Raw genomic sequence first — 144179 nt, 5'->3', positions numbered from 1 at the left:
CAAAGAGAAGCATAATAATGCACACTTCATATCCCATGGCTACCTGTGGTATTGTTGGGCCCTGGCCAGAATCCTTATTTAAAAACATACTAGTGGGAGTAAGTTCTCTGCATGACTAAAGATGTTTCTCTCAATTTTCAGACATTTTCCCAATCTTGATCAACTGGGCAACTTTATCATTTTACTAATTTATTATAAGTTTGCTTTGGACAGTGGGCAAACTGGCAAGGGATATTAAAAAATTCCAATGTTAATAATAATGCAGTGAATTTATTATTTTAATACTTTTATTTATACTCAAAATCTATTAGATATGTCCATTAACAGCCCCCGCTCCCATTTTTTAAATAAAATAAAAATAAATAACTTAAATAAATAAATACATAAATAAAGACATAAAATAAAACCTCAGAAAATCTTCGGGATTCATTCTCCTAAGTCCATATAAAATACAAAAGTTTATGAAATACTCATGAGAAAATGATGCACTCCAAATCTAGACAACTGAAAATCGCCTTGAGGGACAGGAACTCGTCCTGTGGCCAAAACAGAACCTGGGCGGCCATCTAAGACTGCACCCCAGCCCATGAGGGAGGCGTCTGTTGTTAGCGTCTGGCTACGACAAAAACGCACCTAGAGTGGGACCCAAAGTCAGAAACCGGGGTCTGAACCCCATAGAAAAGGGTACAAAGCCACCTTGCGCGTAACCCGTACCTGAGTGAATCCCCTGACCTTTAGCCAGAATGTACATCTTCCTGTGGGACAGGAAATCCTGTGCCCCAAGCAAAACCTGGTGCACTAGCTTATTCAAGCGGTGCGAGCACAGTCCGCCCTGCCGATTTATGTATGAGACTATCGTAGTGTTGTCCACGCGCACTAGGACATGGTAGCCTCAACTGCTGGAGGAGGTGTTTCAAGGCCAAAATAAAGCCGCACCCCTTCCCGTGAGGTAAGCGTCTGTCATTAGCGCCTTGCAACGACAAAAATGCATGTAGAGTGGGACCCAAAGTCAGAAACCGGGGTCTGAACCACATAGAAAGGGTACGAAGCCCTTTGTGCATAACCCCTATTTGCCTCAGGGGATTGGCCCTGAGTAAAATCCCCTTGCTTTTAGCCACAACTGAAATGATGTGCAGAAGGCCCAAAGGTATCACCGTGGACGCAGCTGCCATGAGACCTAAAAATCTCTGAAAGTCATGAACAGTCACTTTTTGGCCTAGCTTGGTTTCCTTTAGGGTGTTGGAAATGGATTCGGCACACACAGGAGACACCTGTGCCCGCATTGCGATCGAATCCTATGTGACACCCCAATATGTTGTGTTCTGTGCAGGAAAGAGAACAATTTTATGGCGTTGAATCTCAATCCTAAGGAACGGGGAGATAAGCTAGGACGACATCCCGATGTCGAAGCGCTAGCTTCTGAGACTGAGCCAGAATCAGCCAGTCGTCTAACGTGCGGGGTAAGCTAGACCAAATGGAAGAACCCGATACTGGTAAGCTTCGCCCCGGAGAGCGATAGTGTTAGATGTTCGGCATCCTGAAACATGATAGGAAAAGACAGAAAAACTAACATTTCTTAGAGACCGGTGTTGTCCGAAACACCAGTGGTGCGGAGCAAGAACACAGACCTCCTTGGGGTGCCAGGGAGAACACTTCATCTTTGAGAGGAATTTTATGCGCCCCTCCCCGGGGGAGGGACCCCCACGGTCCTGGGCAAATGAGCCTCAGGACTTCTTCTTCGTCTGTAGGTCCAACTTCTTTGAGGCGGATTGTGAAGGGTGGCACGCCACACCCCAGTCTTACGAGGGGGTGCCCAGCTCATAAGGCTCTCTTTCTAAGCTTCACGCTTTACGAGAGTCAGACCTGCTTGAGGCTGGGTAGCCGACAGTCCCGTCTCTTGAGCATGGCGAAGGCTTGTTCATATAGTTTCCCGAACCTAGTGGCACCAAACAGGCCGGAGGGCGAGATGGGGGGATCTAGGAGGAACGCACGATCCTTATCCTTGATTCCCGTGCGATTTAGCCACAGGTAACTCTCTGTGGAACACTATCGCAGCCAAAAAACAGTCGATAGCACAGGCCGTCTGCTTTGTTGCACAAAGAGACAGGTCTGTGGCTCGGCGTATTTCCAGGAACGATGTTGAAGAGCCTCGCCAGTGCTCAAGTCTTTCAGCAGGTCAGCCTGGTAAGCCTGCAAAACCGCCATGGTGTGCAGAAGAGCACCAGCCTGATCAGCTGCCTGAAAGCTTTCCCCCACCAGGGAAGATGTCAGTCTACGCGGCTTGGTGGGGAGTGTGTGCTTTTTCGGGGAGGATGATGTCCCAGGGGAGGGATAGCCACAAGCGTCTCTTCTATCTGGGACATCATCATATAAACGCGCCTTCGCATCAACAATATTCGAATAAATTGAAGTGGATGGCATGAAAAACACGGGATCGCGCTCCGAGGTACGGATCTCCTAACAAACTCCACCATATCGGTGAGTTAATACTTTTAAATACGCTTGCACACACCACATGCAATCACAATACGGTCCTAAAGACAAAAAGATCTGAGGAATGTTTCCCGTTCACTCCTATTTATAACCTGCAGGTGCGCTTCATGAGATGACGTCACCTGACCGAGGTTATATATGGTAAGATTTGGCGTGTCTGATACACACATGCTTCATAACCGGCAACACAGAAAGATGTTCCCATAGTATTTTCACGCAGGATCGAGTGTAGCTTTTAAAAGGGAACTAATAAATAATTAGTTAGGGAACTGCGAAATAATCCTTACAGCATTTAATCTGTATAGCACACTAAAAATAATATATGTACATATTTAAATTGAGAGCAGAATTTTCACTTTAGTAAAAAAACAAACAAACGTATGTTAAACCAAAATAAATTAAAAAAGTGATATTAGTTTAAACTAATCAATAGGTAAATGCTACACATGGCCAATACTTAAGTAGTGGTGAAAAAAATTTAAACTTTTACAAAATTCATCATACTTTTAGCAAAGTAGCAACGTACCTGCACAGTATACAGAGTAAATATTGATTTTGGTATTCTGCAGCCCATTTTCTTTTTTGACTGCTGGAGTTGGGTTTGGTAAACAACAGATAAACACCTCTTAGTGAAGCAGACATACTGTTTTTAAGACCAGTAGACATCACACAACCTTATGTGTCACCTCACCTTTTTAGCTTTCCCCTCTATGCCAGATCTGCAGATGTTCTCCATCAGACTCAATTAAACCATTAAATAAACAAAAGGAAGCAATTACTGCAAACGATGTAATAATCACCAACATGGCATCGTCCGCAGGGACATTTTATCCACCCGAGTTCTCTGACTGTTTATGCTATATATTCATTGGACTAATGCAGCAGCTCATAAGAGGTATGTGATAAACAAAAGTCTTTAAGCAATTATGTGTGTAGAAAGACTGATGTTCTCATATGATTACATACAGTATGTTGTAATATGAGTAAAGTTATATATTAGACTACCTAATGAGGTGCAATTTTGTTTTATAATGTTATAAACCTAGTGGCATTTTCTCAGTAACACTAATGTGAAGAGCGGACATGCATTCCTGGACAGAATGTTCTCGCCAAGATACCTTGTAAGAATTAACTTTTAAAGATAAAAGAGCAGAAAATATTTCCCTAAGAATTTTAAAAAAGCTGTTTACTTGCTTTTTGAACCAATATATGCTAGTTAACTTACAGTAAATCATCTTTTCTTCTTTTAATGAACTTTGCATAATCACAACAGCCATTAACGATTGTGCATATGTATTATCTTGAGTGGAATTTGTGCACTGTAGGGTAAACTGTGTATTGCTCAGACCATGTATTGAAAAACATATAATAAATACAATACAATACAAATAATTTTATCATAATCACAAATTAATAATAAAATAACTACCAAACTTGTGCCAAGAACATCACTTAGCGTCTTAAACAAACATGGACCCACCAAAGGATTCAGATTTACATTTCTTATTCCCATGACAACTTACAGTACATAGCTTTACCATCAGGTTGGGTTACAGTTATGGAGTAAGGTTATACCTTGTGGTAACTAACTAGATAATAATCTAAATAGGTTTTGCGGATTGTTCTGGTTCTAAGCTTGATTCACGTATACAGTTTGCACACAGTTATTATTTAAGTAGAGAACGTACATACAGTATATCGCTGAAGTCACATGACATAATTTTCTCTTTTTTTTCTTAGGGTGGAAATGTCTAGTGTGATTCTTTAAGAAATTTCATTTTAATATTACATAGCTAGATGCTTCTCTTTAGCAATTTACAAAATAAAACTCTAGAGTTTGCTCAAAGCAATAATAATAAGCTGTTGCAAAGAAAAGATTCCAGAACTCATTTATATTTTCTGCCTATGCTTTTGGATATTCCTGGTATTGACAGATGTTTTGAGTTTTTCGGCACCATCCCCTCTCCTCAGAGTGACCGGGCTGCTTTAGCACTCAGATTGCATCCAGAAATCTCTTCAATCTCCCCATTTCTTCTGTGATATTATAGATAACTCTTTGCTTTTTTACTTCTTTACTCCCCCAGTAAAGGCTGTGGACAGAGATTGGGATTCTCCTGATTGAGTAGAGCTCCACCTTCCCTATGACTCCTATTCAGGACCCGTGCACCCATTCTGCAGAACAGTGTCCTCTAATATTCACTATAGAACCTCCGGGTCCTCACCTGCAGCTTTTGATATCTTTGGATCTCATAACTTTATGTTCCTTAGGTGCTTGTCTCTTTAAACTACTTTTTTACAGACTATGTTAGGTCGCACACAAAAAGTCCTTGATTAATTGTCAGGAAAACACTATCAAAGCATTCATCTAATGCCAACTTGAAGCAGATGTTAACAGGAAACTCTCATTCTAAAGTTGGTATAATATTCAGTGATGAAGTCTATAAAATCCTGTGCTGACATGGGGTTTTGCCAGTTTGAGCTGCACCAGCTTGAGTGGAATATTGCCAGGGGCGTATACAGTACTAAGTCTAGTCACAGCACTGACAGATACCCATACTCTGCCTGACTGCTCTGATATGTTCATTTCTACTTTTTCATATTAAAAAAAAAAAACAGCAATTTTGGAACAATTTTTGTCTGGCCTGATTTACTGATAATTCATTTTGCATAAGGCGATTAGGTGTTCAGAAGGCAAAGAATAGCTTTTCATCAATGCTTAAAAAGGAGATGATGCAGAATAATGACCAATCTGTTTGGAAGTTTCCTTCTTTGGGGTCTAAACCCCTGATGCAATTGCCCACTGCTCTGGCATCGTGTCCCCTTCTCAGATGATTCCCCCAAATTCTTGTCCCTGTGTATGTTTACACAGACATAGAAGCAGTTTAGGGCGTTTTTTATCCGTACAGGATTTGAAATGCTGCTAAATCGTGGAGTAGCATTTGCCCTATGGACATATCAAATCACTGCAATGGTATGCTGAGGCGTTGCACTTTCAAGTGTTTATCCAGTTCTCCTGCAACATTGAGCTTTTAATGGTGAACCCTGACTGAATGAATAAAAATAACTAATTGTTTCATTAAATTCCATTCAACTGACAAACATTTGTTTTTCTAATCTTGTAAAGCAAAATGTTGTAATTTTCTGGATATCATTGCTGTACCTGCCTTCTGGACTGAACTTGGTAAGGCATTAAGTGCTCATAATTTTTACTTTTTCTCCATAACTCTTGATATATTTATTGTCAGCGTGTGTGTGCATGCATATGGCAGTACATTCTCTGTCTGTCTTAGTCTTTTCATGGAGGCAAAACCTGCTAAAGTTCCACCTGCTCCTCTCGAAGGACCCACAGAAAAAACATGTCACCTGGAGAGCACCCAGAGAACTGGTTGTGTCTGGAAAAAGAGATGGAGAGAAAAGTATAGGAAAGTAGTGAGGGATGTAGATAGGAGTGAAATAAGACTGAGGACAGAAGGAAGGAAGGAAAGACAGCATGCGATGCGGTGCAATAAAATACAGTGTGTGTTTGTGTGTGTCTGTGTGTGTATGTGAATGTGTGTGTGTGCCATTGTGTATAGGGACATTTCACTCTTGTGCCAGGAGACAGATGCAACCAGACAGAAGAGGAGGAAGGACAGACATTACGGAACATTTATTGCTGTGTGGGGAAATGGCTCCCTCAGGAGCATTCACCATCACTCATTCTACACTTAACTGCCTGTCCACTTGCACACACCACAGTCTGGATAACAGTGTGTATGCATGAACTGTAAATTAAAGTATTCGCAATGACTAAACGTGTCAGAAGCGGGTCACACATATTTACCTTTGCACAAGTTTGAAAATATAATGTACATTGTACTGTATCTGAATTGCAGGACAAAAGAGCAATATTGATGCCTATTCAGAAAATTAAACCCATTCATTCAAATAAGAGTTTATATTTTGTTACAATATGAATAAAAATATAATTTTTTAGGATTGTGTAAGTGCCTTGCTCTGAGAATTTTGACTTATAATGTGAGAAAGATCAGTTTTGCTCACAGAATCTTCACAGGCAAAGCGTCACTGTTTATATTAGATACAGAATAACGCAGTGACATCTTTCTGTATTAAGTGACTAAGTAACAATACTACTGTACTCTCTCTTGGCACAACCAGAAAAGAAGTTGCTTATGGACACAATGTAAACATTCCAAAAAATGCAGATACACTGCCTGGCCTTTTCAGAAGGGTCATGATATTGGGCTGCATCAAGAAAAGAAGGAACACATGAAAACAACTAGAACAGGGTTAAGAACCCTTTAATGCATTACCTGAAAATATAGTGTTCAACCAGCAGCTTTATGGAAGACATGTGGTCAGAAAAACTTTAAACCTTAAAGTTGCTTCATAAAATCAGTAGTGAAAAACCATAGCAATGTTTAATAAGGAAAGTAATAGCATTTCCATACAGACACAATGTTAGAAGAACTCACAGGTTTGGGACTAAACATCTGTGTAGAAAACCACTAGTTAGTAAGACTATTTAGAAAAAAAAGACATTCATTTGCTAGAGAGCATAAATAATTAGACTTTGAAGCAATGGAAAAAGGACATGTCATCTGATGAGTCCAGATTGACCCTACTCCAGAGTAATGGGTGCAACAGCATAAAAAAGAGCATAAAGCGTTGCACCCATCGTGCATCAAGTCTCTGGAAGCAGCGTTATGATTTGCATCATTTGCAAATGAAATCAGCTGATGATCTAAATACACCGAATAACCAGGGCATCACATCTATGGAGTTTTTTTTGTCCCTGAGGGAACAGGCATATTAAATTGTGGAAAGCAGTGGTTCTGGACTGGCCACCACATTGTGTGCTGTAATCACAGCTAAAGGTGACTAAATGAAATTTTGAGAATCTTTTTTGGTCAGACAGTGTATAAAGAAATTTATAAACAGCAACACCATGACTTGTAGCGTGACATTTCATGCGAAATTACTTGTATAACATTTCTGTTTATTTGGCTTGAAATTCACGAGATTAACTGATGTTTGCTTTGGGTGTATGTTGTTTGGGGCACTTAAAAGATCATTAGCTAACTTAACTACGTTAGCTAATGATATTTTAAGGGCCCCAAGCACTAGCTTATGTTCTGTGCAAATACCACTGTTTAAAAGATATTAAAGCAAGGGAATGTATTTGTACTAAAATCACAAGTATATAAGAAACTATATGTCATAATTAATAGTTTCTCAACCTCTCATGGCTTGTCAAAGAGTACAGGACCTTAGCATCCACAGCATATGCAGGTTGAGAGCTTGCATCACTGTGTGTTATGGATTTACATAATTAAACATTTTAAATGAAGAACAATCATAACTGTAGTTGAAAAAATGTTTTTTTGTTTTGATGAAATCAAAATCTAACTTTAACTCTGCTAAATATCTCAAAGGAAATACAAGCATGTAGGTTTATCCTAAGACTGATTAAAAAATAAAGTATTTCACGGATACTGTGGAATGTGTGGAATATCAACCGTATGTATGTTTGTTGAATTGAAGAACAATGTGATCATAAAGGCAATATTTAGCTCAGCAAAATATGTCGTTTTGATTGGACACTTTGCTCAGGATGCATAGATGACATCAAAGAAGGGCCTTTTCCCCCCTTTTAATGTTAGTTATTAAGCTTTCTTTTTAGATACAGACATTTATAGCTAGCTAGAAGCTACTAGTTGATTTAAGCTACAATAAGCTTGAAAGCAAACTGACATGTACATTATTTAAGGCATAGGAGTGTGCTACTGTAGGTATTGATGCAAGGGAACTGCATCCTGCCAGGTGACCTGGTAATTTTAGGCAGGCAATGCTTCTTGCATTTGAAGACCGTAGCTGGGATTTTGGGAAACCTTTACCACTGATATTCTTTTTATAAATAGTGTTACAGTACAAGAGATGTAAAATATTTGTATGATGGCTGCAATGCAGTCATGCTTAAAATGACAAAAACAGGGAAACAGCTTTTGTTCAGTGGAAAAAGACAACACAGCACTTCTTAGTTCTTCAAAACCATTATTTACAGTCGAAGCTGGTTTGGGTGCACTGCCAGTCAGCGGTATATGGATTGGCATGGATTTTTGTGGTTTGTCACTGCCAGAGAGAAACATTGGGTGGATTTGGGCCAGATTGATTTGTGTCAGCTAAAACTCACCAAGCCATAAAAACCTCACCTCTTTGCGTCTAACCTTAAATTCTCTATTCAGAAACATTCAAGCAGACTGACGTTTAGTTTAGGCGGCACAGTGGTGTAGTGGTTAGTATTGTCGACCTTGCATGGAGTTTGCATGTTCTCCCCGTGCTTGGTGGCTTTCCTCCCACAGTCCAAAGACATTCAGGTTAGGCTAATTGGTGTTCCCAAGTTGCTCATATTGTGTGAATGAGCATGTGAGTGTGTGTGTTCTGTGATGGATTGGCAGCCTGTCTATGGTGTACCCCGCCTCGCGACCTTAGTCTTCTGGTATAGGCTCCAGGCCCCCTGCAATACAGGATAAGCGATACAGGCGATGAATGAGAAATACTTTTATGTATAGTATTATCATACAGTATGTCTTCCATGGGCAGTGGTAGCTAATTAGAAAGCACTGGATTACTGAGCAAAAAGTTGTGAGTTCATATCTTACCATTCCAAGCTGCCACTGCAGGATCCATCAGTAAGGCCCTTAAACATTAACATTTCCTTTCACTTCTATCACTTGCTCAGGTTAAGCATCTACCAAAAGACAGAAATGTCTATATAATGTTCATCCACTGGCCTACAGTGAACCTACAGTATGGTGAACTGATGACCTCTACATAGTATATTACTAGACTTGTTGTTCTCACTCACAGCAAGCCTAGGACATTGAACAATCACACATGTGACATTTAACAGGTCCCTGGGCGGCTTGTGTCTGTTTTACTGTGTCTGAAGATGAGGCACAGGCTCAGGACATTTCAAGGTGAGAGTAGAGATATTATTTTCAGTATGTAGGTTTGCTTGTCTAGTTGTCTGAGTATCTCTTTCCATACACGACTGGTATGTTAAGCAAACCACATCATCTGAATGTGTGTTAGACCTCTCAGAGGGAAAGCTCTCGAATCACATGTATGAGAACATATGAATACAATTATGGGCATCACTAAGCACAGTTCATAAAAGTATGTATAGTAAATCAGGCATATGTGAAACAGTTATCCAGCCTGAAAAATGGACTCACCTTTCAGTAAAAACAAATGAAAAATTAATTAATGGATCATAGTGCTGAGTGTGAAAAGCACTCCATGGGTACCTGGTTAAGGCCAAGGCTAATAGTGAGAAGAGTTGGCTAGTCCAATCCTCAGAAGGAATCACACTGCAGCTCAACTAGTGTTCTACAGAAATGCACTTTTTTGTGTTAATTAACACATATTTGATCTTTCTGCTACAATAATGATCATATCCAGTTTGAAATCTAAGTATCAGTACAGTATTAGTCCCGGCTGCAATTTTATTACATGCAATTCCCTCTAGTGGTTAGTTTGTGTAAGAGGAGGTTAAAAGTTCCCCTGACTTTACAGTTTTATCTGTTTTCTTTGCAATTTGTCCAAACGCATACACAAAATTGACCTGCTTTCTGAACTCCTAAAAGAATAAATATACTCTGCAGACCTGAACAGACATATTAGTTGCTTTGACTTCATTTTCAGTTCAGGTTCACCGATGCTTAAAAAATCATAACAGATTTAAGACATAAACGCATTATAATAATACATTTGTCTTTTAAAATATGCATCACTAAATAAAATTTAACGTGGCAGTAAACTATAACTATGCAGTAAATTTGCCTGTACTGTAACATCACCAAATCAGAGTCATAATTAGAATGATGTTTTCTTGCACTCAAAGAAATGATTTGGCCTCGTTTAGCTTTTGCATATTAATGTTATAAACATTTTACTGAAATTAAAAAATGTCCTTTATTAATCTATTTAATGAGTTTATCCTAAACATATATTTTTTTCCATTGTTTATTTTTGCTCTCTTACATATTTTACTTTGGAAATTCTGCCCTTAATTTGTATATGTTGATACATAAATCATTTATTTAGTATATCACTAAATATTAACATACAGTATACAGTATAATTCCAAAAAATGTCTGATTTTCCAAAGAACACACTTTCCAGTATCGTCAGAGGAGAATGAGCTCCCCCTACTGAGACTTGCTTCCTCTAAAAGATTCTTATTTTCAGGCTGCAGTGTTTTTCCTGCCCCTGTTGCCCTTGGATTGCTCACTGAATCCTGAGGCCCAGTTGTCTCTAGCTGCACCAAAGCAATCTCAATTATAATCAGTGCAGATGTTTGCTTTTCACGTAAAAGAAAATGAAGACAAATATATTTACTTTAAAGCAACAAGAAATTTTGTTAGGTAAGTTATGTTTTTTTTCCACAAGTAGAAGGGGTATGACTTCTGATTGTGCAAACTAACAGAACACATTTATGAAAGTAAAGCATTTAGTACCTTTATTTATCCAAATAATCTCCTACTACACTAATGCACTTATCCCAGTCTTTCACTAGAGTTTGGATACCATCAATGTAGAAAGTTTTCTCAGTATGCTGGAACCAGAATTGGACGTCCTGCTTCATAGTCTGAAACACTGGCATCCCAGGAACTCCATTAATGGCCCAAATATATGGAAATATTTTGGAGCAAGATCAGGACTGTATGATAGATGTGGGAATAACTCCCAGCCGAGTACTTGTAATGTTTAAGTGGTGGTTGTGAATGATTGTGTGTACAGTCTCCACAGACAGATGCGTCTCATCACCATACTGTCCTTGCTAATTGGTTTTACATTTTAACATTAACAAGAAATTTCATTCAAGTCCCAGTTTAAATTAGATGTCCCTTGTATGAGCAATAACACAATTACTTGTTAATTTATCTTCTGAAATGCTTATCCTGTACTGGGTCGCGTTGGAGGGTTTCCTCAGGAGACAATGGGCACGAGGCAGACCACACACCCTGGACAGGGTGCCATGGGTCAGGGGCAGGGCACACACACATTCACCCTCTACAGGCAATTTAGGAACACCAATTAGCCTAATCTGCATGTCTTTGGATTGTGGAAGGAAACCCGAGCACCCGGGGAAAAAAACACTAAGCACAGGAAGAATAACCACTATGCCAACATGCTGCCTCACACAACTATGTAACTTGAGATATTAATAGGAAAGTAATATACAAAAATACAAACATAATTCAAACAAATATCTAACTCTTATAACTGCTTCCAACCACATTTCTAACCTCTGAGCATCTAATGTGTAACTTCAATAGTAATATTCACACTAAATATAGCCTTAGTCCATCATTATGAATATCATTTTGCTTTTGCTTTTGGTTTTTTTCACTGAGCCAGCTACCAGAAGATTTTAGGTAAGTCCCAAGTGTAACCATTTTAAACATGTACTTAAAAACATTGGTTTCCCTCTGCCTTTGATTTATCCCTTGATGTCTCAGCTTATTATTTAGTCATTCCTCTTACCCCAAAACTGTTGTGATATATTTACAGTAAAACTTAGATCAAAAGCTCAGTGGTTGGATGAATTAACAAAGTATTAATCATTCCTAAATCATTTAAAATACGCTGCTTACATTTATAATGTAAAAAGCTTTGTAAATTATTCATGTAGAATTGAGTAAAGCATTTAAATTCCGTTTTCATATCAAATATACTGTACAAATAAACCTGACATGCCGATGTTTATAAAAGCTCTTTAGTGGGCAAAAAGTCATGTAAGCTGGTAGTTTATGTATGTCAACATAGTTCTGTGAATAAGCGGAAGAATGCCTGGGCTAATTTCCAAAGCCAGTGAAGTTTTCCTGTGTGCTCTTTTCCCAGCCAAGTGCTACTGTACTATCAATGGCTTCACCTCATGCCCATAATCCTGCATGTGAAGTGTACAGTATAAATGGCTCGTGCTAAATCATTGTCATCTTCTACCCATTTTTGTCAACCAAAATAGTAGTCCTCCATTTAGTTTTAAATCCTCAGTTATACATGTAATCCACTGTTCTACTTCTTGACCACAAGGAGATCACATTTTAATGTCATTACAGGAGTTTCTAGTGGGCTGCAGTCACAAGATAATTTTTATCGTATGTAAAATAAGTATTTTTACTATGACCAATGATAACTACTCAAAGCATAAATATTGCGCTCTATTAAAGATGATAATCATTGATGTGTGATGCTCATTTAAGCCACTTATTCAAGAATGAGAATCAGTTGAGTGCTGGTACAGTGCAGTGTCAGCTCAGGATTAGAGTCAATAATGTACTCATCTCTCTATTGATGATGAACGATCTGTTAATTAATACGTTAAATACCATGAATTACTTTATATATTTAAAACTGTTCTGTATCTATTAAAACTGTACAATACTAAAGATGATAATCATCCAAGGTCCTACTGGTGCATTCTATTTAGGGTCAATCACTGCCTGTACACTGTTGAGGTCTCTGTTATACATACTGTATGTCCACCTCTCCTTGTACAGTACATACAGTATAGCCACTAAATCAACCTTTCACCTCTAAGTGTCAATCAGGAGGTAGGTTTAGACCATGCTGAATGGTAGGTAAAGGAAGAAGACACTTTTTAGGTATACCTGTACAGTACAATTAGCTCCTCCTTTAACAGTTGCAAGGTGAGAATAATTAAACCATGTCAAGCAAACTACCAAAAAAACTAAACAAGAACATGTTACTATACCACTAATGTCATTACAATTTAAGTATGCTATACAGTTTGCATTATCACCACACTCCTGAATTCTCTCTAAATTTGAATTGATTTGGAACTTGCATTCATGGGCCAATTAGTGCAGCCAACTGATACAAAAGAATGTTCCGTATTAAACAGCTTACTTTCAGCATTTTTGCACAAAAGAGGGCAAGATTTCATTTTACAGCTTTAAACAGGGAATTTTCAAACTGTACTGGACTCAAGCTCTACAGGATTGAATTTTATCCCCCTTGGTTCAGGCATGTTAAATAAACTGTATATTTCCATGTGCATTAATATAAGCTGTGTGAATTGTATGTAAAAGTGTACTGTATGTGCCCAGGGCCAGTTTGCTTGCTGTATGTGTGTAAGTGCATGTGTCTTTATGCATTTATAACTCAGACTGCTTACTTGCCAAAGTCTGCATTCCACACCACTGCAGTACGGCTCCAGAGCACACACACTAAAAATTGGTTGTACAGGAAGTTGCTTGGCCGCAGAGGGCCACTGATGAAGCCAGAATGCTGGAACGTGATTTGGAGGAGAGTGAACTGATCCTTCTCTATTCTCCTACACAATGACACAACGTCTGTATAAACATTCTCAACTTAGAAGGAAATAAATCATTGTCATATTTCACACTGTAACTAATTTACAAACCAAATAACTATGATTTAGTGCCAGTTGTTATTTATGCAGATAAGAAGCGTTAGTTTAACTCACAAAAATGTCTGAGAAAAAACTTTCAGTGTGATACGTATACATTATTTTAAAATTTAAAATTGTTAAGTCCTTAGTGCTTCTTGTGTTTGGATGTTTGGATCTCATTGATCAGTGGGGTGACTGGTTGCTTTACTTCCCAGTTAGCCCTAATTTCTGTGTTTTCTTCTGGCTCTCCCTTTTAGTTATGCTGTCATAGTTAGTCCTGCTGAAGTCCCTGCTTGCACGCTGTACTAAATATCCATTCACCTTATACATGTGACTGTGACCATACCTACCTAACTTTCTCTCTCTCTCTCTCTCTCTCTTTTTCTCTCTCATCTGGGTGCCATGCTTTCTGGTTGGAGATCTCATCGCATGGAGGCCCCGTGTGGTCTGCTTGAGATGTGTGAGATGACTGGAAACAGTTACAACTGACCATGAAGACCATGAAGTCTTGGGCTCGGCTGATGCAGAGAGCTGTTCTCTGAGGATTTGTGACTGCAGTTGCTCAATAGTCGAGGACTGAAATTTCTACAAAGAGCTTTGTAACTGAGGCTCCTATAGCAAAACTGGACTCCATATTAACTTGAACACCTCTCCTATTATACTGAACTTCCAGCCCCTAATATTCAGTATGACTGCAAATTAATCCCTGCTATGCGTTATCAACCAAATGAGCATGGGTTCCCTGTTAAGTCTGGTTCCTTTCAAGATTTCTTCCTACTGCCATCACAGAGAGATTTTCCTTGTCATCATGGACTCAGCTTGCTCATCAGGGACAATCTGATAATTATACGTTATACATATTTCCTCACATATTTCATACTCATTTGCCTAATTTTCTTTTGATTTTGTAAATATGTTTTGTGACAATGACTTTTGATAAAAACCAACCTACATAAATAAAACAGATTTCTTTATATCAGTATACACGAATCAGCTCTAACATCAAGACCACCACCAGGTTAACTGAATGACACTGATCACCAGCTATACATCAGAAAACTGGTTACAGAGACACAGACACGAAATCAAGGCTCGCCCACAGGGAAAACATGAATGTGTCCAGTCCAATCCTACAGAAAAGCCATTGCAGCACAGAGGGCCAAGGGAAAGAAATGCTGGCTATAAAATACACCAGCTCACCTAGTGCACCACAGCCCACCATGCATTGGGCCCAGCAGGCAAAAAGACCAAGACTGCTGACCCAGCCTTCAAATTCCCCAGATTACAATCTGATTAGGATCTCATAGAATGCACTGGACAAACAAATACTGACTGCATTTGAACTCGATCAGTGCTTACTAACTTTTGTATCTTTGATCAAGTAGAGTTCCAGTTACACACATACATAATATAGTTAAACATAGATATACTGAGGCGAATGACTTTAACTGGGAGAGCAAAGTCATTCAAAAATGGTGATTATGCAGTAATTGACATTATAATCCAACTGTTTCTTAACAAGTAAATTTTAATAATAAGTAAAATTTTTTAAAGAATTATAAAAATAAAAGGTAGTGAGGCTGGGATAGCCTGTAGTGACTTTGTGCTTCAGGATCTCTTATTGATCTGTAGTGTCTGCTACTGAACTGTTTAATTTACAAGTAAATAATGATGATGACGACGATGATGATGATGATGATGGTATTAGCCTTCTAAACCATACAGTGCTATTTATTGGCTAGTGCCTTAAATTGTAAAAGTTTAAAGAAAGAACAGAGAAAAGAGTTGACTTAAAATTCAGCCATCCACCAAAGGACTTGATTTATTTGACAGCATCCAAAGAAGAACATTTCAGCCAGAGGTCTTCTTTCTTTTTCCTCCTGTAGCCTTGGCCAACATCTTTTATTCCTTTGTAATAATACATTAAGTGAAGTTACAGCAGTGCTCTGTAATTCATTCACTATTCTCTTTATAGAGGGATGTGGAGAAGCATAAATCGCTTCATTGCAATAATGAGCACCAACAATGGGCAAAAAGGATCACAGGCCTTTTCTCGCTTTTGAAAAGAACAAAAGAATCAGTGATACTTAAAGCATTTTTCTCTTTTGTCTGACTTCCTCAGATATCCAGTGGATAGAAAACAAATATCATAGCAGACTTGCAAAGCCAGCTAGAGTGCAGAAGTAATCAGTCTGCACCGCTCATCCAAGGTCTCTCCGGTCTTAATGAGTTTTGTGTCAGGATGACATCAAAGCAGGAGGAGAAAGGCATAGAGCCTGTGATTTCTTTGTTATCTACAACCTTTTCGAACTTGTTTACAAGGCCCGATTCCAGGCATGGCATCTCTTTTCACAATGAATGACTTAACTGCTATGAAAACTCATATGTATTTTCATAATTCATAATTGCCCCAATGATGCTCTTCATAACAAAGCATAAAGCAGACTATCTACAATAGTTCACTTTGCTGAGTTTACTGACATTCAGGGTTCAAGTAAATAAGTCAATACAGCCTCTGGCACTGAAAGTTTAGCACCCAAGTTGTAGTTTGCAAGCTAAGGAAGAGCATACAGTGATAAAACAAAAGGAAAAGCTACACTTTTTTAAACAACAAAGTATATACAGAATAACTCCGCAGTAGGAGTCCAGCCCGGGTTTCAAAACAAAGATTAGCCAAGTATCGAGTAAACGAAAAGCAAAGAAGCCTGAAGGGGGAAAGAAGCTTTTTACTATTTTATACCAGTTTGTAGATTTTCATAAGGGCAGATTTTCATAAACGATTCTATGAAACAGTTATGAATAAATGATGGTGTAGCAATGCTGAAGTTACAAAGCTGCAATTTTATAACATAGCAGCCAGAGGCACTACAGCCAGCCTCTTGAGGCTCTTCTACAAGTCAAGTTCAAAATTCACTAAGGGCAAGTCTTTATTGGCAAAACAGGCAGAGATCCAAACCAAGTGATACTAGGCACTAGGCAACAGGAGGAACTAGGACCAGAAACTACTGGAATAACAGTATAAACCTGAACAAGAATTTAGAGACCAACAAACAAAATGTATTAATGTTGTACAATTGTATGAACCATTGCACAATAAATATACACATAAAATGAAAAAACACACCAAAATAAATTAATTTGCTCAAAGACAGAACTTTACTTTCGCAAAACATTTCGACAGTGTGCAGAAATTCTGGCCAAATGTTCTCATCACACCCTGTCGTACCTTGTCACACATTGTCAACACACCTTGTCACCTTGCTTTACAGAGAAGTAAAAAATATCCCAAAATCCCATATCTCGAACCTTCATCTAGGAATCAAATAAGACACTTTGTTGAAGTTTAGTACTTTTGTTGTGGCAGTCTATGATATTAGTGAACATATAAATTGTTGATCTTTCTTTAGACTCAGAACATTCACTATAGGATATTCTATACAGAGGGTCATTTTAGAGATTTATCTGTAGTAAGATTTGTTTTTTTGGGTGAAACAAATCTTTGAACTAGAAATACACTGGGAGGCAACAGAAATAGTGACACTTGCAGTTTTTTTTAACAGGCAAGCAAATCCACAACCTAGAGTACCTTTAAAATCAGAGAAAAAGCAGAAGTCAGGTGAGTTGCAAATAGAGTCTTTTGGGCAGAAGACAACGACATAAACCAAAAACCATAATTGTAGTCATAACCATAAAGACGAGAGCAGTGAAACTGCCCTGTGGTATCACTGACACCAGACACTGAGCGTATTCTTTACAGTGATCTGTAGTAAGGTGAGTCCTTATATATGGCTGTGACTGTTTAAATAAATCCAGAAGTGTACAGAATGAGAATGAATGTTTATGTGAATTATGAGTTTGTCATAGGTGTGGGGTGCTGTAATGCTTGATGTCCATGTTTTTAGGCTGAGCTATGGTCAGAGAGTTGTAGTTAGCAGCCATCTTTGTAGACCAAACCTGAAATGGAAACCATATGCGGGGAGATGTGTGCACAACTTAGAAAAAATATATAGTAAAGTAAAGTAAAAATATACTGTACTGTAGAGTCAGGTTCATAATAATTTTGGCAGTAATGTAATTTTTATATTTTTACCTTTTAAAATAACTTCTCCATTCTCACTGGGTTGTAAAATAAGTAACTGATTACATGGCCAGACCTATCAGAGAGATGGCAGAAACGTTGTGGATGGCCAAATCAACAATTTGGTAGATTTTTAAAGGGAAACAATGCATTGGCAAGCTTTGCAGAACCAAAAGGCCTGGAAGACCACAGAAAACAACTAAAGTGAATTATCCCAGAATTCTTTCCTTAGGGAAGGAAAACATCCACACAACTCAACACAAACATCAAGGTTTTATGAGTATCATTGCCCAAGTCAACAATCAAGAGACGTCTTGAATGATGGAAAACCAATGTTTTCCCTCAAGATGTAAACTACTTGTGACACCAGAAAGGGCAGATTAGATTAAGCTAGAAATAAAATCTAAACAATTCTGTACATTTGTGGAGCAACATTCTTTGAAGAGATTAAACTTCTTCCAGAATGACTGGAACAGGTAAATATGGAGAAAGATACAAAGGTCCAAAGTCTACAGCATACTCTGTTAATCATATTAGGGCAGTTTTATAGTGTGGGTATGTACAGCTGCTAGTGGAACTGGGTCACTCGTGTTTATCAGTGATGCGACTGCTGATAGAAGTAACAGAATGTACTCCCACAAGTGAGCAAGGACTAAATATTCGGTGATATTTACAGGTTCCAGACTTCAGGCAGTCATTGACTGCAAATTACAGTAGGTCTATTCAAGTACAAAAAAAAAAAAAACATATTTATAATAATGTCATTATGTTTATAAAATTTATTCTAAATACTTTTGAGCCTGCAAAAATGAGGGACTATGCAAAAAAAGATGAAAATTGTTTTACACATTAATCACTTTTTCATTACTTCATTTCAAATCCAATTTAATGACGCACAGAGACGGAATTACAAAAAATTGTCCCTGTCCAAAATACTTACAGCTTTTACTTTATATACTGACCCTAATACCTCTAAAACTAAATACCTAATAAATACCTCTTGTTCTTATGTTGTACAGAGTGGGTCATAAATTTCCATACTTAGGAAAAATATATATTTTTTATAAGAAGCAATTTATTCATATATGAGACCACAGTGCCTTTTTTTATGTTAATTCCTTAATTTCTGTTAAAATTGTTTTAAAATGGTTTGTTGTGACTGCTTCCTGACCCGGCCAACAGTATAATTTCAATTATTGCTCTTTTATCAAACACATCTTGTTAGGGTATCTGAAACATAAAAATAGTAATAATAGTAATAATAATAATAGTTTATTTTTAACATGTTTTCACAAATAAAAATATTAATTTTTCCAGTGTCTGGGAGATTATGACCCACCCTGTATTACAGCTCCTTGCTGGACTACATTAGAGGTTAACTAGAGGACATCCTGCCATCTTGTGGTTTTACTGTCCACTGCAATAAAAAAATAAATGTCTCAATTCAAAAAGCATCGAATTAACTCAAGAATGCTTTGCTTTAAAATAATTATTTTCTCCCTGCTAGTATTTTATCCAAACGGGTTTGAAGAGTAGTAGATTAGATGGGTGTGGGTACAACATCCAGTGGCAGTATTGGGGATTGGGGTATTATATTTCTATTTTTTCACCATTTTTAGTCATTTGTTATCTCATCATGATGTTATATCATCATAGTCTGTTATAGTTATTTATTGCTATCATTGTTATAAAAATTATACATCCATACAGACCCATATATTTTGGAACAGCATTTGTACACCACCAAAATGAATTTGAAATGAAACACTTAAGGTAAGCAAAGTGAGGGGTTTAACCAAAGGGTAGCATTACCCATCCTGGAATTATAGACATTTTCATACAAACAGAAGTATTTTGGGGCTCATACATATAATTATTAAATTATTCAGAAAGTATTTAACACTTGGTTGAAAATCCTTTGCATGCAAGGACTGACTGACTGACTGTCATATATATATATACATAACTACTGTATATACATCAATCAGTGTAACACTATGCCAAGTACTGTGTAGGTTTCCCTAGTTCCACCTGGATAGCTCTGGCACAGAAACATGACTCCTAGCACCAGGACATTACCACTGGATCCCTTAGGTGCTATGGGTTGTGGGGTGGGGGCTCCATGGATCTGACTTGTTTGTCTGGTGCGTCTCATGGGTGCCAAACCAAATGGAATCCAGAGGGAGTTTGGAGGCCAGGTCAGTAGCCTTGGGAACTTTTTAAACATGATCCTAGCATGAAAGATGCTAAAAGACCACTTTTTCTTATCTGATGAACATATTAGTGTATTTTTAGTGTACATTAGGGCCTAAGTGGGCAAATACCTACAGCAATTCACCTAAATTTCATAGAAGGCCTTTCCAGAAGATTGGAGGCTTTTATAACATCACTGGGGCACTAAATCTAGAATAGAAATAAAAAACAGCAGGTGTGGTCAGGTGCCCCCATAGCGTGTTCCATATGTCCTTAGATATGTAAAATTTGAATAACTATATTTAAAGTAAAAACTTTAAATTCTGTAGCAATAACTAGTCCTAAATCCTCTTAAACGGCTTTGCACTTGACATGGCTGTTACATTTTTGCACTGGCATGCATGTACAGTACATTAATCATATAAATTTAATTTTATTAATAAGTTATAAAACTAGAAAATAGTTTGCATGCAGTTTAAGAGTGACAGATAAACGCCACACTACGAGATGACACCATGTTAGCTGAGAAATAAGGAAACATTCAATAAGACAACTGTGGGAACTGTTTAAACAGATGTTATTGTTTAAAAAGGAACATCAACTTGCTTGGCCTCCTACTGTCTTAGGAGCATATTGTACAGTTAAGGATGTACTTCTGTATCAAATGGTCTGTTTCTCAACACATGTTGGCTGCTACAGTACAACAGAACCTACTGATGCCTACTAGAGATACTGCCTAGAATATATACTGTATCATAGTCTTAGCAACAGTGGATATAGCTCTGGCTATAAAGCAGTATTATACAGATTCTGGCATCGGTTGTTACTCTTACTTACCTAACTACATAGACTTGCAGATCAACCTGAAACCTTCGACCTTGCTTTGGCTGACAGACATTGAAGCAACCAATAAAGCAGTATGCCTTCCATTAATGTGTAAAGAGTGTGGTGCTGGAGAGACATAAGAGATGTGTGCTCTCTATTAAAGTCAAACTTCCTCTGGTGTATTGTGACCTGTGTGGCGCTTCTTATGCCCTGTAATTCAAGTTGGGGCAGTGGAATAATAAAGCATTTTTCTATGATGATGTTCCAGCACCATAGCTCCAGGCAGATACTTAGTCCGCAATGCACAGGATCAAAAACAAAACAAAAAAACCCACAATCCAGTGAAAATGAGAAAAGTGGCCTATCTGTAGCCCAAGGTAGGGAATAAATTGCAGATTATAACTAGCAGTGCCAAGCACAAACAGCATAAGAAATGGTTTAAGATTCTATCCTGTTATATCAGACTCAAATCTGGCAGGTTTGGCCATTAAAAGAATAATTTCATGCTGCTAATGTCAGTTTTGTTTTATCACAAAAAATGTGAGTGGCTGTCTTTCAATGTGCTAAAACATGGCTAGATTTGGCTTAGTGATGATGGAAATACAACAAAATGGACGTTTATTTTTGCCACAAACCCTTTGGTTTCTCACGCAGGCAACTACAGTACATGCACGTAACTGCATACATGTCTCAAAGACTACTCCCTGGAAGAACACTTAACTGACTGTTAAAAAAATGAATTCTGCCATAAATATTATACAATATTTTTTATATATTAATAATATATTAGACTTACAAAGACATTAATGATTATGATTTCTCTTTGTCTTACTTTTTTTAAGTAGAAATTAAAAAATCTGTTTTTAGTTTTAGATTCTGTGGAGCATCCACTTTACAAATCCCAGCTTTTATAGCATATTAATCAACTCCTGACACATCAAATTATAAAATTTAACAGCAGTGTGCCATAATAGGCTCTTTGCAGTGTTTGGTGTTAACCCCACTACCAATGCATCAGTTTGACATGTAAGTCTAAAGTTTCATAGGCCTTAATATACATTATAACAAATAAATGCCTTACATTTCTTTTCATTGTTCTATCCCTCTTTAGGCCTGCACTAAAGTGGTAAAGTACAGTAGAGTACATATACGTATGATGTTACAGTAATTACAGTACTAGTGCTTTTCAGCCAATGATCAATGAAGTTGTAGAAATGATATATTAAACGAGACTAGAAAAGTTTAGGGGCATCTTAAAGAATGTGGTGATGGATGCATGTGGCTGTTTTTATTTTGAGAGGCCTATAAATTTTTATTTTGTGTATAATGTACTGTACAGTATATGTCAGATTTTAACATGGGGCTGTATAGCTAAGAAAGTCTCAATCTCAGTGGTGTTTCCTGATAAAATAAAGATAAAAACTTAGTCAACTTGGCCAAAATCTTAGCTATTATAGTGATATTGATAAATGACCTGGCAACCAGAAAAAGCAGGACTTCTCTCTGTGACACAATTTTAACTTACAGTTGGTCAGTTTATATTGATCATGGCTATGACCACACAATGTCATGTTAAGCCCTGCTATATCCTTCTAAGACACAGACTCAAATTTTTTTTCAGACTTTTACTCTTTATTTATAGCTGATATATAAATGTTTATGATACAAATTAAAATTTCAACTATATAATCAGTGTCTTCAACCAGGAATAAGTTTGGCAAAATAATTGTACCTAGTCCTCATGTGAGGATGGTACAAGTATATATAGAACATAGACAATAAAGTGGGAAGAAAATGTCATAAAATATAAACCACTAATGCTCATCTGTATTTTTAGCTTGTAAAAACAAAAAGCTAATAAAACCTGTAAGATTTTGAACTTTGATTCTATCTGGGAGAAAAATACTATTGCAAACTTCTTGCAAAAGAACATTTCATAACATGGGTTGTGTTGTGCTGTTTACCCCTGGCTCTCTAACAGCAAAGTGTGCAAAATCAGAAATGTCAAGGCTGCCTCCCAAACTAGATAACACACACACACAAACGTGTATGCCTAAATACAAGGGCTTTACCAAACGTAATAACCGGGCATAACTTTTTTTTTTTATTAACTGACATAGGTTTTTTCAAATTGCACATGTTGGTTGAGTAACCGTTCCTCTATACTAAGGTACTTCTCAACATAGTCTCTATCACAAGCTATGTATTTGCACCACTGTTGGACTCAACTCTCAAATCCTCTTTGAAATTCCACTTTGTCACAGTTGATGGTCTCCCACTGCACTACATGCAATAATTTTGGTACAGTCCTTATAATAACCAAACTAGCCAAACTATTAAGTATAGAAGCATGCAGTTTTGGGAAGTGGTAGTAATTAAACGGTGCAGTTTCCCCAGTCTTAGAGAAAGCATTATTAGAGGAAAAACTTTTTTTGTATGTATCAATGTGACTGTTAGAGGAGTTTTTTTTTTTTTTTTGTAAGGTGAAGCTATAGTTGGATAGCTACTGGCTCCACACAACTACAAGGGTGATAGATTTTACCTGGTCATTTTTGAGGGACAAAGCTGCAGGGAAATATTCAAAGACCTTTCATAGTCACCAAGCAAATATCCAACTATAGTTCTCTAGCTAAACAACTGCACACCTACGGTACAATAGTTATGGAGGATAGACTGGGTGAGAAGTCCTTAGGTTCCATCCAAATATAGAACTTATAAATACTTTACCTGTTAACCTAGCATAAAACATTAGCTAAAACTCTACTGAAATAGTTTTGCTATATAAATATTACACACTTTTCCTCATAACCTCATGTTGAGTTGTTTCGATACTGATCTGTTTCTCTCACTCTCACCTGTTTGGCTCCATTTCCTCCCAGTCACGTGGTTGTCTGATTTCTTTTGTGCCCACAGTCAGGGTGGGATGATCTTTGACTTCTGAAAGTATAAAGAATGACATTCGACACATTTTACTAAAACATCCAACTTCACACCTTGGACACACCTCTAACGGTGAGTTATTGTTACAAGATTTTTCAAGGCAACTTCCAGAGACACAGGCTATTAGATCGTAGAATATTTTTATCCCCTGACTCAATAATCATGATATGTTTTTTAACAACTAGGGTATTTGTGATTAGATTCTTGGCATATGACAGTAATATACGGTATATATATATATTTTATTTATTTTTATTGTCTCAGTTATAAAAACAAACAAACATGTAATTAGAACTAAATATAATGTTCCACTCCATTTTAGAAGAGGCTGGTTTGGAAGGGAGCATTTATGGATAGCTGATAAAAAATTTGTCAGGCAGTATGAGAATATGTGTATTTAGAGTTACTTTATTTTTTGAACGGTAATAGAGAGATCTTCCAAATATTTGCAGAATAGACACTTTGTCAGTTTCGGTGGAGGCTCAAAGGAGAAATGTAAACAGAATTTTTGCTTTCACTCTATTTGTATTCATCGCTTCACTTCATTTAAAGCAAACACATGTAAGCTTCTAATTCAGTGTTATTATTGCCTGTTAATACCTAACATCTAATATTCAGGTAATTAGTAAGGTTTGCTCCAGCACCTTTTATGTCAAGAGAATTTTAAGCTGATTTTACCGAAATGAAAACTGTGGTAAACCAATGTGGTGAAATAAATAATGATAACACATGCAGTACAGTTTTGAGCTGCTTTATTGAAAATGGATTTCATTGCAAAAATCATTTATCCCCTCATCTTTGATAACTTTTTCATCCTGGTAACATGGTGTAAAAATGTGATTCAATGGTCATTGGATAGGATTGCTGTTAATCGCAGAGCACCATGCACATTCATATTTATATAACTTTGTACAGTGGTTAGTGTAACCCACTGTGCTGTGCGGTTTTGCATATACAGTCTTTTTTATATACTGTAGGTTTATAATACAATGAGAACCCCCTCATTCCGTTTTCTGGCTCTTTATGTGATAACATTACCTATAGCCCATATCCAAACAAATATACAATATTCCTATCATCTGTCCAACTCCAGATCTCTTTATGACATGTATATTTCTAGTTATTTTGATGTCTAGTTATTTTGATGTATGTGAAACAGAGCACCTGACCAAAAGCCTAGTTTGAGCCCTCTTTGCTGATAATAAACAGAGATCTTCAGATATCCTGCGTGCGTGTGTTTGTTTGTCTCTCCCGGTTAGAACATCAGCCGGTAAGTGTATTGAAGTGTGGCGGACACAACAAGCAATATTTATTCTTCTATTAATTTATCCTCAAACTTACCAATTCTATCATTCTTATAACAGATCTTTAAAGAAAAAAGGTTCCTTTTTACTAAAGAATTTGCTGCGGGCAGCACGGTGGTCTAGGGGTTAGCAGCTGTCGCCATGCACCTCCAGGGTCCGGGTTCAATTCCTGGCCAGGTTCGATTTCCGTCTCTGTGTGCATTCAGTTTGCATGTTCTCCCTGTGCTTAAGTTTCCTGGGATAGACTCTAGGCCCCCCGCGACCCTGTATACAAGATTAAGCGGTATAGACGATGAGTAAGTGAGTGAGTGAGTTTGGTGCGCAACTATAGTTTAATTGCCAGAAAAGAACATAAGGATACTTTGATATAAATTACATATTGACAAAGTGGCACTCCCCTGGTTTGCTTAGCTCAGGTAACTCTCTATGGAGTTAAATGGAGTTTTTGTCATTTAAAACATTAAGCAGATGGACAGCTATAAGTGCGAATGACTGTATAAATGCATGCGTGCATGCTGCCGTTAATGGGCAGGTGGCCCATTTAGGGTGTTTCTTTGCCCGTTCCCCTGGTGTTCATGGTGGTTTCAGGTTCACTGCAATCCTGACCAGGACAAATGATTAGGAAAAAGTAATGGATAAATAATGAATATTTTAAAGTAAATTAAATGCCCAAACTGAACACGGCAAAAGATTTATTGAACATATTTTAATCACACGTCCGTATTTGTTTTTAAATGATATAAAGTACTAGAGGTTAATCGCGGCTCCGCCCTTGTACCCTGGCTCCGCCCACCTGCAGATCCTGATGCCTTCGTGCTACCATTACCTACGAATGGAGTTTGTGGTCAACTCGCTGCTGCTCCTCAGGCTGCTTAAATGTTCGGCTGGCCAACGCTGGGTACTGTTTTAAGTCGCTAGCTACTGTTACATACTGTGAGGGTGCTGCATACTATGATATTCGATGAGGACACTGTGTAAAGTTACATTCTGTGAGGATGTTGCATACTGTAACATTTGGTAAGGACACTGCATACTGTTTTGATCGGTGAGGACGTTCCATACCGTTAAATGAAGAAAATTTTGAGGACGCTGCATACTGTCACTGTCTGTGAGGACGCTGTCTACCATTACATTTATGAGGATGCTGCACACTGTGACATTCGGTGAGGACGCTGTGTACTGTTACATTTGGTGAGGACGCTGCATTGAGGATGCAGCTTAGTGTTACATTCGCTGAGGATGTTGCGTATTGTTATAATCGCTGAGGACGCGACGTACTGCTACAGTTGGTAAAGACGCTGTGTAGTGTTACATTAGGGGAGGATGTTGCATTGAGGACAAACATACTGTTACATTGTATGTTGAGGATGCAACGTTCTGTTACATTCGCTGAGGACACTGCGCACCGCCACATTTGGTGAAGACACTGCGTACCGTTACAGGCGGTGAGGATGCTGCATATCGTTACAGTCAGTGAGGTCGCTATGTACTGTTGCATTCGGTGAGGACGTGGCTTACTGTTACATTCGCCGAGGACATTGCATACTGTTACAATCGCTGAGGAGGCGACGTACTGCTACAGTTGGTAAGACCGCTGCGTAGTGTTACATTAGGTGAGGACGCTGCATTGAGGACAAATGTACTGTTATATTTACTGAGGATGCGACGTTCTGTTACATTCGCTGAGGACGCTGCGTAATGTAACAGTCAGTGAGAACACCGTGTACTGTTACATTCGCTGAGGACGTTGCGTACTGTTACATTCACTGAGGGCACAACATACTGCTACAGTTAGTAAGGACGCTGCATAGTGTTACATTCCGTGAGGACGCTGCATTGAGGACACGGCGTACTGTTATATTCGCTAAGGACGTTGCGTACTGTTACATTCGCTGACGGCACTGCATACTGCTACAGTTCGTAAGGATGTGCATACCGTTACATTCCGTGAGGACGCTGTATTGAGGACACGGCGTAGTGTTAAATTCACTGAGGACGCAATGTATTACATTCGCTGTGGGCATTGCATACTGCTACTGTTGGTAAGGAAGCTGCATACTGTTTCATTCCATAAGGGCGCTGCATTGAGGCTGCGTCGTACTGTTACATTCATTAATGACGGCGCATACTGTTATATTTGCTGAAGGTGCTGCCAACAGTTACAGTCGGGGAGGACTGCCTGTGACATGACCATAGTATAACAAAAGTTGATGATAACGTTTTATATATATACAGTGAGGTCAATAAGTATTTGATCACCCCGTGATTTAGCAATTTCTCTTACTTAGAAATCATGAAGGGGTCTACAATTTTCAGCATAGGTGCATTTTCACTGTGAGAGACAGAATCTAAAAAGAAAATCCGGAAATCACATTGTATGACTTAACAATTTATTTGTGAATTACTGTGTCAAATAAGTATTTGATCCCCTGCTCATTAGCCAGATTTCAGGCCCTTAAAGACCTGTTATTTTGCTTTTAAATAGTCCATATGCTTCTTACGGAGCCACTCCTTGGTTTTCCTGGCTGTGTTCTTTGGGTCATTGTCATGTTGGAAGACCCAGCCCAACCCATCTTTAATACTCTGAAAGAGGGATATTTTGCCCAACATGTCACAATACATGGCACCGTTCATCCTCTCCTTAATACAGCGCAGTCGTCCTGTCCCCTGTGCAGAAAAACACCCCCAGAGCATGATGCTTCCAGCCCCATGCTTTACTGTAGGTATGGTATTATTGGAATGATACTCATCATTCTTCTTCCTCCAAACACGGCGAATGGAGTTAAGACCAAAAAGTTCTACTTTGGTCTCATCTGACCACAGGACTTTCTCCAATGACTCCTCTGGATCATCCAGATGGTCCCTGGCAAACTTCAGACGGGCCTGGACATGGGCTGACTTAAGCAAGGAAACCTTCTGTGCGATGCAAGATTTTAAACCATGATGTCTTAGTGTTATACTAATAGTAGCCTTGGAAACGAAAGGTCCCGGCTCTCTTCACGGCATTGACCAGCTCCTCCTATGTAGTTCTGGGCTGATTCTTCACCATTCTTAGCATCATTGATACCCCATGTATCTACTTAGACTTTGGCTGATTGTGGGGTGCACAGGTGTCTTTATGACAGCTAACGACCTCAAACAGGTGCTACTAATTTAGAATCATGAGCGGAGTGAAGCTGGACTATTTAAAAGCAAAATAACAGGTCTTTGAGGGTCAGACGTCTGGCTGATAAGCAAGTGATCAAATATTTATTTGACACAGTAATTCACAAATAAATTGTTAAAAAAAATCATACAATGGGATTTCCGGATTTTTCTTTTTAGATTCTGTCTCTCACAGTGGAAATGCACCTCTGCTGAAAATTGTAGACCCCTCCATGATTTCTAAGTTAGAGAACTTACAAAATCACAGGGTGATTAAATACTTATTGACCTCACTGTATATATATATATATATATATATATATATATATATATATAGTGTGTATAAAATTGGTAATATAGTCTATGTTAATGAAAACTAACAAACAAACAATGTGCCTTTAAGGTGTGTAACCTAATTATGAAAATGTACACAAAAGTCTATTATAAATTAAACAGGAAGATTTCAAATGAAATTGAAACATTTCTGAAATATTTCAGGTTGAATATTCAGTCTTTAAATGAGTATTACATACAGGAGGTTCATTTCTGTGACTCTTAGCAGCAAGTTCGCTCAGGAATGTACAGTAAGAACCTTAGCCTCTTTTTTTGGGGAATAATCCATAGTCCGAGGAGGGGATCATTTCTGTACCGAACACCAGGACGGTTACACGGGACATGGTCTTACAGACTAATAACATAGGTCGAATAAATAAAACATGTTTTTGTTGAGTGTATTAAGTTAACGAGGCTGAGAGAGTCCGAGGTCGCATTAAACAGACGTCGTGATTTTCCCGGACACCCCTTTCGGAGTTTGTAGTTCAACCTGCGGAATTTAAAGGCAAAATGGCGACAGGGTGATGGATGGCAGTCGAATATCCAGTACTTAACCGAGTGTCATGGCGATCTTGTCGTTATCTGCGAATGTTCAGCGTCGGGAAGGTAGGTCTGATACTCGGCTACGAGCGTCCGCCATTTAATCCGTGCGATATTTAGCCGGAGCGAGTGCCGACAGCGCGGCGGTGTCCTCTGGGGTTGGAGTCCTTGGGATGAAAGCTCAAAGACACGGTTGTGGTGGAAATGCAGAAAATGGCCAAAGTCAGTGTGTGTTATCGTAGATACTATACAGTACTAGTTAGTGTCGAGTCTGTCTGTATACTGAGCATGATGTTAGCGCTAAGCTCTGGGGTTGGTTCATATTTTAGTGTCATGCCACTTAATCAGACTTAAACAGAAGCAGTTGAAGTTTTGTAATCAGCCATCATTTAGATATGCTCATGAAGTTTTCCCTATTCTACAGACATGATTACCGTTGATAATTTTCTTAATTAAACATTGATTTGCATCAGCTATAGCAAATATGCTTTGATTAAAAAAAAAAAGTTCATTGCTACTGCAGGCATGCAAAGCTTCATGATTTTCATTTTAAGCACATAGTGTATTATATCTATCCATGCAAGTCTGGTGGTGTCAGGTGATACCTGGAGTGCTGTCAGTCAGTAACAAAGCCAGAGGATTCGGCCCATTACGTCAAACTAAAAAGTCTTTGATATTTTCTTGCAAAACTCTTGCAAAAAAAGCTATGCACAGTGGATGTGCTCTTATCTTTAATAGTGTACCGGGTACAGAACTATCCTGTAGCTCTGTATTCTGAATGCCTTTCTTTTGATGAGCACTTATTAAAAAATACCGATCATAACACATGATACTGCACACAGTATCAAGGCTAAGACGAATTAAGTGCGCTTGGAAATGGTTACAGTAATTCTCTATAACTTTATGTGATTAAAGCAGCTACTGTTTGACTCCTTAGAAGCAAAAAACAAACATTATGGAGAACATACGTATAGTATATATAAGGTTATTTCGTATTGCTGTAAACAGTCATTGGCTTCAAAATAGAAACATCAACATTCATCCAAATAATAAAAAAATAAACCTGGAGAGACAAGTGTGCAAAGTGTGCCGCGTGCACGATAGTAGTTGTGCATTGGATTTTCTTAGCAGCCAAGGGGTATTTTAGATACTGTATAAAACATAATCCAAAGCTTATTTAAAGAACAAAAAAAAAGTTTTTGTATAAATGTGAACTATTATTCCCAAATACACTATTATTCCTGAACCTGCCAGTGATAGAACACAATATATCCAGGTTGACATTATTAAAAGCCTTGCATATTTGCACTTATTAGGGTAGGGAATTATGTCATTCAATTCAAGTGAATAGTCATAAGAACTATAAGTCAGGAGTCATAATACTATAATAGCTCATGTACTAACTAAAACCGCTTTAACAAAACACACACACACACACACATCAAACAAGCCATAAAAACATCTCTTGTAACTATAATATTAGAGCAAGTAACCTGGTTAATCAGTGTATGATTACCTTTAATCTGATATATTTAGGTTTTTCTACTAGTGCCGTAGAGTTTACATCCTGCTACAATTCCAGTAGTTTTATTTATCAGGGCCTATTAACACAAAAATATACAGTTCCGTAAGTATTTGTACTGGGATGCAATATCCATGATTTTCAGATCTGTATGCCATCATGGTGGATTGAAAATAAAGCAGTAAACGCTTGATTTAAAGTGTGAGATTTGTTTCAAGGGTTTAATAAAAAAAAAAAAAACATTAACTGTTTAGGAATTACAGGTTTTTTACATTTTATTTCTTACAATGCTCAAAAGTAATTGGACAAACTAAGACTTTACTTATTTGGATGCAAGACTTTTATACTCAATGACTTTTGTACTGGAACTAATCATCTTTGATTGCTGAGAAGTCTCCATTAAACAAATTTATGCCGGCCCTTTAATGCAGTTGCTTTTAATTGCTGCTTGCTTGTGGCATAGTTTTGTCTTCAGTAAGTGAAAAGCATGCTCAGTTGGGTTGGGGCCATCTATACTTGTAAATGCTATTACTATTACTTGTACTGCAGCATTTGACCAAATCTGAGCAGAAAGTATAGCTCTTTACATTATGGAATTCATCATTATGCTTCTACCAGCAGCCACGTCATCAGTAAACACCAGTGACCCAGTTCCATCGGTAGTCATAAATGCTCTCGCTATAGCATTGCCTCAACCATGTATAATTGTGATGTGATTTGCTTTGGAATAAGAGCCATTTCTTTTTCTCTCTATATTCTTCCCATCATTCTTACACACGTTAAGCTCAGTTTCACCAGTACAAAGAATCTCGTTTTAGAAGTCTAATTCTAAATCTCTAATCTTCTCTTCCTGTTATTGAGTTTTACCAGTGGCTTGCATCTGTAGCCTTTCACAATAATATCTCTGTGAGAGTATTCTTGACTTGGCTAGATGTTGTTAAGGGGTTTTTCTTCACCAAGGAAAGAATTTTGAGATCATCAATTTTAGTTGTCTTTTGTAGTCTTTCAGGCTTTTTGTCGTTTCTGGAATTTCCAGGGCATTCCTTTTTTTTTTTAATGCGCCAAGTAATTGATTTGGCTATCTCTAAAGTTACCGCATTTGTTTTTATGATAGGTCTCTTTTTCTTAGCTTACTGTTGGACTTTACTTCACTTGCATTGACACCTTTTGCATTTGCAGTGCTTTTGGATTGCATGTTAATAATTCTCATGAACACCCACCGAATGCAAATTAAACAACTTCAGATCATTTATCTTCTTATTTTGTTAAGTTGATTTGTCATTGATGATTGTTGGCCTTTGTTTTTCGCACAGCCACAGTGACATCTCATTGGGGTTTAGGACTGGACTTTGACTCGACTATTCCAATGCCTTGATTTTTTTTCTACTTTAGCCATTGAGATGTTTGTTCATTGGTGTGTTTGGGATCATTGTCCTGTTGCATGACCTGGTTTTAGCCCAGCCTAAACTGCTGAACGGATGCCTCACGTTTGTTTCAAGAATATTCTGGTATGAAAGTGGAGTTACACCAGATACAAGTTATACCATTCTCAGTGATTTCCAGGCCATGTGGCTGAAAAACAAGCCCAAATTGTCACTGATACAAAACTGCATTTGACAGATGGCATAAGGCTTTTATGGTGACACACACTGTTTGGTTTTTGCCAGAAATAGTGTATGATGAAGAAACCAAACCCTTCCACTGTGGTCTCATCAGTCCTCAGTCCAAAGGACATTGTTCCAGAATTTTTTTGGTTTGTTCAGAAACAATATTGTAAATTTAACTCACGCTGACATATTTTTTGGAGAGTTTTTTTTCTTTTCCCCCAGATGCAGCTGTCATGAATATAAACCTTTAATGTGCTTGCAGGATCCTAAAGGCTGCATGATGAAGCTCGCAGGTTTTTCTTTATATCTTTGAGCATTAAACGGGCATTAAGTTGCTGGAATGCTCACTCCCACGAATATTGGCAACTGTCTTGAAAGCTTTCCATTTGTAAACAGTCATTCCCACTGTTAAGTGTTTGGCGATTGTATTTTGACCCTTATAGAAGCAGATGAGGACCACATCATTGTTTTATTGTGAAACAAAGAACTAAAAGAACTTTTTCCCCTTCCCATTTTGACTTTTCAATAATGCAAATAATGCAAAAATAGATATACAGTATTGGGTACGTGATTATTTAGTAAAGGTACAAATGCTCCCTCTTAAACAGTTTAAAAACAATGTAAAAGCAGCATTTATATGGCAAGGTTACAATATCTTCCTATGTACCTATTTTAATATCATTTTTAGATAAAATAAACCACAAATATATGAAAAATTTTACTTGCCTCCAAATAGAGACTAAAAAGAGGGGTGTTAAGTTAGACCGGGACTTCAGATTGAAGCGAGGTCAGGACTGAAGGGTGAATATGGCAATACCTCCCAACGGAATTTCTGTAATGTGCTGTAATGTGAGTTTCTGTAATGGGTGTTAGTGAACGATTGTATGTACAATTTCTACGGACAGTTTTTTTTCCCGGAAACTGGTGACAAATTATTAGTCGATTTTTCTAGGATCAGGCATTCCACTCACTGAACTTTTACGCGCCGGGTTTGTCATTCACTTCTTTAAAATGTTTGCACCATTCAAATGTTTTACTGTGGCTAAGAGTCTCGTCACTGTACTGTGCTTGAAGTTCCTTGTAAATGTCAATCAGTTTTACGCCTTCATTCACAAATTGATTGCAACATGAGGCTCCGTTTGATTTGAACACCCTCGGATAATGAGTTTTACCAAAACAAATGTCATAAGGTATAAAAACCCTGCAAACGCTGGACATTCTGCCTAGAGACTTAAGAGCGTTTACAGTTGCAAGCTGTCAGGTAAGAAAAGTTAAGAATTCATTAGTGCTTGTTTACATAGCTCTCATTCTGTATTGATGATTTTCCACATCTAACCTGTTTCACCTTGTCAATTTAGAGTCATAAACTGTGCTGAACTCCGACTATAAAGGACGAGAGGAGTGCTTTAGGCCTGCAGTGACCTGATTGCACTCCGTGCAGCCCACATGTTGTGAGGCACAGTTCTGTTCCCAACAGTCAGTCGGAAGAAAAATCACTTTCCTTTCTGCTTCATTTCTCTCAACATCAGTAGTTAGTGGTAGGTGGGAGACACTAATTAGATAAGTGTTTTTTCTTCCCGCAAGCCCACAAGTCCTCACTGCTTCCAAATCTTTTCTTTTATATATATATTATTATTATTATTATTTTTTTTTTTTTACCAGTTATTGGTTCACCTTAGGTAGATTTTATAAAAAAAGGAAACATTTTAGCAAAATAATGCAAAGATTAGCAAACTTTTTTTTCTTCACTTTTTTACACTTTTGACTTTTTGTCCTTTATATGAAGCAGTTGAGTGTTAAACAGATTAATATGGGCACAATAAGGATTGGTTATTGCATGCTAGCTGTAGTTTCCTTTAATTTGATAGCACGATGCTGCCATTAACATGCTTCACCATGGTTCTGGTAGTGTTTGGTTAATAAAATGTCTAGTTTTTGTACCAACTAGATCTAGCCTGGTCTTATCAGACAATTACACCTTATTGGACACATTACACATATTGAACATATTTGAAGTAATTTAGGCAGACTAAAAGATTCAAAAGAAAAGGCTTCTGTCTAGCCGGCCTACTTAATTTCACAGATGTGTAAAGAATACGAGAGGTTATTGTCACATGCCGGGAGTGGCCGGTACATGCCAGCTATTCCTGCAGCTCATTTAATGTTGCTGTCTCCTAGCAGCCTCAATGATATGTTTTCCTCTTGTCCTTTCATCTATTTCAGAGAGACATTATCTTTGCAATGTCATTGTGGTGCCAACTTCTTGTTGATGACCTTCATGTTGCTTCGTTGCATATCTAAAGTTTTGGATATTTTTTTGTACCCCTTTCTTGATTGATGCAAGTATTGAGCTGTACTGTATGTGGGAGCAAGTCAAGCCTTTTGGAGGTTGAGACAATTGATCAGAGCTATTGGACAAGCATTGGGCAAAGCAAGAACAATTTAGAATGTTCTGAAAAATAAAGAAACCACTTACAACCCCAACCAGACAGTGATGAGCATTGTGGGGGCTGTGAAGAAAACCCAAAAAACAACAGACAGTGACATCTCAAATAACCTTTACAACACAGGGGTGAAGGTATCACCATCCAAGAAATACAAATGCCAGACCACGATATGAAAACTTCTCATTAGCGGTCAGAGTCAGAAGGTCAGAAGTGTGGAGAAAAAAAAAAGATCTGCTCATCTGATCCAATACATGCAAGCTCATCTGTCGGGCACAATGGAGATGGTGTCATGGCTTGGATTTGTATTGCTGCTTCTAGAATGGGCTTCCCAATATTCATGGATGGCGTAAACAGCGATGGTAGCGGCAGAGTGAATTCAAAAGCTTACAGAAACGTTGTTTGCCAACTTACAGCATTGAGATGAGACTGAAGTGAGATCCTCCTAAAAACAAACAACAACAACAACAACAACAAAATTAAAGAACCTGTGATACAAACCTAGGAAAGCATTACAATAGAAGAATGCAAGAGCTCAGTGATATGTGCTGGCTTGATGCAAGTAAGGGACTATGCCACAAAATATTAATTGTTATTTACGTTTTATTTCAGTAATTTTGCTTAACTAAAATCAGGTAGTCTGGTACCAAAGCTTCCAAGTTCTAAGTTGTTTAACACATTCTGATGTAAAGTAAGTTTTTTTTTTTTTTTACCCTAGAAACATAAGTTTTAAAATGGTTGCTATGCGAATAATTCAAGTAATAATAAAAGAAATTGGATAAAAAGAATCTGAAATGATTTACCTTGGTTTTATTTTAACATTGCTAAAACCAGCGATTTTAGATACTGCGTGTTGGCTTTTGTAGTTCTGCTGCACTTTAACATTATAGCTTTAGTATAAAAGAAAAAATTACAATTAGACCCCAAATACGTTCATTTTTAACAACTCCGCATTTTGTTGGAGAAAGCTCCTGTTTCCATACATAAGGAGGCCAAAATCCAGCACACACCTGTGACACTGTGTCAGGTGCTGCCCGGTAGAGGACATGTTCCACTTTTGGATCTTTAAGTTCTTTGAGTTTGTGCCCCCATACCGTTTTGGATTTTTTTTTTTTTTTGTTTGTTTTTGTCGTCGTTGTCATTTCCACAGTGCCAGTTGCTTTGCAATTTCTGCAAAACTCCTATAAAGTCAATAAAACAGTGTAAGCTGTTTAAACAACAACCCTATAATTGGCTAGCGGCATGGCAGAGACATGTTCGTCATTGCATGGGGCATCGCAGCTGGCATTTAAAACCAAATTCTGATTTATTTATCTTTCCATCATATTTATTTAATTATTATTTATTTATCGATCCATCGTTGCTGAATGTTGTGTTTATTTACCAGTCTACATTATCTTGTTTTCAAAGACAGTTAGGTTCACATGAATGCGTAAACCTTTCTTACCGTTTCCTTCTTGCTCAATGCTGACTGCTGATCCACTGCTGTTTTTCAATCTCCATTTTCTTTTGTCTTGCTCCGTGCTTGTCGTGATATGTACAGACATGCCGTCATTTGTGATTAAGTTCCAGACATTGAGTTCCTGGATGGTGGGTTTAGCTTTGCCAGATTTTTAACCAGACACTGATGTAGGCCGTAAAATGTTCAGTCCATCGTTTTTTCTCCCTTGAGTTTAACTTTATTTAAAAGCTTAATTAGTCCATAAACGTATTCAGGCTCATTAATGCCACCAGGTCTAAACCACATATTGAAAGCATGTCACTGTAATGAGTTATTTGTGGTTTTTGCCAGAGTTATTTATAAGGGCATTCTAAGTTTGTAAGATCTCCGGACGTTTTAAACCTCTGAAATTATACTACCACATGCTTATAAACTGGAAATGTGTTGCTCGAACTCTATGATGATCAATAATCTGATTTATGAAACATGTATTTAAAGTCACAAATGATTTATTGATAATGATTTTCTAATTATAATGAATATGATATTGTGCAGTTAGTTTGATTTATTCTACAGTTTATATTTTAACTGGGAAATCTATAATTTTAAGACAAATGTGCTGCACAGAGCCTCTAAAAATATCCTCACTTTAAATGATTATTTCCCTTTATTCTTTATGCTTCCCTTTATTATAAGCCTATTACAATTATATAGATAAATAAATAGATATATACATACATACATACATACTTTATTGATCTCTAAGGCAAAAAAAAAAAAAAAAAAAAAAAAAAAAAATATATATATATATATATATATATAGTCAGTTACCTATTGTGCAAATTCTCCCACGTAAAAAGATGAAAGAGGCCTGTAATTTTCATCATTGGTATATTTCAAGTATGAGAGACAAAATCATTTGAGGATTTTTAAAGAATTTATTCGCAAATTTTGGTAAAAAATAAGTATTTGGTCAATAAAATTTTTTTATCTCAATACTTTGTTGTATACCCTTGTTGGCAATGACAGAGGTCTAACGTTTTCTGTAAGTCTTCACAAGGTTTTCATACACTGTTGCTGGTATTTTGGCCCATTCCTCCATGCAGATCTCCTCTAGAGCAGTAATGTTTGTGGCTGTCGCTGGGCAACACGGACTTTCAACTCCCTCCAAAGATTTTCTATGGGGTTGAGATCTGGAGACAGACTAGGCCACTCCAGGACCTTGAAATGCTTATTACGAAGCTACTCTTTTGTTGCCTGGATGGTGTGTTTAGGATCATCGTCATGCTAAAAGACCCAGCCACGTTTCATCTTCAGTGCCCTTGCTGATGGAAGGAGGTTTTTACTCAAAATCTCACGATACATGGCCCTATTCATTCTTTCCTTTACACGGATCAGTCTTCCTGGTCCCTTTGGAGAAAAACAGCCCCAAAGCATGATGTTTCCACCCCCATGCTTCACAGTAGGTATAGTGTTATTTGGATGCAAATATATATTCTGCTCATTTTGAACTGACTTGCTACAGATATAAAAACAGCATTTTGTTTTTATCAGAATTATTTAAAAATCTTAAAACTTCTTAATTAATTAGATTCACCCACTTAGTGTGAATTGTCTTTTTGCAGCGATTACAGTTTTGAATTGTCTCGCATATGTGAAAATGCATTTTGCACATTCTGATTTTGATTCTGACTCTTCAATTTCTTCATGCAATTTCTTTTTTCTATTCTGGCCATGCCTCAAATTCTCAGTTGGATTTAAGGTTTTGTTCACAGGATTTTGTTCCCTGGGCCTTTTTACCCAGTAGTTCTCAACCCTGTTTGTGCCCTGCACATTTTCTCAACTCCCAAAACACCTGATTTAACTATTCAGTTAATTAACAGCCTTTTCTGAACCAAAGAGGGTGTGATAGAGCCGGGAAAGCACTAAAATTGGCAGAACAAGTCGTTCTCTAGGAATTACTGGTATAGACCTTTTTAGAGCCCAGGTCATGATTCTGTCGTAGTGTTTGCTTGGAGAAAAATCAACAGAATGTTGGAGGTGTCAGCTACCGAAAAATGTCATCTTGACCTAACTTATAATTTAATTGCTTATCAGTGTTTACTGCCTGTGAAAAAGCGAAAACTTGGTTACTTATGATTAAAGGAAAGAAATTTACTGACGTGATTATGATTACTTCTTTAATTTACCAGGAGAAAAATCCCATTGAAATCCAAATCTCTTTTACCAGGGAGTCCTGGCCAAAATGGCAGTACATTAAGTTTTACATAAAACATGGAATGAAATAGAGAAGACTTTGACATTAGAGGTACTTCCTTCTTTAAATATTCTTTGAAATCTCTTTGAGTTTTATGTGAAGGAAATATGTACATGTTTTGTATAGTTTTAGTGGATCTTTTTGAAAAAAAAAAAAAAAAAATACATAAAACCCAAAACTTGTCAGGACTCTCCCCTGACTCAGGGCCTGGGACAAGGGACATAGTGTTCCTTCAAGGTTCCTTTGAGTTTTTTTATTCCACCAAGAAATCAGAAATTGGTGAGCTAAGAGGAATAACTTTAGGTTTTTTTTTTATAACTCCTTAAGTACCTGAATGGTGATGGATTTTGTAATAATATTGTTATATGACTTACGCCTTTTTAAATAATGATAAGACTTGGTTATTCACTGTTTAAACTCAGGTTTACGCCTCGGTTTACTAGATCCAGACAACAAAAGCTTAAAGAGAAAACGAGTGCGTATAAATCTTTGGATGTCTACAACTAAGTCTTAAATGATCATGTACAAAACTTGAAATACAGAAATTTAACAGATGAAATGTAGTTTCACAGACATATTTATAAGTTTATAGTGTAAAACAATACTGTACTTTAGATCAGATGCTTGGTTTCTCTGTCTGGTAGGTATGTGTGTGTCTTGTCCATTTAACTGTAGCTAATCCTGTCACATCCTCCATCCACAAAGGCAAAAGAACATCACTGTGTTTGCCAGCACTAAAGGAGTCTACAGTATATGCTTTGACTTTAAACCAAAGGCCTTATCAGATGACAATCATTTTTGACTCTTGCAGATTTTCTTACACAGCTTTCTGGCCTCTCTCTGATCGAGGATGAATCTACAGTATGAAGAGGTGTATTGGTAATGAGTGCAAAGGTTCTCCTGTTTTATTCAGTGAGCTCTGTAACCCCTTTAGTGTTGTAACTAGTGCACACTGTCAATTGCCTTTCTTGCCCAAGCACTCACTTTGACCTGATCTTCATACTGCCTGGTTTGTGTCACTTGTTTTAACGGATTTTACAATGCTCCATTAAATTTCCAAGGCATTAATGATGTATTAATAATAATAATAAAAAATGATCCTGAGAGATGGAGATGGCACAGAATATAAGGGTCGACACAGTTTTCAAAAAGGTTGGTGACACCGGTAACATAAATTTGTTTTAATAAATTTTTGAACTTTAATCTTTGTGTTCAAATCATATAGAATAATAATCATGAGAAAACACAAGTACAGTGTGTGACTGTCTGGGAAAATCCGTTTAAGACTAAGTTTGAACCGAAGAGTTTTTCTACTAATAATCTACTTTGACAACGAAGAAACTTTAATATTTTTTAACAAAATGACATTCTTGAAATTATAAAATAAAAAACAAACAAAAAAATATATATATATAAATTTGATTAATTATAAAATTATTTAAGAAAAATAATATTATGAGTTACATATGACAGCAGAGACTTTGACTATCTTTAAACGTCGACTCAAGACGCATCTGTTTCTCCAGTACTTCGACTCCCCCTAAAAAAAAAAAAAAATACCCTCTTCCCAGTTGTGTTGGACTAATGGCACTGAGTTAACCTAGTTAACCCAGTGTAAGTATGTATCCAGTGATGTAAACTTTAAAGCACTTTTTGTAAGTCGGTCTGGATAAGAGCGTCTGCCAAATGCCCAAATGTAAATGTAAATATGACAAGAAACACATTAAAATCATGTCGTTTTAAGGTTTTTTGTAAAAAAAAAAAATAAAACTTGACCATGTTAAGAGATTCTCCAGACCACTGCAGAAGTACATGTTTGGTCACATTGTGAGATTTAACTTAACAGATAAACAAAATGGATCTGTGTGCATACAGAGGAAATCAATATAATTCCAGTTTACTAGTATATGAAAAAAATCCTTCACCCTTGATATCAGATCACATTGTTAATATGCAATTTCAAGTTAAAAAATCCATTATTTAAATAAAAGATATAAAATGTGCTCTTGTGCATTAAGTCAGATAAATATATTATATATCTAGTAGCCCCAGGCTTAACAATTTTAAATGTTTAATGGGTATATGGGGAACTGTGGGGCCTAAACCTATAGCTGAGGCATTTGCTGCTGTATGTAAAGTAAACAGCCATGTGGAATTAATGCCTGGGAGTGTCAGTAGAATTTAAATAGCAGTGCAATTACATACCGCAATGCTTCTGTGTGTGTTTGGTGAATCCTAACTCAATATCCCCTGTGTCACACAAGCCAATCAAGCCAGCCGGTTCTTTACAGACAGCCTTGTCAGCCTGAATGAGTGAAACCCAAATTGCAAATTGACCTTGCCGAGTGAAGAATGATCAAATATTTGCAGAGACTTGTATTTCTAGAATATGCACAATTAAGAAACACTCATTGCTTCACCTCTGTGCTCCATCATGTTCCAATCTTGCTGTGCTCTAAATGTAGATGCTGGGAGGTGCAGGAGCCTGAATTAGCAACCCAGCAGAACTGTAATCGGGCCGCAGAGGAATTTCAGCAAAATCCAGAACACAGAGTCCTCCATAAGTCTGTTAAAGACACTAAAAAAAGAGGCATGTACTCCTTTTCAGCTACATGACACAGTTACCCTTGCATTCCCTCGCATATGATTTAACTGTATTGTTGTTAGAATTCCTTTTGTTAAACGTATGAATAATTTACACTGGGGGAAGAGACATACTGGAAATGCACGACATGGAGAAATCAAAATCATAGTGGCTATTCAGACATCTCCCTATGGTGGATCGTGTTGGCATGTTAAATTGACGAGGAGGACTTTTGATTGTACAGAATAACAGAATAGAATTATGAGTAAAAACTACCAACTGTAGTGAGCTCTGAGCTGGAGGTTATGCCCTTCGTTAAAACGTTTTTACCATTTAAGTCTCATCATCACACTCTGCTTGAAACCTATAAACGTCAGTTGTTTTTTCACCTTCGTTCACAAGGGATTTAATGACAAGTCCCGGTTTGACATGAACACGCCTTGTAGCTCTAAACAAGTTTAAAAGCCTCTGGTGATTTTATTCACAAAATATTGTGTCCCATTGATTTGTGTAACAGTAATCTGCTGTGGCAGATAAGGTAGAAAAGTAGTACAAAATCTAGGAAATGGAGCACAATCAGCAAATTTATAACCACATTAAAGGCTAAACTGAATTTTCGTTGACGTTCTTATACAAAACTATTACATGTCAGAGTAAATAAGCATTTAGGTTGTGTATAAGGTTTAGAGTGAAACAGGATGAGGTTTAGTGCAAGAATAAGAGACATTATGGCTGTGCAATATGGTGATGCAAAAACAAGCATCAAGGAGCATGACCATGCTAAACTCTCTGCAGCAGTTTTAAGATCAATAGCCTATATTGATCTTAATAGCCCAATAGCAATAAATTTATACCTTAAATCATGGTATTATTATTGTTTGGGTTCTTGGAACTTCATATTGTTCCCATTTTAAGTGTGTTTTGTTTTACTTGTTCTCGTTTGTTTACTGTTATTTCCATATTAAAAGAGAAATTGATCAAAAACCAGTCATGAATGTGCAAGCAGTTATTTGGTCTGAGTAATTATTTTATCAGTTTTTGACAAAACAATATTGTGATTTCAAGATCTGAACTGTTCTGCTATAAGATTTTGTACATGAATATCTGGACAAATCATAAATATGCAAGGATATCTGGCAGGTGATTTAATACTAGGAAATGTAGGATGGTGAGGAAGTCAGTGCCGGAGAATTGAAGAGTATGGGTTGCTGAGGATGATGAGGGGTTTGGGTTTTAGGAATTAGGGTCTAGAGGGATACTTGAGACGGTTCTGAGTCTGGTTCTGTTAGGGTCCAGGGTTTAGGTTGTGAGGGTCAGTTTTTGTCTGGTCTCAGGAAGCCCGAATGTGTGTGTGGATGAAGAACTTTAGCTGAGTCCATGGAATGCTTTGGAAATAATCAGGAGCATAATGCACTTTTCTTCTTGTTTCCTTCTGTGTAGCGTAGCGTACGGAGTATAACATGCGTGAAGGAGGGAAAATGCATGGCATGATACTTTTTTTCTTATGAGAGGAGAGACAGAATTTTTAAGGGTCTGATGTAATTTACTTGTTAATGTGAACTCACACACTAAGCCTCAAAGCAGGTTACGGTTTTGGAGAACTTTTTTTTCTTTGCAGGAGCATCATAGAATGGAAAGGTAAGGCATTTTTATGATGCAATGACCTGAAGTGATTATATTTAGGAGCTTTGTTCAGGGGCAGGTTTGGGCTGGCCTGGACTATGATTTGTGCAAATGCAGGTCTCTGGATTCCTCACACCCATCCCTTCCTCTCCCACACATGATAGTATTTGTAACAAAGTTAGAGACTGGATTTTTTTTCCCCCTCTTTAAAAAGTTTCATCTTGTACAGCCTGCTCTGCTACATATCCTTTGTGGCCAAGAAAGCATATTTAATATGTGTTTTCTTTTTCAGGCTGGCGATCACATGTCTGGATGGTGCCCCTCTTTTGGAAACTATTGGTAAGACTTGTTTTGCCAACACATTTATATCATACACATTATATAAATATGGTATTTTCTTTTTACTTTATTATGTTTATAATATCCTATCTATAACTATAACTCATAATTTCATGTAGCATTTACATTAAACAGATAAAAGATAAAAATTATAGTATAATATTACATGTAAAAAATAGGTGGAAAAAGAGGATATGAGCAAAAGCACACTCTAGGTGTACATTGTGTCAGGTCTGTGTGTGCATGCGTGCGTGCGGGTGTGTGCATGTGTGTGTGCGCGCGCAGTGCCACAGACGTTCAGCAACACTTTGAGTCGAGGTGGGATGTGTGAACTGCTGTGATACTATAACTGGGTGTGATCAGCAGTCAAATGAAATCAGAGCTGTCAGTCACACTTGCCTGGCAACCTCGTCATGGCAACATTCATCTTCCCTTCCTGGCACACGCCACAAAAGTCAAAAAGAAAGCAGGTTCCTGGTATCGTTTGCATGCGCAAACCTGACAAAATGGCTTTGTGTAATTGGTCCATGATCTGTGACCTGCTTCGTGCTGCGAACAGATCGAGTCGCTATCAGGAAACATGTGTAAGAATTGCTCTTGGTACCTAAGAGCTGTTTCTTTAAAGCTTGTACTTGTATATACGCTGTGACTACTTGACTGAAACGGGAATGTGATGTGCGCGGCTCTCAAACAGCAGCTCTTATTCTCATCCACTTGCACTTGCCAAGCTCTTATGTTATCTTAACTTCCTCGAGCCCTGTCACGTTAACGGTTAATGGGGTAACGAGTTTCCTCACCTGAGGTAGCAGGCGTGAATAAGGTTCATTGCGATGTCCCTGTAGCAATCGCTTATCCACACCTGAACAGGCGAACGAGAGGCTTTCCTTAATTAACCACTTCATTAAGGGAATTACATGAAACACAAAAGCTCACACCTCCTCTCCAACGCCGTGCATGTACAGAATCAGCAGAACTGACAGCTCCACCGTGGTCCCTGTTAGGTTTATCACTAGGGGGCAGAATTGGATCACTGATCTTATTTAACTCTGTCACCCGGACGTTAACAGCGATCAGCAGCTGGGTTGAATATTCTGTAGAGTAGCTTAGTATAATATATTTCATGATAATTAGTGGAGCTTTTAGAATCATCAGGCTGAATAAATAGGACATCCAGATAATCATGAACATGACTGATAACTGGAAAGTCCCATATACTGCATATAGTTTTTTTTTTGTCATGTCCTAGTAGTAAGATGCAGGGTAAATAAAATATCAGCCTATATATTACACTATAATATAATTTCATATAACTTATAATATCAATATATCAATATAATTATGGCTTGACTTGTACAGTATGTTTCTCATCATATTTAACATGTTGAGGAAGAACACAAACCCCCATGCACAGCCCTTTAGAGGTTATTCCCTTTAAAATCATCAATAAATTGCTCACGTATCACATTTGATTTGCCTAATGTTCTGATATTAAGCATATTAAATCCACAGTGTGTCAAATTAAAGATGCAACAGATTTAATGGGGAAAAGCCAAAGGCAATTTGTGATTTCCAAATATTTTACTCATTTCGGATCAGGTAAAGACAATGGACTTTAATTACATGGTGATGATTATATTTCAGAAAATAAAAATAAAAAATGTGACAAATTTCTAAACTGGAGAATAATGATAATCTGACTCCAGTTGTGACGTGTGCAGTTTTATTTCTATTTACTAGCAGGTAATACCTTCACGAATCATCCAAATCGTCAGACAATAAGTAGTTTGGAATTAAAGTGATTCTTTAGTGTCTGTGGTTATCTCCTAAAAATGCAGGAAAAACAGTTAACAAAGATAATATGGTTACAACCCGACACTTATAGTTTCATTTGAGAGCAGTGTGGTGCTACATAGGCTTAAAATAAAAAAAATCGAATAAAATAAGGCTTTTATTTAAATTGAAAATCATCGATTTCATGAATTTTGTGTGTTTAACAGGTGCCGTGTCTTATGCCGAGATTTACCGACTCTCGCTGAGGAATGTAATTATGAGGCCATCTGTTGGTCAAGATTGAAAGTAAACAGAAAGCAAACATCATGGGCACTTTTAAATAAATCAAAATGGAGAACTGAAATCATTTACATTTTACCAATTGCATTAAAAAGAATTAAATTGAACAGTAGAGCAGAATTGCTCAAGTCTTGCTGAAGAGCCCAAATGTGGCTCATGGGAAGATTTGGGGCTTGAACTCACACCCATTCCACAGCTGTTTACTTGTTGCATGGTTGAATTTATTTTAATCACTACCCTTACACACTGTTTGGAAATTCAATATCATGTAACTCTCATAAAAAAACAAAAAAAAACAAAAAAAGTTTGACAATCCAGCAACACCCTGAAATGGACACAACTATGCTGATCTGATTATTATGAAAACGAGTAAAAGAACTACAATCAAATATTAAATAACCTTGCTTTTTAAAAATAATATTTTTATTAATATTAGTAATACTTATTATTATTAATATATTAAGTCACGTAAATGAGGAATAGTTTTATTAACTTTTTTGTCTTTTTTTATCGTTTTCATAACTTCATTAGATCGTACATATCCAATTAGTATCTTTACATATGCTGCTTCTAGTACATGCCACAATGCTAAACCTACACACACACTACATTGTCTATCACATGTCAAAAGGGACGTTTTGATCTTCCTTTGATTCGGTCAGTCACATTTTGATCTTGGCTGTGATGCGTCATTAACATTTTAACATTTCTCCTTATTCCCTTGCAGGATTAATGACCTCACCGCACCATCCCCACAACCCCCTGCTGCTAACCTTGTATTAATTGGGACGTCAAAAGCCTCTTCTCCTACTCTTTATTGTATACATTTACCATTAGACTCATTAGCTTCCCGTTGCTTCTCGTCACGCCTCTCCTTCCCAGCCAGGCGCGACTCTCTTGGGAGAACATTTCCATCTTTTCACTAGGCCTGTCTCAGCGTTATTCCCTTCTGTAAACTCCTCTCTTCTGACGGCCCTCTTTTGCTTTCTTTTTTTTTTCTGGGTCGCACTGATCAAGGGCTGCTCGGGTGTTAATTGGCGGCTCGTGTGCGGCTCCGCCTCTTCATTCAGCTTTAATGGTCACCATTGACAAACAGCAGGCAAATAATAAGAAAATGAAATTTTTTTAAGTACCCTTAGGGTAATGATTGAACGAGGTGAGATTTAGGCCCTGAGTGTTTTTGTGTGTATTATTATTATTATTATTATTATTATTATTATTATTATTATTATTATTTTTGAATCAGAACAATGCATTATGGGAAAGCTCTGATCTGTTAGGATTTAATAGTTTCCATGTTGACAGAGTGTATAATATATTTATATTGCATAAAACATCTGTGTATCAGCACAGCCAAAATCATTCTAGTTCCTCTCCACCTTAAATTATCTTTCCTTCTGCTGTCTTATGTCTTTCACGTCTCGCTCAGCACTTCGCGCTACATTTTAATGAAAGCTAATAAGAGCGGCCTCGTCCCAATACCTACGGCTCTTGACATTTCTCTAAATGTGAGCGCGCTGGTGGCTGCTTGCCAGACCTGATCCTGTTTTTGGAGCTGAGCATTGACGCTGACATGAGATTGCTTTCATCTGATCAGTCACATGTCTAAGCGAAGTGACTGAGACAAAGTTAGAGCTGTTTTTTTTCCCCCCTCACAGAAGTCAAGCAGAGACAGATGGTTGAGAGTGTGCCCTCAATGACACACACGCCTCTACACTTTCAGAGTTTTTAAAGCGACATAGATGAAAATTATGTAAATGAGAAATTAATTGTGAGCTTCTTATTTCACCTAAACTCAGTGTGTTAGCAATCAGTGTCAGGCTTTCTGAATTTCATGCAAAAATTCAACCAAACCAAAAAACCTGAAATTTCTGCCCTAGGCCCAAATGAAGTTATTTAAACTGTCAGCTTTTTCACCATCTCAGACACTGTGGTTTGTTATTTCTGACACTGGTATTTATAAAAATGGACAAGGCATATCATACGTCCAAGAACACTGTAACAGCCTTGAAACCTGAATCAGATTCTTCCACATTTTCTGTCACTTCGCACAAGCATCATATATAGAATAGAGTTAATGCATTGTATCATTTCAGTTGATGATATCAATTGATATCATTATTGTATCAACTTCAGCTGCTGGCAGTTATGTGAGCTAAATGTATTATTTAATTTTAATTTTAATTTAAAAAAGTGACATAGTTCAACTGGAATCAAATCTCATAGTGTTAATCAAAGTTTAATTTAAATGAAATCTAATTTAAATTAACCTTATTTATAAATTTAACTAAGTAAAATGTAAAAAAAAAATTATGTAACTGAATAAAATGTAAACCTAATTTTTTTATTTAACTGATCACGGTTTCCATTCTGAACAAATAAACCAATCCTTAAGTCAAAGGCCTGCCTAAACACTGAAAGAAATGCATCAGCCAGTGAAAATCAGACTACCAAGATGAAGACATTTGTTTTAAATGGTTGGATATGGCGTTGCTACTCTAAATCTCAAAAGATGTGTTGGTTTGTCCATATAAGACACTGCATGCGGGTCAATACACATGTACATGTACATATACATGTATCAGCCACATCTTTCTCTCTCTCTCTCTCTCTCTCTCTCTCTCTCTCTCTAAGAAAAAGAGACGGAGGTTGAAACCTAACGAAGCCCTGGGAAATCCCCATCAGACACCCCTCTCTTAATCCCTTTAATTTTAAAAGGTATTGTTTAAGGCTTCAAAGTTGATATGGTTTAATCCCCTCTCGAACACTACTGGATGGTAAATGAGACCGCGTCAGCCGCTAATCTACTCACCACAACAGAAAATCCTTCTTCAAGACGCGGTTGCACGGGCTTCCTGTGAACTCATCGTTTGATGTTCCCTACCTGCTATCGAACACGGCTTCTGTCTTAACCCGACTGTCACTTGCTGCCTGTCCCCTTTTATCAGACCCTTGCTGCCTTTTTACCATGCTAAAGCTGGCATCAAGCATGACCCTTTTTTCACTAAGTAACTCTCCCTCTATTTTGGGAGAAGTTGATGAGCTTCGGAATAAGGCGAACAGGCACGGAACTTCTTTTAATTTGGCCTTGTATAGAGGGAGTGTATCATGAGGACCGGGTGTGTTCTGTTGTCGTTTTTCAGGTTTGGTGGTCCATTTTTAATCTGGATGAGCTCACATTGCTGCAGTTTTGCATCAGCGTAGCTTTCAGCAGCTGCCCAGGGAAAATACAGCCTCTCGCTATCCGTGCCGTCTAGGCCGTTTGAATTGTCAGACTCGGCTTCTTGATGAGCACTAGTTTGTTTGAGGGTGATCCTCCTTTTTTTTTTTTTTTTTCCTGGAGGAGTTGTTCCAAGCAAGCACCTCTGTGCTGTGAGTAAGTAGTGTAATAAAGGCAAGTTATTTCTGAGCTCTTATTTGGAAAAGTGTTCAAAAAGGGAACTTTTCGTGCTGGTGCACCTCCATCTTTCTCTGTGAGGAAAAAAAACAAAACAAAAAAAAAAAGAGAGACAGCATGTTGCTTAGTTGCTTAGTAACCTCCCATGATTAATTTTGCAACTTGTAGAACTGCAGCAAAACTTCACCTGAGTGTTTTTTTTTTTAAATATACACCCCAGGGACGTTACAGTAAGGATGAGCAGAAAAAAATACAGACTTTCCAGTTTATTAGGTAAACCTACATAGTAGACACACTCGCTGGCCATATTTAGGTGCACAGTTTTAAAAAAAGTGATATGCTCATATGAGGTCACCATGTTCATGAGAAGTGAGCAAGAGCATGTAGAGGTGCACAGGTGGCTCTAACAACTCTTATGCTGTATGAGGCATTTCGCTGGCATATTTTGGGCTCACATGTCCCCTCAAGCTGGAATACTCAATGCAATTTAATATAAATTCATTCTGAATTATGACCATAATCCTATAATAAAGCAGTGCAATCCTCCAGGATGACTTTTCTTACATACATAAAGCACAAAGGCTCACTGAATGGTGAAGGAGTATACGCAGTGTTCTTAATGAAAGATAATGGCATTTAATTGCAATATAAAAGTAAACATAATCTTGGAAAATACAAATTTACATACATAAGTTAGTTATTAGACTGACAGAAAATGATAGCTTGAAAATAGCACACATTCAGAATTTAGATATCATTTCACCATTTTTTTATTTTTATTAATAGCAGTCCTTTTGGTTCCCCAGCAATGTAATTTGTATTTATTTGCAATGAACAATGTGTAGTTTTCATTTTGTCTTTAGCTTACTGTTGTGCATTTTCTTTTTCAGCATTGGAAAATAAGTAGGCAGAAAAGAAATTCAAAGTTTAAAACACAAATGAGATCATTGCTGGTGGTTCTTATTCCCCTCTGGTTAATAAATACATCCAAGAAAAGTTTATCTTCCGGGATTGCAGAATAATGTGTAATGATAATATGCAATTATCACCTCAGATTTTTTCAGCAGTAACCTCAAGATGAGGTGTAACTTAAGTGTTAGAGCAAGTGCTGATGGAGAGAGCAGGGAGCGGCGGAGAGAGAAAGCACAGTGACATATGTGTGTCGTGGAAGTGTTAAGCACTCTTTTACTTTTGCAGTTAATTTAGACAGATCACAATGGGCCCTCTTCTGATTCGTCCTTGTTTGTGCATTCATTATTGAACATGTTCAAAGGCAAGGGAAAGAAGGAATGAAAGAAAAGTGAGTGTGAGATTGAAAGGCGGGTGGGGGTAGAGCTAATCGCGTCAGATTGATCCCTGTACAGAGTGCACATTTTATTTAATCTTGTAATCCTTGTAAATAGCTCCCAGCAAGGCAAAGTCAACCTTTTAACATTGATTAAATGGAGTAAATAGAAGTGAATGAATTTTTAAAAGACATTGCATTGCATTTCACCCGTGTTTGTGGTGTATGGAACAGATTGGTGTGGAAGCTGGCAGCTAATGAGGCCTGTAAATTTAATGCCGAAATCGGCTTCTGATGGCTTTGCCGCCCTGCTGTTCAGGGCTTTCAGTGAAGTTTGCTTTAAATGTGGAGCGTCTGTTCCCCCTCCGAAAGCCCCTCACACCCAAACAGATGGAGAGAATATGGAGCCGAGAAGGTTTACCTTGGAGGTGGTAACAGTGAAGCCACTCATTAACACTGAATTTACCACTTCGTTAGCAACGCAGCTTCCTGTTGAGAGCAGCCAGTGCTGGATGTCAAATCCTCGGAGCATACATTTATCTAAGCAAGTCTGGACTCTTTAAGGGGGTCGAGCTTTTTAGTGTGTAGATAGAGTAAGATTCATTTCCCGTTCTCCAGGTTCTGCTACGAATCCAGTAAATACAGTATAATGCTTCATTTCAAGGTGCAAGGCTGCCACTAGTAACTTCTGTTTTTTATCTATCAATCTGTAGAGTGTTTTGGGGCAGTATATGTGTGTGTGTGTGGGGTTGTACTTGTGCATGTGTGCCAATTTGTCAAGAATCAAGCAACAACAGTCTCGTGCTGGGATGTGCTTTGGCACCATCACAGAGTGCTAAAATAGAATAATATGATCTCATTGGAGATGTACTTTTTCCCATGGAAATTTGTCAATTTTAGGAAGTGAATGAGAACTTTAGTGGGAGAAACAGGAAGGTCGGATCCCAAAGGTGTGCTCACATAATTAAGCTTCCTCACCGGTGTTTCCAGAACTAACAGCAGGGTGTGCTGTGAATAGATATGGTGGCAGTAGGTGCGGAAACCCATAATGCAGCTTAAAAAATAATGGCCTTCTCATTTCGGTTCCGCTGAGAACGTTTTGCTGTCTGTCAAGTAGAATGTGTCTATTTATACATGCGCAAGAGGTTATAGGGTTTTTTTTTTCTTCTATTTTAAGTTGGCCTGTGTTTTTTGTCTGACAATGGATGGTTGCAGTGTGTTTTTACCAAACTGTCATTTAACACATTTTTTCTTTGTTTAGTTATCAAGTTATTGTACTTTACATGATAATGGATCTGTTGGATGCTAATTGTGTTTTGTAGATGCTGTCTCTGCCATGGCAGCAGTGAGAAATAGTGCCGAGAAAGAGAAAGAGGTGGAATCTGCTGAATATTACACTCAGGAGCTGTCAGGCTCTCACACTTCCTCTCCCACCACCTCTACCCGCAACAACAACAGCAGCAGTGTGGGACCACAGCAGTGCCAATCTTTGGACAGTCACCAAAGCCTTTTAAATGGAGCGCAGCCGAACCCATTTGTCTGTGGCGGTGTCCTGGCTGCCCCCTGCACAGACGATTCATTGCCTTCAGGAGCACTTGTTAATGGATCTGCTTCACACTGTACCTCAGAGGAACCCCACGTCCCCAACAAGGATGCATCCCCTTTGCCTGGGACAGACACCAACCCTGAGGTGTTGGAGCCTCCCTGCGAGCTTCAATCAAACACTTGGCAAAAACCAGAAGGGCACGTTATGAAAGCACCATCCACACGGACCCTATCCGAGTCGGACAACAGCGGCTGTGAGACTCCCTTGGTGGGGGACAATGCAGGTAACGGGGCAATCAGCCGGGTGTGGACAAACAACGGCGTCAAGGCCGGATCCTTATGGGATGCTGATTCCGAGTCAGAGTCATCAGAAAGCTCCTCTGACAATTATGATGGCCTGAACAGAAGCCTCAGAGAGAAGTTTATGTGCTTCCTGTTGAAAGGTAGGATACTTGATGAAGTGGTGAAAGGAAAAATAAAAGTGGGGGGTCTTCAGTCAGCCAGCTCTAGGAGAAGGAAACGAAAAACCTGCCGAGTGAAAAGGATACCAGTGGAAGAAAAAGTTAACGAGGGTTTCAGCCGCACCTCCCTCATTAACCAAGGCTTAGATTTTGATTCGTCCATAACTGAAGAACGCTCCTTGAGGCAGGATCCGGAAAGTTTGAGAGCACACATAGACTCGCATCTGGGGAATTCCCAAGACAAAAAGAGCTTAATTTCATGTGATAATATAGGCGGGCACAATGAAACAGACACCTACGTACGTGGCCAACCTATGCCATTAAAGAGACAGCTGGAAACAGGCTTGGAGTCAGAGCACTTGTTCTTCCAATGCACAAAGTGCAATGTTAATTTCAAGGAGGAAAGGCATTTGCATAGGCATATGATGTATCATTTAGATTGGCATAATCAGGTAGGGCAAGTGAGCAGCCTCCGCCCCTTTATATGCAAAGAGTGTGGGCGTACATTCTGCGAGCATGCTTCCCTGGAGAAGCACACGCTGATCCACCAGGTGCAAAGGGAGAGATTGATGGAAGAGATTAAAGATCTGAATGAATTGAAAAGCCAGGAAGGACAAGCTCAGCTGCAGTGTCCCCAGTGCGCTTTCGATACCAATTGTCCACAAACATTCATCCATCATGCCAAGACCCATGAAAAGGAAAAATATTATTACCGTTGTGAAGAATCTAAAAATGTCGAGTTGAGCGAGTCAGATATGGAAGTACATGAACCAATAGCTCACCTCAGTGCATGCCACGGAAGAGTCATAAAACCCTTGGGCATGCTTTTTTGCAAAATTTGCACATTTAGCACAAAGTACAGAGATGTTTTACAAAAGCACCTGGAACTTGTACATGACCAGCCACTTTGTGATTATGAACTTCAGTCACACAATATGGCAGCTGACCTTACAGGGTCTGTGTCTGAACAGGACGGGCTAACAGGCCAAACTAAAGCAGACAACTTATCTCTACCTTCAATAAAGCCAAAGTTCCTCAGAGAGAACCAGAGCAAGAGTGGAGCAGGGCTGTCCTCATGGTCCAGTAGCTTTGCTGACCTTTTTCTGAGCGATAAAGGCACACAAAAATCTTCTAAAAGTTTGAGCTCTTCACTGATCAAATGGAGATTTGGCAGCTTAGCAAACAACCTGTCACCGTCTTTGCTGAAATGTGACAAGCCAAGTAAATTATCTCTGCCTACAGAGAGAATAGATGTGACAACGGGTCTCTCCTATGTTGAAGAGGACAATCAAGAATGTGAAAGTGCTGTCTCTAAACAGAACACAAAATATCTCTCCGGCTTTGACATGAATCTGCTGACAAATTCTGCAATCTCCAACAAAGCTGTACATCTGAACCATGATGACGTTAGCACTTCCAAAGATCCCCCGCCTGGAAGCAGTTTAGCGGTCCCGAAACAAAAATCTCCCTCTAAAAGGAAAATGTCCATTCCATATCACAACACTCCTAAGAAAATTCCAATGGTTTTACCAAAACATGAATCAGCAACTCAAGAAAAACTTGATATTTATTCTTTGCAGAGTGGCAACTATAATATTGTTACGTTTGATTCTCCCAATAGTCCCAGTGAGACCATAGCACACTTCCTGGATTGCAGCGATGCCACGGACCCCTTAACCCATCAGGGAGATTTGCTTAAAGATGACGTCTACAACTCTCCTGAGCAGTCAGATCTTGGTAGCAACTTCGAAGATGACGATAAAATCACCTCATTTATAGTGAAAGAAGAGAACATGGAGAGTGCAGTGAGCGAGGACAATCCAGAGTGTACTGATCTTAATTTCGATGATTCTTACACCAGCTACTGCACGTCCCCCGTGTTTGAACCAGATCGGAAGTGCTGTCCATATTGCCCTGCTGTGTTTGAGTCAGGCGTGGGCTTGTCCAATCACATCAGAGGGCATCTGCACAGATGTGGCTTAAGCTACGAGGCTCGTCACATGCTGTCACCTGAACAGGTGGCGTCTCAGGACTGGCAGCCTCGCATTCGCAGGAGAGCGCCCTCCATGAGCAACAGAATCAGGAGAGGTGAATTACAACTATAAAATATTAACCAAATGACAAAAAAAACCATCTAATTTCCTTGTATGTATATTTCCTGTTAAGAAAAAATAAGAGGAATCTATTTTACTAAAAATCTATAGACTATGAATCCAAATTAGTAGAATAACATACAATACAAGGTTTATTTAAACACCCGTCTAAGAAATTTCCAGTATAATTCAGCTTTCAAGCTGGAAAAAGTAGCTAATTAATACTAAATGAAAGACAGTTACTCCAGTAGTAGTACATGATTTTAATTATTTAATTATACTTTTTTCATATGGTTATTAAAATCATCACCAAAGGTATTATTATTATTATTATTATTATTATTATGAACCTCAGGTGTTCAACCAAGTTGTAGTAATCTCAGCTTCAACCTACTATAGTCTCAAAGTTCAGAATTAGCAAGCTGCATTAGTAGAACGTAATTGTACATCTATATGAATAAAAGAACAGTTTTGTCTGTACTTTGGTCAGAACTCATTCTTTCAATGATCTCTTAATATTTCATCATGAGCAGTTATGTGCCAAATTAAAAAACGGAGGTTTTGACAGCGTACTGCGCATGCATCGAACTGTTGGCGCGTCATAAATCTACCACTCGACAGCGTTATTGGAGCTTTTGCAGTACTTACATATCTGCCTGAAGTATAATCTGCACCATAAGTAAAATCAAAATGTTGAGTAAAAGTGATTTTATGAACAGTTATGTGCTTAGCATCAGGATCGGACTAAAACTAAATTTAATAATCTACTTTTAAAATAACCTACTTTCTCAATGTAACCAAACAAATGCACCAATAGATATTAATTAGAAAAGCTAAACCGAATATTTTACAAGAATTAGGTAATATTTTCACTGCTAAAATAACAGCGCTAAAGTAGTTTAAATGAATTTCAATGCATTGGAGTCCTTTAAATACAAAATGCCTACCTAATTATTGTACTTTTTTTCCTTCTTTACTGATTTACTTCAATTACCGAACAAGGAATGTATTTGACTGATGATTAAAAATGTACAACTTAACATTAACAAGGTGTAAGATACTTAACTTACAGTGGTAACTCACAATAAAATAAAATAAAAGGAATTGAGCCTGGCCAGGAATCAAACCCAGACCCTGGAGGTGCAAGGCGACAGTGCTTATCACTACACCACCGTGCCGCCCTAGGAAGAAAGTTCTGCAATACAGAAACACAGGCAGACATGTACCGAGTTAACCTAGAGTTAAACTATTTCTACAAACTCCTTTTCAATCAACGATGAGTATTCATGCTAGTGGGAAATAATATTTAAATAACTAACAACTAATAAGGAAATGCATACCAAGGGCATTCAGGAAGTTATTATTTTATCATTATTATTATTTTAGATCTCAAGTCAAACCGGACATTAGTTTGTACAAAACACTGTTAACTCACAAGTCTCGGTTTGACTTGAATGGCAGTCGTATAATTCATTTACAATCAGATGATTCCACTTGTGATTGAATGCATTATAAATTGCTTGATCCTGGATAGTAACAATATTCAGGATCAAGCACCTTATCAGATGTTTATTTCAGCTATGTGAAGAAACATTTGTTTTCAATCTTTACCTGTATGGATGGAGCAAAATGTTTATATGGAATAAATCATTATCTTTTTTATTTTTGCCCAAACAGATAAACCTGAATCTCAGACGGAACACACCTGCCCCCTGTGTCTGGGCTGGTTTGACACTAAAACTGGTCTGTCCAATCACGTGCGGGGTCACCTAAAGCGGATTGGCAAACCAATCTCAGGTGTCAGCAAGTCTCCTCTGCGCATCCTCACCGAGCTCCTGCAGGACGAGAACGAGCACAGGAACGTTCTCCGGGCTCTTGAAGCCAAACCTCGCCTCTCTAGACCCCTCATATCTCGGAAGTTTGCAGGAAGTGAGGGCTCGTATGTTACACCCACTGGTTTCCCGGTCAAGCTTCAGCACACTGCTAACAGGCTGGTCTCTGAGGAGAGTGAGAAGAGGAAGAGGAAGGAAGAGAAGATGAACGAGAACAGTAAAAGCACTTTAGTAGAGCTTCTTAAAAGTCAGAGAGTGGACCAGGAAGTGGCAGTCACATGCCACTCTAAGAAAGCCAGAGCTCGTTTCATCATTTCTCCATCAAAGAAGGTTTCTTATGAAACGCTGCCCATATGTAGCCAAGGTGAGGAAATTACACAATCATTATCTTATGTAAAAAAAAACATAAAATGCAAATGTGTAAATTTTAATACATGGTTTACAAAAGCACTCACAAAAGTTATTGACGGAACAATATGGTGAATATTTTAGAATTTAAGCATTTGGAGCTCATTTAGGTTACTAACAAAGTGCTATCAAAATAGTACTGTCACATAGTTATGACTTATAGAAACACTGCATATTATTTTTATATATATATATACATATATATATATATATATATATATATAAAATGCAAATGTTTTCAAAGGCATGTTAGCATGATTCACAAAAGCACTCATATAAGTAATTGAAGGAACTAGGTATTGACAAAATGGTGAATTCTTTTTGGCTTACTAACAAAGTGTGATCAAAAAAGTACTGTCACATTTGTGACTTTTGATGACTTGAATATGACTTATAGAAACACTGCATGTTTAGTTTTAATATGCAGTGTATAATTTGCCAAACTTTCCAAGACATATGCCTCAAAAGAGTTGGATTTAGAAGGGTAAAGTCATTTATAAACACTATAATAAAGTACGGCAAGGTCTTTACATTAAATTAAAATAAATAGGCATAAACGTGTATTAAATTAAATTATATTTTTACTGATATAAAATTCCACAGCTTTTTTGTTTCCAATTATGCTTGTGTCCACTGGCAGCAAAATATGTGCTGGGGTTCAGGAATGTTTAAAGTATCTCAGGCGGTATCGGTGCTTTAACTAAAATTGAGACCTGGTTTTAAATACCATTGTCTCATTGCATCTTCATAGACTAGATATTCTATTTTAAAATTGAATACAAGTGCTGCTCTTCAAATCTCAAGCAGACTCCTTGAAACATTCTTAAGCAACGACACACGGACTGCATCCCGGGATTTGACACACTTGTTCTGTTTTTTTTTTTCCAGCTAAAATAAAAGGGTGTGAATACTTACAAGACTATATTATACTTGCAATAAATACTTACAATAGTATATTGGACTCATTTGGGCTTAACTAGTAATATTCCCCTATGTAATACATTACATCACGATATAAATTTATATTAGTAGTGATACTATTATCAGCAACTTTGTAGTTGTTTATTTATAAGAAGGACCTGTGAAAAAAATATTTTGCCTTCTTGGATTTTTAAGTTTCTCATCAAAAACCATTTTATTTAAATGTAATTTTAAATAGTTTAATCAAGCTTTTAATGATCAGATTGAATAATGCAGAATCAGCGTGATTAATTCACATAGTATCAACATAAAGCAGTTAGATTATGAAATCATATTTTCTATTTTTAATTATGGACTGTGAGTAGTGCGGTGGTCATGAGGCTGTTGCAGAACACCAGTGACCTGAGTTTGAGCCTCACTTAAGTTAAGAGCGTGAGGTTTGATATTATTCAGAGCTTTGAAATTTTTCTTCAGTGTAGGTAGGCTGCATTTTTATGGCTTTAGTGGGATTACATTAGAAGTAATGTGGAGTACAAGAGTACAGGCGAGATCGACTTAAGCAGTCTTGGCACAGATACAAAAAATGAGGTTTTCCTGTATATGGTCAGATATGAAGCATGCACAATAGAAAAGATACAATTTAAATACCATCTAGTACACCTCTTTTGAAGTTTGTTCCATTTTCCTCTGGCCATTCGCTGTTTCACTTAGTAATGATGACATTGCGCTGCTTCTTGCTTTTTTCTTGAATATTATTGTTCATTATATCACTCTATCAGTATGTATACCATGATACTGTGATCAGAAACTGATAAAGATACCACAGCAGACATTTTAAGCTTTTGAAACGCTGAAAAAAAAAAGCTTTTGCTAACCCACACCTGGGTTGCACTCATTACACCAGCACAACACACACTACGATACATACAGTATGTGGTGTTCCCTGTTAAAGGCTTCTGAAGGCTTTCGCTGATTTTTTTTAATCTACAGTCTTTTCTTGTAATGTTAACTAAATTGAAGTGTACATAAATCATCTCAGCCAGTTTTAATGAGCACACAGCTTCATTGTAACACAAGGTCTTCTCTCTGTCTCAGACAGCTGTGTGTATGATCTGTCTTGTCTCTACTGATGTAGAATCAAAGGCAGAGGGTGTGATGTGACAGACAGGTAATGGCTAAATTGTATGATACCCTGAAAAATCTGGGTCACACATACGAAAAGAGAACATTATTTATTTTAATAAGAATGTAGGTATGTTTTTTCTTAAGGGTTATTTCAAGTAAATAGTATTTGATTAAGTTCAGTGCCAAACTGGTACACTTACAGAGTGGGGTACGGGTAAATGTGGTACAGTGGTACAAATCATTGTTTTAATTACTGTTTTGCATGTTTTAACCACCCAATCTATTGTGAAATATGTATGGTAGACAGCTCACACTTCATAAAGCAACAATGTTCTCTTTGTATCTGTCAAGTCTTGAGATGCCTCTCGAAGAAAGAGAGAAAAAATACTTCCTACCCATTGAATTATTATAAGAAAAATTAAAAGATGGAGCATTATCTAACATGGCTTTGAAATTCAAATGTTAAAACTGTGGTCTTTGATGTAATGTTGGAAAAACCTCAGCCGTGTTCACACACCTGTGTTTCATGTCTTTCCAAATAAGCATTTCAGTAGCATTAGCAGAAAAAATGAGTTTAATCCAGATTCATCCTAATGCACAATAGGGATTTGATTTTTGGTATGGCTTAGTGGGACAAGATTGAGTATCGTGCACTTCACTCACTTACTCATTGTCTATATCGCTTCATACTGTATACTTATACTGTATACAGGGTTGCGTAGGTATATAGAGCCTATCCTAAAAAACTTAGCGCACAAGGCGGCATCCATTGCAGGGCACACACACGTGCACACACAACGGGTCAATTTGGGACCGCCAATTAGCCTAAAGTACATATCTTTGGACTGTGGGAGGAAACTGGAGTACTTGGAGAGAAAAAACATAAACAAAGCGAAAAACAAAAAATATATATTTTCAATGGATTCTTAAGACTGGGATTGACTGGTATGGGTGCCAAATTTTCTTTCCAAGAACTAACACACACAGAGACCACGCCCTCTTAACTAGGACTGACAAAAAGACCGAGAACATGCTTATTGCATCGTAAGAGACAGGCAGAGAAGCCACGCCCCTTGACTCGGAGTGACAGGTTAAGAGGCCACATTTCGATATAATCGCTCTTTACACCCCAGTTTAAAACTGGCCATCTTTATTGGTTTCGGTTGAGTTGATTGCTCCCTTGTTTGTCAGGAAGTTCAGGTTGTCTGTTTCTGAATCCTAAAGCTGTGCTGTGGCACTTTTAGAAAATGTTACCTTTTAATCAAGTGAGATGGTGGTGAATTGGAAATGTGCCTCAAGATATTAGGTAGGTAATTAAGACATCTGTTGGTTTGCTGCATGTTATTGTCAGTACAACAATTTGCAGGTAATTTAAATAACCTTTGGTGTCTTGTCATGGAAAACAAGTCCAAGTAGCATATGTTTTGCATGGTTTAGTGTGAAATAAGTGGAAGCTGTTACAATTTTCCCACAACACACCCTGTATGCACCCTCAATTCATCCTTTCCATCTTTGTTTTTTTTTATCTATCCATATGTCCATCTGTTTACATGGTAAAATACTTACGGGGTGAATATGTGAGGCGGGCTGGAAAAGCCAGTGGGAAGGCGATGTGTGCTTAAGAAATCTGTACTATAAGAAACACTAAATTTATAATTTTACGAAAATGACTGGGAATGTGTTTTATTGGGTTATTTTCTAACCTTTGCTGTCTGTCACAGCTGGTAATAATCAAGTTCAGTTCCAAAACAGCAATAAATGTATTCAGTCATCCTAAAGAAACCTAAAACATTGCTAGGATTTTTTCCACAGACCGATCATATTACAGATCATAAATGTAAGGCTACTGACGAGCCTGATCAGTTATATCGGTAAGTTTAATTCAGGGAATTCAATACAGAGTATTGTTTTTTATGTGATGCTGTTTTCACTTTTTTTCTTTAATCCATCCATCCATCCATCCATCCATCCATCCATCCATCCATCCATCCATCCATCGCCCCAGGCAACTTAGGATGCAAGGCAGGGTACACCCCAACCCAATGCATGGCACAAGCAGACAGCCACACATGTTATTCCTTTCATTTAAAAATATCTTGCATGGTATAAATGAAATGCAAGCAAAATATTTTTAACCAAGCATTAATCCTTTGGCATGTCGCTTTTCATCAAGCATTTCTCCTCATCATCAAAATGTTTTAAATGTCTAACTCAACCTGTTGCATTTCATACAGTACAAATCATTCCTAAATGAGTGCTTAACATTTTTCTTCTCTCATTGTCAAAAAAAAAGAGAAAGAAGCGAAAAACAAACAGTGTGGATTGTATTTTGATAAACATTGTTCTCAACAACATAGAAGTGAGTGTAAAGATTTGACAACAGATGGAGTGAGAGGGTGAAGACACTGAGGGAATCACAGTTTATTACGCTCAAGCTGCTGGTGTGCTCGAAATGTTGCCCCAGCACACACACACACACACACACACACACACACACACCCTAGGATCTAAATATAGTGTTCACATGTTAATAAAGAGATCTGTAGATGTTGGAGTACATGTTCACATATTGTGTGCAATACATAAAAATTGTTGCTTAGTTTCACTTTTTCCAATATAGTCATTTAAGTGTTATAAGAAAAAAAAAAGCTGTTAAAATAGAGAATTGAAAAATATCCTGTTACAAGACAAAAAAAGCCATTATACAGAATATTTCATTGAATACATCTTATCCCAAAGCTGTTTATGACAGAGGTTATGTACAGTATATGTCTTATTAGAGAATATTTATTGTCACATATAGTTAGAAAGGGAGATAACTGTAGATACATTTTGTTAAAAACATTTATTGAATATTAACATGTCAGGAATTTAACATCACAGGGATGTTCTATTGTTAGGAAGAATGAACTGCCTGTTGATTAATTTCGTTTCATATAACAGCACACCCAGAGTGATAGAGTTTTGAAATGATAAACAACACATCACATATTTTTAGGTACATCTATAGGTACATCTGACACTGGGTTCTTAATCGATCAATATTAAATGAATGTTTCGTGCAAAGCTCCATCATATCAATGGCTACACATTTTGCGTCATTAAATAACACACTTTCTAATCAAGCTGATGATGATTCTTAGATTATGTCCAATTTCCATCACGCAGGTCCTTATAAATGATTTGAATCAATAATTCTTTAAAACAAAGACCCTCATATAAATCTGTATGACAGTTGTGGCAGATTGACTGAATGATCAGAGCTGCCGTTACAGAGAATAAATCAACACCCTCTGACCAAGATTGAGAATTCACCAGTGTTATCCTATAAAAATGTGATGACATATTAGCCTTTTTTTTATATTGTAGGAATTTTGGTGAAGCCTAATAAATTAAATGTTATTTCGGTCTGTTGTCATCCCCTCAGCTTTCTCTGATTAATTTTAGTTTAAGACTGTTTTCGTGTTTGCCCTTCTTACAGGAAAGTTTGAGGGAAACAAGAAGATTTGTATCCACTGTAATGCGACTTTCCACAGCGGGGTCAGTCTTTCCAATCATCTTAGGGCTTATGCACGCAGGAAAAGGATCGCCATGCTGGAAGGAACATGTACGTGCTCTTTTCATCTTATTCATACATACAGTATACTTTGCATATGGCCATATTAAGAGTTTGAATCTCTGCTTCTGAGATATGATGTTTGGAGTTGTTGAAGCTGCATCATAAATAAAAAGCCAGTAAATAGATTTGAATTGGTCTGTTGTAATGTCCCCACTACATGCACACTTTACTAACTGTAACTGTGTGTACTTTCAGCATATGATTGTAATCAGAAACTGCCTCGCATAAGGCCAAAGAGGAAGGCGTTCCACACTCTACACAACACCTCTGAAGTGATCTACACACTCACATGCAGGTAACATGCTAAAAAAGCCATGTAGTCACTGTCCTGCATTTTTAGTGGGTTACGAAAGTTTACTGACCCCTTCAGTTTATAAATATTGTATGCTTCAAGTTGCTGTCATATTAAACTTCTAGCCTAGTTTGGCCAGATGCTTTTTGGAACATCCAGATCTTTATAAATGGTTCTGTACCATAGCCCTGGTCCATGCCTGACACAATTTTAGAGTTCTTTGGATTTCATGGTTTGGTTTCCAGTCTGATGTGCAATGTCAAGTGTCAGAACTTATATAGCAAATGTATGTCTTTCTCAATCATGTGATTATGCAATCAGTTGAATTTACACCAACTGGACTTCAATCACGTTTTAGTGCCATCTCATGATGATCAAAAGTTCTAAATACTTAGATAAATAACATCTCCATTTTAGATTTTAAATTAACAAATAAACGATGGGATTATGATTATTGTGTGTAGAGTAAAGGGCAATTTTAATCTTTTAAAATCACAGTTGTTATAAAGATTGACTTTAAAACATACAGCGTGATTCACTTGAAAGAGGCCCTGAATATTCAGTAATAACTCTGACCAGGATAAAGCAATCTGAACGAAACAACATACAATGTGCCCCTCAGTATATGAAGCTTCGAACCGGAATGCTCCTGAATCGGACCCGATAAGGTAAGTGCCAGACAGCCATGGTGCCGTTTAACACCGTACCCCTTCACTCAGTCACTTGACCTTCTCATCAGGATAGTAGGTCTACAGTAATAAGCAGAAAACGAAGATCACTTCCAGCATTGCATTTAATACAAGCGCTTACACATACGATAAAGTATGTACCTTATTTTATTGGTTCTGATTGCTTCATCATGACAAGAATAATTACAGAATATTCGTATGAATCATGTTGTACATCATCAATCAAATATAAGACAACCACAAGAATTTGGAGCACAAGGTTTATTTATTTTGTATCTTCGGGTATCAGCACAGGGTTTAGGGTTTAGATTATAATGCACACATAGAAATATTTTGCACTATTTTGCAATTAAACAATAAAAAAGTAAAAAATGATATAAATGTCACAACACTGCTGTATAGTAAATAGATTCGCTGTTTACTGTATAACACAACAAGAAGAACATCATTGTGAAAAGGAATGATGCACAATATTCATTTAATTGCTATTATCTTGTTGTCATAATCAGAAAATTTTGACTAATTGCACATCCCTAACACAGGGCCAGAAATATTCCCTACTTTCACTTAAATTATCAATTTAGTGGTGCTAAAAGTCCTAAAGTGTTTTTTTTAAATTGCCAAGCTTGAGCCCTCTCAACCTCCTGTAGTGATCATGATTGACTACAGCTGGTAGCTTTTCTGTGCCAACATAAAAATGGCTTGTTTGCCAGCAGTCAGTGGATCGATTAACACACAGTACAACAAGGAAGTCCAAGGAGCTCAGTGCAGATCTGAGAAAGAGGATGGTAGATTTACACAAGTCAGGACTTTATCCTCCAGCTATTTCTAAATGAAATCAGATTACAAGCTCAGTTCAAAAAATTATATTCAATAACAAAATATTGGGAGAAAAAGACCCAAACTGTCACCTTCACCTGAGAGAAAAACAGATTTGGATTGTCAGAAACCACCAAGACACACGCCTACTATGAACGAGAAGTTGCTGGAACATCAGTGTCACTGTCATGTGAGTTTTAAACCATCATGGACTTAAAGGCTGCCATCCAAGAAAGAAGTCCCTTCTGCAAAATTTGTCCCTTTAAGTTTTACCCAAGATTGCAGCTGACCACATTGACAAAAAATACTTCTGGTGGGAAGTTTAAAGGAGTACAAATGAGGCATTCAACTGCAAGAACACTGTAGCTGTTAAACATGGTGGTGGTAGCATCAAGCTCTGTTTTTTTTTTGCTGCCAGTGGAGCTGGTACAATACCAACTTTAGGCTTGTGGAAGCTCAACCCTATGTAAGCATTTGTAGGCCATGCTTAGAAGTCTGGTTTGTGCCAGGAAACCAACAAATTGAATTCATGTTCAAGCTCAGAATACCATTATCTACTTTATAACACAATACACACTGCTTCCCAAATCCACCATATTTGGTTATTAATTTTTCAGTAGTTCCCTTTTCTTGTTTCACTTACTACCCCTTGCTCTCGCCGGTCTCTTACTCTCGCGGTCTGTGTGTCAATTTCAGGTTTTGCGATCTGGTCTTCCAGGGTCCGCAGTGTGTGCAGGAGGACTGGGTGAAGCACCTGCAGAGACACCTCATGCACACTGCTGTCAAAGGCACAGGCGCTGGGATGGTGGAGGTGCCAGCTGTGTGTGAGGAGCCATGTGCTCCAAACTGTGTCACTCAGGGGCTCTAAATCACGTTTACACACAAGCTTTATTCACATTACCACTCTTCTGCATATGTAAATAAGAAGATAGCAAGAGACACACATACATTTATTCTATATAGAGATATCTATGGACAAGCGTAGAAATCTATATAAGAAATGTTTCTTTTTATATGTGTATGTATGTGCCACACACACACACACACACACACACACACACACACACACACATATACACACACACACACACACACACACACCAATCAGTCACATAACATTGATTAACAATTATATACCAGTAAACTGGTGACAGGATCATGGGAACCCAAGGCTGACTCATGCCTTTAGAGAGCTGAGGCCAACCCATCCAGTCCGATCCCACAGAAAAACCAATGCAGGACACCTTACCAAAATAAGTCAGGGCTCAGGGGGTAAGCAGCCCAAGGCCACCAACCCAGACTTCCGACTCCCCAGATTTAATTTTAATCGAGCATCCTGGGATGAACCAGACAAACAAGTCCAGTCCACGGAAGCCCCATCCTGCAACCCACAGCACCCAAGGGATCTGATTTAACGCTAATGGATTTAATATACTTGCTGACCTGTGTGTTTGTGTGTGTGTGTTTTATACATACAGTCATACCAGTCAAAAGTTTTAATCCTTTTTTTTTTTTTTTTTACTTTTTAGGACAGTCCTGGATTTTTCCACAACTATAAAATAACACACGTCATTAGGTCATTAAGTAACAACATGAACAACGACAGTCAGTTGTTATTTTAAGACATGAAGGTCAATTGTTCGGGAAGAGTTCTTGCAAGAACAGTATAGTCAAGTTCATTTGTAAAACCTATTAAGCGCCATGATGAAACTGGCTCTCATGAAGACCATCCCAGGAAAGCAAGACCAAAACTTACCTCATAAATCTCATACCAGCCTCATAAATCACCAGTTAACAGCATCTCAGATTAGCACAGTTATGAGGTCTTTACAGAGCCTAAACAGCAGACACATCTCCATATCAACTGTTCATATTTTGGAAGCCTTCAGCATTGTTTTACAATGCTTCTAGTTCTGGTACATTTTCAACATTCTCAGGTGTTCTGCTTGTTGCAGGCCTTTCAAAACGTGGCTCGCGTTCAACGTTTTTCAACAGGTTCTCATCCATATTTAAAGCATTTGTGACACACTTTTATTTATTTATATTTTATTTATTTCACTTTTACTTAATTTATTCATCCCTGAAAGCTCTCTGTATCATCTGAATAGTTTTCGTGGAAGAATGTTCAAGCATATAGGAAAATTCGGTTCAGATTCATTGCTCTACTCGCTTAGTCATTTTAAATGTGACTGCCACACATATACAACATACTGTATACAGTTCTCACTCCAGGCATCTAGTGCCCCACTGACTAGTACAGTGAAATTCGTCACGCATGTGCATTACTCTTATTTGCTGCCAGGTTACACCAGTGCTGCACAAACTGTTCTCGTTTATTATACATAGACCTTGTATACACCAATCAGCCACAACATTCTGATATTGAGTAGGTCCCCCTTCGGCCACAAAAACAGCGATGTACTGTGTGTTCAGACTTCTTTCTATGTGACCCAGCATTAACCTTTTCAGCAATTTCAACTATAGACTACACGGGTCAGGCTTCATGTCCCACGTGCATCATTGTGCCTTGGCCGCCCATGACCCTTTCTCTGGTTCACCGGATTTCCTTCCATGGATGACTTTTGGTAGGTCCTGGCCATTGCAGATTGGGAACATGCCACAAGAACTGCAGTTTTGAAGTTCCTCTAGCCATCAAAATTTGGCCTTTTTACAGTAGCGGTAGTTACAATATCTCATTACAATGGCACCTGGAAATGCATGGGATATATTAGGCAGCAAGCAAACATTTTGTCCCTGAAGTTGTAAGCTGTTGTAAGCAGAAGAAATGGGCAAATCTGAAGATTTGATCGACTTTGACAAGGGCCAAACTGTAATGGTTAGACGACTGGATCAGAGCGACCCCAAAACTGCAGCTCTCCTGAGATGTTCCCTGGATGATCAGTGTGTCTATAAATGATTCGATACCCAATATGGTGTTTACGATTAAATATGGTCACAATACAGTTAAAGGTTTAGTGATGACATACTTGTGCTTTATTTAATATGATTAAATCTGTAAAGAACAACCATATGAAGCCAGGTGAAAAGAATATTTCTCCAAAACATTTATTCTCTAAAATATATCAACAAAACCTACAGAAAACATTAGAGAGTAAGAAAGAATATTTTCTATACTTATTTTCTTCTCCTTCATTTTTTAGTGTTCTCCCCCTACAGGCATGACATTTGTCATAGGTCTGGTTATTGACACGTTCCTGCATTCATATAGTCTTACACAGAGCTGAATATCTGCTTAGAGATAATGTGCTCTGATCTATTTTTAAATCATAGTCATAGTTGGTGCACACAGTGTTACATTTACTTGTATTGTGAAGACTTCTTTTGTAGCATGATTATTGTGTAACTAAGGATATTCTGAAAGTTTGGCCACTGAATTTTTTTAAAAGAATAAATACAAAACCAATCAAACTATATATATATATTTTATAAATCATTTAACATTTATTTAGTAGTTTAAAAAAGCCCTTATTGATCAACCTTAAATGTATTATTTGCATATGCTAATTTTACGAACAGTTAATGAACTTATAAAAATTTTTTGCTGATTAAAAACAGTGCATTCTTACTAAGGAATTATTCTCTTAGAATGAATGTACTTTAATGGAAAATATGACTTCAGGGTGAGATTAACCTAAACAATCACAAAGACAAAAGATATTTTCTTTAATTTTATTTTGGCAGATTTAACAAGGGTGCCAATAATTTTTTGACAGTATACATTAGAATATGTTAATAAAATTATCCCCAGTTGGTTGATGTTATAAAGAATTTGTTCACAAATAATTCCAGGTCCTTAAAGCTATGGTCGTATCTAGGCAAATATGCCTAGATGTCGTTATGTTTCGTAAATTCTCATCCCTTATTGATTCACTATTTAGTTGTGATCTACTGCCCTGTTTCCCACATGTCATGTCCCCTATGTCAGAATTTCTGTGTTTTCTGAATTTGGTCAGCTGCATTACTGTTTTAACTAATTTGTACTACATATTTGTACCTTTTCTAATTAACACGAGGGCTGTAATGCCAGTAATGCAAAACTGGGCATAAAGTTTTTAACTTATGACTGAAATACGTTTAGGTCGTTCAAATTGCACATGTTGCTAGAGTCACTCTTTCTTTATAATAACTGTTATTCCTTTTCTTGGCTCATTGAGTTCTTATCTTAGGATCTTAATTTTGTATTCTTAAGAGGGGTGCAGGCTGCTTGACATCCACAGAAGGCTACATTAACAAGAGCAATGCACACAGGTGGATGAGGAAGTTTAAAGAAGGGCAAACCAAGTAGTCTGAGTCTATCAACTGCAACAGTGGGGTTTTTCAAGGCCCAAATGCATCGCTTGTGGTGGAGACTATGTTGGGTAGTACATTTATATGGAGTTTATAGAGCTTGTCTACCAATATGTGCAATTTGAATGACCTATGTCAGTTAATAAAATGTAAATTATGACCACTTTAATATTACTTTCAGTGCAGCCCTTGTACATACACATCACATTTTCCAGAACTAAACAGTAATAGTCCATTATCAGACATAATCACATGCAGTGCAGGATTAGCATTTTATGCTACTTCTTTGTTTATTAGTGATTATTAGTAATTAGTGTTGGGGTTTATTCGAACCCTCAGATAAAAATGCAACAAAAAAAAAAGATAGAATTTATGCAATGATGCAAATAAACCAAAAATTATATATATATATATATATATATATATATATATATATATATGCCATTCTGTTTTCACTATTAGTTTTTGACGTGATGTATTCAAAATTTTAATTTCTGCCAAGGATGATGTGTTATCTTATGCATGATAAAGGGCCTTTAGACACTTGCATTTACAGTGATGTTAGCATTTTAGAGACACTAAATTGAAACAATTGTCATGTTAACACATTGGAAACCAGAAGGACAACCAATATATATGCTTATCAATAGGACAATACAAAACTCCTGATATAAGCTCACATAAATGTTTTAAAAGCACACTGTTCTGTGACACTATGCTCGCTACACTGCTGTAACAGCTGCATACACTGCTCTTTTTTTTTGTTGTAGGAATAATAACGGTTCGGATGCCATATTTTAGTGAAGGCACTGTTTATGTATAACACTCACCTCAACTGTGATGCATCCAAAAGTATAACTCTTACTTTAAAAATTATTAAGAAATAATCTATTAACATTCTGTGCTTAAACTATTTATGAGCAATTTTATATGTGAATAAGTGACATACCATATTTTTCCTGATTATAAGGTTTGCTATTTGCGCTCTTCAGCACATACAGTGAAGCAAGATATGTTCATATTTCTTTCTTTATTTTATTATTTTTTGGGGCTTTAGCCTAAATACAATAAGTCCTATTGTTGAGGGTGTTTTTTAAAAAATATATAGTATAATATAGTAGACACGCTACTCCAGCAGTTATGGTAGTTTTTCCATTCCATGTTCTAACAAAGAAGCATTACTGAAATGTTCACTGCAAAATTATAGATACATTTAAAAAAATAAATAAAAGGGTAAAAAGAAAAAAAAGTCTCATATTCTGTTGGCCTCATATGACTGAAACTTGTCTTGTATGCATGAAATCACTATTTAAAACTGACATTAACCAGGCTCTAACAGCATGAGAAATCCTGTACCTGTCATACATACCAGAAGTTGCTATTATTAAGTGGGCCTTATCAGAACAAACACGTTACTTAATAAGGTTTTGGTTTCTTTAACATTGACAGAATCCAAAATAAATGCTGTACATGTCCTAAGGATAGTGTGGAGAGCAGCTGAAAATGAGAAAATTGCTAATACAAAAAATACAGAGATTTTTTTAGTATGTAAGCAGAGTTGGTTTTATATTGCACTTATTGTCCAAAAGAAAAAAAATAAAGGATTACTGTTGATTAAGCTTTATTTGCTTTTTCATCCATGTAGCAATAGCAAGGACTATTAAATCCTTCAGTACATAGCTAGATCCTTAATGAGATTGCCTGAGCAAAAGGAGTTTTTTAAATCGCTATAATTAATACATTTGTTGATGAGAAAATGTTGTGTTTTGTTTCTGTATAAGCTTTGTGGTGACATGTCATTTTCTTATGCTTCCACTGAAAAAGCCACATCAGTGTTATGTAATCAGTAATCATCTCCATCTTGCTGCCCGGCTCTCTGCGTGACCCCTCGGTTTATCGCGGCCAAGGCTTAGACAGGCGATCAAAGCTGTACAAACCAATTGTCGTCACGTTCCTCCAGAGGGAATTCAGAGTACATTAATGCCCCTGCTTTGGGAAGTAATTGTATCTCTCTGTGACTTCATTAGGTGCTCATGGCCGAATCAAAAGGGGCCTCTCGAGCGAGACCGGGCATCCCCGGGGGCCGAATGAATAAAAAACGAGGGATTATAATGAGATTGAGCTAACCGTGACCAGGATAGCATTTTTTCTCCCATTATTCTATTGGCAGCATTATGAATGGGCAGGATCGAGGGGGAGGCAAGGAACATAAAGAAATGTGTATCTAGTGTAAGATCCGCACCAGCCATCTGCCACCAGCGCACGCTTATCATTAGGCAGCGAATCAAAGAGGGTTGCTCTCAGGAGATTCCTCTATTAAAAGCGTGTAGACCCGTCATGCCTCCTCCATGTGGAAGTGCAAGCATGGCCGAGAGAGCATGCTTAATGCGAGCAGAGAAGGATAATGAGTTAGCATTGCAAAACGACAGATGAGCCAGATACATGTACTCCTGTTCTCGTTGTATTTCATTTGTTAAATCAAGATGTCCAGACGTGGCAAGATGTTTCATATCAATAACATATTCTTAAGTGGTAATTATAAACGCACTCCAACCTCAGAACATAAGCACACATCTTTTTTGTCTTTAGACTGGTAGTGACTGAGGTTGGAGTACATTTATAATTTCCACCTAAGATTGTGTCGTAAGTTGTATCCCATGGCTGCAGTGTCTCAGGTGGAAACCAAGGGAAAGAAATCTAGCGATTGATTGATGGGCACTTTGTCTAGCTTTCGCTCCGTTTTCTTTTTCCAAGGTGTGTCTTCCCTCACTTGTCATGTGGCACGAGTGACCTCGGGATCATGACCACTGATTTCTGTCTTAGCTTTTGGACGGTCACTCTAAAAGCACCAGCTACCTCCATGAGGGAAAAAGGACAGGAAAAGTAAGACAGAGGCTGTGAAAAAAAAAAATCAATAGGTTTCCATTATCCGGTTGGGCAGTGTCACTGGCATGTCAGTGATCCCGCTACACTCCCGGTGCGCTCGATCGCCACTGACAAGAGGAAAGCATGCTGACAGTGCGCAGAAACAAGTCAGAACACAGATTTGCACTTCAAGAGCGCGAAGGGCCATCATACGCCAAGGGGCCATGCTCAGAGGGCATGGAAAAGCATGGGATGAGGAGGCAGTGGGCATTGGATCAGGGATTTTTTTTGGGGGGGAGGGGGGAGGCTGGGGGGTCGAATGTGGTCTGGCTTTCACACCCTAACCAAACCCCCCTCCCCCCCTCCTCGGCTGTCTGACTGTCTTACTTCTCTCCACTAACGCTTTTATCCCTGCATCAATTATTTACCTTTGGATCCACCAAAGGAAACCCAGGTGCACTGATTGTGGCAGAGAGAAATTCATCACCTTCACAGTCGGCCACTCGCTCTTTTTTCCTCTTTCGCCCTCTCCTTCTTTTTTCCCCCCTGACTGCCCATCTCCTGCCCCCAACCCATGCTGAAGAAACCATGATGATCCAATATGCATGTAAGACTATTATAATGCTGTGTATGCGGCTGTGTGAAATATGTATGAGCATAGTATTTTTGGTGAGTTGCAGCCTGAAAGAAGCAATTCTGTCTACTTCATACTGACAAAAAAAAACTTCTGAAATTAATTAGATCAGACAAAGGATTTGTCTTGTTGCAAAATTGGTGTAATTGTAAAAAAGTATTGATGCACTTTAAAATTCCCTACATGCCTGTAGCATGAATAAAAACGTTACTTCAGAATCTGTAGGAAATCAAACTGCTGATATGCGTACGCTGTAAAACTGAATATTTGTCCAGTGGCATTAGATTAGATTTAAAACTTTCTCACAACATGCAATGATGTTCGTAGTTTTTCGGAAATTCATACCCTGCACCAAGAGCTGTAGTACAAAGAGGCCAAACAAGCTAATTCTAGTCTCGGTTTTATTTAAATCATTCATTTTTATATCTGAAAACTTTGTAAATGTATCTTTACCCACCTACTGCTCATTAACACACACACAGAATTGGATGTGTACAGAAAAAGTTACCAATTAAAAAAAAAAGCTAGTAATATTATGTCGAAGTTAAATGTTTTTATATAATATGCATTTGTGTAACGTTATGGGAAAAAAGGGCACCTCCAATGGTCAGGTGTTCAGGCACCGTGAGTCAGACTGAGTGCCTGTATGGTGTAATGATGGAGTTAAATGTTGTTGTAGTGCCTATTTAAAATCAGGTCAGAAAGGGCAGACTCTTTATACTGATCCGCTCCTTCTGACCACCTTCGCCATGTAAGAGAGACATCAGCTGCTCCACAAAAGTGCACACAAAAAAAATCAATACGTTTTGACAAGGATCCAACCTGTTTCAGGTTTTACCATTTTGGTCGTCCAAAAATATGCTATTGCCCATGTCAGATGCAATTACATCTGTTTGGTGAAGTCGGCATCGGACTGTGTTGCATAGTGCCTGGCTTTTAGACACACTAGAACAAAACATTACCTGTCTACTTTAAAGACTGTTTATAGTATTTATGAAGATATTATTTAAAAACAGTGGCTGGATGGATCTTTTTTTTTGTGACAAGGGCTTTTAATGAATTCATATAAAATGGCAATTGTTTTTCAATTAGCATGCCACTTTCTCCTCCCCTTCCCTTTTCTCTGTGGCTTTTCTAATGCTGTAATTCAGCCCTAAATGACTGCAGGGAATTGGAGTGAATATGTTGACAAGCCTTAACAATAGCAGGTCGTGTCGGCCTGCACGCTTGGCTGAGCCGGGTCACTCCAGCAGCTGACAGCTCCTAATCACACACTGCCCTAAAGGCACAAAGGACTGGAATTACTGAATTACACACTGCTTTGCCAGCTTTAAATTGAGACATAATTAGAGCTGGAGATGGTGTAATTCTTTCTGCTGATTGCGCAGATACAAGTGTTACTTAGTCAATCATGATTAGCATGGAAAGGAAAAATTATTTTATAGAGTAGATGCTTTCTTTAAAGTATTTATAACAAAATATCAGCATTCGATTGCAGGCATTAGCATGTTAAAGCACCCACATTTTATGCACTAAAATTGTCTATGCTTTCTATATTGTCGGAAAATATGTTAGAATAATCATAGAGTATGCCAGAATCTCTGTGTCAGGCCTCAGTTCATAAATGTCAACCGCAATAACTAAAATAATAGACCATCAAATAATAACGCACAACCATGCTTTAGGGTGATGTTGCACCATTATCTCCTATGAATCCCTGTGTGAAGGAAGAGGATCTGTAGGTAGGTGAGCTCCTGGAGCAGCTGGCCCTCATCCCTTTGGGCGCTTCCTGACCTCCTTTTCTTCCTTCTGCTAAAGCTGAGCCCTGACAGGCCACAAAGTGATTCGAATTTGAGATGAAATGCAGAATATGAGCCAAACGTGACGAGTCAGACAGCGTGCGGAACGTAAACTGGGCCCTAACATGTCAAGCGTAAAAAAAAAAAAAACATCAGCCATTCACATACAGTATGAAAAAGAAAATAAGCGAAAGCATGGGCTTATGTGTCGCCATATCTCCGTGTTCAGACCCTTTTGTGTCTGTGATAGGGGTATTAGCCTACAACATGCATCTCATCACAATCACCATCTTGATCATATTCTTCGTGAAACTTGAGTCGGATGGTGTTTTAGGCCTGATGAATGTGCTAATAACTGTTATTATAACTTCCCTATCAGCAGCTTTTTCATGTCAGTTTAAATCTGAACAAATGAATCTCATTAAAGTTGCCTTTGCGTTTTACTAATGTCTCCTCTCATGGGTAAAATGTGTTAATGTCTCTCCTTACATATTCTACGCTATAAATAAATAACAGCAGCGTCAAAGCCCCAGCAATTTGATCTCAGCTTTAATAAAATGCGGCGCCAATTTGCTCTTTCCCGCGCTTTTTGGGGGTGTTAATGAATCATTTTAAAAGTGGGAAGAACCAAATGTGGCAAGAAATAGGGTCTATCGAACTGTACCAAAATGATAAATGCTACATTTGGGTTTTGCACACATAATTTGTCCTGTAAGTCCAAAAAAGAGGGAACACTTGATCAGTATTTTCTTTTTTTTATTCAGAAATTTGCGATGCACTTCCGAAAATGACCGCGTGGGGGCGACGCAGTTCACACAGTGACTTAAACCTTTAAACATCTAAAGTCTCACTTTTAAGACTCTTTGTTGAGGCAGCACTGTTAAGACCATTCTATATTTAACTTGACTATAATAGAAATGTAACTTAATTTTTTTTTATCCATGTGTTGCATATGTATTATGATTAGCCTACAAATTAATTATTCTAAATATATAATAATTATCATCATATTGGTTTATTTCAGCTTTTCATAACAAGCAAAGGAACGAATGCACATTTAAGATATACAGATTATTATTTTACAATATTTTGTCCAAACCATGATAATGTACTATTGCACTTAATGAGCATGAGAGCACTACAAACATTTACACACACACACACACACACACACACACACATTTATCTGTAATTTGGGTCTAATTGTGCATTGTGATGACCATTATTTGGGAAAAAAATAGATGACTGCATATTGCATTAATTATTAGTTGGTTTTGAACTTGAGTTCAAGTTGGTCTTTTTAATAACTTAGAGCTGCTATGTACAATGGATTCCTGTTTAATTGTTCACAAAGGTTTTAAGTCATTATGGATAAATTTATGAAATGCATTAAATGCCCTAATATTAGTTAAAATTGGCTATAAGGACAAATTTCTGATATATATATATATATATATATATATATATATATATATATATATATATATTCTTTCTTTCTTTTATGTCTAGTCTGTATTACCTTCCAATGTAATTCTAAATTGGGTTGGATTTTGCACTCTGTATAAGAGCAGGCATGGAGAAAAGGCTGTGTTGACAAAAAGATGTGATATCACATCCCTTCATGCTGAGAACTGAGGTGTTACGTCTCTTTCCCTGTTGCACTTTGTCTATACTTTACAGAGACAAAAGGCAAACACACACAATGTGTGTATAGAGACATGCATGTGTTCTTATTCTCCGCATCATTTGAATTATATTTGTATAGGTGTCATATTGCCCAAACTTGAAATAATACATGTATAATTTTAGGAAGCAATTGTAAACAAACAAAAATAATCCTTGCACATATAGAAATAAAAAACCAGCAGGCCTGCGCTCTCTCTCTCTCTTTCTCTCTCTCTTTTTCTTTCTCTCTCTCTCTCTCTCTCTCTCACACACACACACACGTCCCAGAGTATGTTTATTTCCTGCACAATTTACCTTCACCGTGCTGATTTTTCTTTGTTGATATATATAATTGCGACCCCAAACTGTATACCAGAGTTGAAACGCATGTCAAGTGAATATATAGAGCAAATGACAAAACCACAGAGCGAGGGGGGAATAAGTGACAGATGAAACGGCAGCCGACGTGCTGCTAAGGGGCAAAGGCAGTGGTGCAAAGTGGCACGTTGCCTTTGAGTTCGCATCTCCTGTCTGCTTGAGACGAAGAAAGAACAAGCTAACATGGCCTGTTTAGGAAACAAAACATGCAGATTAGATGGGGAATTTTGACAGCATCCCTTGCTTGGAGGATTACGATCCCATCGTACGCACACAAGCTACATAAAGAGCAATATAAACCTGTCTACATACCTAGCTTGACAACATTTATCATTATCCTGCAGTGATAAATTTGCAATAATAGCCATGTAATCTTATTATTCACATTTGATACAGAGGTAAACTTTAAGAGCAGTGTATTTTTCATGGCGTGTGTACACCGAGCTGCAATTGCATTAATGTATAGCTGAGGATGAAAATGTACCCAAGCTCGGGTTTCACAGCTAAGGATGAAACGATACAGGAATAAACCAATATGCGTAACCTATATGTGCCTGCATACATTTGTGGGCATTTTACACTCTGGTGCTAAGCCATGAGTGTTAGACTGTCATTTGCCAATCAGTGCCAAACGTGTTAAACTGCTCTAATTTGACAGGAGAAAAGGAGGTGACACGTCACATCTTGCTGGGTTTAAATAACAGTCTTCTTTGCTCTGTGTCAGGCTTGTGTAGAATAATCAAAACGCTACAAATTGTTCATGTACTGCTGATGTTTGACTGTTTCTAATTGTGAACTAGTCTTCATTATGTTTTATAGAGTAACAGCAACATTTTCCTGATTTGTAACTTTGGTTTAAGCAAGTCTTACATGGCTGGAGTAAGTGCTTCAACATCAATCAAGCAGTATAAACCAAAAAAGGATTAAGAAGTAAATCAGAACCGGGTAGAAATCCATCTACATCAGGCTCCCTTGGGTCTGGCTGGCATTTTTGTGTGTCCTCTCCCTGTGAGTGCTCTGGTTTTCTCCCATCTCCCAAAAAACATACAGCCTGGTGAGTTGGTTAAGACAAATTGCCCCTAGGTGTGATTGAGAGTGTGTGAATGTGTGTTTGCATGGTGCCCTGAGCCTCACACCAAGGATAGACTGTAGATCCACTGTGAACCTGGCCAGGTTAAAACCCTTAGTGAGAAATTAGACAGATCAAAAAGTTGTCTGGCATATTTCATTTAAATATACAAATATAATACAATGCTTTATTATTATTATTATTATTATTATTATTATTATTATACCTGAGTGCTGGTGGTGATGGATAACAGTGCATTTTAACACTACCATGCACTGGTCTCAGTGTCTGAAGCAAAGTCTCTGAGCTGACACTGCTCTTGTTTCTTTCATGTCCACTTTAATTCTTTCCCACCTTCCCTACTATGCACCTGGTACATAAATCTCTGTGGTTTCCGGGTTCCTTATATGGGCTTATCTTCCTGTTGGAAGTTATTAACACTTACATCTTCTTGAGATCGGGTAGTTGCACCTGTTTCTCATTTCCACTGCCTTATTTAGGCTCTGTGTGTGAAACAGACAAATAGTGTTGTGATCACAAAAATCCTGACAATTTGCAGTGCAGTTTTACAGATACAATACACTATATTAATTAGTGTCTTCAATTCAATTCAATTTCATTCATATAGCCCTTTTAGCAACGGTCATTGTCACAAAGCAACTTTACACAATAAGAAAAAAAAAAGGGAGTCCGAAATGTGTGAGGTAATATGTATAAATCAGAATGGTCAGATTAGATAGCAAGGGGAAACTCCCTGAGATACAGTAGCAATAGGAAGAAATCTTATGAGGAACCAGACTCAACAGGGAAGTGGGGTGATAACGCATAGCAGGGATTGATCTGCAGTCATACTGTGTTAAATGCAACACACAAATACTTTTGTGCTCCTCAATTTTGTGTAGGTTGGCTGTGACTGTACTGAACAGTCAAGGTCACTCCCCAAAACTCTTTTTTTTATTATATTTTTCATTTTTTATTTTTGTATATGCTTTTATGGGTGGTTGCAGGAAGCATGAGAATATGAAAGCCACATTAATGTAAATATAGAAGTGTATCCTGTATATGCACTGGATTTACCCAACTTTCTTGAAAACACAAGAAATTCAAGCACTGATGACAATTAACAACTCCTGAGTCTCTTGTTGTCTTCACCTAAAGATTGATGCCCTGCCTAATCAATAAACACTTCAATTAACACTCCCTACACATCTTTTATGTAATATGCAAATGAACATACTTGTTTGTATCAGAACCCTGTTTTTGACAGAGCCTTAACTTGTTCAGTTATCTTTAGACAGCAGTTGATCTGCATTAGCATAAGGAAATGATTTCTAAATATACACTTCTGTAAGATCTGTAAAAGTTACATGCAGATACAAATTTGCATGCTATAATGGCAATGTATAAAAGAGCACAATAAACTTTTCCACATTTTATGTGCTTACCCAAAGTGAATGAATTAGTCAATGAATGAATGATTGAATGATCACCATCATCGTCTGTACCACTTTATCCTGTATTCAGGGTCGCGGGGGCCTGGAGCCTATCCCAGGAGGCAGGGTACACCCTGGACAGGGTGCCAATCCATCGCACACAGATACACTCACTCACACACTCTGATTGAACGATATAATCAAATAATTGAAACGACTTTATGTGTTAATTTGAATTCCAGTTTGATCTAGAAACTTGCACGTAAAGAGCTTCAATCAACTTGGTTTCCATACAACCAACATATTTGTATTTTATCAAAACATTCAATCCATTATTTCCAGTTAACACTTTTCTTGTTCTATATCATAATCCTAATAACACAGAAACGGTTAAGAATGGAGGAGGTTGTCTGTCTGATTTGAGGCCTGGCAGGATGATATTGAGAGTGACTGACTTCTAATTTAAAGGTTGCTGCTCACTTGTTTTAATCACCAGATCAACAGCTCCAATCTACAGGCACACAAATTGAACAAATGATTAGCATGCTGTGAAAAGTGCAATCCGTTTTCTTATTTAGCATTTAGATAACCGTCTGCGCCGAGGAGCCGCCTTCAAAGTCGAGCCCAGTTTAGGCCAGAGGGGGATTAATTCTCTTCTCCTGCATGCTTGATCGAATCTCTCATTACCAAACTTTGTCTGTAGCTATTGATGTTAGATTTCATTGAAGATTAGAGCATTTAGCAAATCTTGCTTTTTCCGTGTGCATCGGAGGTTTTTCAAAGCGGCTGGCGTAGATGCCTGCTGGTCAGTGCCCTCACTTTTTATCCTGTGTCTGCTTCATTTAAACTTAATCAACTCCGTCAATGAAGTGGAAGAGAGAAACGACAGCGTTCTATAATTCTATTGTTTTGTTGGCTTGCTCTTCCCTGCTCCCTCTCTCTTTCTCTCTCTCTCTCTCAGTCTCTCTCTCTCAGTCTCTCTCAACATGTTGGCACCGAACCTGAAATTACACCAAGCTGAAATATTTCAATCAATATGATAATGACTATTGGTTTCCTCTTGTTGTTCCGGCAAGCAATGCACTCCTAACATGTGTATGTGAAACTCATACCACACCCACACCCACCCACACACACACACACACACACACAGCTGAAAATGTTCATGCACTAGGGAATTATGGAGCACCATATGGGAAAAGGGATTAGGAAGAAATTTATTTATTATTTAATCTATTAAAATCCAGAAAGGCTGTGATTTGCTCACTCGTTGATTGACTGACTGACTAAGACCAAGTCCAATTTATGCATTTGTGTGGAAATTACTTGGGGCAACCAAACATAATGTAGTGTAAGTGTGGGAAGAAGAACTACGAAAAGAAGAGATGTAAAGGTCATCTGATGTTTTGTCTGAATTCTGTTTGGTTGTTTTTTTATATAGACGATCACAGACGTAAGCATCTTGTTGAATGTCACATTAGTGGACTGAGGATAATAAATAAAATAAAATGCTTTATCCTTTATTTCCACTCTTTTAGCACACTCTTCGATTTGTCATTCATTTTTCTTTATTAATATTTCTCCATATTTTATTCTGTTCTGTTTTTCTTTTTCTTTTATTCGTTCATCATTCATTTATTGGTTCTGTTTGTTGTTTTTTTCCTATTATCTTTAATAGAAAATTCTTTCTTTTTTTTCCTTTTATTTCAAGATTTTCATTCCATAATTGCCGTTTTTCCATTTTCTTTTTTAAAGGTACAGTAAATATACAAATATCACGCTACCACACAGAACCTTGCTTCAGCTTTCTTTTTTTCTCTCTCTCTCCTTCTTTTCTTCTTTCTTTCTTTCTTTCTTTTGCGCAACTACCTTAAAAATTTTTATTATATTTATTTTGTTTTTTTTCTCTCCTTTATTCCTTCTTAGTGTTACTTTATTATTTCTTTCTTTAAGCCACTGTTTTCTTATATTCTAACCTTTTTTATCTTTTTTGTTTTTTTTTATAATTTCTTTTTTCTTTTCTTTTTCTTTAACTTCCCATTTGACCTTTCCATGCATCTATCTGTCCTCCGCAATAGGTGACAAGCAGACGGTACAAGTTGTACAGTATTAGTTATGTAAAGTGTGCTCTAGAGCTCAGAACTGATCAGTCAGTGAGGTAAAGGCAGTAAATCCAGGTTCTTATTCCTCCTGCATTACTTCATCCTGTTTGCCTCCATCTTTGTACACCTATAACGGTGCAGTGCATCATTTTTATATGGCTACCCGAGGAGCCATTTCACAAGAATTTGCCGGGAAAAAATGTCTGTCTCCATCTGTTGGCATGCTAATAAATGTGCCACGCTCTGGCTGATCCAGCAGTGATCATATCTTTAATCATCAACTGGCAAGTGATCTACATCTTGCTATAAAAGTCTTCCCTCCTTGTGTCATGTGTCTCCTTGAAGTTTGTGTGAGTTGTAAATGCAGGAAATTATGCTCGAGTTGAACACAAAGAAACAGAGGCAGACGGAGAAGGAGAGAGATACAGTAGAGAGAGACAGACAGACAGACTGAGACTCTTTTTCAGTATGCTGGTCCTAAAATTTTTGGGTATAAGAAAGGATGATATAATAATAAATTAAAATATGATAAAGCAAGAATAATTCATTTAAAATTGAGGATTAGCCTATATACAGTATTGTTTCAAAGCTCTTGATAGCAAATTATGGTGGCCTCTGGTTTACATAATGGCAGAACAATAAAACGTGACCTTTAATTAAAATACTGTATATGCTGGGTGAACTAAATAAAGCATATAGACCAAACCTCAAATTTAAATATATTTGTGGCGTTTTACCTGCGAGTTTTTTTCAAACGAAGGCTACATGAAGGTAGAACTAGTTAATCTAAAATTTACAGGGAGAACATAATAAAACATGATTGTGTTAAAATCTAATGACATTACATTCATGCTCTGCCACAGAAATTAAATAGTTTGAGATGAGACATTGTTTAGACATGGAACTTTGGAGGAATTTACATGCCTTATGCAGTATTATAGTCAATTGTTTTTTGAGTTCTTCTAACGTGGGTGTCATCTCATACAGTAGGTAAGGTAGGCAACGTCAGTAGCTAGCCGGCCATAGAGGTTGATGCTTTACTAACAAAATAAAATGAAAAGTATATATGTCTGTAAATGTTTTTGATTTTGATTTTTTTGTACATATTCATGCATAATTTATTCTTTTTATTATACTGTATATTTCTATTATATTATATTTATTATTTCTATAATAGTTTAGTTTGCCATTAGGAAACAATGTGTACAAATATAACTACAGTCTACAGTGCAACATATCTCTCTGACCTACAGTAAAGATCTAAATCTTAACATACTTGAAAATAAAATTCTAAGATTTCTAAGAAAAATTAAGGCACTATTATGACGACGTGGTGTGGCATTGCAGAAGCTCATTTACACAAACACTGAAATGGTATGTTTGGAAGAGGAGTAATACAGAAACAGTGAGACAGTTTGAGGTATGAAAAAATGCATTGTCTAAGGAGTAATTCAGCTGGAAAAATAACAGACACACTGTGGGAGACACACACACTGTCTTATTGTTAGGTTTTTTTTAGACATTTTTTTTCAAATAGTTTTATATTTCTGATATAAACATAATTGTATTTATTGATGTAATTAAAAGAGAAATGAAAACTTTTATCACAATGGTATTTAAAATTCTTTTTGTTGCAATTAGTGGAAACTAACTAATTTGCTGCACTTGCTCTTTTTTGTGATTATGCACTGTCTGGCCCAAAAAGTTTTAGAACATTTTCAGAAGGGTCAAATTATTGGGCTGCATCAAGCAAAGAAAACAATTAAGGAAACTTGAAATTACCAAAACCGGGTTGAGAAACCATTAACACATTATTAAAACCTGGAAGGACAGTACGGAACATTAAAATGTGGTTTTGAAAAAAAAAAAAAATCACAAATGGAGATCACTTGGTAAGAAATCAACAGTAAAAACCATAGCTATATTTAATAGTAAAAGTAAGAGCTTTGCATACAGAGATAATGTGATGAGAACTCTTAGGATGGAGATTGAACAGCTGTGCAGACCATTTGACTATTAGGAAATAGGACTATTAATTAGAGGAAAAAGGCTTCAGTCTAATCTTTATGATTATTAGGCTTCAGGCTAATAAGCATAAAGGTTGGACTTTGGAGCAATGCAAAAATGTTATGTAGGCTGATGAATCCAGATGGACCCTATTCCAGAGCAACAGGTGCAAGGGAATTGCATGAAGCGATGCACCATCATGCCTTGTGCCCACTGTACAAGCCTCTAGAGGCAGTGTCATGATCTGGGGTTGCTTCAGTTGGACAGGTCAAAACTCAGCAACGCTATGTGGCAATAAAATAATCCGCTATTGCGCTATTGACCTGAATGTATTAAATGACCAGGATATCATATCAATGGAGCTTCTCTACCCTGATGACACAAGCATATTCCAGGGTTCAAATTGTGAAAGGAACATGAAGAATCATTTTCACACACGAACTGGCCACCACATTGTGTACTGTAATCAAAGTGATTGAATGAAATCTTACAGTGAGAGACCTTTCTTGAGTGTGACATAGCTGTGTGCAGCATATCTGCCATTACACTTTTTTCAGGCTTCATCCACAATAGTGGTATCATAAAGAATTGGGTCTTTCAACTCCTTCTTCTTTTCAAGTTAGAAACCAATTCTTCTTGAATATGTTTGTGGGAGCAAGATCACTTTTATGATGTGGGGTATGTGCATTTCACAGTATTGTATTAAACCCATAAAGAGACATAAACATCAGCTGATAAACATTCATTTCTTACTATTGACTTATGGTTCTGACTACTGGCACTTTCCCCCCCTTAACTTACATACAGAATACACATATGTTTTATACATACATTTATTTTTTAGTTATTCTCTAGCAGTCTGTTCCTGTTTTGGCTCCTTCTGAATAAGACTGTGTGTGGCGCAATGCATTTTAATTCAGATTAAGAGCTCAAAGGAGAGATCACAGCTGAAAGATGGCAGTTTCTAATGGTGAGAATCCAGCCAACTCTCTTTCTACACACTACAGTATGTAAAGCCTGGACCATGAAACAGCCCTGAGCCTCTCCAGTGCACACACACTTTCCACTTTTGATGCAGAGAGTATGTTAGACAATATAATTTGCAGTTGCAACGCAAGAAAACAATGGGCAGAGATAAACCGAGATTTATAACTGTTTACAAATCAATTGAAAAAGCCATTTTAATCTGGTAAATCGTTAATGCCGCTTTAGACGTGTCTAATGGTGTTTTCCTCACCTTCACTGTGCGAGTCCCAGGATGCTGGCATTCATGTGGAGGCTTTCTATTCAAAACCTGTCTCGGCAAAGCATCTCATTATTTCTGCCTGAATGTATTGGAACACAAAGAGAAGTGTGATTATTGGTGATAAATATATAAGCATTACGCTTATCTTATTCGGTGAGCGCCCTATGAGCTCTCGCTCACTGCGCCACAGGTAATGGACAATATGTGAACATGCAGAAGGTGAAGATTCTTCATTTTCTCAGTGTTTTTTTTTTTTTTTTTTTACAAAATGAAGAACTAGTCCAAGAGGATATGAAACCATAAACATAATAGTGTGACATGAATATATCAATGTAATAAACATCATGACAGCTGCAAAGCTTTTTTCTTTTTTCAAATAAAGTTCCATAAACATAAAAAAATGTTAGTTTGTAAGTCACATCCTTTATTTTATATTTTAATAAACACTATGACTATATGTTAATTTGGAAAAAATAAACTTCAAGGCAACTTAAGCTTTGCTGGAGCTGGGTCAGTACTTGTAGGTTAGGAGTCACATTTATTCCCATACACAGATGTATCAGTACCAGCCAGTGCCCTACAAAAACCTGCAACACTGTTAATGGTCTCTGAGGTGCAAGCACTGACTCAACATTCAGCAGTTGTTTAGCTAACGATAAAGTCATCTAATTCAATGCTTATTAGCTAACTAAGACTATATGCTATCTATCTTAGCCACCTCATTAATGATATACAGATAAAATCCACGTTTCAGAGTAATAATAAACCCAGTAACTAAGAATAAACAAACACTTAAAAAAAGGTATTTTTGAGCAACTTCTTTAAGCAGAAGAATATTTTCAGGCTTTGGCAATTGGCAATAAAAATGCAAATTGCTCTGTATAAGGGTGTTTGCAAAATGCCATAAATGTAAATGGAATTATATCTCTATATACAGTATACCTATATATATATAGGGATATATTTGCTTGTTTGTATTGTTCTGGAATATAAAGGTTAGCACTGGTCTGGTTCTAGTTTAGCTGGTAAAGCATCAGATCCATGGTTGCTGATGCAAGTGTGTGCTACTTGCTTTAAGCAACAGTCAAGTTGTTTTTCTCTTTGTTTTTGTTTTTTACATACTGTCTTTACTTACTACTTAATTCATGTGGATGATATGTAAAATGCAATACAATGATACAGTTTGTCATGGCAACTTTTGGTTTATTAGGAGTTCCGTAATAGGCATAGGCACAAGCAAACATTAAATAATATGACAGTTTATTGCATAATTATTATGATAGTCTCTATTTACAAGTTGGATTATTTGATTATTAAAAGACAATGACAAAACATAATTTGTGTGTGCATGTGTGTTTGAGAGCGAGAGAGAGAGAGAAAGGCAGGCATGAACTATATGCAAGCATTAGAAAGAAGAAATTGGATAGTACTGGATTTGTTCTCTCTTTTTGTTGGGTTCTGAGGTCTGCTCTTTTCATCTCCTCCAGTCAGACTGCAAAGACTGCAAACAGCTGTCATGTTTGACTGACAGGTCTACATACACCAGACATGGCCAGACTCTCTGGTGTGAAAGCCATGTTCTCTCTTTCAGCTTAGATAGAGCTCACCAGTGTGTCAAATGCATGGTTTCAATCTTTCCATTCAAAAAGATACCAAACTGACATGGTAAAAAAAAAGGCAGAAACTCCTCATGTCTTTTTTTTTTTTTAGCTTTAATCATGTAGGATGTCTACTACTTCCTACAGCTTTTTTTCAAGCTATGACCAGTCGAAGCGACATAACTGATACAAATAAAAGTGGTACACTAATTTTAGGATCAGCAGGTGAAAGTAACAGTGGTAGTTGTTTACAGTGATCATCAAACTACACTACAAAGAGCAACAATACGCTGCACTCCCATCAAAAACAATTATAACTGCATTTATCCATGCTATTTTGCTCAGCTTCCATTTCAATTGAGATGATACTTGGTGATGTAAGGCCCTGCAAACACCTTGAAGGACAGAAAGTCAAGCCATGCCAAGTAATATTTTATTGCAATGCCTTTCATATACATGTATACAGTGTGATGAAATCACTGTATCTGTGTACTGCAGAATGGATTAAGAGCAATGCGGACATTTTAGTTTCCTTCCAATGAAAAATGCAGAAGTAATGCGGCTCTTTCTTTGAAGGATATCCATCTCATTAAACAACATTTTAACTGGAATGTTTGCAGGCGTTGTGTTAAGGACACCCTTTGGTGTTATCATTCATTATACTTCACAGCTGATTATTCTCTAACATTTGCTAGGCATGGTTATCTATGCATTGATTCTGAGCACTTTTCCTGGTTCTAGACCAGGAAACTACTGTAGACTAATGTCTGATGAATAATAATAAGCTAGCTTATCAGTTAAAACACACAAAATTCACATTTCAGATTCACAATTCAGAATGGTCAAATTAATGGCCTGCATCAAACACAAAAAAACAACTAAAGAGATTGGAAATTACTAAATTAAACTTTAATTAAGAAATGTGGCTGGAAATAAATCACGAATAGAAATCATTTGTGGGATAGCTGTGTTAGAAAGTATTATAATATAGAAAATGCATTTGGGTGCAAAATGGATTGGAATTGGGACTAAACAAATGTATGGCTATAAAAAAACAACTTATTAATGAGAGTAGGCTAATAAAAGGATGCAATCTGATAGAATAAAGATTGAACTTTAGAGCAATAATAGAAGGTCATTTGATCTGATCAGTCCAGATTGACTTGAATGTCAGGGTAAGAAGGAAAGTAATGAAGTGATGCACACATCATGCATAGTGCCCACTAAACAAGCCTTTGGAGGCAGTGTTATGATCTGGGGTGGCTTCATGACCAGCGTGTCACATCAATGGAGTTTTTCTTTCCTGATGACACAGGCATATTTCAAGATCCATGCTGTGTAATTATACCTAGAGATTATACCTACTGTACCTAAAGAGATGGTGCAGTGTTTAATGGGTGACTTGTTTTTAATCCATGCAATGGCAAATGGTTAAGTTATTGCTAAACAACTATCAGTTCATTTGCATTAAGCATTTGGGTGGAGAGACCATCAGTAACACAACACATGTATCAGTGGCAGGTAATGGTCCCACCAACCTACTTTTATTCACCAATATTAGCTAGAATACACACCATGTATTTCAGGCCTGCACATAGATTTTAAAGTTTATCCAAGTTCCCATTTAAGGCTATCAATAAAATATTTTCACTCGGAAATTCGGGTTTTTTTTTTTTTTTTTTTTGCAGTTGCCATTTGGTGAAACAGCTGTACTGTCAATTGCATAGCAACAGCCAATTCTACTCAGCTTGCCATGTTTAGAGTGGCTGCCACAGCTAGTTCAAAGCATGTCAGAAGCACCTGGGAGCCAGGATGGCTCTTTAGACAATGCCCATGACAGAGTTGAATCTGGCGTTCCAACTACTAAGTCATTTTACCCTGGACGAAAAAGCCAAAAGTTGCAAACATTATGAAAACCATAACATGTAAAGGCTAATAAGAAGTGGTAATGCTATTGAGTAGGAGCCAACTCGATGTCACAATGGTCTGTAGCATTCAATGAAAAATGCTTGCAAAATATAAAAAACACACTCAATAAGATCAAAGATGATGAGATAAGAAGACCCCCATTACTGGAGAAAAAAAATGTCTTAAGCTGGAAAGCAGAGCCCCTTATGGCAAGCATGTTGTCTGAGGTGTATGAGGTAAAAAGAAGGTTTTCTTTGTTGAAAGATCTTGACATGTATGCACATATATTCTTACCACCTCCCTGGTCAGAAGGTGTGAAACTTATATACAATAGTTTCACAATAGTTTAACCTTCCATGTGTGTCAACTTTTACATTTGTCCCAAATAAGAAACCTCAGAGGCAACTGCCTTATGCCTTATCCCAGCACTGTACATATGATGCCCAATCATAATGTCTACTTAACTGCTTTCCAGTTGAAACCCAGTGCATGTGACAACACTCAGGACCTGCATTTAGAGATCTAATGTCACTGCTGTTTGTGGGCACCACATCAAATCACATTGCTCTAAATTGGGTTTGGTGTGGGAGCTTGGCACGCTATAGAGTCATAGACAAGAAGTAGGATATGGGGAATATCAAAGCTGAAATGCACAGCTTTGAGCTTTTAGCCACTCTATGAAACAAAAAGCCTGCTTTTTCACTGCACCTTGCTGTGTTTGCTCATCTGGTAGGACTGTAGCTCTGCCCAGATTTAGTAGAACTGGGTGCTTTCATTTAAGTAAAGAGAATATATGCATCAAATGGAGGAAAAAAAAAACATGCAATTATGTCCTTGATCGGGTTAAGCTTCCTTTTGCCAGCCCTGTCCGAAAAGCTGCCTCTGAATGGGCTGCTCCCCAAATTTTACCTCCTCCCTGCCCCCTTCTACTTTTCTGGCTTCCATTGGCCCCATCTCTCATTCCTCAGATCGCCGTCCAGGCCTCTCCTCTTTTCCCTCACTCCCTCGCTCCTCGTCCCACATAATGGAGCTCTCTGCCTCTGTGAGGCTGCCAAGATGTGCCGCTCAGCCCAGTAATGACCTGAGGGGACGCCGCGTGACAGGCCGCCTGAAATAACGCTTCCAGCCACGGACAAAGCAGCCCCCGGGGTTCGATTTTTAAATACTTTATGCTTTGGAGTGAGACTAAGAACCATTTATTGTTTTTAGGTCAGTGTGTATGGATGGGTGCTAGAGGACAGTATGAGAAAGCCATAGAGAAAGATGTAGAGATAGGGAGAGAGAGAGAGAGAAATGTAGAGATAGGGAGAGAGAGAGAGAGAGAGAGAGAGATGAGCAGATGAGAAACATCCTACTTATGCAAGGTGAATATTCTTGCAAAAGGCTGAACAAAATAATATAGCAGTGAGAGTTCAGGACGGGTTTACTGTCACTTTTTGGTTTAAATGCATTTTGTCATACAGACAGAGTTAAGAGTAGAGAACACTGTCGCTAAGGCACAAGGTTATGTCCTTGAGCACAGCTTTTCCCAAGCCTTTTAAAAAGAAGCAAAAGTGTGTGAAAAGTGTGCCAGCCAGAAGAGCTATGCTTAGTCATTATTTTCGGTCTGAATTCCCTTTAGTGTAATAAGTTCAGGTCTGTATGGCCCTTGGTCATCCTGTTTTTTCCCCCCTTAGTAATAGGTGTCCCCTAAGATCAGGTCATCTCTTCAGATTTTAAAACAATACAATTGTAAATTGTATTTACGATTAAGTATGCGCTCGTTAAGTATGAGCTCATAGACTGTATGCACAAATATTATAATTTTTATTTTTTTATTATTTTTATTTTATTATCACATTTGTGTGTGTGCGTGTGTGTGTGTGTGTGTGTGTGTAAAAACATTACACCTTTACATTATGTACATATACTCAAATAGAACTCATTCATAAAAAAAGAAAGAAAAACTTTCTGAATTAAAATATTAGTTAAATCAATCACACCATTTGGGTGTTTAAAACCAAACTTTAAGTTTTACCGCAGTTTATTAAAAATAAAGTAAAACATAGGAATTAAATTTAACAATTAGGCCTGCTTAATTCAGACAACAAGGATAAGCAAATTACACACATATGGAATGCATAAAAAGGGAGAAGTGCACATTGATGTAGTGCTGCTTTGCTTGGGTCAAGACATTCAAGCTGTTTGTGCTAAAACGCTGGAGCAGCAGCAGCTGCTGCGAGTCAGCAAAGCGTTCAGCCTGCTTTTAGTTGCTGTATCATTCTGTTTCTGTTGTTGTGCGCAGACTTCTGCAAATTTTGAATACTAGGATGAATATTAAATAGATAATATAATTAATCCTAAGCTGGTTTAGGTATTTGGTTAAAACATATTTTGGTCACTTGAATAAGTTACTGAGGAGGTTGTGTGTTTGTGTTTGTGTGTGTGTGTGTGTGTATGTGTGTGTGTGTGTGTGTGAGAGAGAGAGAGAGAGAGAGAGAGAGAAAGAGAGTATGTGTGTGTGTGTCCATACAGCTATAGTTATACTATAGACTGATGGAGCCCAGCTGCTGAGGCTGCTGTTGAGTGAGGGCTCTGGGGGGATTGGTACGAAGCCGAATGAGAGCAGAAACATCCTTCACCTTATTGATTTTGTCGATCGTTCTAAATGAGGAGCACTTTAGGCCAAGAGCTCAGCACCGGGGCTCCGCTGGGCTCAAACAGGACCATGCCACTGTGCTACATGGAAGAATTCGCGCACACACACACACACACACACACACACACACACACACACACACACACACACACACAGTCACATATTCTCATCATATACACATGCTTTTGGTCAATAGTACTGTATCATATACATGCATTTGTCATTTACCTTCTTGTCAGTAATCAATGATGTAATCATTACTATTGTTCACTTAATAACAAACGCTTTTCATCTCAGTCCCTTAGGTCCACCTAATATAGATTGTTTAGTCTGTATTTACTGGCCACCTTAATCTTTCTTATACACAGATCTTAAAATGTAAATTATAAAAAAAAATTACATACTGTAAGATAATCATTAAGAAAAATAAAATATGTTTAATCTAATGTTTGATCTTATTTTATATTTTGGTCTAATTCTGTAAATTGTACAGTGACCTGTAGCCATATCTATGATGTCTAAAAAGGAATGAGCAAATGCACTGAGGAAATCTTAAAACTTCTTCAACAAATTGCAAAACGGCATAGTCAATTTTATATTACAGCTTATATACTTATATCATACAATTCCATTACACACTATTATCCCTAAAATTTTTTTATTGAGGATTGCCCTTTAAATTTAGATGTGTTTTTGATCATATTAGCACTAATTAACTAACTAGCTTAGTTAAACTTAATAAGGACCAGAACACTACACTTCTCTTGCACTTTTAAACTTTGCACCCATTTTTAAAACTATATTGTAAACATATTTTGACCGATTTATCAGAAAGATTTTTTATGAGGCCTCTGTAAGCTCACTGAAAGCTATGAAATAACACATAAAAAAATTACTTTGCAGCAGCTTTTATGTAGACATCTGCGTCCTCTGGCTGCTCCCGTGCACTATGTAAACTTGCACACTTAGTAGGTTAGTAGTCTTATTTTATAACAGTATTTAGTTTGCTAATATTTGTTTTGGTATTTAACCTTATGACATTATTGTAAAGTTTGTTGGTATAATGATAATGATATTTTCAGGGTAATAGAAGATGGGATGGCTGTCTGATATCTTTTTTTTTTTGAGTGGCCTAATTTACATTAGTCCTTTAGAATTAAAAAACATTACAACACATATTCTTTGATCTTTAACCTCACGGGTTTTAGTGTAATGTGTAAGTCAAAAAGCTCAACACAGGCATTACATTTAGCTAATCAGGTGATTAATTAACTAAGAGAAAACTTGAAACTTTATTTCAACCATGTCCGTGCAGTCCGTTACTTTATTGCTATAAAGTAAAAAAAATTAATTGTTATAAAAAAATACTATACTACAGTGCAGTGTGTACTTACTCAACTTCTTATTTACAATTATACATAATATACAGTATATTATATTCTATATTCTATTTTAATCTAACATCTATCAATTTATTTTAGTAAGCATTTTATCCTGCTTAGGGTGCAGTGGATTGGAACCCCGGGGCTTGGGAAGAGAACTCACCCTGTATCCATCGCATGGCGCCGTGCATAAACACATTCATGCGCTCATACATTTTTACACTGTATAAACTGTATATTCGACTGTAATGTAACTGTAATGTAGAATGTCTGCAGATCCATTAAAAGGATACATGTTTTCCGCATTCCTTTGTATTCCATACCTGTCAATTTTTTTGGAAGTGTCTCATTTCTCCACGATGTGTGTGTCAGAGGTCTGGGTGAACCTGTGTTTACTGTGAACACTGTTATTCTGGTGTAATCAAGCACAGCCTATGTGTGGAGAATAAACATCCAGATTTAATAAGCCTCTCAGCTAGATCATGTACATGCAAATTTTTCTAACTGGTATCTATCTATCCTGCCATGAAGAAATGTAGAAACACACACACACACATGCACAAATTAGTGTAAATCAGCAGCGTAATGGCAGCATAATGACCGCTTGGTGCTCTCAGGCGGATTGAATGATAACAAAGCATCACACGGCCCATCCTACTGAGGATCACGAGAGAGAGAGAGAGAGAGAGAGAGAGAGAGAGATAAGGAGCGAGGCACAGTGAACTCAGCTTGCCTCATTAAAAGCTTGTCGACGCCTTGTAAATTTCCACGGAGCATGGGGTGGAAAAATAATCGGACAAACTCCCCAAGAGCGCCAATCCCATCTGGGCCGTCTAGACCAGTCGGCTGGTTGGAGGAAGAGCAGGCATTAAAGGAGAACTGGAGGGGGGGGGAGAGGGAGGCAGTCACAGAGAGGGAGACGGAGATGAGAGGAAAACATGCAGCCATCCAGCATGTGCAGCATGCCTTCAATAATAGACATATAAATGGCTTCGTTTTGGGTGTTGTTTTGGGTGATGTCGATTTAGCTGCTAATTGGTGACAGAAACTGTCAAACGGGTGGCAGCGAGTGATCGCTGCTGCTTCTGTCAGGTTAAGGTGAGAGGATAGAGGGAGAGAAACGACGAGAGGATGCTTTTCATCTAATAAAGGAAGGAGGGAGATGCAGGCGGCTTCATCGTTGCCCCTTTACACAGACATATAAAACATAAAGCAAAAAGAGTCAAAGAAACAATAAACTTGGTTTTACAGAGACCCCCCTGCTACTGTCTCTATCTGTTTCTCTCTCTCTCTCTCTCTCTCTCTCTCTCTCTCTCTCTCTCACACACACACACACACGCACACACACACATCATTTCCCTTCTTTGCCTTTGCTTACACTGAACATTGTGTTTATTTTGTAGAATGTGTGTTTGCTTGCTGGCAGGAGGCAACTGAGCATGCAAATCCAAGAGAGAGAGAGAAAGTCAGAAAACAGGATCACCCGTTGATCTCTCGGGGCTCATGTCCTGGCCTGGTGTGTGTTGAAATGAGCAGTAATTAGGCTTCGATACTCTGGCAAATGAACAGTAATTAGAGTGTGTGAGACTCCTTTGGCGGAGCCAATATTGTCCAATATTCACACCACTATTGAGCATTAAGATCAGATCTTTATGTTGTGCCATGCACAAACACATGCTGGCCCTCACAGATGGTGCAGGGTTGGCTGCCGGTGGCACTGGCTAGAGGGAAAGTGTGTGTGTCTGTGTGTGTGTGTGAGTAGGGGTGGGGGTTTAAGGGAGATACTATGCATATGTGTTTTAAAATATTTCTAAGCATATGTGAAATTTAGCTAGTGTCTTTGCAAGACTATATTTGAGACAGGTGTGTGTGTGAGAGAGAGAGTGGGAGAGAGAGAGAGAAAGAGCGAGCGCTGGTTGCTGTGTAGCAGGATGTAAAGGCAGGTCACTGGCGTCTGGTCATATCTCAGAGGGGATTTCATGGTTATTAGAGCCTCGCTAGATCATGGGCCAATTATACAGAAAACTGTCAGTCAAGGCGGCGTGATTAGAGCAAAAGGACAAAACCAGGTGAGAAGTGTGAGGCTTTCTGGGGGCAGCTTTGATTTGCTAATGAGGGGAAGAGGGGAGGCGACCGGGACTGGGGTCCTCAGCTGCAGTGCTTCTTGCCATGCTTCATTTTCACTCTGACCTTTTTCTAGCGGGATTCGGATCTGAGCTCTAAGAAATGGTGGAGAAAAGAGTGAGGCGGGAGCGTACATGCTCCCAGCAGGCCCTCTGTGGCTTTACGTATGTGGTTTGTGGTGGAGGTCAGAGTCCGTAAGTGCCACTGACACACACACACACACACACTGAACACACAGTGAGGGCCAACAGCAATCAATGCACAGCCCTTCTCTATTACAGCAGAGGCCAAAAGGCTCCTTAATTACCCTTAATGGCTTTAAACACACTTACCGAAGTCCCAGTACACGTTTTAAAGCAAGTTCCCCAGGCGAGGTAGGGAGCGGGAGGAGGGGAGAGTAAGTTTAAAGGACAAGAGGAAGGAGGGCCAGTCAGCCAGCCCTTTCCTCCCAGAGCTCCTCTGCACCTCATTTTGAGGGACCGAGGAAGGAAGATGGAGGAGGGAGGAAGAAAGGTGACAGAGGCTCCTAATTTAGCAGGTTCTGGTTGTGGGGAATGACACAGAGGGGCATGATGTGAGTTTTTGTCAGCATCCTCATGGTGAATAGTGTGAAAAAAAAGATAGAAGAGAGAAAAAGGAAGGAAGGGAATACAGCAGGAAAGGAAAGAAAGAGAAAGGAAAGGAGGAGGGGACAGAAAGTGAAATGAGAAGAAAGGAAAGACCAGGTAAGAAGAGGAGAGCAAAAGAGAGTAGAGAAGAGGAAAGCACAGGACAAGTGAGGAGAGAAGGATAGAGCCTGTAATGAAGCAGGCCGGGGGGAGGAGAGGCCGAGTGTTGAGATGACAGCTCTGGCAGCTGATGCATGAGGTCCATGCTAATGTTTCAGCCTAGCCGTGATGGATCCCAAAATCTTGACCACACATCCCATTAGCCTCTGTCCATGACAGTCTCAATAAAGATATTATCGCAATCCACTGGAACTGGCAGAGACCCCAGGGGTCGACACCAGAGGAGCCGCGTGCAAATCTCACGGCTGGATTCGTCTCCCCCCAAAAAGTTATTGATGACTTAACCTTTCGAGGTGCAGGTTAGTAGTGATGGATACATCAGGAGTGCGGAACGACACAAGATAATAAGGCAAGCTGTGCATCACTGTCAAGTAAAAATAGAACGCAAGTTACTTGCTGCATATATGCTTTGGCTTGAGATGCATTTTGTTTCTCAGCACCATCTGAATGCATGCATGGGCTGGACAGGGTTTTCTTGTAGGTTTTTGTGTGTGTGTGTTAGATTCAAAGAACGCAGGCTCAGGGTTTGTTCGAATTCAGAAATTAGACCTCATCCTAATCCTTTGTGACTGCCAAAAGCGGTCCAGGTGTGTATCTTATGCTGTATCTTTTATCTTGTACTGTGCATCAGGGTAATATTTTTGACAAGTAATGGAGAGGATATAAATGACCCAGTCTTTGGACAAATAGGAAACTGGGCGGTGTGGTGAGTGGCGCTGGGAGCAGCACAAGATTCCCACTGCTGAGACAAATCGAGTACGGAAAGTCATGGAGGAAATGGCGTGAGAGGTTACTGTGACAGACACAGAGCACAATTATCACACCATGATGAAAGAGCGGTGGCCGGCTGGTGCAGCGGCCCGTTAATTACGCTTCTTTTTCTGCCGGCCTCTAATGTGAGGAAAAACACGCAATGACAAGTGTGTAAAAGAGCAAGCAGTAAATTACTGTCAGAAAAAATAAACGGAGGAGTGCGCGGCCTGTGCGATGATTTACGGGGGCAATTAGTCACCGCCCCACGGAGATGCTGAGGACAGCAGCCGAGCGAGAGTGTCAGAGGGAGAGGGAGGGAAGAGAAGGAGGGAGAGGGAAGAGAGTAAGAAGGAAATGAGTGTGTAAGACAAAGTACATATAGAAGAAAGCACAGGAAGCAGAAGGAGAAAGAAAGTCAAAACTTACATGTCCTGATTTACCCTTATTAAATAAGATCGACCCATTCCAAAAGGCATCATTTCATATCGACATAATTGTTTTCCTAACTTACCTGTTGAGCTTGCTAATGAGCTTGGCTAATAGGACTTTGCTGATAAGCTTGCTAACTCTAGGCAAACAAAGTGTTTGTTTACCTAATGTTAAATAATTTTATATCATACATATTTTCTGTGTATAATTTCTCCAAAAAAAAGTTATTTTATAAATTGTGAATCTGTGTGAATAAAAACAGCGACTCGATAGCAAGCTAGGCAACACTATGCAAACTATATTATTTTGCTAACAAACCTGGTTGATTGTGTTAATTACACAAATAGAGTACTAGCAATTTTGGCTAATTGTTTAATTATATATAGTTTGTATAATGGTAACTAGTTTTCTATGGAACTTAGCAACTTTGTGGCAAACTTAGCTTAAGGCTTTATTTAGATAATGATATGTCTTAGGTCAGATAATTACTGCTGTTGTTGAGGTAATGTTATTATTTAACTGGCAGTAACTGGCACACATCACCTCTGTGGCAGATTTAGGACAAACTGCACGCTATGCTAAACAAGATAAATGACTTACCGTAAGACTAGAGAGAGAGAGAGAGAGAGAGAGAAAGCCTGTTTAAACAGGGATAAGTAGTACATTGAGCCAAATAAATGGTACAAAAATCAGGTGATGGTGTCATTAGATCCAGAGTGGAGATTGTCTGATCAAATTTATATTTGTCAGATTTCAATCTAACTCTGTTTATTCCTAACTCATAAGCCTTTTCTATTTAGTGATTCAGCTCAAATGCATAGAATTCTGCATCTACAATGAAGATAAATAGAAAGCTTGTGCAGTTACAAGACTGTCGATTGAAAGTCTGTCTCCAGGCAGGTTATAAGTGGTTAAGTGATTAAGCTTGAACCTTATTTAAACAAGAACTCCTGTCACTATGTCAGATTTGGCACACGTCAGGCTTTCAAGCAGTTCCTCTGTTCTTGCTGGACCACTTTTTGCCTGCAGTATCTGATCGTATATCTGCACATGTCCTGACCTAATGTTCTGCAATTAAATCTGCTTACTGTCCCAAACTGGCCTGAGCCGGATGACAATAACACCCTTAAAATAATGCCTAAGTGAAATTTAACAGCAGAACAAAGTGAAACAAATGCGACGGCACATTTTTTAAATAGCCCCGCACAGTCTGAGCGGACCAGCACCTGCGTCAGTAAGTAAATTAGGACAATGAGGAATTCTCCAGCTGCAAGTGCTCTGCAACTCTCGCTGAGCAAAACTGAAGCACGCTCCCTACGGAGGGCACTAGAGGAGCTTTTAATCTGCCATGTTTACCATAACACACGAGTGTCCTTTAATCACTAAATGTTTGAAATGAGCCGCAGTCCCATGCGCACACACATACACATTAATGGGCCTTAATCTCTTCCTAAAGTGACAAGCATCTCTGCAGTTTATATTTGCCTCTTTCATTCTCCTCTTTTGTCTCCATCACTTCCTTCTTCAGTATGGCTGGGCGATGTTCACTAATTGTGAATGTATGTCTTTTATTCCACAAAAATGTATGGATCTTTCGTGTTTCAGCAGATGCTTAATGTGACACAGCGGCTTTCATCCCACATTAAATACCTGCTGAATTTTTTTTAAAGGAAATTAAGGCCATTAGGGATACAGTCATGTTGAATAATTTGCAATTGCTAATGACAGACTGTGTCATATCATTTGTGCTAATTTCCCTCATTCCGAGCGGTTGAACATGGCAAGCATGGCTGCTTCTTTCAGATTTAGTCTTCATGAGTAGTGAGGGAGCCAGAATAGGCCCTCATTAAGACTTCATCACACCAGCTGATCGCCTACAGTTAACTGCTGATATAAAACCACTGTCTGGTACGCAATGACACGGACACTTGTGCGGGAAGTGCTATGGCGTGTATGTCTGATTAAGCACATCGATATGGAGATGTCAGATGAAGCAAATGGCCAATAAGCAATGCACACACTCATACAGAGAAAGTGCGTGCTATGCATATTTCACTCTATGCTGTATAGGGAAGATGTATTTTGCCTGTAGCTTAACAATTGTTATTTTGAGAGCAGCTCAGAGAATTTGGCTGAACCATTGACATAGTGATAAATCACAGACCTTTGTACTTTGTGCATCAGACAAACAGTAAGTGGTAAAAAAAAGGAAAAAAAGAAATTATTATTTTTTTCATATCTATTGTTATATAGCAAGAGGCTAATATCATGCCTAAGAAGAAAAGGCTAGAGATGTTATTTTGGTCTGCTAAATTACAGATGTATTGTGGCAAACCTAACAGCTGAAGTACCATCATATCAAGTTCCATAAATTAAAATACAGTGAATGTATTTCTCTATAGTGTTTCGTATTTTCTAAAATGCTTATCCTGTGTAGGCTTGTAGTAGGGGCTGGGGTAACAGGATAGCTTAAGGAACAATGTGGGGTTTTAAGACTACAGTATATGTAACCCATCATGTCAAGTCAAGTATCATGTCGCACAGGTTAGTTCTGTGCTATGGCCAATAGACTGCAGTAGGTGACATGTACTGTTTAGAACAAAATCTGTTGATGAATCTGTTGGCAATAAGCTGTTAATAAGTACCTTTTTTTCTTGGTCCTTCAACACAACTGAGAAAGTTTTAATCCTAATCATTGGTATCCTAATCAACTGGTTACTTTATATGTAATAGAAAAATGTACAGTTTTTCACTATATATCCACACTGTACATGAAATTACTTTTAGAGGTACAGTAACAGGTGTCAAAAAGAGGCTGAAGCTTCCCTCTTCTTATACTACATTAAACCTTAAACCTTGTTTAAATATAGGATTTACTTTTCTTTTTCTGCGGGCCTTCTCGTAAACTTACCCAAACTGGCCATATCTCAGCAACTGTAAATAATAAAGTAATAAACCAGGTATCACAATGAAGCTTATTAAACTGATAATCTAAAAATATGCATAACTCAAACCACCCAAAATGCAACTTAATATCTGATTTGATGAGATGGGTCACATATGGGCTTAAACGGACATATGCAATTCTGGCAAGACCTTCCCATGGAGTGTTTTCTTAATAGGGCTAATTTCAAGTTCTGGTTTCCAAAAAAAAAGCTCTGTTAGGAGAATTAATATCCAGCTACTTTTCTTATTGGAAGCTTTCTATAACTTTACTGGCATTGTCTTTATCCTGCGAACAAAGTCTGTTCTTACACAATGAAATGGGTACAAATAGCAAGCTGGTTTAGAAATATAAAATTCAAAGAACTGTAGCAAACTTAGTAGCAAATTATTTTTTAGATATTGTCTGGTCAGTTTATTTAGAATCTGTGCGTACACAGCCTGAAAACTAAACAACAAATACAAATCAAGTTGCCTTTAGCGTGTGAGTGAATATGTGAGTGTCTGTGTCTGTAGGTTGTAAAAAGGTTGGGGTCCTCGCAATGCAACTTCTTCTTACAGTATTGACCTTTGGCATAAAGTCATATGGCAATCCAAAAAAAGCGGATAGCGCTGTCCTCTGAATGTGTTACGCCGCCCCCAACGGTGAGTGAGCGAGCAGTTTGAAAAACTGTGGCCGGCTGGCATCACGTGGTTTGGAGGACCATGTGATTAGGGAGAAAATCAGGTGATGGACCCTTCACTACTTGAATATGAATATATTATAATAAAATGAATATGACCTTAATAGGAAGTACATAATCATCATTAATTATTTTACCACAATGTGGTTCCTTAATGCTCAATTCTGATTGGTCAGTACTGTAGGTCAACATTTTACATACACGCTTTTGTAATAATCATTAATTATTTAAAAAATAAAAAATAGTTCTTGACACAATTACATTGCTTTCTTAAAACAAGCCCTGTCACATGTTAATTTAGAACACCACCAACTTTATTCCTTATCACTACCTATATTGTACTTACATATTTTAACTACACCAAATACAGAGTTATATCTGCACTGGTCAAGGGCATCTATCTCTGTGCATGATTTACCTCAATGCATCATTGTCACTTGCCTGTCTTATCTTTATCTTCTTTAGGCAGCTTCTATCCCGAGTGTTCCTACTCTCAGACCGTTCCCTCTTGAACAATGATATTTTTCAGCTTGGACATTTTCTAAAGCTGCATCACTATAAGCTGTCAAGCTGCTTGGCAATCTGTGTGGTGACATTTAAAATCAATACCAATTTTCAAAAGGCTAACACTCTTCGTGTCAGGACTACTGTAAGTCTTTCCCCCCCATTCAGCAACATCTGTAGTATATTTACAGCCCTTTTATTTTTCACTGGTTTTGTTCCTGCTTCAGTCGATTACCGAGGAACCCAACCGTGTGCAAGTAAGGACAAACTGCTGATACAAAGCATAAATCAGGTAATTGTTGTTGTGAGATAGAAACTGCTCCCAATTTGGGCATTTTATAACAACTGAAATGAGCAGCACATTGCATTTGCCATTAAAGACACTCACTTCATTAGTCTTTACTGTGGTCGTTGAAGGTTCAGGTCGTGTGTGGAGTGAATTTAAAATGTCTTTATGCACATTTTCCTCATGCAAGGTCTCATCATGGACTCGTGTCTGTCTGTGTTTTACTCATAGGAAACAAGAAGACCAGGTCAGTTGTTAATCCCTCAATTTAAATATTCATTTTCCGATGAGTAACTGTAATCTTTCAACATCTCACAAGTTTGAAGTCAAGCACTATGTCAGGAATATGCAAAAGACAGCTCAGTATGACCCATCTCTTGGATATACATATAATAAATTTTTCATGGTGGTGCCTAAGCATTATATATTCACACCTCGTTTTAATAATATTCATGTTTAAGGGCGGGGGTGGAGAATATGGCAAGAGCTTGTCATGCTGATAAGTTAAAACAGGTTCTTTGACGAAGATGCGGCTTGGACAGGGGCACAGTGCGGAATGAGCATTTAATGCTAGTTGTGTGCTTATTACGAGGTGTTTTATAAGAGTTGATTTCTTAATATGCCTGGGAAAACAGACTGTAAGTGATAAGACCTGCAGTGGATTTTAATTCACCTATAATTAAATGTGAACACATTTTTGCACTCTGCACAGCAGCAGCCCCCATCAGCAAGTGAGAACATTGCAGCATTTCCACAGACTTTATCATTCCCCCCAGCCTAGGCATGCTGCGAACGACAGAACACCACAGAGAGAGAGAAAGAGGGAAAGGGGCCATGAATCAATCTGTGTAATGGGGGAAGGCCAAACGTAATAAATAATACAATAACAAGGCAAACTAATGAGCCGTTGCCAAGGTGAATTTTGCAGAATAGTCCCTCAATGTACTACACCCCCCCAACCACCAACCCCCCACCCATAATCCAGGGGAGCTGGTGGATGATAAAGCGGCACCATAAGGCAACACCTGTGCAATTAAAACGTCCGACACTTCTTTGTGCATTACATTAATTTCAGCCCTTTTGTAAAGGCCCGATGAGCATGCTAATAATCTAGCCTACTTGACTCTGTGTCTAGCTGAAACAGGGCATCTAATTAGGCAAAGGTAATTAATTAGAGATAAACGCACCTAATCAAGAGCCGTTAGCGCTTTTTCTATGTCGTCATTAAGATGGCTGGATCTAATATGCTCAGATTGGCCACTCTACCACCTACCTAATGACTAAAAGAGCAGCCTGGATGCATGCTTATGCTTCAGCTATAAAGCATACTAACCAGTCATTATGGCTAGTAGAAAAAAAGTTTGCAGAGACAACAGAACAGAACCTAAAGAAATTAAATACAGTGAGAGCAAAAAAAATTAAAAATGTAAAATCATTTCTTAGTCGAGTGTGTATATTTACCAGTTACATATTCACTGTATATTATAATGCATATTTAAATTCTAATTCATATATATAGTACTGTGCAAAAGTCTTGAGCCACCTTCTATTTCTTCATATTTTGTTTCCAAAGAGTTTCTTATATTATTTAATGAAGTCATGAGGAATAAAAGCTTGCATTTTGGGGAGGTTTTGGCTCTCATTTACAGTCCAGTCCCTGTACCTGACCAGTTTCAAAGGAATGTTTTTGTTCATTGAGTCACACCGTGACCTATGAATTATTCACGTATAAAAAAATATATAATTTTAGGCATGAATCAGTGAAAAACAGGTGCAGATGATGATCAGGCCAGTGATTAGTGTAAAAGTGATACTGAATGCAGAGTGCTTGGAACATATGAGAGGGGAAATGAAGTTGCTGCTGAGGTTTTTACATAAACAACCAGTTTTTTAAGATTACATTTAGGCACTTTGCAGCCTGCCACAAGTATAACATTAAGGTAAATGTGATGTGCAGATGTGAACCAGGCAGTCTGATCATGGTTCCAGTTTACTGAGAAAACTTTCCACCTTGGTAGTATCCAAGCACTAGTGAAGCGCTAGTGGGATAGAAGATATTGTGGTAGGGGATTATAGGGATAAATAAAGATGATTTTTACTTTTATAACTCTGTTCTGTTATTCTGCACAATCAAAAGTCCCAGTTTGACTTTAACGTCCCTCATATGTTCCAAAATGAAGACATTCTGACACAATGTGCAGATCCGTGAAGAATGCCTCTAATCTATAGTACATGTTTCTGTCACACCAACAGAAAAAAGCAGCACATTAATAGTTATGCTGGCCTATACAATTATTCAAAAGGAAAAAAACATGGAAAGGAAGTTGGAGAAATGGTTAGATCCCTCTCTCCCTCACTCACACACACAAACAAACAAATAAAAAAAAAAAACTACAACCAAAAAAGGTTTGTTGTTTGGGAAGCTCTGGCTTAGTGGGCCTTTTGAGCAGAGGAATATTTTAGGGATTGTTATTATTTTTCTCCCTCCCTTTCTGTCCTTGTACACAAGGGAGTCGTCTGCTACAAGGAGGCAGGCCGCTCCCTCGACACACATCATTAGAGGGTTTTTTACAAGCGACAAGCAGCCTATTTGGCTGTCATTGGGATTGTTTGAAGAGAATATGTTTATCTGCCGCATGCTCTAGAGGGACCAGCATCAGAGAGAGAGAGAGCGCAAGCATATAGCCTATGAGTATTTGACACCACTGTTATGCATTTGCCAATATGAAGGCTAATATGCGGGGAAAGATGCCATCTAAATTGGCAGCTCATTGTCCTGTGTCGCTGCAAATGGGACCTGACCTCTGACTTCTGTTGTCATAGACGAAATGACCTCATGTTAACCACTAACCAGCTGCTAACTGTTTAAACAACCCGTAGCAAAAAAAAAAAGAAAACGAAAAGACAATGATGATTTTTGGGAAAATTAACTTTTAAAAAAAATGTTTTTGGCCAGAGAAAAACAGGAAAGTGAAATTGAAGTGTATTGTAATGAATTTGAGCATATTAAGTCCATTTACCATTTAAAATTGTTATTTAATTGTTGTTATGTATAATTGTTTGGAAATGAAAAATACAATACAAATATGACAGTTTAGCTGAGAGAGAGAGAGAGAGAGAGAGAGTGTGGATGTGTGTGTGTGTGTGTTTAAAGGCAGTCTAGTGGCCAGGCTGGGCCAGCACAGGACAAGCGACAGCCACGAGCATCGTCAAGAAGCCATGCGTATATGCAGATATGATGGACTGTCAGACAAGAAACGAGGGCCGATAATCCCGCCATCACCGACCCAAAGTGCAGGGATGAGTGTGTGTGAGAGACTGCAGATGTGTGTGTGCTGCATTTCCAATTGAAATGAGACAGAACGGAGTCATACGGATCCCTCATTATCCCATTTCCCTTGGGGGAGCGACGGCAGGCTTTCAGTGCATAAGACAGAGAAGGAGTGATCTCTTTCTCTCTCTCTTTCTCTCTCTGTCAGAAGGGGACACAAAAGATGAATACTACCTCTTATTAGGAAAAACAAACAAACACATACTAGTGTGACTTGTGGCTCTGCAGAAACACTGCACCGAAATTCTCCTTGCCAGCAAGATTAGAGCAGAAAGAAAATAAAAGCGTGCTTGGTGTATTTTTAAAATGGTTGATTTTTCCCCTGTAATGATATCCAGTGCAATTAAGCACTTGCTTCAGGCTCTTTGTGTCCTTGTGTGGAAAATCTCAATTATATATGTGTGAGTAAGAAAGAAAGAGAGGGTGAAGTGAGTATTCATATTAGTGTGAGGCTGAATGTGTGTGTCTGTGAGTCCCTGGGTATGTTATCTGCGTATCAGAAGGCTTTTCAAGGTTGAAAATTGACTTGTTTACACCATGCACATGTAATTTTAAAAGAATTTGAAGGAGTGTTCTGTATATTTTACGTGCACGTTCTAATGTAATTTTTATAAATGTTAATCAAATATTTAAAAAGGTTGAAGAATGCCCTATACATGAAATGTAAATTCAGTTACGGAAAAAACGTGAAAATTTGAAACACATGTTTCTAATCACTTTAAAGTAAACATACTGGGCGCTAGAGGGTTTCTCTTTATTTTATTTATTTTTAAGCAATTTAATGGGTCAGTAACAATTTAAGTTCTACATTAATAAAAGTCCTGCATTTACAAAGTGATAACCTAAGTAAAATGGCTAGACACACAGTTGTATTGTCAAACAAAATGTTTTTTTTAATCCCACAAAAATTTAAAAGCTTCCTCACACATTTATACATTCTATATCAACATCATAATTTAATGTCTGTTTGGCATCTGTGATTAAATGGCACTTTAAATGTACATGCTCTAGTCTTTTGAAAGTTGTAGCATGAAACAGTTGTGACGTAACACTTAAGGTTATCTGTTGGAAAACAACTCCTGGCACAGAAAAGCTTTAACTCTGCCAAACTGTATAATATTCTTTTTCTTTCAGAGTACAGCAAGATTCTAAAGGCAATCAACACTGCATTTTGTTTTTATTTTGAGTTTATTTGTTGTTCTTTTTAAATGTGTGCTTTTGATATTATTTTTAAGCCCTGTCATGGCACTCCTTTTCTCTTTTTATACCTGGATTTGTTTTTACATTTTTGTTCTTTCATTGTAAAGTCTTATTTTACTTTTAGTTAGGGTAAGTTAATGTTATCCATTTCCTTTGGACAAAGTGGTACAGTAATGCTTCTATTTTGAAGTGTTCTTCAGTTAAATGCAAAAATATTAATTATACATTACATTACTGACAAATAACTTGATAAAAAAAATTAAACTTTTTAAAGTAAGTGTACACCCTATTTTGCCTTACTCACCGTGTGAACTCATGCTGGCATGAACCAAAAACAAAACAAAAAAAACCCAGAATTATCTGAACACATGCTTTAAATAAAAAGATTGAAACTAACCTTCTATCCAGTTAAGTATAGACTAAGAAATAGTGCAGAATTATTATTTTTTTTAAATTTCCAAATTTTAACATGTTGTAATGTGATTTCAGACTTTTGGATCACTCCATATTAAATAAATAAGTAATGACAAAGTGCAAAGTAAACACCAGTAATATAACAAATTCCGAGCAAAACACACTCTGTTTAATGTTGACTATTACTGTTTTTTTCCAGAAAGTTTTACACATTAAGATTTCTACAGTATTGGCTTCAAGATAAAGTTTTATTTCATTTATAATAATAATAATAATAATAATAATAATAATAATAATAATAATAATAATAAGCTACAGCTCCTTAACTTTAACTCATGGAACAGATCCTAAATCATTTCATGGAAGGGTGAGGGATATATATATATATATATATATATATATATATATATATATATATATATATATATATATATATATATATATATATATATATACATACACTCACCTAAAGGATTATTAGGAACACCATACTAATACAGTGTTTGACCCCCTTTCGCTCTTCAGAACTGCCTTAATTCTGCATGCCATTGATTTAACAAGGTGCTGAAAGGATTCTTTAGAAATGTTGGCTCATATTGATAGGATAGCATCTTGCAGAGCACATCCAGGGCACTAAGTTCCCGTTCCACCACATCCCAAAGATGCTCTATTGGGATGAGATCTGGTGACTGTGGGGGCCATTTTAGTGGAGTGAACTTATTGTCATGTTCAAGAAACCAACTTGAAATGATACGAGCTTTGTGACATGGTGCATTATCCTACTGGAAGTAGCCATTAGAGGATGGGTACATGGTGGTCATAAGGGGATGGACATGGTCAGAAACAATGCTCAGGTAGCCCGTGGGATTTGTGCCCGTGGCCTAAAGTGTGCCAAGAAAACATCCCCCACATCATTACACCACCACCACCACCACCACCAGCCTGCACAGTGGTAACAAGGCATGATGGATCCATGTTCTCATTCTGTTCCAATTTTGGTGAGCTCGTGCAAATTGTAGCCTCTTTTTCCTATTTGTAGTGGAGATGATTGGTACAGGTTGTCCATGTTGTGGCTTCACAAATGCTTTGCTGCATACCTCGGTTGTAACGAGTGGTTATTTCAGTCAGAGTTGCTCTTCTATCAGCTTGAATCAATCGGCCTATTCTCCTCTCACCTCCAGCATCAATACCATTCCTTGTAAACCCTAGAAATGGTTGTGCGTGAAAATCCCAGTAACGGAGCAGATTGTGAAATACTCAGATCGGCCCGTTTGGTACCAACAACCATGCCACGCTCAAAATTACTTAAATCACCTTTCTTTCCCATTCTGACATTCAGTTCGGAGATCAGGAGTCTTGACCAGGACCACATCCCTAAATGCATTGAAGCAACTGCCATGTGATTGGTCGATCAGATAATTGCATTAATGAGAAATTAACCAGGTGTTCCTAATAATGCTTTAGGTGAGTGTATTTATATATATATATATATATATATATAGAGAGAGAGAGAGAGAGAGAGAGTGCTGATCATTATTATTGGCACCCCTGTTCTTAGGCTTCTAATAAATTCCTTTTTTTTAAACAATATAGAAGCACAATGCAAAAAGACAGAAAAATCCAATCCCATTAACATTTTTTTTTACATGAAATTATGGTGGCCACAATTATTGTCACCCCTGATGTTAATACTTCGGAGCTCCTTTTATAACATTTCACAAGATTGAATACAGATAGAGAAATCATTGACTATTCCTCTTTGCACAATCTTTCTAGATCAGTCCTGGGTCCTCTCTTACAGGTATGTATTCTCTTCTTCAGCTCACCCCACAGGTTTTCAATTGGGTTGATGTTTGGGGACTGAGATGGCCATGAGAGGAGCTTGATTTTGTGTATGTTGAACCATTTTACTATAGATTTTGCCACACGTTTTGAGTCATTATCCTGCTGAAAGACCCAAAGACGACCCATCTTCAGCTTTCTCACAGGTCCTGGTATTTCAGAAAGTTTATGATGCCATGCACCCTAACAAGGTTCCCAGGGCCTTTAGAAGAGAAACAGGCCCACAGCATCATATATCCTCCCCCATACTTCACAGTGGGCATGGGGTGCTTTTCCGTATACAGTACTGATCTTATGTTTTACGCCAGACCCAGACAGTGTTTGTTGCCAAAAAGCTCTATCTTAGTCTCATCTGACCACAGCACATGGTCCAAGTTGAAGTCTCAGTAAACTCCAGACATTTATGTTTGTGATTGTAGGTGAGAAAAGGCTTTTTCCTTGAATCCCTCCCAAACAGCTTGTTGGCATTTACTGTAGATTGTGTCTTATAGCTGTTATGAAGACTTTGTGACCCCATCTGCCTTACGTAAATAAGGTGTTCTCTTGTCTTTCCCATGTTGAAGAGTGGATAAGAGAAATAGGCCTTTGTGTCACATTATATTTATACCACAGGCGAACAGGAAGTCATGAAATAATTAAAGTATCTAAAGTAGATACTTTGATCAACTTTATAAACAACATTATGCTCCAATTACATTTATGCTATCGGAATTGTTAGGGGTGCCAATAATTGTGTCTGGGTGATTTTTATAAAAAAAAATTTGAGTCATGGGGTTTTTAGGATTTTTTTTCATTCACTTGAGTTAAAGGTTAGATTTTCCTACAATTGTAAGTTTATGCATCTGAAATATGAAAAGTGAATTTATTAGAAGCTTTAGAACACATCTTAACCGGGGGTGCCAATAATAATGACCAGCATTGAAAATATATAGTGGACCAGTGTTTGATCCATCTCTAATTTCACTGTAAACTATCTGTAGGGAGACTCATCCACTTTTATTAATTATCTTATCACTTGTATCTTATCTGGTATAAAGTCTGGCAAAATAAAGTCATTTAAAATGGAAAGTCTACCTTGGTAGAGGATGCATGTCTTTTAGCTTCCTCAGAAATATTCCATCAGTAACATCAGGTTTTCATTTGCATTTTCTTTTCATAATTAAAGCGAATTTTTGTTTATAGTTTATCTCTTTTTATTTATTTTTATTATTTTCACATTTATAAGAATGTGAGCTTAAATAACCTTCTATCAAACTGTTTTTAAAATACGTGCACATTCTATAAACAAGTGGTTTACCTCGAGTCTTTGTAGTTGACCTTCTTCTGATTTGATTGTACACCACTCCATTGGAAAAAGGCTTTTCATCATTTGCTATTCTTATGAAACTCAGGTCTACCTCTATCGAGGATGCATTTCTTTTTAGCTTGCTCTACAGATATATTTCAATCTGAATGAAGGACTGCCTTTTGAAACCAACATTTAAAGACAGAGCTTCTTGTCATCCTGGCAATTCCCTTAATCCAACATATCACCATCAAGTATAGCACGTCATTGCTTCCAACATCAAGGTACTCCAGGAACTTTAGAGTAAAATCTAATGACTAGCTTGCCTTCATAGACCACATCACAGTGATTTCCCTATCATGCAGGTTTGCTCTGTATAATATAAGAGAGGTAAGACTGTATCTACCAGAATAAGTGACACAACACCTCGTCCATGCCCTTATTACTGTATCTCTCAGTTTAAATACAGCAACTGTCTGGAGGCCAGAATAAGAGTTTCAATTATTAAACCATTGCAGATGATCCAAAATGCAGGAGCACATAATATGGTTTTAAGCAATTTGGGCCGATGTTACAGCTCTCGTCACCTCCTATGTCTGGCTGCCTGCTTGTAAGTTCACTTCCTTGATGCTGCCTGTAGATGAAACAATTAACGTTCGTCCACCTACATGGAGTCACTACAGACAGTAAGTGCATGTAGGTGGAGTGTATTAAAATGCTAGTTAAAATTATGATTTAAAAACATAAAATCTGTTGTAAATTTTCCACCACTGTCTGCTTGATAAGGGGAGAAAAGGAGCATGGCTGTGAAGAGCAGATCAGGGAGAGCTTTTTTTTTTCCTGCTTTATTTTCTGCTTCTTCTATACCTCGAGGCCCAGAGCTGGAACATTTGGAACATTTTGACACCTAAATGCTAAACTCGACTGATTTGGGATGATAATAGAAGCAATGGCTCCAAGCTGTATTTCTAAAGAAATAAGTGAATGTGAGCAGACAGTTCGAGAAAAGAGAAGAGAAGGGGTGCAGAATATAAATAATAAAAAGAATCGACTTTGTTGGCTATAAAGAAATGTTTTTGCAGCTAATTACACTGAAACAATCATAGTTTAGAGCTAAATTTAAGAGTGGGGAAGAAAGAACAGAAGCCAACTGTGCTATTCTTCGGCTTTTCCCAATGGTTTGCTTTGTTGGTTTGCTGTAGAAGAAGCATGATAAAAATCTTCTCAAAGGACACACATTTAAGCAGAATTGCAGTCTGTTGTGTGTCAAGATGCTTTCACTACATTTTTTTAAAGTACTTTTGTCACATCTTATTAGCAAACAATAAACTGCTAAAATTAAACAGAAATTGTTGTCAATATTTGTCAAATATTATCGCACTTTAGTTGACAAAGGCTAAAATATTCTCACATAAAATCCCACAGATGGAGATTCTTCTTTATCATCTTGATGTTAGCTTACTTATTTCCTCACTCACTCTCACTCACTTATCGTCTACACCACTTTATCCTGTATACAGGGTCGTTACCTGAAGGAAACCCACCAAGCGCGGGGAAATCCATGCACACAGAGACGAAAATTGAACCCGGCCTGGAGGTGCAAGGTGACAGGGCTAACCACTAAGTCACTGTCACACCCTTATTTGTTTATTTATTTAATTATTTTACATTCTAATATTCTTGGAGTCTCTGGTGTTTGATTCTGAGCTTGATTTGGCTCTTTTTGGATTTTTGCATGGTTTTTCTCTGTTTTTCATGTGGGTTTCCTCTTGGTTCTCCGGTTCTTCCTCTTGGTTTTGGTTTCTTCCAACATCCCAAAAAACAAGCAAAGTGCAACAAAGCAACATTGTAAATGATTGTGTGTGCGTGGTACATTGTGATGACTGATGTATCATTTTATGGTCAATGTTTCTGGGATAGGCTTCTGTGAAATGAAGTTTATGAATAGAAATGAATGATGTAGGGAACGGGTATATCAGTTAGATATGACACGGTGCCAAATTCTCATGTAGTAAAATATTGCCCTACTGTAATGCTGTCACCTGCCTGTGCATGCACACACCAGGTATAGCCTATACATTATTGCCTATATTTATCAGTTAAACCTGTAGTTATATATTTCAGTAGATCTCAAAGGTAGAACAGTATTCTATAAAAGGTTATGGCCAGAGAAACATTACTCTGCCCTATGGGCTGCTATTTGATAAACTCTACTGTTGTAGACTCTGAGTGAACCAAGCTAAGGTAATTTAAACTAAGATGGACATTGTCCTACGGTTCTGGTCTAGAGGAACAAAAAAGAAGTTTGGCCTTTTCAATGGACTTTTAGTAGCTGCTAGAAATATTATATTGATTTAAAAAAGCTCAATCCAAATTAAATCAATGTTTTTATTCTTTATTTATTTTACACTTTTTAAGCAAAGAAATTGAAGTAGACTACTTTGTATTAAGGTATAACTGCCCTTGAAGTACTCATTGGTCACAAGAAGCTGAATCTCTTTTTAAAAAGTCATTTACATAATCTGATTCTTGACTGGACCGCTGATGAATGAAGACGTGAGGGACGAAGCAGGGTGGCGTGACTGTAATTACAGTTAAGACGAATCAGCCTGTCGAGGTGTCCAGCTTCGCGTGTTCTTCACACGGTAAGTCATTTCATCAAGGGATGGAAGCACATGTGTTTTCCAATTAGCCTGACAGAGTGGTTGTTAAGAAGTTTAATTAGTAACGGGTGCTCTCGGAGGCCTGTGTCCTAAGTGGGGGTGCAAATAGGAGACACTATTTTTTGCTCCTTCGTTTTTCTTTCCTATGTGGCGGCTGCTTTAGTATGCCTACAGATGTGTTAAAAGCTAGCAAGAGTGTGTGTGTGTGTGTGAGAGAGAGAGGAGTGAAAGAGAAAGCGTGAGAAAGTAGGGAACAAAAAAAAGCAAGTGCCTCTAAAAAAAAAAAAAACCTGTGAATGGACCCAAATTACAATGTAATGTTCCTGCCGTAACTCCAATAACAACTCATTAGCGAACTGTCAGAGACATTTATTTGTTATACTATGCCTACAGCCAAAATTGCAGAGCCAGAAAAGTACACAGAATGCAATTAGATTAAAAAAAGCATCTAATAAAATATCCTTCAAGCACAAATGTCAGGAGATAAAGAAAAAATAAGCAGCATTTTAATGCCTTTGTGCATTGTTTTCTTGCCTTTTTTCTGGTTTAATGTATAATAATTATGTTTGTATCATCAGATTAACTTCATTACGGTGCCATGGCCACAGGGAGAGCATTTTCATGTTGATGTATTTTAGCGGCTGTTCCTTTTCTATGCCACAGCAGTGAGAATTAAAATGAGTGGGTTTTAAAAACAGCTGGAAAATTGCAACCAATGTCTTAAGCAACACTTTCTTTATCCTTATTATTATTTCAGATGCATGTAGTAGTAGTGTTTTATCAGACTTTTTTAGGAATACTGAATCAAGTGGATTTTTTTCTTTCCCAGACAAAACTTATCTAATTAGCTTTATTGCTAAAGGCAAAGTTTTCCTCTTTTCTCTTCCTTTATCTTCTTCTTATTATTATTATTATTATGCATGCTCATGATCTCACTCAGCCTTATCCATTTTTCCTGAATTCTGTTTTCTTACAATTGATGCTCATGTTTTTTGCATGTAAATGCAGACAGGAGAGACAAGAGTTTGTCTCCTAGCACCATGTGCTCCAATTAGCGTAAGGGTGTATATATGTGGCCTCAGGAAGGCCCTGTGCTGGTGCGACTGGCTTCTTCCGTTTGACATTGAAAAAAAGATATGCTCAAGGCTCTTGGCTCCCTTTATTGCAATATTTGAGGCAAATTTTTGCTGTCGAGAGCTTCAAAGTTCCTGTTAAACTCCACTAAAACAGGCCTGTGACCCTTTAAAAAAATTTACACAAATCAATATGCCCTCCCAGTGGAACCCCTCGGTTTCTCTGTCATCAATTGGCTTGTCACAGATGCTGTTATGATGCAGAAGAAATTCCTTAAAGAACAGACGGAGATAACCGGGAGCAATGCAGGAGACACTAAAGCATTATTTTACATAGCCGAAGGGCCAACGCAAGGTGCTGCGCACATAAACAGTCTGCTAAACGCTGTCACTGGAGACTCTGTTTTGAAAGAAAAAAATGACTCAGGATGAAACATGCTGATATTCAAACAAATCCTTTGTATTGTTATATTTTAACCCACATGTGAACCAAAGGTGTCAATTTTTCTTTATATTAATAATAATAATAATAAAAAAAGATTGAATTAACATATAAGGTTTTATAGAAAGTATGAGAAGTGAGTGAGTTATATTGGTTGTGATAATTCTTGCAGGGACACATACAGTACAGTACTGTTTGACACAGAGGTCCCTTTCACGCTTTTTTCCCCCTGTTTACTGGTTCCCTTACTAAAAATCCTCTACCCTGATTATGGTTAGCATCTGTTTCTTGTTTTTTTTTCTTCTTATATTTCATTATCCTAGTTATGATATTCATAATAATATTGTTACTTAATAGTTTTGTGTTCATCTGTGTTGTTTCTGAGGTCTTGTTTGATTACATATAAAATATTTCACTGCTCTTATCTTCATTTCTACTTTTTAGTCTGTAAAAATAGTTCCTATTTTGTTACTCATAGTCCTGCTGGTCTCAACATGATCCTATATGCTGGAAAGATCATCAAGGTGCCTATAAAATAAAAAAAGGTTCTTGCCAATTAGAAATTGGCCATGATATAAATGATGTTACAAATACATTAAAATACATACAACTATTATAGTGATACAAGACAATATATTAGAATTGCTCACTTATTTATCTATTTTTGTTTTATTTTTAGCTTATTTCAAACTTACTTTGAGCAAAGTGATGGAAAGCAGTGTGGCTTTGCAGACATCTTCAAAAATAGTCCAAAGAGAACAATTTGACCAGATTGTGTGGCCCCAGTGTGCTGCAAAGCCGAGGTCACATCTTGGCTTTGGGCTGTTCAGAGCCCAGAGAAATGAGACAGCCTTCATTTAGATACAGAACAGAAAAGGTAAGGTAGAGTGTAGAGACAAAAAGACATACACACACACACACACACACACACACACGCACGCACGCACGCACACACACACACACCGTACACACACATACACTCTGTGGGAGAGATAGAAAGAGGCGAGGGTGTTGTGATGCTCAGTGGATGTTGCGTTTATGATATGCAAGGGCTGCTTGATGTGGCTGTAACTGCTCTGGAAAGCCTGCTGACAGGCTGTTGTAGCTGCTTGCTGATCACAGGCAGTAAAAGCATGCAGATGGTGGCAGATGATCAGCGTACTGCGAGCGGAATATAAATATGGCTGCTGTCGAAGGGAGGGAAAAAACAAACGCATGAACACAGACGCACACAGACAATCTCTCTTTCTCTCTCTCTCTCTCTCTCTCTCTCTCAACAAACAGAAACACTGGTACTACTTACACTACTTTAAGCCTTCTCAATGATACAGTGTGTTCATGTAAAATCCAAAATACAGTACTGATATTTGTACATATAAAAATGTTCTCCTTGTAAAATCAATCAGTTTGGTAAATGTAATTTATTATATATACTGTATATATGGATAATTAAGCAAAATCAGAAAGTGCTGTTATATTGAATATCAGAGCAGCTGTGATGCACTTGCTGGTTCATGGACACCGCTCAAGTGCTGATATGCAGTATGATAGCACAAACTCAAGTATGATGTTGCTTTTATACAACCATTCAACAAATGTTGTTTATCAACAGATTATGATTTGTTTGTTTATTTAACCAGTTGTTTCTGCTCTGCCAACACATATAAGTTGCCAATCGTCATTTAGCTACCGACATTGTAATTAACAGGGGGGAAAAAGTAATTTTCAATTTTCTTTAGAGTAAATTTTTATATAGTACTGTAAAAAAAGTATATATATATATATATATATATGGTCCTGTACCTGACCATTTTTAGTTTAATATTTTTGTTTGTCAAGCCACACAAGCATGAAAGATGCCCCAAGACACAAACCAGTGAAAAACAGGTGCAGATGATGACAGATGATCAGAAGGGTGATTAGTACTGTATACTGCTGATTCTGAATGCTGAGGGGTTTTAATGGATGAAAGAGGAAATGAGCTTGTGGCTAAATTGTATGTTTAGGCACTTTGCTGCCCATCACAGTAAAACTTTCAAAATGTATTATACTTCATATATATTAATATATACTATACTTATAATATCCCCCCCGCTAATAACGTGTGTATGTTTGTGTGTGTGTGTGTGTGTTTACTTTAAATTTTTTTTTTTTTGTGATGCAATGCTATTAAACTGATGTAATGTCATTAGGCCTCTGCTATAATGCAGGACAAAATCCTTAAAGAATACCAGGGATATAACCATATGCTCTATGTTGAACATGATGTGAGCTCTGGGATGTCATATATCTCCTCAAACTGCTTGCTTTTTACTCAGCCACTTCAGGTTAAGCACCTCCTCTGTCTCTATCCCAGTCCCACCTGGGGCCCTGGCCTTCTGGCCACAAGTCTGCTTTTTAGAACCCATCACGGCTAATTGGCATCTACTGTAACTCATAGCTTATTACACCCCTGATTTTGCTGCGTTTGGTCATTGTCGGCTCTCCAGGACACCTCTGAGCCTTCACTTTCCAAATAGACCTTTCTGAATAGAAAGTGTTTTAAAATGTTCTTTGTGATGATTGTTGGACATTTTTCACATTTCAGGGATCAAGCAGTGTGCATCAGATACATTCACTGACACTGGGATTTCTCCTTCCTGCCATGTCCGGGCTAATTGGGATGGAAATAAAGCAGAGGAATGGCAAATTAATGTGACAGAAAGAAATCACATCTCAGCTGCCCGGCAAGCAGGGGGAATAAAACGAACCACGAGGCTGCTCCCGGCTGTGCAGTCTCTGTTGTGTAATTAATGTAGCATTTAATTCACCCATTAAGGTGACAGACTACAGTGTGTCAGTATATCTGTAAAAATGTCTACCTCTGGCAACAGTTAAAAGCATTACATGACTAAAAAAGACGAAATTCATGCTTTCAATATTTCATGTTTTCAGTATTTAAACTCTTATAGGTGAATATAAGATAAGACATTCAGATTAGAATGTTTCATTCAAATGTATAAGGTGCATTTCGGTTATGATGTGTCTTACAGTACATAAGCTATGTTTTCATTTAAGCTAGCTTGGGTCTGATTCAAACACGCTAGTAATATATGCGAGCTATATATTTGCATTAGTGTAAAAGAGCACCTTTTAAATTAGTTAAAATCAACCATTGTACAATTTTGTAACGTTTGTGATTTCTTTGCTGGAGTTCTGTGAGCACCCACACTGCAAACTTTAACCTCTGTATCTTAGATGAACCATGAAGAATTAGCTGGTCAGTGGGTTGGCTAATTAATGTTACTTTAATGTTCATTTGCCTTGGGCTTGGGTGCTGATGCTGTGTTAGGGACTGGCTGTGCTGCTCTGGTTCATCACTGCTGATGTTTGCCTGTAGTCGAGCCTGTTATGATGGACAGTATCCCAGTCATGATGGCTGAGTGAAGACCAAGATCTCCCTGAGTATCCTTGCTTAATGCAATCTCTTGAATTGGTACCCAGTTCAGGATTAGATGTTACTGACTATGCAGTTTCTGTTGTTTATATTCATGTAGCATTTAAATCACCTTGTGAAGGTGTCCGACTACATTGTGGACCTATATACTAGCTGTGTTTTAGAGTAAAATTTACTTGTGCTACATTATTTCAGGCCCAAGAATTTTCAGAAATTATTATTATTATTATTATTATTATTATTATTATTGCATTTACTATTTCTCTGTCCTTTTTTATCCTTAAAAACTTATTGAATGTATATTAAAGTTGTCTTACATCGTCAATTTGTTATTGTGTAGCTGATCTTATTTACAGTATACTATTTCCTCAAGCCCTTATTACTGCACATGATCTCTGGCATGCTGCTCTGCCTGTTAATTCCAATTAGCTCAATTGTGTGTCTCTGTTGACCTCCGTGTTCATGCCATGTTTTGTTCCTGCTGTCCTGTGGTTCTCTGGCATTCCCAGCAGCCTGCAGTGTTGGACCCCAAAACCTCCTCACTGCTGCTGGCCTAAACTCTATGACGTATTACACAGGCCAGACCATCATGTGGACCTGGTCATTATGATTTAGAGGACGGAGCAGTGGCTGAGGGGATAACAAGGTGTTTCATTTATGATGTAAAGTGGATGCTGGCCATTAATCCGAGCAGTGGTTGGTACTCTACTCCACTGACAGACTGATTGATGCTATGCTCATTCTCTCACGCCGAGCTGCTGCTTGTAGATCACAGTGAGAAACACTGAGTACATGTGCTTACACTGCTGAGTAGTTCCTCTGTTCGTAGTCTGAATTTGCCCTATATTTTGGCAGCACTGCTCCTTGGGAGGAAAAACATTGTAATGAAATGAATAACAACACATAGCATTAGCAGTGTGATTTCCTGTAAAATGACATATCTACATATTCTTCTGAACAACTTGCAGCTATGCAACATTAGCTTCAGATCACACAATAATGCCTAATATTAAACTTTCATCATATGAAGCATTCTCAGCTAGCTAGCTGGTGAACAGCTATAGTAGGCAGCTATACCACAAACTGATTAACTTTGAACATAAAAAGAGTGACATTAGCTCAAAAGAAGTTGATGTCCACATTAACTTACTATGCTAATTAAGATGTTGCCCTTTTTAAATGTGCATGGAACATTTATTTGTGGTAAGTTAAATGATTAGATTTGACATAATTCAGCTACATATTGATGGGTGGCACCTTATCTTGAGGGGAGGGTCTCTGATCTTTTTTTTCAGACTCTATGCATCTACTAAGGGTACCTACTTTACCTACTTTTTCATTGGTTAACCAAGGTATTGTGTATTCGTGGTGAAAGGTTTTAAGTGTGCTTACACACATTAAATTAATATCTGTTAAAAACTGTCTATAACAGCAATTCAATTACACCTGCACATCAACCCACAAGTGTACACTATAAATTGTAATAAGACTTTCTTTATGCTTGGGATTTTCTTCCTAACCAAGGATGTCTCCACAAACTTAACACAATCTTTGCTTTCAATGCCACTCATGCGTTGAATTTAGTTCTTCAAAGATAGTGTATTTCTGTTGATTAAACTTTTATAAATTTCTCCTCACAAAAAATAAAAAAACAAACAAACAACAACAACAACAAAAGAAAAACTAAACTGATGGCTTGTAGCATACAGATACTTTGTCACAGTGGTGCCTACAGTATACTACAGTTTAATGTCTGTGTAAATGTATTACTGTATATTTCTTCATTGACACTTCGATTGCACCATTTCCCCAAACATAAGTATTTTCTCCATTTTGTTAAAAAAGAAGATGAATTTAATCCCATTTGCATCACCATAGCTATCTCCTTCCTGCCTCTCTGTCTCACCATCACTTTGTGTTATTATCTTTCTTGTTCTGCCTCTCTCTAATTCCCAAACGCTTAGCTTGGTGTGAGAGAGCTAAGTGCTTCTCCTGAGATGGCTACAGTATTTGGCCCAAAATGCCTTCCACATCTGGACCAGTATGTCCAGTATGAGTATATTTAACCCCTGTTCATTAATTTCATATAAATACTCAGTTAGGGTTGTCCAGTTGGTCACTATGGGGTTGAGAGTGTATGTGTAAATGTGGACGTCTGGAAAACCCATCTGAATAAACACCATTTCAATAGTGCTTCTTTAAAAACTTACTAGCACTATTTATGGTACAGTATATATATATATATATATATATATACATATATATATATATATATATATATATACCCACTAATACTGCATCTTTACAGTATGTTAAGTAATGAGGAAGTGCATTCCAGCACATTGGAGCTGCCAGACATTGTGTCACACTTGCTATTATGCACTGACGAACAAGAATGCAGAGGAAAGCTGTCTGTTTGGTTGACAGGTCATGTGAGCATTTACAGTACATGTTCTAAATGACTGATTATATTATGTTATATGTAAATGTAGATAAGAATTTGATTTAATGGCATTTGCACTGTACTTTATTTGGTATGCCATTTTTTTTTACTGGCACACTGTCTCTAATCATATAAAATACATATGCATCAACACAATGCAACTATCTGTATCTGTATTTGGAATTAAATCACAAGTGACTGTGGCCTATTTTGTTTATTTGATTTTGTGTGTGTGTGTGTGTGTGTGTGTGTGTGTGTGTGTGTGTGTGTGTGTGTGTGTGTTTAATCCCCACTGCACAACCTCTAACACAATGTTGAAAAGTGCTAAAAAAAAAAGAAAAAAAAAAAAGGTAAAAACACCAACAGTCAGTGTGGCCCTCTGATATTTATTAATCAATTGAATAGCTTTTTAATAGATTTTTTTATTTTTTTTATTTTAGCCTTTGGTCCACATTAACTTTATTTAGAGTCACTGAAAACTGACTTTTTGGAAAACGTCTTTCAGTTACAAGCTATGATTATATCCCAACCCAGGCATTTAATTGGACTTCTCCTTTTGTTTCATTATACAACACACTAGGAGAATCAATTTATTGATTAAAATATACCCAACTTCACTATGGTAGGTGGCGATATATTCCCTTTCAGTTGTTAGTATGGGACCTTTTCCCAGTTGACCCAGTTGACAATGTCACATGCCAAACACTCGACAAACATGATAGCATGTTGATCGATTAAAACAAGGACAACTTTACATTTAACTCCGATTGTTTTATATATTCTGTATGATTTACTTTTGGTACAAATGAGATGCACACTATTCCTTGTGGTAGACAAAGGCAGACAACACCACTATACTGTGAATGGCTTCTTCCCTCTGATTTGCATTTTGTTAGACTTGAGAACTGTGGAGCTTGAAAACTGTGTGTAGTGACCTAGGCTGATTTTAGTTATATGCCCAGGAGTGACTCTGCCATAGTAAAGTCTGCCATAACTTATTTTCAGGGATCAGAGAACAGCTAGGGTTATATCTCTGTCTTGCCGGTTTGGCTTGCTTTGACAGCATGTTTATTTGTTTCCATATGGGCATACCCAATACCCATGCATGTGTGGACTAGGCCTTAGTTAAATTTCCCAACTTTCTACTAACGAGTAGCCATGACTCTGACCAGGCGGTTACTAAGGATGCTGTAGATGCGTTGTTAAGTGAAATGTAAACGCCATGTTAATAGGCTCCTGTTAATGATTGTGGTATTTATTTAACCTGCAAACTTCATATCTGTGTGTAAAAACCTTCTGCTCACTTCCAGTACTACAGAACATCCACCTCAACCATGTGCTTTTAAACCTTTTTGGCACATGCCACCTATTTATAAATGTTTAAAACATGCTACATGTTTTTATTAAATGTATTAAGATTAGGCTACATTCCTATTATGCATATTCTCTCTCTCTCTCTCTCTCTCTCTCTCTCTCTCTCTCTCTCCTTGCCTCCCCTAAATAGAGATGTCAGGGTGAATGCTGAGGTCAGTGAGGTCACAAGGCGTTTCTTCTCCTTTTCTTCTGAGGTTGACCTTGACTCCGACTGATTCACCTCCTGTCAGGTCACAGTCAAGGGGACTGTTTACAGCGGACCCTCTTGTGAGACAACTGCCCTGCAAGCACATGCTTTGGGCCTACGAAGTCTCTTTGTTCTCTGACACTTTTTCTTTTTTCTTTTCTTTTTTGCTGCAAACATCTTTATCTCTCAACCATTCTCTCCATGTGTGTTTCCCCTCTGTCACTTTGTAAATAAGGCTTACGGCTGCAAACAGTGAGGTGTGGATGCAAAGGGATAATGTTTTTTTTTTTTTTTTTTTTTTTTACCGCTCTGTCAAAAGCAAACAAATTAAAAAGCAAGTCTATCCATTTGCACGGGTAATCACAGTAAATGGCCCGCAGCTCACACGCATCACATTGTTTGTGGGACGAACGCAGATCCTCTTCATTTGACAGCTTAGTTAGCAGTCCAGGGAGCTGTGAAAAGTCACACTCTCCATATTGCAGGCTTGTTTTTTCAATTTTGGATGCCATAAACACAGCTCCTAACAAGAGTCTGTCACCACAGCTACGGAGATGCTATTTCTTCGCATACTTCTAAGTTGACCTAGAACTCATTTTTGTGTGCTTGTCAAGAGTTTCGACTTCCAGGAAAGATTCTGTGTAATGAATCATGCATGATAATTTTGTACTCTCTACGTGTATTACTGTAACGTCACTTGTTACTTGTTATTATTGTAACTTCATCAAGTGATGAGAAGGTCAAGTTAACTCATCTGTTTTGCCTCAGAAGGTTTTTCGTCCTCATCAACTTGTGTGTAAACTGACACGAGCTAATTATTGATTAAACATGGCCTAGGCACTCAGATCTCATGGGATGACATCGTATGACACACAGGCCTGCAGAACGCCACTCTGCTGCCATTTCCCTTGAGCCTCTGGGCCTCGGAGACCGCAGGCTGCTAATGAGTTGTTTGCAGACCTCAAGAACGTGGTGGCGATAACCTCTGACCTCCAGCCACATTGTCTAGGGAGCAAAAGGAAGAAAACAGAGAGAGCAAAAACAGGAGGGCGGGGGAGGCAAGGTGTTTTAGCTGGAGTGTTTTCTTGTTGGGAGTGCTTTGGCTCTTGTGTTAAAACCCCTGTGGCCTCGAGTGCCATGCGAATAACACTATGCTTTGTCTTTGAGCGCCGATCGATTCGCCACTTGATGAAACGCATTTAGTTTTTTTTTTTTTTGTTTGTTGTTGATAAACTGTATCTCTGTCATTGTGCATTAGTATGTTTGGACCCATTCGTGCGCTCCGAGTCAAGGACACACACAGATACACACGCACTACCATACATACACACACTAATAGTCATGATTAATGTTCCTCTTCTCTGAGACAAAATAAACCAGTTTCTCTGCCATGTCATATTGAGGCACCGGAGGAGAAATTGTTTATCATCCTTGTCATACACTGTACCCTCGTTCAGTTTGCTCCTTCAAAGTGAAAGCTGTGTAAATATTTCAGGACGTGAACCATTTTCTTAAAACTCACAACAAGTTAATCTGAACTCACTTTGTTACCTATAGTTTATAGTTGATGTGAACAGTACATCTGCTCTAATAATATGTTTATCAATGGCTGTGGGGATTATATAAAGTAGTAGTATTAGCAATCGTTGTTAAACATTTTTTTATTTAACACATTAATGTAAATTATTAATGAATTTTTTTTACATAACAAGAAAAAAGGTTTGAAAATTATTTTTTTAATCAATAAATAACTTGCTAATAATTTTGTATGAGCTTAGTTAGTGACTTTGGGAAACACAGATTTTAGACATCATGGGCAGAAATGTAAATTGCAAGAAGACAAATAATATAATAACAATATAAGTTAGATAGATGGACTTTTACTGTACAGTTTAAAAAATTACTCTAAATATCTAGCAAGCAAACAAAGTTCACATTAGCGATCAGTTGTTGTTATTTAAATAAAATGATTAAAAAAATTGTCTGCATCTACTTTACCTGTGATAGATAAATGACCAGCTAACATATGGTAAATTTTTATTGCAAATGAATACCTAAACTTAATGTGGGAACAAATATCTTACAGGTATTACGAGTTAAGGGTGAGTCTAAGCTTCACAAATAAAGGACTGTGCTTTTCCAGAGCATTCCCTTGGGTTTTGTTATAGCATAGTACTTTACAGGTAAAAGCATGGTGGAACAGGACTAGAAAGTGGTGACTTTAAGATGTCAGGAGGACATGGGGACATTTCCAATTTGCATATTCATTCATATTCATAACTCCTTGCATTTTCAATGAGCACAGAGGTTTAAAACGAAACATTCAAGCAAAGACATGGCATGGACTCTTTAAAACCAACAGGTCAAGAAGACATTTCTAAATATCACGACTTTCCCACTCAACCCTTAAACACACACATCTCCCATGAGTTGTTAATAGCACTTGTACTGCCAGTCATATAAAGCTCTTTATTCCTATTTGTGGAGGACATGTGAGCTTGACCATACTCAGTAAGAAGAAAAACCCATCTAATTAACCCTCCTGGTACCATGTCATGTGATTAAATTAAAATGGCCATCATTTTTCCCCCTTTGGGCCCGCCCTGGTGCAAACAGCACCAATAATCATTTGTTTTACCTTCCCATTTAGGCCTATTTCATCGCTCTGATGAGGAGATAATTACTGGCCCAGCCTTGTCTGTGCATCCTGTACATTCGATGTTCATTAATAACAATAAAAGGTTGAGGGTTAAAAACTCATTTAATTGCCTTTATGTTAATGACATTATGAATAGCTGCACCAGCAGTGAGTCTAATTTTGTCTGCCAGCTCCGGCGCCCATTCCCCAGGAGGGTTGCTCGTTTTTTTGCCAGAATTACAGATGCACAGTTCCTTGCGTCTCATGCAGGTGGGTGCCTTGGCAAAAGCAAAATTAATGTGCACAGCACTTTAGTTTCGGTGACTAACGCATGCTCTCTAGACAAGAATTATCCTGAGAGTTGGGCAGGGAATGAGTTTCACACACACGCACACAGGCTTAAAAATGCACCCAATCCTTGGATGAAACAAACACCTTTGCTTGGTGACAATCCCCATGAAGGAAACAATAAGATACACACTCCCTTTTAAGTTTGCTTTGATAATTTGCACGCACAGACGGCCTCTGCACTTACAGCATTTTAATATATGATGTTAACCATGCTCTTCTTTGGCTCCTCACCTTCAGTGCTGCTGACCAGAGACTTGCTAGCAACTAAATTAGAAAGCTACTCTGCTGTAATTCTCATGGCTTTCAGCCCTTTCAGACATGAATATTGCAAGCAGTGATTTAAGTGGAGCTTTGGCTTTTTAACTTATTTAGATACCTATTAGCCAAGGCTATTCTGCATTGGGGTCAAAGTCTGAGTGAGGATTCTTGTTCAAATTACTCTTAATTAGAAGGTCTTAAAGACTCTTTTTATATAGAACAGTAAGCCTATGCTTATGTATAAGCTTGGTATGGGAGGGTTTATACTAAAAGTAAAAACTAAATAGGAATATAGCAATTTGGTGTAATAAATCTTACATGACAGTGTGCAGGCTCAACAATGGATTTAGCAACTGTAAATGATATAGTATGTGCATATATAAAATATAAAATATGTGGAATATGCATTCTTTGATCTGCCAAAAGAAATAGGCGGTGTAATGAAGTAAGGACAAAAGCACATGGAAGTTGTTAGTTTACAGCCATCTCTGGGCGGAAATGAGGCCAAGGGGGTTGATGATGAATGAGTCCATCTCCTCCAGCAAAAGGATGACCTGGATCCCCCCTCTCCTCTCCTTTTCTTTCCTTCTCTTCTTTTCCTCCCCTTTCGTTTCTTTTTCTCTCCCCCCCCTGCTCTATCGTTCTGCCACCAAATGGGCCAACATTTTTTAACTGCACTCCTTTTAGCCAAAGTCACCAGCTCTGACCTATAGCAGCCCCTCCTCCTTCCTCTTCTTGCTCGTTCTGCACAAAAACTGTAATCCCCTTTTCCCACAGCTCAGAAATTTGATCAAATAGTATGTGCCCTTCCCCACCACTTACTGGCCAATTAAGTCAAGTTCTCATGCAGGGGGCCTGGCTGGCGGCGTGTTATGTTGGGATGAATTGATCGAAGCCGTTCAGCAATCTATGAGCCAAGCTTTAACGATCTGGGTGATAATACTTGTAATTCTTCTGAGTCAGGGGACTGGCAGGCGCAGCTGAGGCCGCACTAATCCCTGTCCTGATACACTGAAGCGGAGAGGCACTAATCTCTCTTATTCCTCTCAAATGCTTTTTCTTAATTTCTTTGCACTTTTACTTCTCTTCTCGTTCCATCCTGCTCTGCCTTTTTTCTTGGTGTCTGAAGTCCATAAAAGGTGACAATAAAAAAGTAAAAAGGAAGCAGGAATAGACCGTGACAAGACAAAATAGAAGCAGTATGCACATTTGGAATTTTGAAAAATAAAATGTAAATATATATATATATATATACTGTATATATAATGTACTCATCACTCAACAGAACTGATCAATGCAATAGTTTACTGTGAAATGCACGGTATATACACAAACATATGCCCTGACAAAGTGCTCAAATCCGCACAAAACAAACACATGTATCACAGCATGCCGTATCTAAAAAAAAGTATGTAAAGACTGACCAATGTCAATGTCTATGTTTATTCTTTCTTTAGGAAGTTTAAAACCAGTTTTTTCATATGTTCCAAAACCATGGTGCTATTAAAAAGCAGACATGTAGAACAACACGGGTCATTAGAGCAAACATACCCACGGCAGTAATACATTTTTAATAAATTTAATTCAATAAATTTCTAACATTAAAACTTTGTGGAAAAATCAGGTATCTGTATGAAAAATAATACTGGATCATATGGACCCTAGATAGAATAGGGAGTGTTTTACTTAAATAACAGACAATAAAGAACTAGACTTTTAATAAAGTCTTCTAACATCTTGTGATGATTTTTCAGTTTCTGGGTAAGAGGATTCTGTGTGCAGTTTGACTTCTCACTGGAGTTTGGTGTAGGTTTAATGTCTATTTTATTGTTTAGCAGTTTTTGGCCCATTGTCCTCTGGTTGCTGGTTGTGGCAAAGCTGCAAAGGCAATCTTAAGCAAATGGTTTCCCTGGCCCTTGATCCACGATTTGTGATGTGTGTCTGCCTGCCCTCTATCGGGTACGTTGTGCCTGTTGCTCTCATCAATGCCTGTTTGTATAATGATTTTAAGTTGTTTCACGACTGCTCAGTGCTCTGTGCGGCGATGTGTCTGTTGTTGCCTAGTAGCATTGAGGTTGTACAGGCTGTGTAAAACATACCTGCGTAGGCCTTCAGTGGGACTATGAGTAGCTACACCACTAAAATTAGATCTCGGCAGCTTTTGGCAGGAATCTGTGCTCTTGTGATTCATCTTTTTTTGCAATCGCAAAGTGAAAAAGGTGATATATACACTTAAACTTTATTACTTACACCACAATAATACTGGGTAGGGTCTCCTTTTGCCCTCAAGACAGTCTTATTTCTTTATGGCATGGATTCCACAACATGTTGGAAACATTCCTTTGAGATTCTTGCCCAAGTTGACATGATTGCCTCATTCATTTCGCTGCTGTTTGTTCATGCTGTGAATCTCTCATTCTATCCGAAAAGTGTTATATACATTTCAGGTGACTCGTAGGCCAACAGTTTCAGTTACTCTCACTCAGTCACTCAGTTTCAGTAAATATGGCAATTTGTTCATAATACAGATGATATGAAATATGATTGTGTGTTAGATGAGAATTTCTTAATCCTGGGCCCCGGAGGATTACCTGCCTCACACATTTTAATGTTTTTTTCCCCTGCTCTATAACACCCAATTAATTTAAAAAAAATGCTGTTAATTAGCTGATTAGTTAAATCAGGTGTGCTGTGAGCTGAGAAAATTCCGGACTAAACAATTTTGCTATTTTATAAATAGCTAAGGAACTAGCTGCAGCTATGTATTTTACAGTAAAAATTTCCCAAACCATGACAGTAAAGTTTAGTATAATCTCTGTAACAATAAAACATGCTATATATGTTCTTTGTAGAATTGGCATATAAGGAGTTTAAACACAAAAAGATGTTTAAACAAGATGACAACGTGACTCTACAAAAATAATAATTTTGTTTTTGTTTCCTTTTTTTTTTTTTTTTTTTTACAGGAGCAACCACATCACATTTTGCAAATTCAGATTATTTTTTAATATTCAGAATATTATTCATATGAACACCATATTTTATGTTACAGGTTAGAACGTGTACAAATGAAGTAACAGAGTATGTTTTTAAAATCATATTACCAACACAACTAATTTATCCTCTTCCTTAAAACAGAGTGTGTAACATTTAGTTTAAGTTCCTTAAAACTTGCACTTTCCTACTTACATATGTTCATTGTACTAAATTAAATGCAATGTGTAAGGACCTGCAGTGAACAAGAAGCAGGGCTGTGGACAAATGATTTACATTTAGGCCCATAAATATTAGGATATTAATAGTTTCTTTATCTGCATGTCAAAGCGTATTTGAATTGAAATGTGTAGATTATTAAGCATCAATTTTAAGTCAAAAGATAAATGATGAAAATGCATTGTTTTTCTATTCTGGATGGACAGTTAACTGGTTATCAGTTCTTAATTTGAGGGTTATATTACTTGTTAAGGAATTACAAATGATCAAATGAATCACCCTAATGCACATTATGAAGTCTTTTGTTAATATTAAGGCCTAAATGTGATTTTAAATGTAACAATAATGTTTTTTAATGTAAATTTTCCTTTTCCAATAGAAATACATGCCTGTGTTTGACAAGATGAAGTATTTTGTACTTATGTAGCTTCAACATCTTAGTGGAAATGTGCCATTTTGCTTGTGTCTGCCAAATTCACACAGTAAAGAAACTTATTTCCCACTTTATGCTTAAGATCATCATTTACTGCTGTGACTGCAGGCCTATGACCCATGTGCCCAAAGAGAGCCACGCCCCTTACCCATACACAGAAGTAATGATAACAGAACAGCGCTCTTATGTTTTGTTTAGTAATGCAGCTTAGGAATGCAGCGAAGATGATTATCTATCCTCCAGGAGAAGCTGATGTCCTATGAACACCGGGTGCATCAGTAACATTAAAGTTATGTAGTGCACACAATATTTACAATTAATACAGCTAGCAATACAACTTAAAATTTTTTAGTGCAAAGCCACATGCTGAGAGTACTAATAAGTGTTTTAATAAGGGTTTGTGTTCTCATTACAGTGTAGAGAGGTTAACCTGTAAATCACTCTATGTTGTAATAGGAACATGATAGTTAAAGTCTTACCAGGTCTATTAATGTGAACACATTGTAAACAGGCTTAATGTCAGATTTACATGAAAGCTAACAAAAAGACAATCTTATGATGGGTCTTTTACTGTAAAATGCTCTTGTTTAACTGATAATTTTCAGTGAAGTTAAATGTGATTCAATGTACAATAAGCAGGAACATCATGTAAATTTTACTGAACAGAACAGTTTTAAAATCATGTATTCATGCTAATTTGCTGTTAATTTTAATTTATTTATACTTCAAATGTATTTTTCAGTGAATTAGTTTGCCAACCACAGCTGCCATTTTTTTTTCCATAAAAGCAACCAAATGTTTCAATCAGTCTAAAAATGGTAAACCGTAATATCTACATACATACACATATGTAGATAGATAGATAGATAGATAGATAGATAGATAGATAGATAGATAGATAGATAGATAGTGGATTTTGTGTATATTGTGTGCTCTGAATTGCTAAATTGATAAAAGAGAGGATATATGCTCGTATTGTATTAATATTAAACTCCCATAGCTCATAAAACCCTTGCCCTCTTATACAGGTTTGGCTTGGTTGGAGTGATTTACATATCAACTTATTCTCTATAAATGTATTTTCTATAGTTATATTATATAACACATAGTTACATTATATTATATAGTGTTTATGTGTGTGTTTATATATCTATAATCATGCTGCAGTAAGAGCTATGGCCCTTTAGTCTTCAGCCTTCTTCACAGGTGTCAAAGGTGGCTAAATCCAGATAGTAGTGTCTCTGGAGAATAAGATCATGAACAGCTTTAAAGGTGGTCAACAAGGCCAGAAGGCCAGAGCCAAGACCTGCAGCTGCTGCTCTGAAGCTAAGAGAGCACACACCTGCCAATAAAGAATAATCACACAAGCTGCTCTCTCTCTCTCTCTCTCTCTCTAGGTAAATTTAGAATCCTGAAGTGTTATTCTGTTTTGGGTGCTTTGCTGAAAACCTCCCTAAAGCATTTATACAGTACCAGTCAAAAGTTTGGATACATATTCTTATTCTAGATTTTTGTTTAGTGAGTTATTTTTTTCACATTCTATAACAATACTGGAGATGTCGAAACTATGAAATAACACATATGGAATTAGGTTATTAAGTAACAACAACACCAGTCTACAGATGTTCTGGAATGGATTTAGCAAAGAACAGTGTTGTCAAGTGCGTTTGCTAAACCCATCAAGCACCATGATGAAACTGGCTCTCATGAAGACCATCCTAGGAAAGCAGGACCAAAACCTCTGTTGCAGAGAAGAAGTTCAGAAATTTAGAGTTACCAGCCTCAAAAATGACCTTTTTACAGCACTTCAGATTACAGAGCGTAAGTAGCAGACACATCTCAATATTAAGTGTTCAAAGAAGATTATAGCATATTTATAGCATATTTTGGATAAATAAAAAATCAGAAAAGACATCGGAATTAGAAGGTATGCCCAGATTTTTGTCTGGTACTGTACTTTTAGAGAGGGTTCCACATACAGTAGAACCCTTTTTACAAGCATGGGACTTTGGGCTATTTAAAGAACTACTTAGTTGTTAGTACAAACAATACTCCCTTAACAAGTCTTATATAATACAGTATGTCTTTTTGTGTTTGTGATTTGAGTGGCACTTGGTGGCAAAGAAGCCATAACAGAGAACAACCCTAAGCCTCAGCCATACATTATTTAGAGCAAAGCAAGGGATGGAGGGCTCACTGAAGCAATTATAGAATTTTGTGTGTTCAACTGAATGTGTTTATGTATGTTTGAGTTTGTGGATTTACAATCACATCCGTTAAACACCCAATGCTGTAAACCAGGTTGCATGGGAGTGAATGCTAGTTTAACTTATTATTTTTGGCAGGGCTGCATATGTTTCCCCCACATGTGCAACTCAGCCTTATTATCATCTCGATCAGCACAGGAGGCTAGAGTCACATTAATTTGTAGTAATTAATAGCGGTGATGCATCTGACAGCACATACTAACAAGAGCCTTTGATTGTTCTCTAACTGCTGCTTTTCTTGTCTACATTACCTCTGAGGAATTCAGAAATATCAAAGCTCGGCTCCATCTGATGAATGTCAAAATGCAATTTCTGAATGTTTAATTCTTTTATTGATTTGATTCAGTGGGTTTTTGCCTGCAGTGTCTTCTCCCCTGATAGAACTTAGACGAATCGAGTGCTTGTCACCAAAATGGCCTGCTTTTTTTGTGCTGAGAACAATTGCCATAGGCCAGCCCAACAGGCATGGTTTAATTGCCATTAATTAAAAGCATAAATCTTTTTTTTTTCTTCTCTTCCTCTGCTCTTAAATAGGGCTTTATGGAGCTGTTCCCCACCAAAGCAACCCCCGCCCTCCTCCCTCACGCTTTTCAGAATCCCTTCTGGCTAGCGAAGGTCAACAGACACACACACATACACACACACCTTCCCCCATTACTCCCTCCTCTCTGCACATCTCTGGAACCATGTTTTTACCACACTCTTCTGCGTGATGCGATGTGAAGTGTGAACGGCACAGTGATATTTAGTAAACCAGCTTCCTGCTTTATTGCGGTGTAATGAGGTCAAATGAATCCCCCTTGTAAGTGAGCTGAGACAGCTACGCTTTCCAAATGCTTTCTGACAGCGAGGCAAACAGCCGGTAAACATGACAGCAGCTCCCAGAGAGAGTGGACACTAAGGAAAGAAAGAAAGAAAACACACACACACACACAATTATTGCAAGCATGCTTGGATTTTTTTTACAGCATTTCCTTTTGTTTCTTTTCTTCATCCCTGATCTGTGTAGAGTTCCAGAGCATTGTTACACAGTCATGCATGATTAGATTCATATTTACCCATCAAATGCACCCATTTTTAAATGGCGTCTTGGGATTGTCCTTGAGTACTGACTTAAATTTGACCATCAAATCAAGTGTTTGGATTGTGTATATGTGTGTTTTGGGGGTATGAGTAATTAGTGTGTGTCACGGACGATCAACCATCACTGTCATGGTAAATCAGGTCAAAATAATCCAACTTCCCTCACCACACCCGCTACAAGATATAAACAACCACCGCACAACACAAAGCTCTGCAATTTGTTGACAGCTGTATAGTCATTTCTGTATATTAGCCACAGCTATATCTACTAGCATTTGCAACTGTTTCATTTCATGAGCAAACGGTTCCTGCAGAGCCTCCTGTGCCCTATTTAAAAAAAAAAGAAGAGTGTAGAGCCCAGCTTAGGGTCGAGGAGAGAGCAGCACGCATAAATATGCACAATAGCCACTTTAGCCATCCTGATCGATGCTAGCGCCAACACACCAGGCAAACATCTTAAAAGCGGATGAGGTTTCGCTTAATTGGGAGCTTTGCAAGGCCGGACTCGGCTGCACTCTATTCCCATCATGAACTCCCTGGAAACCGGCGGGCAAGGATTTTTGTAAACTAAATGCACAAGCTTGCTGCCTTCATTTGTAATCAGGTCACAACACTAACCTGTCAATTTGACCTACATAGTATTATACCTTGGAGCTAATTCCTTACGACTTTAACTTTTTTATCTTACACATGGACACAGACACATATGCACACACACACACACAAGGTCCAAGTCTAATTTTTTTATGTTCTTTATAGTTGACTATGAAGTGGGGCTGAATGTTCCAATTAAAATTAAAATAAGCTCTTTTAACGGTCTCTTAAATTGACAACCGGACAATGATTTTCATATTGGTATCTGTCAAAGATGTGGGAAAATCCTCAGTTGATAGGGCCCAATGCTTCCAATTAGGAGGCAAGCAGCACCTCAGTCAGTAATGATTTCCAGTTCCCTAAAGGTATGGCGCAGACACTTATTGCAAATTACTGACAAAGAGCCGTGCTGTATTGATGAGGAGTAACAGCCAGCTCTCCTGTGTTCCCATCAGGTGCACAAGTAACAAGGATAAGGCCTGGGGATCGGCTTCTCTCCCTTTCTCTGCCTCTCCTTTTCCCTCCTTTTCTCCTTGAATATAGTAAATATAGTTTTAGTGGGTTCTTACTGATACTGACTGTGAATCGTTGCCATTTGCCTAAAAGTCCTTATACATTAGAGATGAAAAATACTCTCTCAATCTCTCAGTTTCTGTTCTTACATTTACTACTAATAAAATAATTTTGGAAACCTTATACATGAGCATTTCTATTAAAATTGCAACATTGTAATACTAAACAAGGAAATTTATATATACTAAAATGAATCAAGAAATGTATATTTTCAACTGTTAACTGAATTGAACAATGTGGCCTGCAGAAAGCCCTGACCTCAACCCCAATTCTTCTTTGTAAAGAACTGAAATACAAACTGCATCATAGCCTTTCTTGCTTGACCTCAGTGCGCAGCTTCACACAGTCTCTTGTGGCTAAATGGGCAAATCCCACAGCCACGCTGCAAAATCTAGTGGAAAGCCTTCCCCGAAGAGTGGAGGTTATTATAACATCAAAAGATGACTAAATCTGGAATGGGATGCTAAAAAAGCACATCTTTTAGCCGTATACGAAAAGTAAAAGTGATTTCTTAAATAGAACTGTCATATTTATAGCTATATTTTATTTTTTATTGAGGAAAATGTAGTCTATATACATTTGCAGGTCAGGATGGGAAGCAGGTCAAATCTGCCATCAGAGTGTTGGATGGGACTCATTTTGAATCCTCACAAGGTGTAACCATGAATAAAGTAACCACAGCCTAATGCATACCAACTAGTGCCAGACTAAACCCTGCCTTGACTCCTTCAGTGCCAGGTCTGAAAAGTAATTTGCAATTACATTGGAATTTCTGCAAACAAATTTAATTTGTTCTGGAGACAAGTTCTTATGGCAACAATTCGTATTGTGATACACATTTTCCCAAAATAAATTAAATAAATGCAGATAATCCATTCCAGCCAACAAAAATATATAAATACCAATATAACAAAATAATGTAAAGTCAATGTTGGTATTGTGGGTTGACTCTTTCAGAACCGCTTTTGCTGACTTAAAACAATTCTTAAAATTCATGAACGAACTTTGCTTGGTTTTCCACTGACGCAAAGTCCATGGCGTTTAGTTTGTTTTGTTTGTATACCAAAAATGCTTTGTATGCTGATGGAAATTTCTGCAAAATTACAAATTTCTATTCTTAAGGCGAAAATTTATAAGTGCTGAGGTTTCATTGTAGTTGACGTCTACAAGAAATTGCTAATGGTAACAGAATGTTTGTGTGTATAGGTTTTTAGACTCAATTGAATAAAGTTGATCTCTCTTCAAATTTCAACATGTTTTAAAATGTTAAATTATACACAATTGGAAGTGGGATTCCGCAAGTGGTGGTATAGAGCATAACGACCCTGGAATGCTTTACTATAGGGACCACTTACCATCACAGGTGTTCCAGCAATTGTTAATTACACTAACCATTGGTCACAGCATGGGTAAAAGTATGTCGTAAGGTTGGCAGTACTGAGGAGAGATCAGCTGCCTGACAAAACCCTCATTCAACCAGTCACAGAAGCGCTTTTAATAAGAAAACACATCTTAAAACATTATGTCATCTTAAACAACACTTTGTGTCCTTAGGAATGTCCTTTTCACGGGTACATGAAGTACAAAGCTAACCAGATTCTAACAAGGCTGAATCCCAACTCCCTCTGTAACCCCTGATTGAGGGCACTAATTGGTATGTGCAACAATTGATTGTACACCTGACATGGTGCATTGGCTTTCCATTTAATGCTATTTGTGATTTAAGCACAAAACCTAAAATAAATAAATGAAAGTATAAAGTGAAACTATTCTTTCAAGCACTGGTAAAAAATTAAACAACTTTCACTCTATTAATTATATTGTTTGTTGCCGGCTCCATCAGTTGCAGTTAATTAATTACACCAGGTGCAAAAGGATATGTGTTGGCAGAGCAAAATAACTGGTTAAAAAAACAAACAAATCATAATCTGATGATAGTAATTGGTGTTTTTTGAACTTTTGTATGAAAGCAATATTTTATTTGAGGCCATGGTGTTGTAGGGAATATCAGCACAGCTGTGAATTCTTTAGTACTCTGGCTTCATCCTCGAGTCTAAGTCCGCATCACAGCTGTACTCATATTCAGCACTTCCAGTTGTGTGTTATTAATTAATTAATTTAATGAGGTTTAATTGAATTTTATGTTAACTACTGTATAAACAATAAAAGCAGAATGAATTGGTAAGCAATATGCAAAGATTTCTTTCGTACCTAAAATGGCCTTCACATTCAGATGGATGGGGGTTACTTGGTATTTCTGATTACACAAGGCAACAAGCAGTTTTTCTAAAACACGATATGTATGTAACATTTTGCCTAATATAAAATGCACCATATAAAAGTCTGAGTAGACCATTCAAATCCAAGCAGTGTGAACATTTGATGTGTCATCTCCACAGGCAATGTACCAACTGTAAAGCACATGGAAGACTCAACAGCACTGATAGACTATGTTCTTTGCAACAGTCCAGGGTTCTGCATTTAATAATTCATAAAGATCATGTAAGGTTAAGGCCAGTATGGTGAAATGTGTTAGGGTCTGTATGCAAGAACAAATTTATTTTAGTCTATATGTACAGATAAACAAATATCAAGTGGCTTTGGCAGCGGTAAGTGAGACTGACATTAAGTGCTTTAGGTGATGTGTGGGTGTATCCTTCTGAGCACATATGTCTTCACTTAGTGATTACTGTAGTCAATTTTACTCACATCACTTCTTGGTATATTGATTCTCAAAGAGTTTCCTCAAAGTCCAGGTCAACACCATATTTATTTACTGATTTATTGATTTGTAGCAGAAAAACTCCAGCAGTGGGCTGGCGCAGCAGTGCAGCAGGTAGTGTTGCCCCTTCACAGCTCCAGTGTTTGTGGCTCGATCCTGAGCTCGGGTTACTGTCTGTGAGGAGTGTTTTGCATGTTCTCTCTGTGTCCACAGGGTTTTTTTCTGGTTTCTCCAGGGCTTCTTCCTCCCACCTCCTAAAAACCTGCAAGTACATCGATTGCCTAAGATAAACTGCGCCTAAGCATGAATGAGTGTGCAAATGTGTGGGTGTGTGCATGGTGCCCTGCAATGCATTGGCACGGCATCCACATTGGATTTTGTCAGCATTTGGAATAGTAATAGTAATGTTAATGGCCAAATTGGCATCATGCAGATTTTATAGAATTTTTTCCTCTGAGTAACCACATCAACAAGTAGAATGTAACAATTATCTACTGATTTAAAAGAAAGGATAATAAAAAATAAATAAAATAAAAATAGATGACTCATTTACTTATTTAGGTGCTTTATGCTTATCCCAGGATTCTTATTTAACATACTGTACTCATTCTAAACATCCCTTCTCCACACTTAGTGTTTTTCCCTTTGCTCCTCTGTGACCACATATTGTAAGGATCGGTCCAATAAGCTGATGGCTGACTTTTTTTTAGTTTGTTTACTGTTTAAGTTTCCTCCATGCGTTTTTGAGGGATCTAAACATGCATCCAGATTCCTGTAAAGCTGCTTTGTGCCAACATCAATCTGTAAATGCTTTAACCAAATACAACTGAATGAAGTTGAATCTAAATTTACAGAAAAAAAGTTTTTTATTTCATTAAATTAATGTGAAAATAATCCTATGACACTTGATATTTAATTTCCTTACAGTTACTGTACAGTGGTGGCCAAAAGCATTAAGACAACATATGGCATGTATTATAGCTCTCACTGTACACAAAACTAATTACTTCTAGTCTATCTGGCTGACGAGTTGTGCTAATTAACTGGTGACAATGATATTCAGCTTCTGGAGCCATAACCTACGTTATCTTTAGACCTAAACCCAAAAATTCTGTTGGATAATTGCGAAGAATGCAGTAGCAGTCAAGAAAATGTCTTCTGTACATGATATCCAGAAAAAGCAGGCATAGATTGAGAAAGTGACAGCAGAGTACTGTAGACATCTTTTTGACTCCATGTCCAGCCAGATCCACAAGTTTTAAAGAATAAAGGATTTCATATTAAATATTGATTGTTGTGTTTACGTTTGCAGCATTTGCCGAAGCCCTCACCCAGAGTAAGTTACATTTTTATGTAGGGTTAAGGGCCTTCTCAAGGGCCTAATAGTAGCAACTTGGTGGTGCTGGAGTTTGAATCTGGGACCTTTTGATCAGTAGTATTATATAGTATGAATTATCTCTTTATGCAAGTTTCATTGAAGGTACATTACAATTTCATTGCATAAAATAAAAAAAAATATCTTGATTGCCATTATTGTAAAAAGGGGAATGTCATTAAAACACAAATTTTTATTTTGTTTCAATACTTTTAACCCCTACTCGCATGTGAATGTAAATATAAAAATACAGTGGAACTTAAGAAGTTTAGTAAATATTAAACCCCATCTTGATTCATTCATCTATTTATTCTCTTAAGGTTTAAGTAGTTTTAGAACTTACTACATAAACTCTGGGAACATTGCAGGAACACATCTTGGATGAAATGTCAATCATTCCCTTTTTTCCCTGGCCCACAAGGTTGCAAGGTTGCAAGTTGATTTGGACATTTGTAGGCATTTAGATAAAACAATTTTCATACTGCTGTGTTTTCAGCATTAACCTGTGAGGCACCAGAATTATTCCTATGCCACTGTACTTTCTGAGACCACAAAGTGTGAGGGTTCTTTTCCAATTCCAATTGCATGAAATGTAGCCAAGTTAAATACTACTACTACTACTACTAATAATAATAAGTTTATGTTATTATTATTATTATTATTATTATTATTATTATTATTATTAACAGGAGTATCTGATGGTCCACTCTACCCAGCTACATGTGAACGATAGTAATAAACCCTAAGAGTAAATAAATATTTTTTACATTTGCGTTGCTATGGAGAACATTTTTTCTGTCCTTTTACTTAATCTATTTTAGGTGTACTCTGCATTGAAAAATATTTGAAGTGTATAAGTGGTCAATCAGCAATGTACAATCCACAATGGCCTCCATATCCAGATGACTTGTGGTTGCTTTCTACATCAAGCTCCTCTGGGCATTTTCACCACCACTACAGTGAGAACTGCAATAGTCTGAGACCACTTTCTCTTGTCTCTTTTTCTAAACAGCAGCATCGAAGGCCAAACCAACCTGATCCCAGAAATGCTGCTAAGGGCAAGTTCCAGCCAATTCCCTGACTTCTTTTAGAATAGTCAAGTCCTATAATGCTTTGGGCATTTTAAAGAGCCTTTCCATCTTCACAAACACCTACATGCTCACCATGTTGACCCTTGGGACCCATAGACACTTTCAGTGATATAAAGATCAGCTTTTCTTCTTCTTCTTCTTCTTCTTCTTCTTCTTCAAAGGTTTAGATTTCTACATTACATAATAAATTATGTATATCAGAAATGTATTCTGAAGGTATCATTAAGCTTACAGTGCTATTTTTCATTGCAAAATGCTCCACGGCAGGAGCTATAATGATGCTGTTTGAAATAAATCATGTTGGAAACACACTTTGATCTATTTATACTTAAATGAGAAATACATTTTTTAATGCTGGAAACTGACAATGTATTCTCATGTTCTTATGTATAGATTGAGAGAAGACCACAACTTAATGTTAGAGGTTCTTATCTGATTGAATGAAACTCAGTGGCAAGATTTTTAAAAAATTTCGGAACTTGTGTAGCATTTACCATGTCTATGCCTCTTTGAGATGAAAAGTCCTCTTCTTCTTTGATATCTCCTGTCCTGATGTCAGCATGAGTGACAGGTGTGCTGATGTGGGGGATGGATTGCCACTGAAAAGCCGTCTTTGTCTCAATCTTTTGCCCTGGGCTGTGGGCGTCAGAAACATAAGCCCATCACTTTGTGCCAAATGTTTATCAAAGCCACTGATTAAATGCTTCGCTTGGTATATTTAAGCCTGTAAAAAAATCCACATACACTCTTCTGTCTGTAGAAAGCAGATGATGGAGTGGTAAAATATAAATGAAAATAAGAATACACATGTACACATACTCATATGTGTGACCTTACAAGCTCATATTGTGCTCTCTCTCTCTCTCTCTCTCTCTCTCACACACACACACACACACACACACACACACACACACACACACACACACACCCCTGAGGTACATATGAAACATTCGGACCATCAAACAGCAACGGCATCTGACTCTAAGCAAGTAGGAATATCAGATGCCCTTTGTAGTCATTCTAAAAGAGACGCATGGTCTGAGATCTGTTGTTGTTCTCACTTCCCTCTCACTTGCCTCTCCCCTCCCTCTCATCTTTCCTTTTCTTTCCTGCCGAACGAGCAATAGATGGCCCCCTCGGCCAGGGCTGGGATGTTCTTACACTGTGTTTTGTTTCAAAAGGCCAGTGCGATGCAAAAACGGAGTACATGCCCTGCAGTGCCAGCCCTGGGCAATGCCAGCGTCAGCCACTCCATCAGAGAGGGACCAACCTAACGTCTCCTGACTACACTTGGCTGCATTTTCTTTCACACGGTCATATCACATCAGTTCACAAGCCATATGACAACACCACTGTTTCTAACTTACGTATTACAGCCATGTCTGTTTTAGCATCTTTGGCAATTGTAAGAAGGTAAAACCAAAAAAATGAAAGAACCTGGTTTATTTTAATATACATTTAATTAAAACAGAGACCATTACTCCAGGTTATACAGTGTATCTCTGAGTGTTAGCAGAGGTTTACTTTTTTTTAAGTATTCAACAAAATTTTAAACCTTTTGGTGGTTGTATTTTGTTTGTTATACTGTTCTTTTGTTTTTATTTATTTATTTTTTCATTCCCCCTACTATCCTATTTTCCCTTTCCTTCCCTTTGCTCAGCCCCACATTTGAAATTCCAGATAATAGGCTTTGACTTCTGGCTGCACGCTTATGGGTCTCTTCATGTTATCCGCTTAGCTCGTAGCGCAGAGCCGAAGAACACACACTCGCGGTGACAGGCCAGCCAGTCAGCCAGGCGAGCCTGTCAGGATCTCTCATACACTAATGATTTCCCTTTAGTCTATTTTCTGTCTCATTGGCCGTTTCCTTCAAAAACAAAATTGCTCATTTAAATTCTTGTGCCTGGGGCATTTTGGTCTTCAAATATTGTGGGAAAGTGAACGGATTAGGCAAAATATGCTTTTTACCCCCAAAAATGTTAATATATTTTCTGGTTCACTCTCTCCTCTGAGGCCAATTAGGGAATTTCTGCTGGCTGCATTAATGTCAAACTGACATCCCCAGCTATAATTACACTGAGCTTGAAACCTAACTTTCACTTGTGAGCTGGATAAATGAATGTGCATGGCACTGACAAGCACACACACACACACACACACACACACACACACACACACACACACTCACACACAAACTTATAATCATTTAATCATAGCATTGCTTTTCATTTTCTTTTTTGTACCCTTCTAATTTTACTGGTATTACCTTTTATTGCAAAACTCATGTGGTATTTCATCTGTATCTACTCTGTGCACTTCTCCTTCCTTGTCTTGAGCCATACATTAGTGTGATTCACAGTTTACACAGTGTGATGTCACGATGCATGCTTTTTTGTCATAACACTGTAATAGTGAATCATTAGTAAAATACATAGAACATTTTATTACATTCAATTTCTTTATTATTATTATTATTATTATTATTATTATTATTATAGTCAAGAAACAAGCCCATTGGAACTTCTAGAATTATTTAACATTGTGCCTAGAAGTGGACTATGTGGATGATTATGTGGTGCAATTTATCACAGCAGAGACTATTCTCACATTCACTCTCCATCAGCCTGTCATATCTAATTCCAATCACAATAACAATAACAACCTGGGGCTTGTTTCTCCATTCCAGCAGACCTGTAGTGGACAAAATCAATCTGCCTTTTTGATGGCTTGAAAGAAAATCACTTGCCCAGTTAGGCTTGGCGTATTCTTGTGCCCCCACTCTTACTCATTCTCGTTCTGCTCCCACCTTTATGGCCCCTGTCACTGTGCTGTAGCTATGACCTCAGACCACATGTAGTAAATTGGTACATATTGGTACTCTCATGATTTCCTGATTATCTTTTTAGACCAGGTTATTCATTCATTCATTCATTCATTGATTTACAGGAGTTCTATTTAGGCACGGCCATTACTACTCATGGTCTGTGTGAAAATAAAGAATACCTTTAATTAGATTTTAGATTTCTATGATTTTTTTAAATGTTGGCCCACTGTAAAAAGAAGTGGAAAGTTATCTACAGTATGTTAGGAAAGAGCAATCATAATTGTCAACTAAATTAATCTGATAAATGCTAAAAAGATTAAAATAGCCTTATGCAACTTATTAAAGACAAGTAGTCCAATCTGCTATTATTACCTACCTTACCTACATATTTCATATATATGTATTTTTTTTTTTCAACTTATGCTAGTGAATCCCTTAGCAAACAACATTGGCTTTTAAATCTAAAACTGTGCTATTAGTGCAAGTAAATGAACAACTGGTTTTCAACGAGTATGTATTGATATTGTGTCAATTATTAATGTGTTGTTTCATCATGCAATATCTGATTCCCATCTAGTGTGTGATTATTTCCCCCAAAACCTGGTGAATGCTTTTTAAAGGAATACTTAAAATATAGTTGCAGCATGGTTATAGACATAATTTGGAGCTATGATCACCATTAGCTAATGGTGCTGATAGTTCATGAAAGACATTAAGCATTATGGAAACTGGATGCTTATTTATACACACGTTTTTGGTTATTTACAGACATTTTGAAAAAGAATATACAATGTCCCTATCTATTCTCAGAAACATTTTCAGAGGCTTTACGATTCTTCTAATCAGAGTCCACTGTGAGTTCTTGGAATTAATAGGGGAATGCACTGTTGTATGATTTATGCGTTTCCAAAGAGTTTGCAGTCTACATTTTATTCCATCACAACTAAATTTTACAACATTTGGTGCCATTTAAAAAAAATGTAAAAGCCAGTATATGCCACATATTCTGCATATCTGGACTATTTTACAGCACAGGGTGTTTTTTGTGCTTTAGCCTGACAGTTATGAATAAGTATGGGACCATTATGAACAAGTATCAATTTGTATTTTTGTTTAATTGTGTATAGTAGTATAAGTATAATATAGTTTTCAAATTGTGCAATGTTTTATCTCTATACACCCAGTCAAGGCAATTACTCACTCACACATCTTCTATACCGTTTTATGCTGTATTTAGAGTCATGGGAAATTGGAGCCTATCCCTGGAGACTTAGGGCACAAGGCAGGATACACCCTGGACAGGGTGCCACTCACACACACTCACACTACAGGCATTTTGGGAACGCCACGTAGCCTGACCTGCATATCTTTGGACTGTGGGAGGAAACTGGAGTACCTGGAGGAAACCCACCAAGCACGGAGGAAAACATGCAAACTTCATGCACACAGAGACGGGAATTGAGCCTGGCCTGGAATTGAACCGGGACCCTTGAAGTGCAAGGCGACACTGCTAACCACTACACCACCGTGCCGCCCTCAAAGCAATTAAATGCACATGAAAGCACATGAAAATTGAAATAATAGTAAAATGTTATTTGTGGTGTTATTTGTAAATTCACAAAATTATGTCCTGTTTATATTTAAGTACACAGAGTAAACTTACCTGTTCAGTACATTTTTAAAAATATATTTAAAAAAAGTTTTCGGTATCTAGCCTCTAGAAGGACATATTGATTTCCAAGCTTTTGATTACATTTGTACTTGAAAACACTTGCTTGCAGAGGTGAGTCTGTATGAAGATGGGCAGGACTATGAATGTGTACCTCTTCAGGGTGCAGCCAGCTGCCTCTATAAATTTTCAGCGTTCTCCACTAAACCCTTGATACCCATATGTCCTCCTATAAATCAACCAGTTTCATCTGGCTGTTTGCTCAACAACTCCTTCCAAAATGTTGGAAGGTCATGTAAGCTTCAAGTAGTTTAATATAAAGGAAAGTTTCTTTCCAAGTATAAGCTTATGAAATTATAAAGCAAATTCATAATTAAGTTCATTTAAGTTCATATAACACATCTGCTTACTTTAGCAAGAAACTGAATGAGCACACCACAGTCTGTGTCAGAGTTTGTGTTAAAATGTCAGAATCTCTCTCAAAAGTGAATTAGTCATGTTTTTCTAGCCTTAGAGCGTTAGCTTAGATGTTTAGCTCATTTAAATGCAAAGTCATATCAATTAAGAAATACAACTTCTTCAATTAGATGGGATCAGCAGATTCATTAGCTTTGCCTCACACTTTGCTCCAAACAGGTCCCAAAATCTTTTAGCACCACATTTTGTTGTGCACAGAAAGGTGTAAATGGGTATACATAACATCATCAGGTAATTTACATAACTTTTTCTTTTTTGGCAATTTTGTTTAAAAGTGATGCTGACATTTCCATCATGTCATTATACTTGGCTACAAAACACCTTCACATGAATCAAACAGTAAAAAAGAATTAATCTTCTTTAACCATGTCAAAAACCTCTTCTCTGCCCCTTTCATTGTTAGTGCACCATTAGTCACAACTGAGGTCAAGTTGCTGGTGCGGATGTTTTTGCCTTGAAGCATCTACAACTACAGAATGAAACACTTTTTCCACCTGTTTGGCCATTGAGCTTTAAGAGCTCAAAAGCTCTTAAGGACCATTTTCACATACTGACAGAAAAAAAAGTAGTGCTATCTTCATTACATGATTTCATCATGTGCAATTGTATAGTATAACTGTGAATTTAAAATGCCTGACTAGAGAAAATTGTGTCAATTTACACAGGGTCATTTGTTGCACATAATGTTATGTAATTAATATTATTTAGGAAATTGTCTTTTTACACAATATCAAGATGATTCAACACTTTTATCAAATATATAGCTTTACATATGGAGCGAGTGGCTTTACTGAGATTCTTAATTGAAGTTATATTTCCAACAGGAAACAAAAAAAAATCAGGAGACACATATCCAACAGTGCACAAAATGTCGAATTTTTATATTTTATCTGACCAACTGTTTAACAGGTTATTGATGCAGATTAATTATACTTAAAAAGTAACTGGAGTAGATATAAATTCAACAAAAATCTGTGAATCTGCTTAGATTTCTAAAAATCTTGCTGTCCTTTCACATGTTGGTAGTTAGCTGTAGCTAACTGGATGAATCTTCAGAAACTATTGACTATTGTCACACAACCAGTTTTTCATTTCATTAACACAGCCCTTCAACCAAATAGGCTAGAACTAATTGTTTTATGCACAGGGAGACCTCACACATAACATAGATTGTAACATACTTTTGGTTACCACTGTACTCTTGTAATACATAATGCTTATTTCCCAACAATAGTTCCCTTCATAATTATTATATCCTGGTCAGCGTCATGGTGGATCTGAACTCCCAATAAGAGTGGGAGTATGGTTGTAATAGTTTTGGATACTCTCAAATGGGATGCCATTTAGTTACAGCACTATGCATTCATACAGTCACAACTAGGGGTAATTTAGCATAGCTAATCCATCTACCAGCATGTTGTTGAAAGGTAATCTCTAGACCTGAAGGAAACCCATAGACATAGGGAAAACATATGATAATAACTTGAGCTGCAGAGCAAACACAGAGCCTTAATTTTTTATTAATTAGATAAAAAATCATTATGTATATCAGGAAAACACATGAAATGGCTGGTTTATACTTGAGATATTAGTTCAGCTAATATAATGTCACATTGACACAGACATCATGATGTAAAGGCCCTGTGACTGTTGATCGTTGTGTCCTCCAATAGAAAATCTGCAGAAGACAGGAACAATGCTAAGCAAAAAGTAATGTTTCAGAAAATAAAGGCGTCAGAAATATCAAGTAACACATATCTGTGGCTCATATTCAACAACTCAGAGACTTTTGTGTAAAACTCTTTAGATATAATTACATTAAGCCATGCATTTACTGTATGTATAATTAGGGTGGTTTGAGTGATAGCTGCATTGCAGGTTTTAAACCACTAACTGTCTGCCATAACACTTTATCTAACCAGCTAACTAGAATCATTGAGGTTTAACTTACCACAACAACACAAGAAGACATGTAGGGTATCAATGATGAAGTTTGATCAAATGCAAAGTAATGTTATAAATGAAATTAATGTTAGCCACTTTAGTATTTTTGTGTGCTAGAGCTAAGCTAAGCTTGTGGTAATTGAGGTAGGGTGATATGTCTTAACCAACAGCCAGAGCCTATTTGTTCAGCCTATTTGACCGTTTATGGATTAATGCAGGTTTAAGCAGAATATTGAATGCCATTGAATGCTAAACATTCTAACCACTATTGAACCCTTATCCTAAAAAGGTGATTGCATAATAATAATAATAATAATAATAATAATAATAAATGTTGTTACAACATAATAATGTTGTAATAATAATAATATTATTATTTATTTGACATATTAAGCTCTTATAAACATATAACATATCACAACAATGCTCAAATAAAAAAGTCATTAAAACATGACTATTAGTCATTAAAATTAGTCTATTACGTTAAAGTAGCTAAATTGTACTCACATCAAATTAAACTCACAGCATTAGTATATGGTGTGAGTTTTAGCTGATAAAAATAGTTAGCTCTGATTGGCTAATGTAATATTTAAACTGGATCACTGAAAATCAGAAGAAAAAAATGACATAAAAGTTAAAGTTTAGTTTTTGTTTACATGGTAAAAAATGTGTTCAAATTGTTTTCTGTCCTTGGACCCACGACCGCAATCATCGCAGATCAGGCACGTGCGCTGAACCACAAAAAAGCGGGGCGGAGCCACGACAGAATGACAGCCCTGCTAATTAAGGGACTGAAAGGACCCTTTAGGGTGTTATAACAATCCCCAGTGAAATGTCAGTCAGTCAGTGCAGTGTGCATATAAACCACTGAAAGGGAAAGCGGCAGAGAAAACAAAGAGAGAAGCAGTTAGGTGATGCATCTATCCTAAAATCTACCGAAAAGCCCAGTTTAGTGCTGAATGAACACCTACAAAATGAAATTACCACATGCAGTGTTGAATTAACACCCACTGGGTCTAATTAACACATACAGTGTTAAATTCTCTTGTGTTCATTTTTCGCCAACTGGACTTAACGTACATAAAATATAAAATACTGTGCTTACGGTTAATTTAACAATATATGGCTTACGTACTTCTAAATTAATCATTTAAAAAGGTGTTAACGTGCAACGGAGTATTTTTATTTTTCTTATTTATTTTTTCATTTTCGTTTAGCCTAAATTTAAACTTTTTTCAAAAAAAAAAAAGAACAGAAAAGGTAAAAGAAAGAAAAAGGATTTATAAGTATTAATCACTCAGATACACCAAAGCTCCATACGGTGTCCTTCATTCTAGCTTATTATTCCTCTTCTTTTTGTGTGTCTTTGGATTAAAATCAGGCTGCACTTCAAATTAAACTTGAATGTCACATGTTTTATTACAAAGTAAATGGAGGTACAGGTGTGTGTGTGTGTGTGTGTGTGTGTGTGTGTGTGTGTGAGAGAGAGAGAGAGAGAGAGAGCACTCTTACTACCTGGTAAAAACTGTAATATTTGGATGTAATAAGCAACTCTTGTAAGTGTCACGTCCGCAAAGAGCACGAACCTTTTATACAGAATAGTATTATGATATAATTATATGTTACTTTTTTTTACTCATGACTTCATGTTAGTCTTCTCATCTTCCGGAACGTCATGTTAAACATATTTACCAGAGCTAGGATATAGTCTACAGCGCAGTTTCATCTCATTTATGACCTTGAAGCCTATGAGTTAACATACTGGGATG

General features: G+C 37.6%; 1 protein-coding gene across 1 annotated transcript; it reads left to right on the top strand.

The window, feature by feature from the left end:
* The first annotated feature begins 26108 nt into the window (after nt 1-26108).
* On the top strand, nt 26109-69522 carry znf644b (zinc finger protein 644b). Its single transcript, XM_053498231.1, has 8 exons — nt 26109-26174; nt 29238-29359; nt 43064-43110; nt 51185-53956; nt 55639-56157; nt 61729-61854; nt 62062-62161; nt 64363-69522. The coding sequence occupies exons 1-8, from the start codon at nt 26109-26111 to the stop codon at nt 64532-64534; spliced, it is 3924 nt and encodes a 1307-aa protein (XP_053354206.1). The 3' UTR covers nt 64535-69522.
* Nucleotides 69523-144179: the final 74657 nt, after the last annotated feature.

The sequence above is a fragment of the Clarias gariepinus genome, chromosome 6 (genome assembly GCF_024256425.1).
Source record: "Clarias gariepinus isolate MV-2021 ecotype Netherlands chromosome 6, CGAR_prim_01v2, whole genome shotgun sequence".
NCBI classification, from domain to species: Eukaryota; Metazoa; Chordata; class Actinopteri; order Siluriformes; family Clariidae; genus Clarias; species Clarias gariepinus.
This window is presented reverse-complemented; position numbering and strand designations above follow the sequence as displayed.

What these genes read in the sequence shown, in the direction of transcription:
- znf644b (XM_053498231.1), top strand. Translation starts at nt 26,109, where the DNA reads ATGGAGTTTGTGGTCAACTCGCTGCTGCTCCTCAGGCTGCTTAAATGT. An exon ending in GCTGCCCATATGTAGCCAAG is followed by an intron (nt 56,158 to 61,728) that starts GTGAGGAAATTA and finishes CCCTTCTTACAG; the next exon opens with GAAAGTTTGAGGGAAACAAG. An exon ending in CGCCATGCTGGAAGGAACAT is followed by an intron (nt 61,855 to 62,061) that starts GTACGTGCTCTT and finishes GTGTACTTTCAG; the next exon opens with CATATGATTGTAATCAGAAA.